The sequence below is a fragment of the Heptranchias perlo genome, chromosome 11 (genome assembly GCF_035084215.1).
Source record: "Heptranchias perlo isolate sHepPer1 chromosome 11, sHepPer1.hap1, whole genome shotgun sequence".
In the NCBI taxonomy this organism is placed as follows: domain Eukaryota; kingdom Metazoa; phylum Chordata; class Chondrichthyes; order Hexanchiformes; family Hexanchidae; genus Heptranchias; species Heptranchias perlo.
Genome location: NC_090335.1, coordinates 76948281 through 77092459, shown reverse-complemented (window position 1 = coordinate 77092459; position 144179 = coordinate 76948281). Strand labels below are relative to the sequence as shown.

The following is a 144179-nucleotide window of genomic DNA, read 5'->3' as shown; positions in this document are numbered from 1 at the left end:
AATAGAGAGAAACTATTTCCTCTGGTGGGGGGAGTCCAGAACAAGGGGGCAGAACCTTAAAATTAGAGCCAGGCCGTTCAGTGGTGATATCAGGAAGCACTTCTTCACACAAAGGGGAGTGGGAATCTGGAACCCTCTCCCCCAAAAAGGCTGTGGATGCTGGGGGTCAACTGGAGATTTCAAGACTGAGGTCGATGGATTTTTGTTAGGTAAGGGTATTGAGGGATGTGGAGCGAGCGCACACAGACACACACAGACACACACACACACAGACACACACACAGACACACACACACACACAGACACACACACACACACACAGACACACACACACACACAGACACACACACACACACAGACACACACACTTTCCAGCAGAGGTCACAGGTAGTGATCAGGAGCAGGAACTCTGGGGGTGATGTTTGTGAATGTACTGGGTGTGGTACTGGGACATACAGACCTGGCTGGGTATCACACAGCAGGGGGAGCGGGGGGGAGTATGTTTACAATCAGATCCCCCGCCCCATATTGAATTGTTGCTTTGGCTCCTCTTCATCGACGCAAAAGCCTCACCATCTTCACACGGGCTGAGGGGGAGAGAGGCCCACCCCTGTGACCAACACACTCCCCTAAACAGTGAGAGGACGTCAAATACTGACCCATAACCTCCAGCAGATCCTTGATGAATATCATCTCCTCATCGCTTTCCTCAAAATGCTGCATGAATCCCTCGGGATCCTCGTGAAGCCACTTCATGGTCTCGGCAAAGCGGGAGTCTCGCATTTGTTGGCGTAGGCGGGGGTGTCTGTTGATGGCAGCCTCCACATCTGGATGTCCCCAATCTGAAGGGAAGGACAGACTCCGTTAATATCACCAGTCCGCAGAACATTCCCGACTGAGGAATATTCCAGAGTTCAAGGTGAGTGGGGTTAAAGGGTCGGGGGGGGGGGGGGCGGGGGTTGCTGTCACAATTTACAAAAGGGATATTTTCTCAACCATGGGGTGAAATCTTGATCCCAATCCCCTGTTGTGTTGGGACGAGGTTTATCTTGGTTCTACGCACATTCTCTTTGGCCGCTCCTGCTCCCGAGACAAACCACCCCTGACCCAAGGGGTCTTACACCAGTTGGGATTTCTACTTTAACTGAACTGACTCTGGAATGAGGGGCCCATCCGTGTATCAAGAGCACTTTCCTTGTATAAGGGGCTCCCCTCGTACAGGGGTCTGTCCCCTTGTACTTTGGCTCAGTAGGTAGCACTCTTTCCTCTGAGTCAGGAGGTTATGGGTTTAAGTCCCACTCCAGAATTATGAGCACAAAATCCATGCTGACACTCCCGGTGCAGTACTGAGGGAGTGCTGCACTGTCAAAGGTGCTGTCTTACGAATGAGACGTTAAATTGGGGTTGTATCCTCCAGAGTTCAGAAGGTTGAGGGGTGATCTGATCGAAGTTTATAAGATATTAAGGGGAACGGATAGGGTGGATAGAGAGAAACTATTTCCGCTGGTTGGGGATTCTCGGAGGAGGGGGCACAGTCTAAAAATTAGCGCCAGACCTTTCAGGAGCGAGATTAGAAAACATTTCTACACACAAAGGGTGGTAGAAGTTTGGAACTCTCTTCCGCAAATGGCAATTGATACGAGCTCAATTGCTAAATTTAAATCTGAGATAGGTAGCTTTTTGGCAACCAAAGGTATTAAGGGATATGGGCCAAAGGTGGGTATATGGAGTTAGATCACAGATCAGCCATGATCTTATCAAATGGCGGAGCAGGCACGAGGGGCTGAATGGCCTACTCCTGTTCCTATGTTCCTATAAACCGAGGCCCCGTCTGCCCTCTCAGGAGGATGTAAAAGATTTCATGGCGCTATTTCAAAGAAGAGCAGGGGAGTTCTCCCCAGTGTCCTGGACAATATTTATTCCTCAACCAACATCACAAAAACTGATTATCCGGTCATTATCACATTGCTGTTTGTTGGATCTTGCTGTGCGCAACTTGGCTTCCTACATTACAACAGTGACTACACTTCAAAAAAGTACTTTATTGGCTGTAAAGCGCTTGGGGACATCTTGAGGTCGTTAAAGGCGTGATAGAAATGCAAGTCTTTCTTTTACTGAGGGATTTCCCCTCAGATTGGGGTCTGTCCCCCCTCATAGTGGGTTTTGTCCCCCTGGTACTGGGGTCTGTCCCTCCTCGTACTGGGGTCTGTCCCTCCTCGTACTGGGGATTGTCCCCTTGTATTGGGGTTTGACCCCTTGTACTGGGGGTATGTCCCCCCTTGTACTGGGATTTGGTCCCCTCGTACTGGGGGTCTGACCCCCCTCGTACTGGGGGTCTGACCTCCCCTCGTACTGGGGGTTTGACCTCCCCTCGTACTTATAGAATCATAGAAGTTACAACATGGAAACAGGCCCTTCGGCCCAACATGTCCATGTCGCCCAGTTTATACCACTAAGCTAGTCCCAATTGCCTGCACTTGGCCCATATCCCTCTATACCCATCTTACCCATGTAACTGTCCAAATGCTTTTTAAAAGACAAAATTGTACCCGCCTCTACTACTGCCTCTGGCAGCTCGTTCCAGACACTCACCACCCTTTGAGTGAAAAAATTGCCCCTCTGGACCCTTTTGTATCTCTCCCCTCTCACCTTAAATCTATGTCCCCTCGATATAGACTCCCCTACCTTTGGGAAAAGATTTTGACTATCTACCTTATCTATGCCCCTCATTATTTTATAGACTTCTATAAGATCACCCCTTAACCTCCTACTCTCCAGGGAAAAAAGTCCCAGTCTGTCTAACCTCTCCCTATAAGTCAAACCATCAAGTCCCGGTAGCATCCTAGTAAATCTTTTCTGCACTCTTTCTAGTTTAATAATATCCTTTCTATAATAGGGTGACCAGAACTGTACACAGTATTCCAAGTGTGGCCTTATTAATGTCTTGTACAACTTCAACAAGACATCCCAACTCCTGTATTCAATGTTCTGACCAATGAAACCAAGCATGCTGAATGCCTTCTTCACCACCCTATCCACCTGTGACTCCACTTTCAAGGAGCTATGAACCTGTACTCCTCGATCTCTTTGTTCTATAACTCTCCCCAACGCCCTACCATTAACGGAGTAGGTCCTGGCCCGATTTGATCTACCAAAATGCATCACCTCACATTTATCTAAATTAAACTCCATCTGCCATTCATCGGCCCACTGGCCCAATTTATCAAGATCCCGTTGCAATCCTAGATAACCTTCTTCACTGTCCACAATGCCACCAATCTTGGTGTCATCTGCAAACTTAGTAACCATGCCTCCTAAATTCTCATCCAAATCATTAATATAAATAACAAATAACAGCGGACCCAGCACCGATCCCTGAGGCACACCGCTGGTCACAGGCCTCCAGTTTGAAAAACAACCCTCTACAACCACCCTCTGTCTTCTGTCGTCAAGCCAATTTTGTATCCAATTGGCAACCTCACCTTGGATCCCGTGAGATTTAACCTTATGTAACAACCTACCATGCGGTACCTTCTCAAAGGCTTTACTTGGGTCTGTCCCCTCTCTTACTGGAGTCTGTCCCCCTGTACTGGGGTCTGTCCCCCTCGATACTGTGGTCTGTCACCTCTCTCACTGGAGTCTGTCCCCCTGTACTGGGGTCTGTCCCCCTCGATACTGTGGTCTGTCACCTCTCTCACTGGAGTCTGTCCCCCTGTACTGGGGTCTGTCCCCCTCAATACTGTGGTCTGTCCCCTCTCTCACACTGGAATCTGTCCCCATTGTACTGGGGTCTGTCCCCCTCAATACTGTGGTCTGTCCCCTCTCTCACACTGGAATCTGTCCCCCTGTACTGGGGTCTGTCCCCCTCGATACTGTGGTCTGTCACCTCTCTCACTGGAATCTGTCCCCCTGTACTGGGGTCTGTCCCCCTCGATACTGTGGTCTGTCACCTCTCTCACTGGAGTCTGTCCCCCTGTACTGGGGTCTGTCCCCCTCAATACTGTGCTCTGTCCCCTCTCTCACACTGGAATCTGTCCCCCTGTACTGGGGTCTGTCCCCCTCGATACTGTGGTCTGTCACCTCTCTCACTGGAGTCTGTCCCCCTGTACTGGGGTCTGTCCCCCTCAATACTGTGCTCTGTCCCCTCTCTCACACTGGAATCTGTCCCCCTGTACTGGGGTCTGTCCCCCTCGATACTGTGGTCTGTCACCTCTCTCACTGGAGTCTGTCCCCCTGTACTGGGGTCTGTCCCCCTCAATACTGTGCTCTGTCCCCTCTCTCACACTGGAATCTGTCCCCCTGTACTGGGGTCTGTCCCCCTCAATACTGTGGTCTGTCCCCTCTCTCACACTGGAATCTGTCCCCCTTGTACTGTGGTCTGTCCCCTCTCAGATTGGGGTCTGTCCCCCCATACTGGGGGATTTTTCCCTTTACCAGGGGTTCTTTTCTCATACCAGAGACTCTTCCTTCACACAAGGAGGGAGGAGGTTTGTCCCACAAACCAGCTGCACCCCCTCCCCCCTCCCCCATCCCCACCCCCGTATTGGTGTCTCTTTTCCCTTCTTCCTATTGGTGTGTGTTTTTTTTGTCTATTTATAAACCTGTCTGGGACGAGCAATCGACCAACTCCAGGAGCAGTAACTCTCACACCTGAGCACCAGGAGTTTCTCCAAAGGCTGGAGACTCTGGATTAGTTCTCGACCAGTCTGAAACTCTCTCCGGGGATTGGTGGAGGAGAGGCGGAGATCTGCACTGGTGAGTCTTGATGAGGCTGCAATAATGACGGCATTCTCTCATCGGGAAGGTGTCTATTTGGTTAAACCAAGCACATAGAATCATAGAATGGTTACAGCACAGAATTAGGCCATTCGGCCCATCAAGCCTGTGCCGGCTCTTTGTAAGAGCAATCCAGTTAGTCCCGTTCCCCCGCTCTTTCCCCGTAGCCCTGCAAATTTTTTCCCTTCAAGAAATTTGTCCAATTCCTTTTTGAAAGCCACGATTGAATCTGCCTTCCACCACCCCCTCGGGCAGTGCATTCCAGATCATAACCATTCGCTGCGTAAAAAAGTTTTTCCTCATGTCGCCTTTGATTCTTTTGCCAATTACCCTTCTCGACCCTTCCGCCAATGGGAACAGCTTCTCTTTATTTACTTTATCGAAACCCTTCATGATTTTGAACACCTCCATCAAATCTCCTCGCAACTTTCTCCGCTCTAAGGAGAACAACCCCAGCTTCTCCAGTCTATCCACGTAACTGAAGTCCCTCGTCCCTTGGAACCATTCTAGTAAATCTCTTCTGCACTTTCCCTAAGACCTTCACATGTTGAAATGGAGGGAGGGAATGAAGGGAATGTGGACAACATATTTCAGAATGTATCCAGGACTGCTTCCTGGATCAGTGTTTCTATCCCGTGAGGTAAGAAGCCTTTTCTTGACTGAGTTCTGGGGAATGAATTGGGGCAAATGATGGGTGTGAGAGGAGGGTGATTGGGAAATAGCGATCTCATCATAGGGATAGTGTGAAAATAGGAAAGGGCAATGAAGAGAGAAAGAAAAGGGAGCAGACGGAGTAAAGGCAACCTTCAGTGAGATGAGGAGGGATCTGGGACACATTAACGGCAGAAAACAGATCAATGAATCAGCTGTGAGGAATCTGGAAATGTACAGAATAAATAGCCTATTTCCTGAAAAAGGGATCATCAAAGTATAGGGTTCCAGAGATAAAGAGAGAGACCAGAGCTACGCAGGGGAGAATTGTGGGGTAATTGTGGGCTTGGAGAGACCACCTACCCATCACCATCATTTGATCCAGGTGTTCGCTCAGATTTTGCTGCATTTTGAAGACGTTCTTGCATTTCAATTTGACTTTGCTCCTGTTTTCCTTGTTGCTTTCGGCTGGGATTCTCTCCCCAGGCACCACGTTATTCCTCTGCTGCGTGACCCCAGGATCCTTCCTCTGTTGGTAAAGCGACTCCCTTCGTGTCGCGGTCTCCTGGGGGAAACCGCTGCTGAGGCCTTGGATTGGACGCTCGTCCTTCACCGGTTCCGCTCTCCTCGTGTCGGGGGACATCTGCTCCGTGTCTGAAGACAGGCGGGCATTCTTCCCCAGAAGGAATCCCTTCTTCAGGCCACCGATGTTTCTGCCCCTGATCCGTTGCTGAGGTTGATGCTCTGAGCTCCCAAGCAAGAAGCCTTTGTGTAGGCCGCCAAAGGCCCCTAGACACACTCCCCTACCAACATACCCTCTAGGTGTTTCCAGGCTTCTCTCGCTGTTTCTTGCTTCCTGAGGATAAGAAGACGTCATTTGAGATGCAATTGGCCTTTTCTGTTTCGTACAGATCAACACTTAAACATTTCATCCCCAAGCCCACAGTTTCTGACCGGGTTTGCCTGATTTTTTTCGGGTGTAAATTGGGCTGATAGCTGCCCCGCTTTTCACTAAGTCCGATTTTCCTTTGGAACCAGCTGCTGGTTTGTGGGTGTCTGTCTGACTGCGCCCGAGTCTCATTCACCTGGTTTCAGTCTCCCTCCTGTATACGCTGGCTGTCCAAGGCCAGTAAGAGCTCAGCTCCACCGACAGTCAGTTTGATGAGACTGGCGGCTGAGGTGATTCCCATTCCCAGGCCACCCCTCAAGCTCCGCCTTGATTTTAAAATTCTCATCTTTGTTTTCAAATCCCTCCTAGGCCTCGCCCCTCCCTATCTCTGTAACTTCCTCCAGCCCTACAACCCTCCGAGATCTCTGCGCTCCTCCAATTCTGGCCTCTTGTGCATCCCCGATTTTAATCGCTCCACCATTGGCGGCCGTGCCTTCAGCTGCCTAGGCCCTAAGCTCTGGAATTCCCTCCCTAAACCTCTCTACCTCTCCCCCTCTCTCCTCCTTTAAGACGCTCCTTAAAACCTACCTCTTTGACTAAGACCTGTCCTAATATCTCCTTATGTGGCTCGATGTCAAATTTTGTCTGATAATCACTCCTGTGAAGTGCCTAGGGATGTTTTACTTCGTTAAAGTCGCTGTATAAATGCAAGTAAACATAGAAACATAGAAAATAGGAGCAAGAGTAGGCCATTTGGCCCTTTGGGCCTGCTCTGCCATTCAAAATGATCATGGCTGATCGTCTAACTCAGTACCCTGTTCCTGCTTTTTCCCCATATCCCTTGATCCCTTTAGCATTAAGAAATATATCTATCTCCTTCTTGAATACATCTAATGACTTGGCCTCCACTGCCTTCTGTGGTAGAGAATTCCACAGGTTCACCACTCTCTGAGTGAAGAAATTTCTCCTCATCTCGGTTCTAAATGGCATACCCCATATCCTGAGACTGTGACCCCTGGTTCTGGACTCCCCAGCCATTGGGAACATCCTCCCTGCATCTAGTCTGTCTAGTCCTGTTAGAATTTTACATGTTTTGATGAGATCAACTCTCATTCTTCTAAACTCTAGTGAATATAGGCCCAGTCGACCCAATCTCTCCTCATGCATCAGTCCTGCCATCCCAGGAATCAGTCTGGTAAACCTTCGTTGCACTCCCTTCATGGCAAGGACATCCTTCCTCAGATAAGGAGACCAAAACTGCACACAATACTCCAGATGTGGTCTCACCAAGGCCCTGTATAACTGTACTCAAATCCTCTTGCAATGAAGGCCAACATACCATTCACCTTCCTAACTGCTTGCTGCACCTGAACGCTCGCTTTCAGTGACTGGTGTACAAGGACACCCAGGCCTCGTTGCACCTCCCCTTTTCCCAATCTATCACCATTCAGGTAATAATCTGCCTTTCTGTTTTTACAACCAAAGTGGATAACCTCACATTTATCCACGTTATACTGCATCTGCCATGTTCTTGCCCATTCACCCAACTTGTCTAAATCACATTGGAGCCTCTTTGCATCCTCCTCACAGCTCACATTCCACCCCAGCTTTGTGTCATCTGCAAACTTGGAAATGTTACATTCCGTTCCCTCATCCAAATCATTGATATATATTGTGAATAGCTGGGCCCAAGCACTGATCCCTGCGGTACCCCACTAGTCACTGCATGCCACCCGGAAAAAGACCCGTTTATTCCTACTCTCTGTTTCCTGTCTGTCAACCAATTCTCAATCCATGACAGTATATTCCCCCCAGTCCCATGTGCTTTAATTTTGCACACTAACCTCTTGTGTGGGACCTTATCAAAAGCCTTCTGAAAATCCAAGTACACCACATCCACTGGTTCTCCCCTATCTATTCTACGGGTTACAACCTCAAAAAACTCCAGTAGATTTGTGAAGCATGATTTCTCTTTCATAAACCCATGCTGACTTTGTCCAATCCCGTTAATGCCTTCCAAGTGTTCTGTTATCACATCTTTGATAATAGACTCTAGCATTTTCCCCACTACTGATGTTAGGCTAACTGGTCTGTAATTCCCTGTTTTTTCTCTCCCTCCTTTTTTAAATAGTGGGGTTACATTTGCCACCCTCCAATCTGCAGGAACTGTTCCAGAGTCTATCGAATTTTGGAAGATGATCACCAATGCATCCACTATTTCCAGGGCCACTTCCTTTAGTACTCTGGGATGTGGATTATCAGGCCCTGGGGATTTGTCAGCCTTTAGCCCCATTAATTTCCCTAGCACTATTTTTTTTTTACTAATACTGGTTTCCTTCAGTTCCTCCCTCTCACTAGACCCTTGGTTCCCTAACATTTCTGGCAGGTTATTTGTGTCCTCCTTTGTGAAGACAGAACCACAGTATGTGTTTAATTGTTCTGCCATTTCTTTGTTCCCCATTATAATTTCCCCCATTTCTGACTGTAAGGGACCTACATTTGTCTTCACTAATCTTTTTCTCTTGACATATTTATAGAAGCTTTTACAGTCAGTTTTTATGTTCCCTGCTAGTTTACTCTCATACTCTATTTTTCCCCTCTTAATCAATCTCTTTGTCCTTTGCTGAATTCTGAACTGCTCCCAAGCCTCAGGCTTGCCGCTTTTTCTGGCAATTTTATATGTCTCCTCTTTGGATCTAATACTATCCCTAATTTATTTTGTGAGCCACGGTTGAGCCACCTTTCCTGTTTTATTTTTGCGCCAGACAGGAATGAATAATTGTTGTAATTCCTTTAAATAGTTGTTGTTCTCGCTATTTCCCCGTCGCCCTTCAGGCCTTTGAGGATCCCTCGGGCCTATCGCTGTGGTGCTGCCATCTCTTCCTGCTCCTGGTCCCATGGTGCTGCAGTGGGATTCCCACTGAGAAATCCCCGGTACCCCTGCCAGTTGCGGGAAGGGAAGGAGGAGCAAAAGAGGGATGCCTGGTACCTGAGGGGGTTGGCACAGGCCCACTGGTACCCGGCACAGAGGGCAGCACCTGCGGACACTGATTCACCAGGGACGCAGTCATGGAGGTAGGCCTCAGGCTGCGGGGTGATTTACAGCCAAGCCCCTCCCCACTGGCCTGGCAAAATCAACCAGAGAGGGGAGATGAGGAGAAATTTTTTTACGCAGCGAGTTGTTCTGATCTTGAATGCGCTGCCTGAAAGGGCGGTGGAAGCAGACTCAATAGTAACTTTCAAACGGGAATTGGATAAATACTTGAAGAGGAAAAATTTTGCAGGGCAATGGGGAAAGAGCAGAGGAGTGGGACTAATTGGATAGCTCTGTCAAAGAGCTGGCACAGGCACGATGGGCCAAATGGCCTTCTCCTGTGCTGTATGATTCTAAGTGAGGAAAGGCCACTACTGAAGTCACAACCGCACTCCGCCAGGTTCGTTCAAACCGCCATGGGGGTTAGTGAAAATATTGGCTGATCAGCTGCATGGAGGTGTGTGAAACACAACAAAGAGGCCTTGTTTCTCAGAGCGGGGAAATACTCCAGCACAGGAAACGACTGAAGGAAAGGCCATCGCATCCTTACGGGAAAATTGGATGAATATTTTATGCAGAGGGAAATACAGGACTATGGGGAGAGAGGGGGGCAGTGGGATTAGTTTGGGATTGATACAGGGCTATGGGGAGAGTGAGGGGCAGTGGGATTAGTTTGGGATTGATACAGGGCTATGGGGAGAGTGAGGGGCAGTGGGATTAGTTTGGGATTGATACAGGGCTATGGAGAGAGAGGGGGCAGTGGGATTAGTTTGGGATTGATACAGGACTATGGGGAGAGAGTGGGACAGTGGGATTAGTTTGGGATTGATACAGGGCTATGGGGAGAGAGGGGGCAGTGGGATTAGTTTGGGATTGATACAGGACTATGGGGAGAGAGTGGGACAGTGGGATTAGTTTGGGATTGATACAGGGCTATGGGGAGAGAGTGGGACAGTGGGATTAGTTTGGGATTGATACAGGGCTATGGGGAGAGAGAGGGACAGTGGGATTAGTTTGGGATTGATACAGGGCTATGGAGAGAGAGGGGGCAGTGGGATTAGTTTAGGATTGATACAGGGCTATGGGGAGAGAGAGGGACAGTGGGATTAGTTTGGGATTGATACAGGGCTATGAGGAGAGAGAGGGGGCAGTGGGATTAGTTTAGGATTGATACAGGGCTATGGAGAGAGAGGGGGCAGTGGGATTAGTTTGGGATTGATACAGGGCTATGGGGAGACAGCGGGGCAGTGGGATTAGTTTGGGATTGATACAGGGCTATGAGGAGAGAGAGGGACAGTGGGATTAGTTTGGGATTGATACAGGGCTATGGGGAGAGTGAGGGGCAGTGGGATTAGTTTGGGATTGATACAGGGCTATGGAGAGAGAGGGGGCAGTGGGATTAGTTTGGGATTGATACAGGACTATGGGGAGAGAGAGGGACAGTGGGATTAGTTTGGGATTGATACAGGGCTATGGGGAGAGAGCGGGGCAGTGGGATTAGTTTGGGATTGATACAGGACTATGGGGAGAGAGAGGGACAGTGGGATTAGTTTGGGATTGATACAGGGCTATGGGGAGAGAGGGGGCAGTGGGATTAGTTTGGGATTGATACAGGACTATGGGGAGAGAGCGGGGCAGTGGGATTAGTTTGGGATTGATACAGGGCTATGGGGAGAGAGTGGGACAGTGGGATTAGTTTGGGGATTGATACAGGGCTATGGGGAGAGAGTGGGGCAGTGGGATTAGTTTGGGATTGATACAGGGCTATGGGGAGAGAGCGGGGCAGTGGGATTAGTTTGGGGATTGATACAGGGCTATGGAGAGAGAGGGGACAGTGGGATTAGTTTGGGATTGATACGGGGCTATGAGGAGAGAGAGGGACAGTGGGATTAGTTTGGGATTGATACGGGGCTATGGGGAGAGAGAGGGACAGTGGGATTAGTTTGGGATTGATACGGGGCTATGGGGAGAGAGTGGCGCAGTGGGATTAGTTTGGGATTGATACAGGACTATAGAGAGAGTGAGGGGCAGTGGGATTAGTTTGGGATTGATACAGGACTATGGGGAGAGAGTGGGGCAGTGGGATTAATTTGGGATTGATACAGGGCTATGGGGAGAGAGAGGGACAGTGGGATTAGTTTGGGATTGATCCGGGGCTATGAGGAGAGAGAGGGACAGTGGGATTAGTTTGGGATTGATACGGGGCTATGGGGAGAGAGTGGCGCAGTGGGATTAGTTTGGGATTGATACAGGGCTATGGGGAGAGAGAGGGACAGTGGGATTAGTTTGGGATTGATACGGGGCTATGAGGAGAGAGAGGGACAGTGGGATTAGTTTGGGATTGATACAGGACTATGGGGAAAGTGAGGGGCAGTGGGATTAGTTTGGGATTGATACAGGACTATGGGGAGAGTGAGGGGGCAGTGGGAATAAGTTTGGGATTGATACAGGACTATGGGGAGAGTGAGGGGGCAGTGGGATTAGTTTGGGATTGATACAGGACTATGGGGAGAGTGAGGGGGCAGTGGGATTAGTTTGGGATTGATACAGGACTATGGGGAGAGAGCGGGGCAGTGGGATTAGTTTGGGGATTGATACAGGACTATGGGGAGAGTGAGGGGGCAGTGGGATTAGTTTGGGATTGATACAGGGCTATGGAGAGAGTGAGGGGCAGTGGGATTAATTTGGGATTGATACAGGGCTATGGGGAGACAGCGGGGCAGTGGGATTAGTTTGGGATTGATACAGGGCTATGGGGAGAGAGCGGGGCCGTGGGATTAGTTTGGGATTGATACAGGGCTATGGGGAGAGTGAAGGGCAGTGGGATTAGTTTGGGATTGATACAGGACTATGGGGAGAGAGCGGGGCAGTGGGATTGATACAGGGCTATGGGGAGAGAGTGGGGCAGTGGGATTAGTTTGGGATTGATACAGGACTATGGGGAAAGTGAGGGGCAGTGGGATTAGTTTGGGATTGATACAGGACTATGGGGAGAGTGAGGGGCAGTGGGATTAGTTTGGGATTGATACAGGACTATGGGGAGAGTGAGGGGGCAGTGGGATTAGTTTGGGATTGATACAGGGCTATGGGGAGAGAGTGGGGCAGTGGGATTAGTTTGGGATTGATACAGGGCTATGGGGAGAGAGGGGGCAGCGGGATTAGTTTGGGATTGATACAGGGCTATGGGGAGAGAGAGGGGCAGTGGGATTAGTTTGGGATTGATACAGGGCTATGGGGAGAGAGCGGGGCAGTGGGATTAGTTTAGGATTGATACAGGGCTATGGGGAGAGAGTGGGACAGTGGGATTAGTTTGGGATTGATACAGGGCTATGGGGAGAGAGTGGGGCAGTGGGATTAGTTTGGGATTGGTACAGGGCTATGGGGAGAGAGCGGGGCAGTGGGATTAGTTTGGGATTGATACAGGGCTATGGGGAGAGAAGGGGCGGTGGGATTAGTTTGGGATTGATACAGGGCGATGGGGAGAGAGAGTGGCAGTGGGATTAGTTTGGGATTGATACAGGGCTGTGGAGAGAGAGAGGGACAGTGGGATTAGTTTGGGATTGATACAGAACTATGGGGAGAGAGGGGACAATGGGATTAGTTTGGGATTGATACAGGGCTATGGGGAGAGAGAGGGACAGTGGGATTAGTTTGGGATTGATACAGGACTATTTGGAGAGAGAGGGGGCAGTGGGATTAGTTTGGGATTGATGCAGGACTATGGGGAGAGAGGGGGCGGTGGGATTAGTTTGGGATTGATACAGGGCTATGGGGAGAGAGTGGGGCAGTGGGATTAGTTTGGGATTGATACAGGGCTATGGGGAGAGAGGGGGCAGTGGGATTAGTTTGGGATTGATACAGGGCTGTGGAGAGAGAGAGGGACAGTGGGATTAGTTTGGGATTGATACAGGACTATTTGGAGAGAGAGGGGGCAGTGGGATTAGTTTGGGATTGATACAGGGCTATGGGGAGAGAGTGGGGCAGTGGGATTAGTTTGGGATTGATACAGGACTATGGGGAGAGAGTGGGGCAGTGGGATTAGTTTGGGATTGATACAGGACTATGGGGAGAGTGAGGGGCAGTGGGATTAGTTTGGGATTGATACAGGACTATGGGGAGAGAAATGGGCAGTGGGATTAGTTTGGGATTGATACGGGGCTATGGGGAGAGAGTGGGGCAGTGGGATTAGTTTGGGATTGATACAGGACTATGGGGAGAGTGAGGGGCAGTGGGATTAGTTTGGGATTGATACAGGACTATGGGGAGAGAAATGGGCAGTGGGATTAGTTTGGGATTGATACGGGGCTATGGGGAGAGTGAGGGGCAGTGGGATTAGTTTAGGATTGATACAGGACTATTTGGAGAGAGAGGGGCAGTGGGATTAGTTTGGGATTGATACAGGGCTATGGGGAGAGAAATGGCCAGTTGGATGGGGTACAGTGGCTGTGAGAGGGTGGGGAGTGGGATGGGGTACAATGTCTGTGAGGAAGGGTGGGGTGTTGGGTGGGGTACAGTGTCTGTGTGAGAGGGTGGGGTGTTGGGTGGGGTACAGTGTCTGTGTGAGAGGGTGGGGTGTTGGGTGGGGTACAGTGTGTGTGAGAGGGTGGGGTGTTGGGTGGGGTACAGTGTGTGTGAGAGGGTGGGGAGTTGGATGGGGTACAGTGTGTGTGTGAGAGGGTGGGGTGTTGGGTGGGGTACAGTGTGTGTGAGAGGGTGGGGTGTTGGGTGGGGTACAGTGTGTGTGAGAGGGTGGGGAGTTGGATGGGGTACAGTGTGTGTGTGTGAGAGGGTGGGGTGTTGGGTGGGGTACAGTGTGTGTGTGTGAGAGGGTGGGGTGTTGGGTGGGGTACAGTGTGTGTGTGAGAGGGTGGGGTGTTGGGTGGGGTACAGTGTGTGTGTGTGAGAGGGTGGGGTGTTGGGTGGGGTACAGTGTCTGTGTGAGAGGGTGGGGTGTTGGGTGGGGTACAGTGTGTGTGAGAGGGTGGGGTGTTGGGTGGGGCACAGTGTGTGTGTGAGAGGGTGGGGAGTTGGATGGGGTACAGTGTGTGTGAGAGGGTGGGGAGTTGGATGGGGTACAGTGTGTGTGTGAGAGGGTGGGGTGTTGGGTGGGGTACAGTGTGTGTGAGAGGGTGGGGTGTTGGGTGGGGTACAGTGTGTGTGTGAGAGGGTGGGGTGTTGGGTGGGGTACAGTGTCTGTGTGAGAGGGTGGGGTGTTGGGTGGGGTACAGTGTCTGTGTGAGAGGGTGGGGTGTTGTGTGGGGTACAGTGTGTGTGAGAGGGTGGGGTGTTGGGTGGGGTACAGTGTGTGTGTGAGAGGGTGGGGTGTTGGATGGGGTACAGTGTGTGTGAGAGGGTGGGGTGTTGGGTGGGGTACAGTGTGTGTCTGTGTGAGGGTGGGGTGTTGGGTGGGGTACAGTGTGTGTGTGTGAGGGTGGGGTGTTGGGTGGGGTACAGTGTGTGTGTGTGAGAGGGTGGGGTGTTGGGTGGGGTACAGTGTGTGTGTGTGAGGGTGGGGTGTTGGGTGGGGTACAGTGTGTGTGTGAGAGGGTGGGGTGTTGGGTGGGGTGTAGTGTGTGTGTGTGAGAGGGTGGGGTGTTGGGTGGGGTACAGTGTGTGTGTGTGAGAGGGTGGGGTGTTGGGTGGGGTACAGTGTGTGTGAGAGGGTGGGGTGTTGGGTGGGGTGTAGTGTGTGTGTGTGAGAGGGTGGGGAGTTGGGTGGGGTACAGTGTGTGTGTGTGAGAGGGTGGGGTGTTGGGTGGGGTACAGTGTGTGTGTGTGAGAGGGTGGGGTGTTGGGTGGGGTACAGTGTGTGTGTGTGAGAGGGTGGGGAGTTGGGTGGGGTACAGTGTGTGTGTGTGAGAGGGTGGGGTGTTGGGTGGGGTACAGTGTGTGTGTGTGAGAGGGTGGGGTGTTGGGTGGGGTACAGTGTGTGTGAGAGGGTGGGGTGTTGGGTGGGGTGTAGTGTCACACCCCAATTTTACAGCCCCTGTTCCCAAGCTCTGTGCTGGTGAGACCGATGCTTCAGTCTGAGAAACGTGTCCGAGGCAGGGACAAAGTCTGAAGTTCAGGACGCTCCACATTGGGAGCACAGGAGACTCACCTGCATTGTTCCGTGTAATGACGGGCGTGGGCTCCACTCTCCTGTGTTGGGATCGTGGGTGAAGTGAGCTCTCCTGCCAGCTGTGGACAGAAAGGGACAGGTCGATCTCTCACACTCTCTGTGGCTCTGGGTGAGGAGGAGAGGAGTCTGAGAAACAGGAACAGACATTTTCAATTAATGATTCGAAGATCGGACTCTTCAGGGGCAACAAATGCTGAATCGTTCGACACCCCCAATCGTTTCAATTATCCGCCATCAGTCATTACAAATCACTGCACTGGGTGTCAGTATAACTCAGTCCCCATTCACTGGGTGTCAGTGTATCTCAGTCCCCATTCACTGGGTGTCAGTGTAACTCAGTCCCCATTCACGGGGTGTCAGTATAACTCAGTCCCCATTCACTGGGTGTCAGTGTAACTCAGTCCCCATTCACTGGGTGTCAGTGTAACTCAGTCCCCATTCACTGGGTGTCAGTGTAACTCAGTCCCCATTTACTGGGTGTCAGTGCAACTCAGTCCCCATTCACCAGGTGTCAGTGTAACTCAGTCCCCATTCACTGGGTGTCAGTGTAACTCAGTCCCCATTCACTGGGTGTCAGTGTAACTCAGTCCCCATTCACTGGGTGTCAGTGTAACTCAGTCCCCATTCACTGGGTGTCAGTGTAACTCAGTCCCCATTCACTGGGTGTCAGTGTAACTCAGTCCCCATTCACCAGGTGTCAGTGTAACTCAGTCCCCATTCACTGGGTGTCAGTGTAACTCAGTCCCCATTTACTGGGTGTCAGTGCAACTCAGTCCCCATTCACTGGGTGTCAGTATAACTCAGTCCCCATTCACTGGGTGTCAGTGTAACTCAGTCCCCATTCACTGGGTGTCAGTATAACTCAGTCCCCATTCACCGGGTGTCAGTGTATCTCAGTCCCCATTCACTGGGTGTCAGTGTAACTCAGTCCCCATTCACTGGGTGTCAGAAAAACTCAGTCCCCATTCACTGGGTGTCAGTGTAACTCAGTCCCCATTCACTGGGTGTCAGTGTAACTCAGTCCCCATTCACTGGGTGTCAGTGTAACTCAGTCCCCATTCACTGGGTGTCAGTGTAACTCAGTCCCCATTCACTGGGTGTCAGTGTAACTCAGTCCCCATTCACTGGGTGTCAGTATAACTCAGTCCCCATTCACTGGGTGTCAGTGTAACTCAGTCCCCATTCACTGGGTGTCAGAAAAACTCAGTCCCCATTCACTGGGTGTCAGAAAAACTCAGTCCCCATTCACTGGGTGTCAGTGTAACTCAGTCCCCATTCACTGGGTGTCAGTATAACTCAGTCCCCATTCACCGGGTGTCAGTGTATCTCAGTCCCCATTCACTGGGTGTCAGTGTAACTCAGTCCCCATTCACTGGGTGTCAGTGTAACTCAGTCCCCATTTACTGGGTGTCAGTGGAACTCAGTCCCCATTCACTGGGTGTCAGTATAACTCAGTCCCCATTCACTGGGTGTCAGTGTAACTCAGTCCCCATTCACTGGGTGTCAGTATAACTCAGTCCCCATTCACCGGGTGTCAGTGTAACTCAGTCCCCATTCACTGGGTGTCAGTATAACTCAGTCCCCATTCACCGGGTGTCAGTGTATCTCAGTCCCCATTCACTGGGTGTCAGTGTAACTCAGTCCCCATTCACTGGGTGTCAGAAAAACTCAGTCCCCATTCACTGGGTGTCAGAAAAACTCAGTCCCCATTCACTGGGTGTCAGTGCAACTCAGTCCCCATTCACCGGGTGTCAGTGTAACTCAGTCCCCATTCACTGGGTGTCAGTATAACTCAGTCCCCATTCACCGGGTGTCAGTGTATCTCAGTCCCCATTCACTGGGTGTCAGTGTAACTCAGTCCCCATTCACTGGGTGTCAGTGTAACTCAGTCCCCATTTACTGGGTGTCAGTGTAACTCAGTCCCCATTCACTGGGTGTCAGTGTAACTCAGTCCCCATTCACTGGGTGTCAGTATAACTCAGTCCCCATTCACCGGGTGTCAGTGTAACTCAGTCCCCATTCACTGGGTGTCAGTATAACTCAGTCCCCATTCACCGGGTGTCAGTGTATCTCAGTCCCCATTCACTGGGTGTCAGTGTAACTCAGTCCCCATTCACTGGGTGTCAGTATAACTCAGTCCCCATTCACCGGGTGTCAGTGTATCTCAGTCCCCATTCACTGGGTGTCAGTGTAACTCAGTCCCCATTCACCGGGTGTCAGTGTAACTCAGTCCCCATTCACCGGGTGTCAGTGTAACTCAGTCCCCATTCACTGGGTGTCAGTATAACTCAGTCCCCATTCACTGGGTGTCAGTGTAACTCAGTCCCCATTCACCGGGTGTCAGTGTAACTCAGTCCCCATTCACCGGGTGTCAGTGCAACTCAGTCCCCATTCACTGGGTGTCAGTATAACTCAGTCCCCATTCACCGGGTGTCAGTGTAACTCAGTCCCCATTCACTGGGTGTCAGTGTAACTCAGTCCCCATTCACTGGGTGTCAGTGTAACTCAGTCCCCATTCACTGGGTGTCAGTGTAACTCAGTCCCCATTCACTGGGTGTCAGTGTAACTCAGTCCCCATTCACTGGGTGGCAGTGTAACTCAGTCCCCATTCACTGGGTGTCAGTGTAACTCAGTCCCCATTCACTGGGTGTCAGTGTAACTCAGTCCCCATTCACGGGGTGTCAGTGTAACTCAGTCCCCATTCACCGGGTGTCAGTGTAACTCAGTCCCCATTCACCGGGTGTCAGTGTAACTCAGTCCCCATTCACTGGGTGTCAGTGTAACTCAGTCCCCATTCACTGGGTGTCAGTGTAACTCAGTCCCCATTCACCGGGTGTCAGTGTAACTCAGTCCCCATTCCCCGGGTGTCAGTCTAACTCAGTCCCCATTCACAGGGTGTCAGTGTAACTCAGTACCCATTCACCGGGTGTCAGTGTAACTCAGTCCCCATTCACCGGGTGTCAGTGTAACTCAGTCCCCATTCACCGGGTGTCAGTGTAACTCAGTCCCCATTCACTGGGTGTCAGTGCAACTCAGTCCCCATTCACTGGGTGTCAGTGTAACTCAGTCCCCATTCACTGGGTGTCAGTGTAACTCAGTCCCCATTCACTGGGTGTCAGTGTAACTCAGTCCCCATTCACTGGGTGTCAGTGTAACTCAGTCCCCATTCACTGGGTGTCAGTGTAACTCAGTCCCCATTCACTGGGTGTCAGTGTGACTCAGTCCCCATTCACCGGGTGTCAGTGTATCTCAGTCCCCATTCACTGGGTGTCAGTGTAACTCAGTCCCCATTCACTGGGTGTCAGTGGAACTCAGTCCCCATTCACTGGGTGTCAGTGTAATTCAGTCCCCATTCACCGGGTGTCAGTGTAACTCAGTCCCCATTTACTGGGTGTCAGTGAAACTCAGTCCCCATTCACTGGGTGTCAGTGTAACTCAGTCCCCATTCACTGGGTGTCAGTGTAACTCAGTCCCCATTCACCGGGTGTCAGTGTAACTCAGTCCCATTCACCGGGTGTCAGTGGAACTCAGTCCCCATTCACTGGGTGTCAGTGCAACTCAGTCCCCATTCACTGGGTGTCAGTGTAACTCAGTCCCCATTCACTGGGTGTCAGTGCAACTCAGTCCCCATTCACTGGGTGTCAGTGTAATTCAGTCCCCATTCACCGGGTGTCAGTGTAATTCAGTCCCCATTCACCGGGTGTCAGTGTAACTCAGTCCCCATTCACTGGGTGTCAGTGTAACTCAGTCTCCATTCACTGGGTGTCAGTGTGACTCAGTCCCCATTCACCGGGTGTCAGTGTATCTCAGTCCCCATTCACTGGGTGTCAGTGTAACTCAGTCCCCATTCACTGGGTGTCAGTGTAACTCAGTCCCCATTCACTGGGTGTCAGTGTAATTCAGTCCCCATTCACCGGGTGTCAGTATAACTCAGTCCCCATTCACTGGGTGTCAGTGCAACTCAGTCCCCATTCACTGGGTGTCAGTGTAACTCAGTCCCCATTCACCGGGTGTCAGTATAACTCAGTCCCCATTCACCGGGTGTCAGTGTATCTCAGTCCCCATTCACTGGGTGTCAGTGTAACTCAGTCCCCATTCACTGGGTGTCAGTGTAACTCAGTCCCCATTTACTGGGTGTCAGTGTAACTCAGTCCCCATTCACTGGGTGTCAGTATAAGTCAGTCCCCATTCACTGTGTGTCAGTGTAACTCAGTCCCCATTCACCGGGTGTCAGTGCAACTCAGTCCCCATTCACTGGGTGTCAGTGTATCTCAGTCCCATTCACTGGGTGTCAGTGTAACTCAGTCCCCATTCACTGGGTGTCAGTGTAACTCAGTCCCCATTCACCGGGTGTCAGTGTAACTCAGCCCCATTCACCGGGTGTCAGTGTAACTCAGTCCCCATTCACCGGGTGTCAGTGCAACTCAGTCCCCATTCACTGGGTGTCAGTGTATCTCAGTCCCATTCACTGGGTGTCAGTGTAACTCAGTCCCCATTCACTGGGTGTCAGTGTAACTCAGTCCCCATTCACCGGGTGTCAGTGTAACTCAGCCCCATTCACCGGGTGTCAGTGTAACTCAGTCCCCATTCACCGGGTGTCAGTGTAACTCAGTCCCCATTCACTGGGTGTCAGTGTAACTCAGTCCCCATTCACCGGGTGTCAGTGTAACTCAGTCCCCATTCACTGGGTGTCAGTGTACCTCAGTCCCCATTCACTGGGTGTCAGTGTAACTCAGTCCCCATTCACCGGGTGTCAGTGTAACTCAGTCCCCATTCACTGGGTGTCAGTGTAACTCAGTCCCCATTCACTGGGTGTCAGTGTAACTCAGTCCCCATTCACCGGGTGTCAGTGTAACTCAGTCCCCATTCACCGGGTGTCAGTGTAACTCAGTCCCCATTCACTGGGTGTCAGTGTAACTCAGTCCCCATTCGCTGGGTGTCAGTGTAACTCAGTCCCCATTCACTGGGTGTCAGTGTAACTCAGTTCCCATTCACTGGGTGTCAGTGTAACTCAGTCCCCATTCACGGGGTGTCAGTGTAACTCAGTCCCCATTCACCGGGTGTCAGTGTAACTCAGTCCCCATTCACCGGGTGTCAGTGTAACTCAGTCCCCATTCACCGGGTGTCAGTGTAACTCAGTCCCCATTCCCCGGGTGTCAGTCTAACTCAGTCCCCATTCACAGGGTGTCAGTGTAACTCAGTACCCATTCACCGGGTGTCAGTGTAACTCAGTCCCCATTCACCGGGTGTCAGTGTAACTCAGTCCCCATTCACTGGGTGTCAGTGTAACTCAGTCCCCATTCACCGGGTGTCAGTGTAACTCAGTCCCCATTCACTGGGTGTCAGTATAACTCAGTCCCCATTCACTGGGTGTCAGTGTAACTCAGTCCCCATTCACTGGGTGTCAGTGTAACTCAGTCCCCATTCACTGGGTGTCAGTGTAACTCAGTCCCCATTCACTGGGTGTCAGTGTAACTCAGTCCCCATTCACTGGGTGTCAGTGTAACTCAGTCCCCATTCACTGGGTGTCAGTTTAACTCAGTCCCCATTCACTGGGTGTCAGTGTAACTCAGTCCCCATTCACGGGGTGTCAGTGCAACTCAGTCCCCATTCACCGGGTGTCAGTGTAACTCAGTCCCCATTCACCGGGTGTCAGTGTAACTCAGTCCCCATTCACCGGGTGTCAGTGTAACTCAGTCCCCATTCACTGGGTGTCAGTGTAACTCAGTCCCCATTCACTGGGTGTCAGTGTAACTCAGTCCCCATTCACCGGGTGTCAGTGTAACTCAGTCCCCATTCCCCGGGTGTCAGTCTAACTCAGTCCCCATTCACAGGGTGTCAGTGTAACTCAGTACCCATTCACCGGGTGTCAGTGTAACTCAGTCCCCATTCACCGGGTGTCAGTGTAACTCAGTCCCCATTCACCGGGTGTCAGTGTAACTCAGTCCCCATTCACTGGGTGTCAGTGTAACTCAGTCCCCATTCACTGGGTGTCAGTGTAACTCAGTCCCCATTCACTGGGTGTCAGTGTGACTCAGTCCCCATTCACCGGGTGTCAGTGTATCTCAGTCCCCATTCACTGGGTGTCAGTGTAACTCAGTCCCCATTCACTGGGTGTCAGTGTAACTCAGTCCCCATTCACTGGGTGTCAGTGTAATTCAGTCCCCATTCACCGGGTGTCAGTGTAACTCAGTCCCCATTTACTGGGTGTCAGTGAAACTCAGTCCCCATTCACTGGGTGTCAGTGTAACTCAGTCCCCATTCACTGGGTGTCAGTGCAACTCAGTCCCCATTCACTGGGTGTCAGTGTAATTCAGTCCCCATTCACCGGGTGTCAGTGTAATTCAGTCCCCATTCACCGGGTGTCAGTGTAACTCAGTCCCCATTCACTGGGTGTCAGTGTAACTCAGTCCCCATTCACTGGGTGTCAGTGTAACTCAGTCCCCATTCACCGGGTGTCAGTGTAACTCAGTCCCCATTCACTGGGTGTCAGTGTAACTCAGTCCCCATTCACTGGGTGTCAGTGTATCTCAGTCCCATTCACTGGGTGTCAGTGTAACTCAGTCCCCATTCACTGGGTGTCAGTGTAACTCAGTCCCCATTCACTGGGTGTCAGTGTAACTCAGTCCCCATTCACTGGGTGTCAGTGTGACTCAGTCTCCATTCACCGGGTGTCAGTGTATCTCAGTCCCCATTCACTGGGTGTCAGTGTCACTCAGTCCCCATTCACTGGGTGTCAGTGTAACTCAGTCCCCATTCACTGGGTGTCAGTGTAACTCAGTCCCCATTCACCGGGTGTCAGTGTAATTCAGTCCCCATTCACCGGGTGTCAGTGTAACGCAGTCCCCATTTACTGGGTGTCAGTGTAACTCAGTCCCCATTCACTGGATGTCAGTGTAACTCAGTCCCCATTCACTGGGTGTCAGTGTAACTCAGTCCCCATTCACTGGGTGTCAGTGTAATTCAGTCCCCATTCACCGGGTGTCAGTGTAATTCAGTCCCCATTCACCGAGTGTCAGTGTAACTCAGTCCCCATTCACTGGGTGTCAGTGTAACTCAGTCCCCATTCACTGGGTGTCAGTGTAACTCAGTCCCCATTCACAGGGTGTCAGTGTAACTCAGTCCCCATTCACCGGGTGTCAGTGCAACTCAGTCCCCATTCACCGGGTGTCACTGTAACTCAGTCCCCATTCACTGGGTGTCAGTATAACTCAGTCCCCATTCACAGGGTGTCAGTGTAACTCAGTCCCCATTCACCGGGTGTCAGTGTAACTCAGTCCCCATTCACCGGGTGTCAGTGCAACTCAGTCCCCATTCACTGGGTGTCAGTATAACTCAGTCCCCATTCACCGGGTGTCAGTGTAACTCAGTCCCCATTCACTGGGTGTCAGTATAACTCAGTCCCCATTCACTGGGTGTCAGTGTACCTCAGTCCCCATTCACTGGGTGTCAGTGTAACTCAGTCCCCATTCACTGAGTGTCAGTGTAACTCAGTCCCCATTCACTGGGTGTCAGTGTAACTCAGTCCCCATTCACTGGGTGTCAGTGTAACTCAGTCCCCATTCACTGGGTGTCAGTGTAACTCAGTCCCCATTCACTGGGTGTCAGTGTAACTCAGTCCCCATTCACCGGGTGTCAGTGCAACTCAGTCCCCATTCACTGGGTGTCAGTGTAACTCAGTCCCCATTCACCGGGTGTCAGTGTAACTCAGTCCCCATTCACTGGGTGTCAGTGTAACTCAGTCCCCATTCACTGGGTGTCAGTGTAACTCAGTCCCCATTCACTGGGTGTCAGTGTAACTCAGTCCCCATTCACTGGGTGTCAGTGTAACTCAGTCCCCATTCACTGGGTGTCAGTGTAACTCAGTCCCCATTCACGGGTTGTCAGTGTAACTCAGTCCCCATTCACTGGGTGTCAGTGTAACTCAGTCCCCATTCACCGGGTGTCAGTGTAACTCAGTCCCCATTCACCGGGTGTGAGTGTAACTCAGTCCCCATTCCCCGGGTGTCAGTCTAACTCAGTCCCCATTCACAGGGTGTCAGTGTAACTCAGTACCCATTCACCGGGTGTCAGTGTAACTCAGTCCCCATTCACCGGGTGTCAGTGTAACTCAGTCCCCATTCACCGGGTGTCAGTGTAACTCAGTCCCCATTCACTGGGTGTCAGTGTAACTCAGTCCCCATTCACTGGGTGTCAGTGTAACTCAGTCCCCATTCACTGGGTGTCAGTGTGACTCAGTCCCCATTCACCGGGTGTCAGTGTATCTCAGTCCCCATTCACTGGGTGTCAGTGCAACTCAGTCCCCATTCACTGGGTGTCAGTGTAATTCAGTCCCCATTCACTGGGTGTCAGTGTAATTCAGTCCCCATTCACCGGGTGTCAGTGTAATTCAGTCCCCATTCACCGGGTGTCAGTGTAACTCAGTCCCCATTCACTGGGTGTCAGTGTAACTCAGTCCCCATTCACTGGGTGTCAGTGTAACTCAGTCCCCATTCACAGGGTGTCAGTGCAACTCAGTCCCCATTCACCGGGTGTCAGTGTAACTCAGTCCCCATTCACCGGGTGTCAGTGTAATTCAGTCCCCATTCACCGGGTGTCAGTGCAACTCAGTCCCCATTCACTGGGTGTCAGTATAACTCAGTCCCCATTCCCCGGGTGTCAGTCTAACTCAGTCCCCATTCACTGGGTGTCAGTATAACTCAGTCCCCATTCACTGGGTGTCAGTGTAACTCAGTCCCCATTCACTGGGTGTCAGTGTAACTCAGTCCCCATTTACTGGGTGTCAGTGTAACTCAGTCCCCATTCACTGGGTGTCAGTGTAACTCAGTCCCCATTCACTGGGTGTCAGTGTATCTCAGTCCCATTCACTGGGTGTCAGTGTAACTCAGTCCCCATTCACTGGATGTCAGTGTAACTCAGTCCCCATTCACTGGGTGTCAGTGTAACTCAGTCCCCATTCATCGGATGTCAGTCTAACTCAGTCCCCATTCACCGGGTGTCAGTGTAACTCAGTCCCCATTCACTGGGTGTCAGTTTAACTCAGTCCCCATTCACTGGGTGTCAGTGTAACTCAGTCCCCATTTACTGGGTGTCAGTGTAACTCAGTCCCCATTCACTGGGTGTCAGTGCAACTCAGTCCCCATTCACTGGGTGTCAGTGTATCTCAGTCCCATTCACTGGGTGTCAGTGTAACTCAGTCCCCATTCACTGGGTGTCAGTGTAACTCAGTCCCCATTTACTGGGTGTCAGTGTAACTCAGTCCCCATTCACTGGGTGTCAGTGTAACTCAGTCCCCATTCACTGGGTGTCAGTGTAACTCAGTCCCCATTCACTGGGTGTCAGTGTAACTCAGTCCCCATTCACTGGGTGTCAGTGTAACTCAGTCCCCATTCACTGGGTGTCAGTGTAACTCAGTCCCCATTCACTGGGTGTCAGTGTAACTCAGTCCCCATTCACTGGGTGTCAGTGCAACTCAGTCCCCATTCACTGGGTATCAGTGTAATTCAGTCCCCATTCACTGGGTGTCAGTGCAACTCAGTCCCCATTCACCGGGTGTCAGTGTAACTCAGTCCCCATTCACCGGGTGTCAGTGCAACTCAGTCCCCATTCACTGGGTGTCAGTGTAATTCAGTCCCCATTCACTGGGTGTCAGTGTAACTCAGTCCCCATTCACTGGGTGTCAGTGTAACTCAGTCCCCATTCACTGGGTGTCAGTGTAACTCAGTCCCCATTCACTGGGTGTCAGTGTAACTCAGTCCCCATTCACTGGGTGTCAGTGTAACTCAGTCCCCATTCACTGGGTGTCAGTCTAACTCAGTCCCCATTCACCGGGTGTCAGTGTAACTCAGTCCCCATTCACCGGGTGTCAGTGTAACTCAGTCCCCATTCACCGGGTGTCAGTGTAACTCAGTCCCCATTCACCGGGTGTCAGTGTAACTCAGTCCCCATTCACCGGGTGTCAGTGTAACTCAGTCCCCATTCACCGGGTGTCAGTGTAACTCAGTCCCCATTCACCGGGTGTCAGTGTAACTCAGTCCCCATTCACCGGGTGTCAGTGTAACTCAGTCCCCATTCACCGGGTGTCAGTGTAACTCAGTCCCCATTCACCGGGTGTCAGTGTAACTCAGTCCCCATTCACTGGGTGTCAGTGTAACTCAGTCCCCATTCACTGGGTGTCAGTGTAACTCAGTCCCCATTCACTGGGTGTCAGTGTAACTCAGTCCCCATTCACTGGGTGTCAGTGTAATTCAGTCCCCATTCACTGGGTGTCAGTGTAACTCAGTCCCCATTCACTGGGTGTCAGTGTAACTCAGTCCCCATTCACGGGGTGTCAGTGTAACTCAGTCCCCATTCACCGGGTGTCAGTGTAACTCAGTCCCCATTCACTGGGTGTCAGTGTAACTCAGTCCCCATTCACCGGGTGTCAGTGTAACTCAGTCCCCATTCACCGGGTGTCAGTGTAACTCAGTCCCCATTCACAGGGTGTCAGTGTAACTCAGTCCCCATTCACCGGGTGTCAGTGTAACTCAGTCCCCATTCACCGGGTGTCAGTGTAACTCAGTCCCCATTCACCGGGTGTCAGTGTATCTCAGTCCCCATTCACTGGGTGTCAGTGTAACTCAGTCCCCATTCACTGGGTGTCAGTGCAATTCAGTCCCCATTCACCGGGTGTCAGTGTAACTCAGTCCCCATTCACTGGGTGTCAGTGTAACTCAGTCCCCATTCACTGGGTGTCAGTGTAACTCAGTCCCCATTCACTGGGTGTCAGTGTAACTCAGTCCCCATTCACTGGGTGTCAGTGTAACTCAGTCCCCATTCACTGGGTGTCAGTGTAACTCAGTCCCCATTCACTGGGTGTCAGTGTAACTCAGTCCCCATTCACTGGGTGTCAGTGTAACTCAGTCCCCATTTACTGGGTGTCAGTGTAACTCAGTCCCCATTCACAGGGTGTCAGTGTAACTCAGTCCCCATTCACTGGGTGTCAGTGTAACTCAGTCCCCATTCACTGGGTGTCAGTGTAACTCAGTCCCCATTCACTGGGTTTTCAGTGTAACTCAGTCCCCATTCACCGGGTGTCAATGTAACTCAGTCCCCATTCACCAGGTGTCAGTGTAACTCAGTCCCCATTCACCGGGTGTCAGTGTAACTCAGTCCGCATTCACTGGGTGTCAGTGTAACTCAGTCCCCATTCACTGGGTGTCAGTGTAACTCAGTCCCCATTCACTGGGTGTCAGTGTAACTCAGTCCACATTCACTGGGTGTCAGTGTAACTCAGTCCCCATTCACTGGGTGTCAGTGTAACTCAGTCCCCATTCACTGGGTGTCAGTGTAACTCAGTCCCCATTCACTGGGTGTCAGTGTCACTCAGTCCCCATTCACTGGGTGTCAGTGTAACTCAGTCCCCATTCACGGGGTGTCAGTGTAACTCAGTCCCCATTCACCGGGTGTCAGTGTAACTCAGTCCCCATTCACCGGGTGTCAGTGTAACTCAGTCCCCATTCACCGGGTGTCAGTGTAACTCAGTCCCCATTCACAGGGTGTCAGTGTAACTCAGTCCCCATTCACTGGGTGTCAGTGTAACTCAGTCCCCATTCACTGGGTGTCAGTGTAACTCAGTCCCCATTCACTGGGTGTCAGTGTAACTCAGTCCCCATTCACTGGGTTTTCAGTGTAACTCAGTCCCCATTCACCGGGTGTCATTGTAACTCAGTCCCCATTCACCAGGTGTCAGTGTAACTCAGTCCCCATTCACCGGGTGTCAGTGTAACTCAGTCCCCATTCACTGGGTGTCAGTGTAACTCAGTCCCCATTCACTGGGTGTCAGTGTAACTCAGTCCCCATTCACTGGGTGTCAGTGTAACTCAGTCCCCATTCACTGGGTGTCAGTGTAATTCAGTCCCCATTCACTGGGTGTCAGTGTAACTCAGTCCCCATTCACTGGGTGTCAGTGTAACTCAGTCCCCATTCACCTTGTGTCAGTGTAACTCAGTCCCCATTCACTGGGTGTCAGTGTAACTCATTCCCCATTCACTGGGTGTCAGTGTAACTCAGTCCCCATTCACTGGGTGTCAGTGTAACTCAGTCCCCATTCACTGGGTGTCAGTGTAACTCAGTCCCCATTCACTGGGTGTCAGTGTAACTCAGTCCCCATTCACTGGGTGTCAGTGTAACTCAGTCCCCATTCACTGGGTGTCAGTGTAATTCAGTCCCCATTCACTGGGTGTCAGTGTAACTCAGTCCCCATTCACTGGGTGTCAGTGTAACTCAGTCCCCATTCACTGGGTGTCAGTGTAACTCAGTCCCCATTCACTGGGTGTCAGTGTAACTCAGTCCCCATTCACTGGGTGTCAGTGTAACTCAGTCCCCATTCACTGGCTGTCAGTGTAACTCAGTCCCCATTCACTGGGTGTCAGTGTAACTCAGTCCCCATTCACTGGGTGTCAGTGTAACTCAGTCCCCATTCACTGGGTGTCAGTGTAACTCAGTCCCCATTCACTGGGTGTCAGTGTAACTCAGTCCCCATTTACTGGGTGTCAGTGTAACTCAGTCCCCATTCACTGGGTGTCAGTGTAACTCAGTCCCCATTCACTGGGTGTCAGTGTAACTCAGTCCCCATTCACTGGGTGTCAGTATAACTCAGTCCCCATTCACTGGGTGTCAGTGTAACTCAGTCCCCATTCACTGTGTGTCAGTGTAACTCAGTCCCCATTCACCGGGTGTCAGTGTAACTCAGTCCCCATTCACTGGGTGTCAGTGTAACTCAGTCCCCATTCACTGGGTGTCAGTGTAACTCAGTCCCCATTCACTGGGTGTCAGTGTAACTCAGTCCCCATTCACTGGGTGTCAGTGTAACTCAGTCCCCATTCACTGGGTGTCAGTGTAATTCAGTCCCCATTCACTGGGTGTCAGTGTAACTCAGTCCCCATTCACTGGGTGTCAGTGTAATTCAGTCCCCATTCACTGGGTGTCAGTGTAACTCAGTCCCCATTCACGGGGTGTCAGTGTAACTCAGTCCCCATTCACCGGGTGTCAGTGTAACTCAGTCCCCATTCAATGGGTGTCAGTGTAACTCAGTCCCCATTCACCGGGTGTCAGTGTAACTCAGTCCCCATTCACCGGGTGTCAGTGTAACTCAGTCCCCATTCACAGGGTGTCAGTGTAACTCAGTCCCCATTCACCGGGTGTCAGTGTAACTCAGTCCCCATTCACCGGGTGTCAGTGTAACTCAGTCCCCATTCACCGGGTGTCAGTGTATCTCAGTCCCCATTCACTGGGTGTCAGTGTAACTCAGTCCCCATTCACTGGGTGTCAGTGCAATTCAGTCCCCATTCACCGGGTGTCAGTGTAACTCAGTCCCCATTCACTGGGTGTCAGTGTAACTCAGTCCCCATTCACTGGGTGTCAGTGTAACTCAGTCCCCATTCACTGGGTGTCAGTGTAACTCAGTCCCCATTCACTGGGTGTCAGTGTAACTCAGTCCCCATTCACTGGGTGTCAGTGTAACTCAGTCCCCATTCACTGGGTGTCAGTGTAACTCAGTCCCCATTCACTGGGTGTCAGTGTAACTCAGTCCCCATTTACTGGGTGTCAGTGTAACTCAGTCCCCATTCACAGGGTGTCAGTGTAACTCAGTCCCCATTCACTGGGTGTCAGTGTAACTCAGTCCCCATTCACTGGGTGTCAGTGTAACTCAGTCCCCATTCACTGGGTTTTCAGTGTAACTCAGTCCCCATTCACCGGGTGTCATTGTAACTCAGTCCCCATTCACCAGGTGTCAGTGTAACTCAGTCCCCATTCACTGGGTGTCAGTGTAACTCAGTCCCCATTCACTGGCTGTCAGTGTAACTCAGTCCCCATTCACTGGGTGTCAGTGTAACTCAGTCCCCATTCACTGGGTGTCAGTGTAACTCAGTCCCCATTAACTGGGTGTCAGTGTAACTCAGTCCCCATTCACTGGGTGTCAGTGTAACTCAGTCCCCATTCACTGGGTGTCAGTGTAACTCAGTCCCCATTCACTGGGTGTCAGTGTAACTCAGTCCCCATTCACTGGGTGTCAGTGTAACTCAGTCCCCATTCACTGGGTGTCAGTATAACTCAGTCCCCATTCACCGGGTGTCAGTGTAACTCAGTCCCCATTCACTGTGTGTCAGTGTAACTCAGTCCCCATTCACCGGGTGTCAGTGTAACTCAGTCCCCATTCACTGGGTGTCAGTGTAACTCAGTCCCCATTCACTGGGTGTCAGTGTAACTCAGTCCCCATTCACTGGGTGTCAGTGTAACTCAGTCCCCATTCACTGGGTGTCAGTGTAACTCAGTCCCCATTCACTGGGTGTCAGTGTAATTCAGTCCCCATTCACTGGGTGTCAGTGTAACTCAGTCCCCATTCACTGGGTGTCAGTGTAATTCAGTCCCCATTCACTGGGTGTCAGTGTAACTCAGTCCCCATTCACGGGGTGTCAGTGTAACTCAGTCCCCATTCACCGGGTGTCAGTGTAACTCAGTCCCCATTCACTGGGTGTCAGTGTAACTCAGTCCCCATTCACCGGGTGTCAGTGTAACTCAGTCCCCATTCACCGGGTGTCAGTGTAACTCAGTCCCCATTCACAGGGTGTCAGTGTAACTCAGTCCCCATTCACCGGGTGTCAGTGTAACTCAGTCCCCATTCACCGGGTGTCAGTGTAACTCAGTCCCCATTCACCGGGTGTCAGTGTATCTCAGTCCCCATTCACTGGGTGTCAGTGTCACTCAGTCCCCATTCACTGGGTGTCAGTGCAATTCAGTCCCCATTCACCGGGTGTCAGTGTAACTCAGTCCCCATTCACTGGGTGTCAGTGTAACTCAGTCCCCATTCACTGGGTGTCAGTGTAACTCAGTCCCCATTCACTGGGTGTCAGTGTAACTCAGTCCCCATTCACTGGGTGTCAGTGTAACTCAGTCCCCATTCACTGGGTGTCAGTGTAACTCAGTCCCCATTCACTGGGTGTCAGTGTAACTCAGTCCCCATTCACTGGGTGTCAGTGTAACTCAGTCCCCATTTACTGGGTGTCAGTGTAACTCAGTCCCCATTCACTGGGTATCAGTGTAACTCAGTCCCCATTCACTGGGTGTCAGTGTAACTCAGTCCCCATTCACTGGGTGTCAGTGTAACTCAGTCCCCATTCACTGGGTTTTCAGTGTAACTCAGTCCCCATTCACCGGGTGTCATTGTAACTCAGTCCCCATTCACCAGGTGTCAGTGTAACTCAGTCCCCATTCACCGGGTGTCAGTGTAACTCAGTCCCCATTCACTGGGTGTCAGTGTAACTCAGTCCCCATTCACTGGGTGTCAGTGTAACTCAGTCCCCATTCACCGGGTGTCAGTGTAACTCAGTCCCCATTCACTGGGTGTCAGTGTAACTCAGTCCCCATTCACTGGGTGTCAGTGTAACTCAGTCCCCATTCACTGGGTGTCAGTGTAACTCAGTCCCCATTCACTGGGTGTCAGTGTAACTCAGTCCCCATTCACTGGGTGTCAGTGTAACTCAGTCCCCATTCACGGGGTGTCAGTGTAACTCAGTCCCCTTTCACCGGGTGTCAGTGTAACTCAGTCCCCATTCACTGGGTGTCAGTGTAACTCAGTCCCCATTCACTGTGTGTCAGTGTAACTCAGTCCCCATTCACCGGGTGTCAGTGTAACTCAGTCCCCATTCACTGGGTGTCAGTGTAACTCAGTCCCCATTCACTGGGTGTCAGTGTAACTCAGTCCCCATTCACTGGGTGTCAGTGTAACTCAGTCCCCATTCACTGGGTGTCAGTGTAACTCAGTCCCCATTCACTGGGTGTCAGTGTAATTCAGTCCCCATTCACTGGGTGTCAGTGTAACTCAGTCCCCATTCACTGGGTGTCAGTGTTATTCAGTCCCCATTCACTGGGTGTCAGTGTAACTCAGTCCCCATTCACGGGGTGTCAGTGTAACTCAGTCCCCATTCACCGGGTGTCAGTGTAACTCAGTCCCCATTCACTGGGTGTCAGTGTAACTCAGTCCCCATTCACCGGGTGTCAGTGTAACTCAGTCCCCATTCACCGGGTGTCAGTGTAACTCAGTCCCCATTCACAGGGTGTCAGTGTAACTCAGTCCCCATTCACCGGGTGTCAGTGTAACTCAGTCCCCATTCACCGGGTGTCAGTGTAACTCAGTCCCCATTCACCGGGTGTCAGTGTATCTCAGTCCCCATTCACTGGGTGTCAGTGTAACTCAGTCCCCATTCACTGGGTGTCAGTGCAATTCAGTCCCCATTCACCGGGTGTCAGTGTAACTCAGTCCCCATTCACCGGGTGTCAGTGTAACTCAGTCCCCATTCACTGGGTGTCAGTGTAACTCAGTCCCCATTCACTGGGTGTCAGTGTGACTCAGTCCCCATTCACCGGGTGTCAGTGTATCTCAGTCCCCATTCACTGGGTGTCAGTGTAACTCAGTCCCCATTCACTGGGTGTCAGTGTAACTCAGTCCCCATTCACTGGGTGTCAGTGTAATTCAGTCCCCATTCACCGGGTGTCAGTATAACTCAGTCCCCATTCACTGGGTGTCAGTGCAACTCAGTCCCCATTCACTGGGTGTCAGTGTAACTCAGTCCCCATTCACCGGGTGTCAGTATAACTCAGTCCCCATTCACCGGGTGTCAGTGTATCTCAGTCCCCATTCACTGGGTGTCAGTGTAACTCAGTCCCCATTCACTGGGTGTCAGTGTAACTCAGTCCCCATTTACTGGGTGTCAGTGTAACTCAGTCCCCATTCACTGGGTGTCAGTATAAGTCAGTCCCCATTCACTGTGTGTCAGTGTAACTCAGTCCCCATTCACCGGGTGTCAGTGCAACTCAGTCCCCATTCACTGGGTGTCAGTGTATCTCAGTCCCATTCACTGGGTGTCAGTGTAACTCAGTCCCCATTCACTGGGTGTCAGTGTAACTCAGTCCCCATTCACCGGGTGTCAGTGTAACTCAGCCCCATTCACCGGGTGTCAGTGTAACTCAGTCCCCATTCACCGGGTGTCAGTGCAACTCAGTCCCCATTCACTGGGTGTCAGTGTATCTCAGTCCCATTCACTGGGTGTCAGTGTAACTCAGTCCCCATTCACTGGGTGTCAGTGTAACTCAGTCCCCATTCACCGGGTGTCAGTGTAACTCAGCCCCATTCACCGGGTGTCAGTGTAACTCAGTCCCCATTCACCGGGTGTCAGTGTAACTCAGTCCCCATTCACTGGGTGTCAGTGTAACTCAGTCCCCATTCACCGGGTGTCAGTGTAACTCAGTCCCCATTCACTGGGTGTCAGTGTAACTCAGTCCCCATTCACTGGGTGTCAGTGTAACTCAGTCCCCATTCACCGGGTGTCAGTGTAACTCAGTCCCCATTCACTGGGTGTCAGTGTAACTCAGTCCCCATTCACTGGGTGTCAGTCTAACTCAGTCCCCATTCACCGGGTGTCAGTGTAACTCAGTCCCCATTCACTGGGTGTCAGTGTAACTCAGTCCCCATTCACCGGGTGTCAGTGTAACTCAGTCCCCATTCACTGGGTGTCAGTGTAACTCAGTCCCCATTCGCTGGGTGTCAGTGTAACTCAGTCCCCATTCACTGGGTGTCAGTGTAACTCAGTCCCCATTCACTGGGTGTCAGTGTAACTCAGTCACCATTCACGGGGTGTCAGTGTAACTCAGTCCCCATTCACCGGGTGTCAGTGTAACTCAGTCCCCATTCACCGGGTGTCAGTGTAACTCAGTCCCCATTCACCGGGTGTCAGTGTAACTCAGTCCCCATTCCCCGGGTGTCAGTCTAACTCAGTCCCCATTCACAGGGTGTCAGTGTAACTCAGTACCCATTCACCGGTTTCAGTGTAACTCAGTCCCCATTCACCGGGTGTCAGTGTAACTCAGTCCCCATTCACCGGGTGTCAGTGTAACTCAGTCCCCATTCACTGGGTGTCAGTGCAACTCAGTCCCCATTCACTGGGTGTCAGTGTATCTCAGTCCCATTCACTGGGTGTCAGTGTAACTCAGTCCCCATTCACTGGGTGTCAGTGTAACTCAGTCCCCATTCACTGGGTGTCAGTATAACTCAGTCCCCATTCACCGGGTGTCAGTGTAACTCAGCCCCATTCACCGGGTGTCAGTGTAACTCAGTCCCCATTCACCGGGTGTCAGTGTAACTCAGTCCCCATTCACCGGGTGTCAGTGTAACTCAGTCCCCATTCACTGGGTGTCAGTGTAACTCAGTCCCCATTCACCGGGTGTCAGTGTAACTCAGTCCCCATTCACTGGGTGTCAGTATAACTCAGTCCCCATTCACTGGGTGTCAGTGTAACTCAGTCCCCATTCACCGGGTGTCAGTGCAACTCAGTCCCCATTCACTGGGTGTCAGTGTAACTCAGTCCCCATTCGCTGGGTGTCAGTGTAACTCAGTCCCCATTCACTGGGTGTCAGTGTAACTCAGTCCCCATTCACTGGGTGTCAGTGTAACTCAGTCCCCATTCACGGGGTGTCAGTGTAACTCAGTCCCCATTCACCGGGTGTCAGTGTAACTCAGTCCCCATTCACCGGGTGTCAGTGTAACTCAGTCCCCATTCACCGGGTGTCAGTGTAACTCAGTCCCCATTCCCCGGGTGTCAGTGTAACTCAGTACCCATTCACCGGGTGTCAGTGTAACTCAGTCCCCATTCACCGGGTGTCAGTGTAACTCAGTCCCCATTCACCGGGTGTCAGTGTAACTCAGTCCCCATTCACTGGGTGTCAGTGTAACTCAGTCCCCATTCACTGGGTGTCAGTGTAACTCAGTCCCCATTCACTGGGTGTCAGTGTGACTCAGTCCCCATTCACCGGGTGTCAGTGTATCTCAGTCCCCATTCACTGGGTGTCAGTGTAACTCAGTCCCCATTCACCGGGTGTCAGTGTAACTCAGTCCCCATTCACCGGGTGTCACTGTAACTCAGTCCCCATTCACTGGGTGTCAGTGTAACTCAGTCCCCATTCGCTGGGTGTCAGTGTAACTCAGTCCCCATTCGCTGGGTGTCAGTGTAACTCAGTCCCCATTCACTGGGTGTCAGTGTAACTCAGTCCCCATTCACGGGGTGTCAGTGTAACTCAGTCCCCATTCACTGGGTGTCAGTGTAATTCAGTCCCCATTCACCGGGTGTCAGTGCAACTCAGTCCCCATTCACCGGGTGTCAGTGTAACTCAGTCCCCATTCCCCGGGTGTCAGTCTAACTCAGTCCCCATTCACAGGGTGTCAGTGTAACTCAGTACCCATTCACCGGGTGTCAGTGTAACTCAGTCCCCATTCACTGGGTGTCAGTGTATCTCAGTCCCCATTCACTGGGTGTCAGTGTAACTCAGTCCCCATTCACTGGGTGTCAGTGTAACTCAGTCCCCATTCACTGGGTGTCAGTGTAATTCAGTACCCATTCACCGGGTGTCAGTGTAACTCAGTCCCCATTCACTGTGTGTCAGTGTAACTCAGTCCCCATTCACCGGGTGTCAGTGTAACTCAGTCCCCATTCACTGGGTGTCAGTGTAACTCAGTCCCCATTCACTGGGTGTCAGTGTAACTCAGTCCCCATTCACTGGGTGTCAGTGTAACTCAGTCCCCATTCACTGGGTGTCAGTGTAACTCAGTCCCCATTCACTGGGTGTCAGTGTAATTCAGTCCCCATTCACTGGGTGTCAGTGTAACTCAGTCCCCATTCACTGGGTGTCAGTGTAATTCAGTCCCCATTCACTGGGTGTCAGTGTAACTCAGTCCCCATTCACGGGGTGTCAGTGTAACTCAGTCCCCATTCACCGGGTGTCAGTGTAACTCAGTCCCCATTCACTGGGTGTCAGTGTAACTCAGTCCCCATTCACCGGGTGTCAGTGTAACTCAGTCCCCATTCACCGGGTGTCAGTGTAACTCAGTCCCCATTCACAGGGTGTCAGTGTAACTCAGTCCCCATTCACCGGGTGTCAGTGTAACTCAGTCCCCATTCACCGGGTGTCAGTGTAACTCAGTCCCCATTCACCGGGTGTCAGTGTATCTCAGTCCCCATTCACTGGGTGTCAGTGTAACTCAGTCCCCATTCACTGGGTGTCAGTGCAATTCAGTCCCCATTCACCGGGTGTCAGTGTAACTCAGTCCCCATTCACTGGGTGTCAGTGTAACTCAGTCCCCATTCACTGGGTGTCAGTGTAACTCAGTCCCCATTCACTGGGTGTCAGTGTAACTCAGTCCCCATTCACTGGGTGTCAGTGTAACTCAGTCCCCATTCACTGGGTGTCAGTGTAACTCAGTCCCCATTCACTGGGTGTCAGTGTAACTCAGTCCCCATTCACTGGGTGTCAGTGTAACTCAGTCCCCATTTACTGGGTGTCAGTGTAACTCAGTCCCCATTCACAGGGTGTCAGTGTAACTCAGTCCCCATTCACTGGGTGTCAGTGTAACTCAGTCCCCATTCACTGGGTGTCAGTGTAACTCAGTCCCCATTCACTGGGTTTTCAGTGTAACTCAGTCCCCATTCACCGGGTGTCATTGTAACTCAGTCCCCATTCACCAGGTGTCAGTGTAACTCAGTCCCCATTCACCGGGTGTCAGTGTAACTCAGTCCCCATTCACTGGGTGTCAGTGTAACTCAGTCCCCATTCACTGGCTGTCAGTGTAACTCAGTCCCCATTCACTGGGTGTCAGTGTAACTCAGTCCCCATTCACTGGGTGTCAGTGTAACTCAGTCCCCATTCACTGGGTGTCAGTGTAACTCAGTCCCCATTCACTGGGTGTCAGTGTAACTCAGTCCCCATTTACTGGGTGTCAGTGTAACTCAGTCCCCATTCACTGGGTGTCAGTGTAACTCAGTCCCCATTCACTGGGTGTCAGTGTAACTCAGTCCCCATTCACTGGGTGTCAGTATAACTCAGTCCCCATTCACTGGGTGTCAGTGTAACTCAGTCCCCATTCACTGTGTGTCAGTGTAACTCAGTCCCCATTCACCGGGTGTCAGTGTAACTCAGTCCCCATTCACTGGGTGTCAGTGTAACTCAGTCCCCATTCACTGGGTGTCAGTGTAACTCAGTCCCCATTCACTGGGTGTCAGTGTAACTCAGTGCCCATTCACTGGGTGTCAGTGTAACTCAGTCCCCATTCACTGGGTGTCAGTGTAATTCAGTCCCCATTCACTGGGTGTCAGTGTAACTCAGTCCCCATTCACTGGGTGTCAGTGTAATTCAGTCCCCATTCACTGGGTGTCAGTGTAACTCAGTCCCCATTCACGGGGTGTCAGTGTAACTCAGTCCCCATTCACCGGGTGTCAGTGGAACTCAGTCCCCATTCACTGGGTGTCAGTGTAACTCAGTCCCCATTCACCGGGTGTCAGTGTAACTCAGTCCCCATTCACCGGGTGTCAGTGTAACTCAGTCCCCATTCACAGGGTGTCAGTGTAACTCAGTCCCCATTCACCGGGTGTCAGTGTAACTCAGTCCCCATTCATCGGGTGTCAGTGTAACTCAGTCCCCATTCACCGGGTGTCAGTGTATCTCAGTCCCCATTCACTGGGTGTCAGTGTAACTCAGTCCCCATTCACTGGGTGTCAGTGCAATTCAGTCCCCATTCACCGGGTGTCAGTGTAACTCAGTCCCCATTCACTGGGTGTCAGTGTAACTCAGTCCCCATTCACTGGGTGTCAGTGTAACTCAGTCCCCATTCACTGGGTGTCAGTGTAACTCAGTCCCCATTCACTGGGTGTCAGTGTAACTCAGTCCCCATTCACTGGGTGTCAGTGTGACTCAGTCCCCATTCACTGGGTGTCAGTGTAACTCAGTCCCCATTCACTGGGTGTCAGTGTAACTCAGTCCCCATTTACTGGGTGTCAGTGTCACTCAGTCCCCATTCACAGGGTGTCAGTGTAACTCAGTCCCCATTCACTGGGTGTCAGTTTAACTCAGTCCCCATTCACTGGGTGTCAGTGTAACTCAGTCCCCATTCACTGGGTTTTCAGTGTAACTCAGTCCCCATTCACCGGGTGTCATTGTAACTCAGTCCCCATTCACCAGGTGTCAGTGTAACTCAGTCCACATTCACCGGGTGTCAGTGTAACTCAGTCCCCATTCACTGGGTGTCAGTGTAACTCAGTCCCCATTCACTGGGTGTCAGTGTAACTCAGTCCCCATTCACCGGGTGTCAGTGTAACTCAGTCCCCATTCACTGGGTGTCAGTGTAACTCAGTCCCCATTCACTGGGTGTCAGTGTAACTCAGTCCCCATTCACTGGGTGTCAGTGTAACTCAGTCCCCATTCACTGGGTGTCAGTGTAACTCAGTCCCCATTCACTGGGTGTCAGTGTAACTCAGTCCCCATTCACGGGGTGTCAGTGTAACTCAGTCCCCATTCACCGGGTGTCAGTGTAACTCAGTCCCCATTCACTGGGTGTCAGTGTAACTCAGTCCCCATTCACTGTGTGTCAGTGTAACTCAGTCCCCATTCACCGGGTGTCAGTGTAACTCAGTCCCCATTCACTGGGTGTCAGTGTAACTCAGTCCCCATTCACTGGGTGTCAGTGTAACTCAGTCCCCATTCACTGGGTGTCAGTGTAACTCAGTCCCCATTCACTGGGTGTCAGTGTAACTCAGTCCCCATTCACTGGGTGTCAGTGTAATTCAGTCCCCATTCACTGGGTGTCAGTGTAACTCAGTCCCCATTCACTGGGTGTCAGTGTAATTCAGTCCCCATTCACTGGGTGTCAGTGTAACTCAGTCCCCATTCACGGGGTGTCAGTGCAACTCAGTCCCCATTCACCGGGTGTCAGTGTAACTCAGTCCCCATTCACTGGGTGTCAGTGTAACTCAGTCCCCATTCACCGGGTGTCAGTGTAACTCAGTCCCCATTCACCGGGTGTCAGTGTAACTCAGTCCCCATTCACAGGGTGTCAGTGTAACTCAGTCCCCATTCACCGGGTGTCAGTGTAACTCAGTCCCCATTCACCGGGTGTCAGTGTAACTCAGTCCCCATTCACCGGGTGTCAGTGTATCTCAGTCCCCATTCACTGGGTGTCAGTGTAACTCAGTCCCCATTCACTGGGTGTCAGTGCAATTCAGTCCCCATTCACCGGGTGTCAGTGTAACTCAGTCCCCATTCACTGGGTGTCAGTGTAACTCAGTCCCCATTCACTGGGTGTCAGTGTAACTCAGTCCCCATTCACTGGGTGTCAGTGTAACTCAGTCCCCATTCACTGGGTGTCAGTGTAACTCAGTCCCCATTCACTGGGTGTCAGTGTAACTCAGTCCCCATTCACTGGGTGTCAGTGTAACTCAGTCCCCATTCACTGGGTGTCAGTGTAACTCAGTCCCCATTTACTGGGTGTCAGTGTAACTCAGTCCCCATTCACAGGGTGTCAGTGTAACTCAGTCCCCATTCACTGGGTGTCAGTGTAACTCAGTCCCCATTCACTGGGTGTCAGTGTAACTCAGTCCCCATTCACTGGGTTTTCAGTGTAACTCAGTCCCCATTCACCGGGTGTCATTGTAACTCAGTCCCCATTCACCAGGTGTCAGTGTAACTCAGTCCCCATTCACCGGGTGTCAGTGTAACTCAGTCCCCATTCACTGGGTGTCAGTGTAACTCAGTCCCCATTCACTGGGTGTCAGTGTAACTCAGTCCCCATTCACTGGGTGTCAGTGTAACTCAGTCCCCATTCACTGGGTGTCAGTGTAACTCAGTCCCCATTCACTGGGTGTCAGTGTAACTCAGTCCCCATTCACTGGGTGTCAGTGTAACTCAGTCCCCATTCACTGGGTGTCAGTGTCACTCAGTCCCCATTCACTGGGTGTCAGTGTAACTCAGTCCCCATTCACGGGGTGTCAGTGTAACTCAGTCCCCATTCACCGGGTGTCAGTGTAACTCAGTCCCCATTCACCGGGTGTCAGTGTAACTCAGTCCCCATTCACCGGGTGTCAGTGTAACTCAGTCCCCATTCACAGGGTGTCAGTGTAACTCAGTCCCCATTCACTGGGTGTCAGTGTAACTCAGTCCCCATTCACTGGGTGTCAGTGTAACTCAGTCCCCATTCACTGGGTGTCAGTGTAACTCAGTCCCCATTCACTGGGTTTTCAGTGTAACTCAGTCCCCATTCACCGGGTGTCATTGTAACTCAGTCCCCATTCACCAGGTGTCAGTGTAACTCAGTCCCCATTCACTGGGTGTCAGTGTAACTCAGTCCCCATTCACTGGGTGTCAGTGTAACTCAGTCCCCATTCACTGGGTGTCAGTGTAACTCAGTCCCCATTCACTGGGTGTCAGTGTAATTCAGTCCCCATTCACTGGGTGTCAGTGTAACTCAGTCCCCATTCACTGGGTGTCAGTGTAACTCAGTCCCCATTCACCTTGTGTCAGTGTAACTCAGTCCCCATTCACTGGGTGTCAGTGTAACTCATTCCCCATTCACTGGGTGTCAGTGTAACTCAGTCCCCATTCACTGGGTGTCAGTGTAACTCAGTCCCCATTCACTGGGTGTCATTGTAACTCAGTCCCCATTCACCAGGTGTCAGTGTAACTCAGTCCCCATTCACTGGGTGTCAGTGTAACTCAGTCCCCATTCACTGGGTGTCAGTGTAACTCAGTCCCCATTCACTGGGTGTCAGTGTAACTCAGTCCCCATTCACTGGGTGTCAGTGTAACTCAGTCCCCATTCACTGGGTGTCAGTGTAATTCAGTCCCCATTCACTGGGTGTCAGTGTAACTCAGTCCCCATTCACTGGGTGTCAGTGTAACTCAGTCCCCATTCACTGGGTGTCAGTGTAACTCAGTCCCCATTCACTGGGTGTCAGTGTAACTCAGTCCCCATTCACTGGGTGTCAGTGTAACTCAGTCCCCATTCACTGGCTGTCAGTGTAACTCAGTCCCCATTCACTGGGTGTCAGTGTAACTCAGTCCCCATTCACTGGGTGTCAGTGTAACTCAGTCCCCATTCACTGGGTGTCAGTGTAACTCAGTCCCCATTCACTGGGTGTCAGTGTAACTCAGTCCCCATTTACTGGGTGTCAGTGTAACTCAGTCCCCATTCACTGGGTGTCAGTGTAACTCAGTCCCCATTCACTGGGTGTCAGTGTAACTCAGTCCCCATTCACTGGGTGTCAGTATAACTCAGTCCCCATTCACTGGGTGTCAGTGTAACTCAGTCCCCATTCACTGTGTGTCAGTGTAACTCAGTCCCCATTCACCGGGTGTCAGTGTAACTCAGTCCCCATTCACTGGGTGTCAGTGTAACTCAGTCCCCATTCACTGGGTGTCAGTGTCACTCAGTCCCCATTCACTGGGTGTCAGTGTAATTCAGTCCCCATTCGCTGACTCCACATATAATAACCATGAAAGCTCTCAGATTGTTGTAAAAACCCAACTGAATCACCAATATCCTCAGGGAATGGAATCCTCTGTCCTTATCCGATCCTGTCCAGCTCACTGAGCCCTCCAGCAATTGGGATGGGAGAGGCCAGTATGCTTATCTTCCAATTTTACAGCACAGAAGGGGACCATTGAGCCCACCGTGCCTGTGCTGGCTCTTTGAAAGGCCTATCCCTTCAGCCCCATTCCCCTGCCATTTCCCCGCACCATTTAAAATCTTTCACAGATATTTATCCACTCCCCTTTGAGAAGCCATAGTTGGATTCTGCTCCCCCCACCGTCTCTGGCTGGGCTTTCCCTCTTCCAACAATCCACTGTGTAAAAAGTCAATGCTCGGAATCTCTGCTTTGTTCTTGTGATGACCATCAGTTCATGCCCTCTATTTACCTACTCACTGTTCAAGAGGAAACAATTTTCCTGATTTACCGTATCAAAACCCCTCATCATTTTGCGCCCCTCTATTAGATCCCCTCGACCTTCTCTGTTCGAATGAAAAGAGCCCCAGTTTCTCTGGTCTCCCCTCACAACTAAAGCCTCTCACCCGTGGGATCATCTCAGTGACTCTCTCCTGTTCTGCCTCCGAGGCCTTGACATCCTCTCTAAAGTAAAGTGCACAAAATTGGGCCCATTATTCTGGCCTAACTAGTGATTTGTAAAGGTTTAGCACCACCTCCTTGTTTTTGCACTCTATGCCCCTATTTATAAACCCTACGATCCCATGTGCATTTTTTACAGATCTGTCAACTTTCACCGCACTTTTGAAGATCTGAATATCTCGGCCCTTAAGTCTCTCTGACGTCTACTTTTATTTTCCCATTTAGTGTAAATTTTATCTCCTTATTCTTCCTCCTAAGATATGTCACCACACATTTGATCAGCCATCTCCCTGGCCAATCTACTCACCGCTCAATCTCCCTCCTTCAGACACTTATAGTCCTCTTCACAGTTAGAATATCCTAGCGATCAGAATAAGTAGAAGGTTTCCAGTTAAACACCTTAAATAATGAGCTCAAGCCGAGAGAAGGGAGAGTACAGGGCACTGAGAGAGGAGAATAAAAATTGAGAACACGGAGAGAGAACGCAGAACGCGGAGAGAGGAGAGCGCAGAACGCGGAGAGAGGAGAGCGCAGAACGAGGGGAGAGGAGAACGCAGAACGCGGAGAGAGGAGAGCGCAGAACGCGGAGAGAGGAGAACGCGGAGAGAGGAGAGCGCAGAACGCGGAGAGAGGAGAGCGCAGAACGCGGAGAGAGGAGAGTGCAGAACGCGGAGATAGGAGAGCGCAGAACGCGGAGAGAGGAGAGCGCAGAACGCGGAGAGAGGAGAACGCAGAACGCGGAGCGAGGAGAACGCAGAACGCGGAGAGAGGAGAACGCAGAACGCGGAGAGAGGACAGCACGGAACACGGAGGGCAGGCTGGGTGATGTGAAGAGCAGGGGGATTACATAGGTATGAGGGGCGAGTCGGCTAAGGTAGATTGGAAAATTAGATTAAAAGGTATGACAGTAGATAAGCAATGGCAAACACTTAAAGAAATATTTCATAATTCTCAACGAATTCCATTATGAAATAAAAATTCCAGGGGAAAAGTGATCCAACCGTGGCCAACTAAAGAAGTTAAGGATAGCATTAGATTAAAAGAAGAAGCTTGTAATGTTGCCAAGAAGTGTAGTAAGCCTGAGGATTGGGAGAGTTTTAGAAACCAGCAAAGGGCGACTAAAAAATTGATCAAAAGGAGAAAATAGAATATGAAAGTAAACTAGCAAGAAATATCAAAACAGATTGTAAGAGTTTCTACAAGTATGTAAAAAGGAAGAGATTAGCGAGAGTAAACGTCGGTCCCTTGGAGGCAGAGACAGGAGAAATTATAATGAGGAATAAGGAAATGGCAGAGAAGTTAAATAAATATTTTGTGTCTGTCCTCACAGTAGAGGACAGAAAAAACATACCAGAAATAGTGAGGAACCAAGGGGCTAATGAGAGTGAGGAACTTAAAGTAATTAAGATTAGTAAAGAAAAGGTACTGGAGAAATTAAAGGGACTAAAAGCCGACAAATCCCCTGGACCTGATGGCCTACGTCCTGGGGTTCTAAAAGAGGTGGCTGTGGAGATAGTGGATGTATTGGTTGTGATCTTCCAAAATTCCCTAGATTCTAGAACGGTCCCAGTGGATTGGAAGGTAGCAAATGTAACATCGTTATTCAAGAAAGGAGGGAGAGAAAAAACAGGGAACTACAGGCCAGTTAGCCTGACATCAATCGTCGGGAAAATGCTGGAATATATTATTAAGGACGTGGTAACAGGGCAGTTAGAAAATCATAATATGATTAGACAGAGTCAACATGGTTTTATGAAAGGGAAATCGTGTTTGACAAATCTATTAGAATTTTTTGATGCTGTAACTAGATAAAGGGGAACCAGTGGATGTAGTATATTTGGATTTTCAAAAGGCATTCGATAAGGTGTCACATAAAAGGTTGTTACACAAGATAAGGGCTCATGGGGTGTTTTCATTAGGATAGAGGAGATTACAGTGTGATTTGATAGAGGTGTTTAAATTTATGAAAGGATGGGACAGAATAGACATAAACAGAATTGTTTCCAATGATTGAGGGGGTCAGAACGCGATATTGGCCTGAGAGGGGGTTCAGCGCAGATTTACCAAAATGATACAGGGGCTTAAAGGGTTAAATTATGAAGCCAGGTTGCGTAAACTAGGGTTGTCGTCCCTTGAGTTTAGAAGGTTGAGGGGTGATTGAGGAGTTTAAAATGGTAGAAGAAGTCGATGGGGTAGATACGGAGAAGCTATTTCCTCTGGTGGGGAAATCCAGAACAAGGGGACATATTCTTGAAATTAGATTTCAATTGACCCAGCATCCACAGCCTTTTGGGGGAGAGAGTTCCAGATTTAATCTTAAAATTAACTTTCAAAAAGGAATTGAATAAATACTTGAAAAAAAAAGATTTGCAGGGCGATTGGGTAAAAGCAGGGGAATGGGACTAACTGGATAGCTCTTTCAAAGAGCTGGCACAGGCACAATGGGCCGAATGGCCTCCTTCTGTGCTGTAAGAATCTATGATTCTATAGAGCTAAGTCATTCCGGATTGAAATCAGGAAGCATTTCTTCACACAAAGTGTAGTGGAAATCTGGAACTCTCTCCCCACAAAGGGCTGTGGGTTGCGGGGGGGTCAATTGAAATTTTTAAGACTGAGATCGATAGATTTTTGTTGGGTGTCGAGGGATATGGAGAAAAGGAGGGAAAATGCAGTTGAGGTTCAGATTAGCCATGATTTAATTAAATGGCAGAGCAGGCTCGAGGGGCTGAATGGCCTCCTCCTATAACTATCAGTTAAAACAGCGAGTTATGAGACTGAGGGGATAGCTGAGATCAGACTGAGAGGGTATCTAGGATAAGACTAGGGAGAAGAGTGCCTGGGATCAGACTGAGGGTGTACGTGTGACCAGAGGGTATCTGGGATCAGACAGGGAGGGGTAACTGGGAACAGGCAATGGGTGACTGGGATCAGGCAATGGGTGACTGGGATCAGACTGGGGGACATCTGTGATCAGACAAGGGTTATTTGGAATCAGACGGTGGGGGGGGGGGGGGTACCTGGGATCAGACAGGGGGTATCTGGGATCAGACAGGGGGGTCTGTGTCTGAGATCAGACAAGGTGTGTCTGGGATCAGACAGGGGGATTTCTGGGATCAGACAGGGGTGTGTCTGGGATCAGACAGGCGGATTTCTGGGATCAGACAGGGGGTATCTGGGATCAGGCAGGCGGATTTCTGGGATCAGACAGGGGTGTGTCTGGGATCACACAGGCAGTATTTGGGAACAGACAGTGGGGTATCTGCGATCAAACATGGGGGTGTCTGGGATCAGACATGGGGGTTTCTGGGATCAGACATGGGGGTTTCTGGGATCAGACATGGGGGTTTCTGGGATCAGACATGGGGGTTTCTGGTATCAGACTGGGGTGTGTCTGGGATCAGACAGGCGGTATTTGGGAACAGATGGGGGGGAGTGTCTGTGTCTGGGACAGGAGGTGTCTGGGATCAGACAGGTGGGTGTCTGCGATCAAACATGGGGGTGCCTGCGATCAGACATGGGGGTGTCTGCGATCCGACATGGGGGTGTCTGGGGTCAGACATAGGGGTTTCTGGTATCAGACAGGGGTGTATCTGGTATCAGACAGGGGTGTGCCTGGGATCAGACAGCGGGTATTTGGGATCAGACGGGGGATATCTAGAATTAGACGGGATGTCTAGGAGATAAGGGGGTATCTGGGATCAGACAGGTGTGTCTGGGATCAGACAGGGGTGCGTCTGGGAATCAGACAAGCGGTATGTGGGATCAGACGGGGGTACGTGGGATCAGACAGGGGTGCTTCTCGGATCAGACGGGTGATGTCTGGGATCAGATGGGGGGATGTCTGGGATTAGACAGGTGTGTCTGGGATTAACCGAGGGTATCTGGGATCAGACGGGGGGATGTCTGGGATCAGACGGGGGGATGTCTGGGATTAGACAGGTGTGTCTGTGTCTGGGATTAACAGAGGGTATCTGGGATCAGACGGGGGATGTCTGGGATTAGACGGGTGTGTCTGGGATTAACGGAGGGTATCTGGGATCAGACGGGGTGATGTCTGGGATCAGACGGGGGGATGTCTGGGATTAGACGGGTGTGTCTGTGTCTGGGATTAACGGAGGGTATCTGGGATCAGACGGGGGGGATGTCTGGGATTAGACGGGTGTGTCTGTGTCTGGGATTAACAGAGGGTATCTGGGATCAGACGGGGGATGTCTGGGATTAGACGGGTGTGTCTGTGTCTGGGATTAACGGAGGGTATCTGGGATCAGACAGGGGGATGACTGGGATCAGACGGGGGGATGTCTGGGATTAGACGGGTGTGTCTGTGTCTGGGATTAACGGAGGGTATCTGGGATCAGACGGGGGGATGTCTGGGATCAGACGGGGGGATGTCTGGGATTAGACAGGTGTGTCTGGGATTAACGGAGGGTATCTGGGATCAGACGGGGGGATGTCTGGGATCAGACGGCGGGGGGGGGGAGATGTCTGGCCAAACACAGTGACTGAGAGCCCCGCCCCCAGAGTGTCTCCTTCCACAGTCAGTCCCAGTGCTCTTTCCCCTTTAAGGCTTCTGCTTTTGGCCGACAGTCTCCCGTTGCCTTTAAGGTGGGCCGGATGTGGAAGTGACGGGTGTTGTGAGCCGCGGCTGGATGGAGGCGGCTGAGGAGAAGCTGCTGGTTTTCACCATGGAGAACAAGCCGATCGCCACCTGTGAGTGCGGGCCGGGGCCGGGGCCGGGGCCGGGGGCCGGGGGCCGGGGCCGGGGGCGGCGGGGCTCCGAGCCGGCGCCTGGGCCTCTCCGTAACCCATGGTAACGGGGAGGGTCTCGGCCCAGGGACCCGGGACCCCTGTCGGGGTGGGTGGGTGACCCAGGCCCCTGACCAGGGCTGCCCGGCCCCCGCTGACCCCAGGGAGATGGTCCGGGGGCGGGAGGGGGGAGACCCCCCCCCCCCCCTCATGATCATCACAGACTGTTCCAGAAGCGCCCGGACCCGGGCCTGTATCTTGGCGAGACCCTCACTCCAGGTGACCTGTAACCTGCAGCCAGAGAGTCTCGCCCAGGGTCATAGTCTGCCCCATTCCAGGGAATCAGGGGCCGTGCTCCTCCCTCACCGGTATAACCCTGGGGTACAGTACTGGTGGGTACAGGTCTGTCTCTGTATAACACCGGGGTACAGTACTGGTGGGTACAGGTCTGTCACTGTATAACCCTGGGGTACAGTACTGGTGGGTACAGGTCTGTCACTGTATAACCCTGGGGTACAGTACTGGTGGGTACAGGTCTGTCACTGTATAACACTCGGGTACAGTACTGGTGGGTACAGGTCTGTCACTGTATAACACTGGGGTACAGTACTGGTGGGTACAGGTCTGTCACTGTATAACACTGGGGTACAGTACTGGTGGGTACAGGTCTGTCACTGTATAACACTGGGGTACAGTACTGGTGGGTACAGGTCTGTCACTGTATAACCCTGGGGTACAGTACTGGTGGGTACAGGTCTGTCACTGTATAACCCTGGGGTACAGTACTGGTGGGTACAGGTCTGTCTCTGTATAACACTGGGGTACAGTACTGGTGGGTACAGGTCTGTCACTGTATAACACTGGGGTACAGTATTGGTGGGTACAGGTCTGTCTCTGTATAACCCTGGGGTACAGTACTGGTGGGTACAGGTCTGTCACTGTATAACACGGGTACAGTACTGGTGGGTACAGGTCTGTCACTGTATAACACTGGGGTACAGTACTGGTGGGTACAGGTCTGTCACTGTATAACACTGGGGTACAGTATTGGTGGGTACAGGTCTGTCTCTGTATAACCCTGGGGTACAGTACTGGTGGGTACAGGTCTGTCACTGTATAACACGGGTACAGTACTGGTGGGTACAGGTCTGTCACTGTATAACCCTGGGGTACAGTACTGGTGGGTACAGGTCTGTCACTGTATAACCCTGGGGTACAGTACTGGTGGGTACAGGTCTGTCACTGTATAACACGGGTACAGTACTGGTGGGTACAGGTCTGTCACTGTATAACCCTGGGGTACAGTACTGGTGGGTACAGGTCTGTCACTGTATAACACTGGGGTACAGTACTGGTGGGTACAGGTCTGTCACTGTATAACCCTGGGGTACAGTACTGGTGGGTACAGGTCTGTCACTGTATAACACTGGGGTACAGTACTGGTGGGTACAGGTCTGTCTCTGTATAACACTGGGGTACAGTACTGGTGGGTACAGGTCTGTCACTGTATAACACTGGGGTACAGTACTGGTGGGTACAGGTCTGTCACTGTATAACACTGGGGTACAGTACTGGTGGGTACAGGTCTGTCACTGTATAACACTGGGGTACAGTACTGGTGGGTACAGGTCTGTCACTGTATAACACTGGGGTACAGTACTGGTGGGTACAGGTCTGTCACTGTATAACACTGGGGTACAGTACTGGTGGGGACAGGTCTGTCACTGTATAACACTGGGGTACAGTACTGGTGAGTACAGGTCTGTCACTGTATAACCCTGGGGTACAGTACTGGTGGGTACAGGTCTGTCACTGTATAACACTGGGGTACAGTACTGGTGGGTACAGGTCTGTCACTGTATAACCCTGGGGTACAGCACTGGTGAGTACAGGTCTGTCCCTGTATAACACTGGGGTACAGTACTGGTGGGTACGGGTCTGTCTCTGTATAACACTGGGGTACAGTACTGGTGGGTACAGGTCTGTCCCTGTATAACACTGGGGTACAGTACTGGTGGGTACAGGTCTGTCACTGTATAACACTGGGGTACAGTACTGGTGGGTACAGGTCTGTCACTGTATAACACTGGGGTACAGTACTGGTGGGTACAGGTCTGTCCCTGTATAACACTGGGGTACAGTACTGGTGGGTACAGGTCTGTCACTGTATAACACGGGTACAGTACTGGTGGGTACAGGTCTGTCACTGTATAACCCTGGGGTACAGTACTGGTGGGTACAGGTCTGTCACTGTATAACACGGGTACAGTACTGGTGGGTACAGGCCTGTCTCTCTATAACACTGGGGTACAGTACTGGTGGGTACAGGTCTGTCACTGTATAACACGGGTACAGTACTGGTGGGTACAGGCCTGTCTCTGTATAACACTGGGGTACAGTACTGGTGGGTACAGGTCTGTCACTGTATAACACGGGTACAGTACTGGTGGGTACAGGTCTGTCACTGTATAACCCTGGGGTACAGTACTGGTGGGTACAGTTCTGTCACTGTATAACACGGGTACAGTACTGGTGGGTACAGGCCTGTCTCTGTATAACACTGGGGTACAGTACTGGTGGGTACAGGTCTGTCACTGTATAACACTGGGGTACAGTACTGGGGGGTACAGGTCTGTCACTGTATAACACTGGGGTACAGTACTGGTGGGTACAGGTCTGTCACTGTATAACACTGGGGTACAGTACTGGTGGGTACAGGTCTGTCACTGTATAACACTGGGGTACAGTACTGGTGGGGACAGGTCTGTCACTGTATAACACTGGGGTACAGTACTGGTGAGTACAGGTCTGTCACTGTATAACCCTGGGGTACAGTACTGGTGGGTACAGGTCTGTCACTGTATAACACTGGGGTACAGTACTGGTGGGGACAGGTCTGTCACTGTATAACACTGGGGTACAGTACTGGTGAATACAGGTCTGTCACTGTATAACCCTGGGGTACAGTACTGGTGGATACAGGTCTGTCACTGTATAACACTGGGGTACAGTACTGGTGGGTACAGGTCTGTCACTGTATAACCCTGGGGTACAGTACTGGTGGGTACAGGTCTGTCCCTGTATAACACTGGGGTACAGTACTGGTGGGTACAGGTCTGTCACTGTATAACACTGGTGTACAGTACTGGTGGGTACAGGTCTGTCACTGTATAACACGGGTACAGTACTGGTGGGTACAGGTCTGTCACTGTATAACCCTGGGGTACAGTACTGGTGGGTACAGGTCTGTCACTGTATAACACTGGGGTACAGTACTGGGGGGTACAGGTCTGTCACTGTATAACACTGGGGTACAGTACTGGTGGGTACAGGTCTGTCACTGTATAACACTGGGGTACAGTACTGGTGGGTACAGGTCTGTCTCTGTATAACACTGGGGTACAGTACTGGTGGGTACAGGTCTGTCACTGTATAACACTGGGGTACAGTACTGGTGGGTACAGGTCTGTCACTGTATAACACTGGGGTACAGTACTGGGGGGTACAGGTCTGTCACTGTATAACACTGGGGTACAGTACTGGTGGGGACAGGTCTGTCTCTGTATAACACCGGGGTACAGTACTGGTGGGTGCAGGTCTGTCTCTGTATAACACCGGGGTACAGTACTGGTGGGTACAGGTCTGTCTCTGTATAACACGGGTGCAGTACTGGTGGGTACAGGTCTGTCTCTGTATAACACTGGGGTACAGTACTGGTGGGTACAGGTCTGTCACTGTATAACACGGGTACAGTACTGGTGGGTACAGGTCTGTCTCTGTATAACACTGGGGTACAGTACTGGTGGGTACAGGTCTGTCACTGTATAACACTGGGATACAGTACTGGTGGGTACAGGTCTGTCACTGTATAACACTGGGGTACAGTACTGGTGGGTACAGGTTTGTCACTGTATAACACTGGGGTACAGTACTGGTGGGTACAGGTCTCTCTGTATAACACGGGTACAGTACTGGTGGGTACAGGTCTGTCACTGTATAACCCTGGGGTACAGTACTGATGGGTACAGGTCTGTCACTGTATAATCCTGGGGTACAGTACTGGTGGGTACAGGTCTGTCACTGTATAACACTGGGGTACAGTACTGGTGGGTACAGGTCTGTCACTGTATAACACGGGTACAGTACTGGTGGGTACAGGTCTGTCACTGTATAACACTGGGGTACAGTACTGGTGGGTCCAGGTCTGTCACTGTATAACCCTGGGGTACAGTACTGGTGGGTACAGGTCTGTCACTGTATAACCCTGGGGTACAGTACTGGTGGGTACAGGTCTGTCTCTGTATAACACTGGGGTACAGTACTGGTGGGTACAGGTCTGTCTCTGTATAACACTGGGGTACAGTACTGGTGGGTACAGGTCTGTCACTGTATAACACTGGGGTACAGTACTGGTGGGTACAGGTCTGTCACTGTATAACACTGGGGTACAGTACTGGTGGGTACAGGTCTGTCACTGTATAACACTGGGGTACAGTACTGGTGGGTACAGGTCTGTCACTGTATAACACTGGGGTACAGTACTGGTGGGTACAGGTCTGTCACTGTATAACCCTGGTGTACAGTACTGGTGGGTACAGGTCTGTCACTGTATAACACTGGGGTACAGTACTGGTGGGTACAGGTCTGTCACTGTATAACCCTGGGGTACAGTACTGGTGGGTACAGGTCTGTCACTGTATAACACTGGGGTACAGTACTGGTGGGTACAGGTCTGTCACTGTATAACACTGGGGTACAGTACTGGTGGGTACAGGTCTGTCTCTGTATAACACTGGGGTACAGTACTGGTGGGTACAGGTCTGTCACTGTATAACACTGGGGTACAGTACTGGGGGGCACAGGTCTGTCACTGTATAACACTGGGGTACAGTACTGGTGGGGACAGGTCTGTCTCTGTATAACACCGGGGTACAGTACTGGTGGGTGCAGGTCTGTCTCTGTATAACACCGGGGTACAGTACTGGTGGGTACAGGTCTGTCTCTGTATAACACGGGTGCAGTACTGGTGGGTACAGGTCTGTCTCTGTATAACACTGGGGTACAGTACTGGTGGGTACAGGTCTGTCACTGTATAACACTGGGGTACAGTACTGGTGGGTACAGGTCTGTCACTGTATAACACTGGGATACAGTACTGGTGGGTACAGGTCTGTCACTGTATAACCCTGGGGTACAGTACTGGTGGGTACAGGTCTGTCACTGTATAATCCTGGGGTACAGTACTGGTGGGTACAGGTCTGTCTCTGTATAACCCTGGGGTACAGTACTGGTGGGTACAGGTCTGTCACTGTATAACACGGGTACAGTACTGGTGGGTACAGGTCTGTCACTGTATAACACTGGGGTACAGTACTGGTGGGTCCAGGTCTGTCACTGTATAACCCTGGGGTACAGTACTGGTGGGTACAGGTCTGTCACTGTATAACCCTGGGGTACAGTACTGGTGGGTACAGGTCTGTCTCTGTATAACACTGGGGTACAGTACTGGTGGGTACAGGTCTGTCTCTGTATAACACTGGGGTACAGTACTGGTGGGTACAGGTCTGTCACTGTATAACACTGGGGTACAGTACTGGTGGGTACAGGTCTGTCACTGTATAACCCTGGTGTACAGTACTGGTGGGTACAGGTCTGTCACTGTATAACACTGGGGTACAGTACTGGTGGGTACAGGTCTGTCACTGTATAACCCTGGGGTACAGTACTGGTGGGTACAGGTCTGTCACTGTATAACACGGGTACAGTACTGGTGGGTACAGGTCTGTCACTGTATAAAACTGGGGTACAGTACTGGTGGGTACAGGTCTGTCACTGTATAACCCTGGGGTACAGTACTAGTGGGTACAGGTCTGTCACTGTATAACCCTGGGGTACAGTACTGGTGGGTACAGGTTTGTCACTGTATAACACTGGGGTACAGTACTGGTGGGTACAGGTCTCTCTGTATAACACGGGTACAGTACTGGTGGGTACAGGTCTGTCACTGTATAACCCTGGGGTACAGTACTGATGGGTACAGGTCTGTCACTGTATAATCCTGGGGTACAGTACTGGTGGGTACAGGTCTGTCACTGTATAACCCTGGGGTACAGTACTGGTGGGTACAGGTCTGTCACTGTATAACACGGGTACAGTACTGGTGGGTACAGGTCTGTCACTGTATAACACTGGGGTACAGTACTGGTGGGTCCAGGTCTGTCACTGTATAACCCTGGGGTACAGTACTGGTGGGTACAGGTCTGTCACTGTATAACCCTGGGGTACAGTACTGGTGGGTACAGGTCTGTCTCTGTATAACACTGGGGTACAGTACTGGTGGGTACAGGTCTGTCACTGTATAACACTGGGGTACAGTACTGGTGGGTACAGGTCTGTCACTGTATAACACTGGGGTACAGTACTGGTGGGTACAGGTCTGTCACTGTATAACACTGGGGTACAGTACTGGTGGGTACAGGTCTGTCACTGTATAACACTGGGGTACAGTACTGGTGGGTACAGGTCTGTCACTGTATAACCCTGGTGTACAGTACTGGTGGGTACAGGTCTGTCACTGTATAACACTGGGGTACAGTACTGGTGGGTACAGGTCTGTCACTGTATAACCCTGGGGTACAGTACTGGTGGGTACAGGTCTGTCACTGTATAACACTGGGGTACAGTACTGGTGGGTACAGGTCTGTCACTGTATAACACTGGGGTACAGTACTGGTGGGTACAGGTCTGTCTCTGTATAACACTGGGGTACAGTACTGGTGGGTACAGGTCTGTCACTGTATAACACTGGGGTACAGTACTGGTGGGTACAGGTCTGTCACTGTATAACACTGGGGTACAGTACTGGGGGGCACAGGTCTGTCACTGTATAACACTGGGGTACAGTACTGGTGGGGACAGGTCTGTCCCTGTATAACACCGGGGTACAGTACTGGTGGGTGCAGGTCTGTCTCTGTATAACACCGGGGTACAGTACTGGTGGGTACAGGTCTGTCTCTGTATAACACGGGTGCAGTACTGGTGGGTACAGGTCTGTCTCTGTATAACACTGGGGTACAGTACTGGTGGGTACAGGTCTGTCACTGTATAACACTGGGGTACAGTACTGGTGGGTACAGGTCTGTCACTGTATAACACTGGGATACAGTACTGGTGGGTACAGGTCTGTCACTGTATAACACTGGGGTACAGTACTGGTGGGTACAGGTTTGTCACTGTATAACACTGGGGTACAGTACTGGTGGGTACAGGTCTCTCTGTATAACACGGGTACAGTACTGGTGGGTACAGGTCTGTCACTGTATAACCCTGGGGTACAGTACTGGTGGGTATAGGTCTGTCACTGTATAATCCTGGGGTACAGTACTGGTGGGTACAGGTCTGTCACTGTATAACCCTGGGGTACAGTACTGGTGGGTACAGGTCTGTCACTGTATAACACGGGTACAGTACTGGTGGGTACAGGTCTGTCACTGTATAACACTGGGGTACAGTACTGGTGGGTCCAGGTCTGTCACTGTATAACCCTGGGGTACAGTACTGGTGGGTACAGGTCTGTCTCTGTATAACACTGGGGTACAGTACTGGTGGGTACAGGTCTGTCTCTGTATAACACTGGGGTACAGTACTGGTGGGTACAGGTCTGTCACTGTATAACACTGGGGTACAGTACTGGTGGGTACAGGTCTGTCACTGTATAACCCTGGTGTACAGTACTGGTGGGTACAGGTCTGTCACTGTATAACACTGGGGTACAGTACTGGTGGGTACAGGTCTGTCACTGTATCACCCTGGGGTACAGTACTGGTGGGTACAGGTCTGTCACTGTATAACACGGGTACAGTACTGGTGGGTACAGGTCTGTCACTGTATAAAACTGGGGTACAGTACTGGTGGGTACAGGTCTGTCACTGTATAACCCTGGGGTACAGTACTGGTGGGTACAGGTCTGTCACTGTATAACCCTGGGGTACAGTACTGGTGGGTACAGGTCTGTCTCTGTATAACACTGCGGTACAGTACTGGTGGGTACAGGTCTGTCACTGTATAACCCTGGGGTACAGTACTTGTGGGTACAGGTCTGTCACTGTATAACCCTGGGGTACAGTACTGGTGGGTACAGGTCTGTCACTGTATAACCCTGGGGTACAGTACTGGTGGGTACAGGTCTGTCACTGTATAACACGGGTACAGTACTGGTGGGTACAGGTCTGTCACTGTATAACAGGTACAGTACTGGTGGGTACAGGTCTGTCACTGTATAACACTGGGGTACATTACTGGTGGGTACAGGTCTGTCACTGTATAACCCTGGGGTACAGTACTGGTGGGTACAGGTTTGTCACTGTATAACCCTGGGGTACAGTACTGGTGGGTACAGGTCCGTCACTGTATAACACTGGGGTACAGTACTGGTGGGTACAGGTTTGTTTCTGTATAACACTGGGGTACAGTACTGGTGGGTACAGGTCTGTCACTGTATAACACTGGGGAACAGTACTGGTGGGTACAGGTCTGTCACTGTATAACACTGGGGTACAGTACTGGTGGGTACAGGTCTGTCACTGTATAACACTGGGGAACAGTACTGGTGGGTACAGGTCTGTCTCTGTATAACACTGGGGTACAGTACTGGTGGGTACAGGTCTGTCACTGTATAACCCTGGGGTACAGTACTGGTGGGTACAGGTCTGTCACTGTATAACACTGGGGTACAGTACTGGTGGGTACAGGTCTGTCACTGTATAACAGGTACTGTACTGGTGGGTACAGGTCTGTCACTGTATAACACTGGGGTACAGTACTGGTGGGTACAGGTCTGTCTCTGTATAACACTGGGGTACAGTACTGGTGGGCACGGTGCCGTCGCTGCGGAGTGCTGGGGCACGGTGCCGTCGCTGCGGAGTGCTGGGGCACGGTGCCGTCGCTGCGGAGTGCTGGGGCACGGTGCCGTCGCTGCGGAGTGCTGGGGCACGGTGCCGTCGCTGCGGAGTGCTGGGGCACGGTGCCGTCACTGGTGTCATTTCAATTTGAAGGATGAATTGGTTATTACTTTAATGTTAATTAATGATAATATCACTGTAATATTTACCTTCATAGCCTATTGTGGACTTTCTGTTTGTCTAATTGATGGCCCACGTTCTCTGCTAGAGAGACACAGAGCGAACGTGTGTTGCAGGATTGGGTACCTGTTGTGAGGAGTGTTGTGCTATGTGTTCACTTTTAACAGCAGTGACAGTCACGCACACCACAGGCTGACTGTTTTGGTTATCTGAATGACTGTGGTTTTTGTCTGTACCGTGCCATGAGTTGTCTTGCTGTGGCTGCGTGGAGGCTGCAAGATGGGGGCTGTGGGGCACCCTGATCTTGGAAACATAGTAACATAGAAAATAGGAGCAGGAGTCGGCCATTCGCCCTTCCAGCCTGCTCCGCCATTCAGTATGATCATGGCTGATCCTCTATCTCAATACCATATTCCCGCTCTCTCCCCATACCCCTTGATGCCTTTTGTGTCTAGAAATCTATCTCGCTTCTTCTTGTGTATATTCAGAGTGACAGAAACCTGGTACCTCACCTGCGAGTGATGGAATCGCTCATGACCCGTGAGAGGAGTGATCTGGGTGCTCCACACTTCATGATGATACCCTGTCTACCTGTGCAGGATCCCACAGTAGGCGTTGTCCTGGTGTCCTGGGCCAGTACCAGCAAAAACAGTCGAACTGGTCATCTATCTGTTTGCTCTTTGCGGGATCTTGCTGCTTGCAAAATAGTTGTTGCATGTACCTGCGTGACCACAGTGACTGCTTCACAGTAATTCATGATGTGTCATGTGCTTTAGGATGTTGGGGAGACTCGCTCAAGTGCTGGATGGACGAGAGTCTGCCTGCTGGACTGCTTGTCTTGTTCAGCATGGATTTGTATTTTATTTTAATATGATCAAACCTTGGAACTAATTGGTGAGTTTAATGTTTGTTGTCAGTGGGGAGATAATGGTCTCTGCACTCTCCAGAGGTGAATAGAATCATAGAAATTTACGGCACAGAAGGAGGCCATTCAGCCCATCTTGTCTGTGCCGGCCGAGAAAGAGCTATTCTGCCTAATCCCACTTTCCAGCTCTTGGTCCGTAGCCCTGTAGGTTACGGCACTTCAAGTGCACATCCAAGCACCTTTTAAATGCAATGAGGGTTTCTGCCTCTACCACCCTTTCAGTCAGTGCGTTCCAGACTCCCACCACCCTCGGTGAAAAAAATTCTCCTCAGCACCCCTCTAATCCTTCTACCAATTATTTTAAATCTACGTCCCCTGGTTATTGACCCCTCTCTTAAGGGAAATAGGTCATTCCTGTCCACCCTATCCAGGCCCCTCATAATTTTATACACCTCAATTGAATCTCCCCTCAGCCTCCTCTGTTCCAAAGAAAACAACCCCAGCCTATCCAATCTTTCCTCATAGCTAAAATTCTCCAGTCCTGGCAACGTCCTCTTAAATCTCCTCTTTGGTGCAAACATATCCTTCCTGTAATGTGGTGACCAGAACTGTACACAGTACTCAAGCTGTGGCCTAACTAGTGTTTTATACATTTCAAGCATAACCTTCCTGCCCTTATATCCTATGCCTCGGCTAATAAAGGAAAGTATCCCGTATGCCTTTTTAACCTTATCTACCTGTCCTGCTATCTTCAGGGATCTGTGGACATGCACTCCAAGGTCTCTCACTTCCTCTACACCTCTCAGTATCCTCCCATTTATTGTGTATTCCCTTGCATTGTTTGCTGTCCCCAAATGCATTACCTCACACTTCTCTGGATTGAATTCCATTTGCCACTTTCTGCCCACCTGACCAGTCCATTGACATCTTCCTGCAGTCTACAGCTTTCCTCCTCACTATCAAGCACAAGGCCAATTTTTGTATCATCTGCAAACTTCTTAATCATACCCCCTACATTTAAGCCTAAATCATTAATATATATCACAAAAGCAAGGGACCGAGTACTGAGCCCTGCGGAACCCCACAGGAAACAGCCTTCCAGTCACAAAAACACCTGGCGACCATTACCCTTTGCTTCCTGCCACTGAGCCAATTTTGGATCCAACTTGCCACTTTCCCTTGGATCCCATGGGCTTTTACTTTTCTTGTAAATAATAGTTTAGGTGAATATTATTTTCACTATGTGGCACCAGAGTCTACTGCCTGTGACTGAACGTCAGGGAGTGCTGTGAATGTTTAGTTTCACGGCTCCAGGTGGGCACGAAGCAATCTTGTATATAAATCTGGCAAGTGAAGGCATCGAGTTAGAGCCTCAGGAAAGTCAAGTACGAGTAAATATCTTTTGACCCGTCCCTCTGGCACCCTAACCCTCCCGTCGAGTTCGGTCCCTCTGGCAGGCCTTTGAAGAGGAGATAGTTCGGGTACAGACTAGACGCATTCCCACGAGGGGTGAAGGACGGGCATCCAACAACAACAACAACTTGCATTTATGTAGCACCTTTGATGCAGTAAAACGGCCCAAGGCGCTTCACAGGAGTGTCATCAAAATAAATTTGACAGTGAGCCACATGAGATATTAGGACATGTGACCAAAAGTTTAGTCAAAGAGGTAGGTTTTAAGGAGGAGAGAGCGGTGGAGAGGTTTGGGGAGGGAATTCCGGAGCTTAGGAACTAGGCAGCTGAAGGCATGGCCGCCAATGGAGGGAATTGAAAACAAGGATGAGAATTTTAAAATTGAGGCGTTCCCGGACCGGGAGCCAATGTAGGTCAGTGAGCACAGGGGGTGATGGGTGAACGGAACTTGGTGCGAGTTAGGATACGGGCAGCAGAGTTTTGGATGAGCTCAAGTTTATGGAGGGCAGAAGATGGGAGGCCGGCCAATAGAATATTGGAATAGTTGAGACAAGAGGTAACAATGGCATGGACGAGGGTTAGGTGGCTCGGGAATGGAGTTTGTGGCAGGAACCGAAGACAATGGCTTTGGTCTTCCAATATATAGTTAGAGGAAATTTTTGCTCATCCAGTACTGGATGTCGGACAAGCAGTGTGACCAATCAGATGTAAACAATCTTACAACACCAAGTTATAGTCCAACAATTTTATTTGACAATCACAAGCTTTCGGAGGCTTCCTCCTTCATCAGTGGAGGGGTCGAGGGAGGTGGTGGCGAGGTAGAGCTGGGTGATGTCAGTGTACATGTAGAATCTGAGGTGTTTTCGGATGATGTCGCCGAGGGGCAGCATGTAGATGAGGAATAGGAGGGGGCCAAGGATAGATCCTTGGGGGATTCCAGAGGTAATGCTGAGGGAGTGGGAAGAGAAGCCATTGCAGGTGATTCTCTGGCTATGACGGGATAGATGAGAATGCAACCAGGCAAGCGCAGTCCCACCCAGCTGGGTTTCCCTGGATGACTAAAGATATAGAGATTAAAATGAAACAGAAAGAGGAGGCTTATGATAAATGTCAGGCTTCTAATTCAGTAGAGAACCAGGCTGAATACAGAAAATACAGTAGAGAACTGAAAAAAGAAATGAGAGGGACAAAGAGAGTGTATGAAAATAGATTGGCAGGTAACATAAAAGGGAACTCAGAAGCCTTTTATAAGCATCTGAATAGTAAAAGGGTCGTCAAAGAAAGGGAGGGGGCCGATTAGGGACCAATAAGGAGATCATCTTGTGGGGGCTGGGGGCAGAGGGCATGGCTGAGGCACTAAGTGAATACTTCACATCGGTCTTCACTAGAGAAGAAGATGCTGCCATTGTCACAGTAAAGGAGGAGGTAGAGAAATTGGACAGGTATTTAAAAGGTTGGCAGTGCTCAAAGTAGAAAAGTCACCCGGTCCAGATGGGATGCATCCTAGGTTACTGAGGGAAGTAAGGGTGGAAATTGCAGAGGCTCTGGCCACAATCTTCCAATCCTCCTTAGATATGGGAGCAGTACCAGAGGACTGGAGGATTAGAAATGTTATAGAGTCATAGAGTTATACAGCACGGATAGAGGCCCTTCGGCCCATCGTGTCCGCGCCGGCCATCAGCCCTGTCTACTCTAATCCCATATTCCAGCATTTGGTCCGTAGCCTTGTATGCTCATCCAAATGCTTCTTGAATGTTGTAAACAATTTTACAACACCAAGTTATAGTCCAGCAATTTTATTTTAAATTCACAAGCTTTCGGAGGCTTCCTCCTTCCTCAGGTAAATGTTGTGAGGGTTCCTGCCTCCACAACCCTTTCAGACAGTGAGTTCCAGACTCCAACCACCCTCTGGGTGAAAAAGTTCTTTCTCAAATCCCCTCTAAACCTCCCGCCTTTTACCTTGAATCTATGTCCCCTTGTTATAGAACCCTCAACGAAGGGAAAAAGCTCCTTAGTATCCATCCTATCTGTGCCCCTCATAATCCTGTTTTTAAAAAAAAAAGGAGAGGGATACACCCGTAATTACAGGCCAGTAGGCCAGTCAGCCTAATGTCGGTGGTGGGGAAACTTCTAGAGACAGTAATCCGGGACAAAATTAATTGACATTTGGAAAATATGAGTTAATAAATGAAAGCCAGCACCTATTTGTTAAAGGCAAATCTTGATTTGATTCTCAACTTGATTGAGTTCTTTGATGAAGTAACAGAGAGGGTTGATGAGGGTAGTGCGGTTGATATTGTGTATATAGACTTTCAAAATGCATTTGATCGAGTACCACATAATAGACTTGTTAGCAAAATTGAAGCCCATGGGATTAAAAGGACAAAATTGGCTAGGGGACAGAAAGCAGAGAGCAGTGGTGAATGGTTGTTTTTCAGACTGAAGGGAGTATACAGTGGTGTTCCCCATGGGTCAGCATTAGGACCAATGCTCTTTTTGATATATATTAATGACCTGGACTTGGGTACAGAGGGTATAATTTCAAAGTTTGCAGATGACATGAAACTTAGAAATGTAAACAGCGAGGAGGATAGTAGCAGACGAAGTGGAGATTTGATAGAGGTGTTCAAAATCATAAAGGGTTTTGATAGAGTAAATAAGGAGAAACTGCTTCCACTGCCAGAAGGGCCGGTAACCAGAGGATACAGATTTAAGGTGATTGGCAAAAGAACCGGAGGTGACATGAGGAAAAAAATTTTAGGCAGCGAGTTGTTCTGATCTGGAATGCGCTGCCTGAAAGGGCGGTGGAAGCAGATTCAATAGTAACTTTCAAAAGAGAATTGGATAAATACTTGAAGGTTTGTAGGGCTGGAGGAGGTTACAGAGATAGGGAGGGGCGAGGCCATGGAGGGATTTGAAGATGAGGATGAGAATTTTAAAATCGAGGCATCAATGAATTGGGAGTCAATGTAGGTCAGCGAGCACAGGGGTGATGGGTGAACGGGAATTGGTGCAAATTAGGATACGGGCAGCAGAGTTTTGGATGAGCTGAAGTTTATGGAGGGTGGAAGGTGGGAGGCCGGCCAGGAGAGCATTGGAATAGTTAAGTCTGGAGGTAACAAAGGCATGGATGAGGGTTTCAGCAGCAAGTGAAGTCTGTTGGTTGCAGTTACCCATGGAACTGGGCGCATGGTGATGAATTGTGGGCTTCTATAGAGGGGATAAAAGCACAGACAGAGGCACCGGTACATCATAATAATAAAGCACCAAGCAAGGAGGGATGGTTAGTGTAACACAGGAGGGCTGCAAGCTGCTGACGTGGGGGAGGGGCAGTACAACCCAGGAGCCTCGTAATAGCTAAAATAGCAAGTGAGCTCAGAACTGAGTGAAGAGCTGTCACTGCTTGTTAAGTGCAGGTCCTATGCATTTCAATCAGGGAACACTGCAGTCACACAGTATTCTTATCGTCATTCGCTTAAAATTGCATGTTCTAATTTAAATCAACACCAGACTTTTCCCAGTTGCATCTGTAACTCGCACTGCTCTGATTGTCTATCAGACAAGCACTCCATCAACAGCCACATGCTCTCACGGGCTGTAACACACACACACACCCACCCCCATCCCCCCTCCCTGTGATATGGTTACATAGGCAGAGCGACAGGCCTGTAATACAGTCTCACAGACTGTAGTGCACACACACACACGCACACACAGCCAGAGAGGTACATTTATCCACTGACTCAGCAGGGTACCAAGGTATTTGGAACATGCCAGAATTGGGCAGTTAATTTGGATGGTCCCCACCCCCCCACAAAAAAAATATTTACACACCTGAACAGACTATAAAACTGGGATCTTGTAAGGAACGTTTCCCAGCAGGGAGTAGGTTGTCAAACACTAAAGCATAAATAAAGTTGCAATGAAAAAAGACCATTCGACCCATTGAGCTCATTCCTCCCACAGCCCATGTCCACTCCACCCTATCATTGACTCTCCCCACCCATTCACTCTCCTCCCACAGCCCATATACACTCTACCCTATCATTGACTCTCCCCACCCATTCACTCTCCTCCCACAGCCCATATACACTCTACCCTATCATCGACTCTAACTACCCATTCACTCTCCTCCCACAGCCCAGAAACACTCTACCCTATCATCGACTCTAACTACCCATTCACTCTCCTCCCACAGCCCATGTACACTCTACCCTATCATTGACTCTAACCACCCATTTAATCTCTTCCCACAGCCCATATACACTCGACCCACCCATTTAAACACTTGAGGGAAAGTTCTGTATAAATACACCCTGAACCCCAAAGGCAAGTTCAGAATATTTATCCCTGCTCCCATCTTCACTATTCATCCTGGCCTGCTCTCCCCCACAAAACATTCCCCCAGTACCAATGTCCTGTGGAATATTTGACACCCTCGGGTTGTACGGTAGCATAGTGGTTATGTTACTGGACTAGTAATCCAGAGGCCTGGACTAAAATCCAGAGTCATGAGTTCAAATCCCGCCACGGCAGCTGGCGAATTTAAATTCAATTAATTAATTAAATTCAATTAATTAATAATAAAAATCTGGAATTAATGATGGCCATGAAACTACCGGATTGTCGTAAAAACCCATCTGGTTCACTAATGTCCTTTAGGGAAGGAAGCCTGCCGCCCTTACCCGGTCTGGCCTATATGTGACTCCAGACCCACAGCAATGTGGTTGATTCTTAATTGCCCTCTGAAATGGCCGAGCAAGCCACTCAGTTGTAAAATCTAGCTACGAAAAGTCATAATAAGAATAAAACCGGACGGACCACCCGGCATCGGACCACTAGGCACCGGACACGACAACGGCAAAACACCAAGCCCAGTCGACCCTGCAAGGTCCTCCTTACGAACATCTGGGGACTTGTGCCAAAATTGGGAGAGCTGTCCCACAGACTAGTCAAGCAACAGCCTGACATAGCCATACTCACAGAATCATATCTTTCAGCCAACGTCCCAGACTCTTCCATCACCATCCCTGGGTATGTCCTGTCCCACCGGCAGGACAGACCCACCAGAGGTGGCGGTACAGTGATATACAGTCAGGAGGGAGTGGCCCTGGGAGTCCTCAACATTGACTCTGGACCCCATGGAATCTCATGGCATCAGGTCAAACATGGGCAAGGAAACCTCCTGCTGATTACCACCTACCGTCCTCCCTCAGCTGATGAATCAGTCCTCCTCCATGTTGAACACCACTTGGAGGAAGCACTGAGGGTAGCAAGGGCACAAAATGTACTCTGGGTGGGGGACTTCAATGTCCATCACCAAGAGTGGCTTGGTAGCACCACGACTGACCGAGCTGGCCGAGTCCTGAAGGACATGGCTGCCAGACTGGGCCTGCGGCAGGTGGTGAGCGAACCAACACGAGGGAAAAACTTACTTGACCTCGTCCTCACCAATCTACCTGTCGCAAATGCATCTGTCCATGACAGTATTGGTAGGAGTGACCACCGCACAGTCCTCGTGGAGATGAAATCCCGTCTTCGCACTGAGGACACCATCCAACGTGTTGTGTGGCACTACCACCGTGCTAAATGGGATAGATTCAGAACAGATCTAGCAGCTCAAAACTGGGCATCCATGAGGCGCTGTGGGCCATCAGCAGCAGCAGAATTGTATTCCAGCACAATCTGTAACCTCATGGCCCGGCATATTCCTCACTCTACCATTACCAATAAGCCAGGGGATCAACCCTGGTTCAATGAGGAGTGTAGAAGAGCATGCCAGGAGCAGCACCAGGCGTACCTAAAAATGAGGTGCCAACCTGGTGAAGCTACAACTCAGGACTACATGCATGCTAAACAGCGGAAGCAACATGCTATAGACAGAGCTAAGCGATTCCACAACCAACGGATCAGATCAAAGCTCTGCAGTCCTGCCACATCCAGTCGTGAATGGTGGTGGACAATTAAACAACTAACGGGAGGAGGAGGCTCTGCAAACATCCCCATTCTCAATGATGGCGGAGTCCAGCACGTGAGTGCAAAAGACAAGGCTGATGCGTTTGCAACCATCTTCAGCCAGAAGTGCCGAGTGGATAATCCATCTCAGCCTCCTCCCGATAGCCCCACCATCACGGAAGCCAGTCTTCGGCCAATTCGATTCACTCCACGTGATATCAAGAAACGGCTGAGTGCACTGGATACAGCAAAGGCTATGGGCCCTGACAACATCCCCGCTGTAGTGTTGAAGACTTGTGCTCCAGAACTAGCTGCGCCTCTAGCCAAGCTGTTCCAGTACAGCTACAACACTGGCATCCACCGACAATGTGGAAAATTGCCCAGGTATGTCCTGTCCACAAAAAGCAGGACAAATCCAATCCGGCCAATTACCGCCCCATCAGTCTACTCTCAATCATCAGCAAAGTGATGGAAGGTGTCGTCGACAATGCTATCAAGCGGCACTTACTCACCAATAATCTGCTCACCGATGCTCAGTTTGGGTTCCGCCAGGACCACTCGGCTCCAGACCTCATTACAGCCTTGGTCCAAACATGGACAAAAGAGCTGAATTCCAGAGGTGAGGTGAGAGTGACTGCCCTTGACATCAAGGCAGCATTTGACCGAGTGTGGCACCAAGGAGCACCAGTAAAATTGAAGTCAATGGGAATCAGGGGGAAAACTCTCCAGTGGCTGGAGTCATACCTAGCACAAAGGAAGATGGTAGTGGTTTTTGGAGGCCAATCATCTCAGCCCCAGGGCATTGCTGCAGGAGTTCCTCAGGGCAGTGTCCAAGGCCCAACCATCTTCAGCTGCTTCATCAATGACCTTCCCTCCATCATAAGCTCAGAAATGGGGATGTTCGCTGATGACTGCACAGTGTTCAGTTCCATTCGCAACCCCTCAGATAATGAAGCAGTCCGAGCCTGCATACAGCAAGACCTGGACAACATCCAGGCTTGGGCTAATAAGTGGCAAGTAACATTCGCGCCAGATAAGTGCCAGGCAATGACCATCTCCAACAAGAGAGAGTCTAACCACCTCCCCTTGACATTCAACGGCATTACCATCGCCGAATCCCCCACCATCAACATCCTGGGGGTCACCATTGACCAGAAACTTAACTGGACCAGCCATATAAATACTGTGGCTACGAGAGCAGGTCAGAGGCTGGGTATTCTGCGGCGAGTGACTCACCTCCTGACTCCCCAAAGCCTTTCCACCATCTACAAGGCACAAGTCAGGAGTGTGATGGAATACTCTCCACTTGCCTGGATGAGTGCAGCTCCAACAACACTCAAGAAGCTCGACACCATCCAAGATAAAGCAGCCCGCTTGATTGGCACCCCATCCACCACCCTAAATATTCGCTCCCTTCACCACCGGCGCACTATGGCTGCAGTGTGCACCATCCACAGGATGCACTGCAGCAACTCGCCAAGGCTTCTTCGACAGCACCTCCCAAACCCGCAACCTCTACCACCTAGAAGGACAAGGGCAGCAGGCGCATGGGAACAACACCACCTGCACGTTCCCCTCCAAGTCACACATCATCCCGACTTGGAAATATATCGCCGTTCCTTCATTGTCGCTGGGTCAAAATCCTGGAACTCCCTTCCTAACAGCACTGTGGGAGAACCGTCACCACACGGACTGCAGCGGTTCAAGAAGGCGGCTCACCACCACCTTCTCAAGGGCAATTATGGATGGGCAATAAATGCCGGCCTTGCCAGCGACGCCCACATCCCGTGAACGAATAAAAAAAAAGCCCTACAACCTCGATGCCCATTCCAACCAAATACAGTGGAATCTAATTATACTAGTCAGGCACTCAACATGTAACATGTGCTTTCCAAAAGCACAGCCCATGTGTTTACAGGTGGCTGGGTGTAGAGATTACTTATTGACACTCCCCATTGCTGAAGGACGATTGGTTCAGTTGTTACACCCTCAATCAGCACCATCTGGTACCTGAATGATAATGACACTGTTATTGTACTGCTCATTGTCCTTAGTCTATGTAACATGGGAGCGTACACACTACTGCCTGTGGGCCCTGGCAATCCAGCCCACAAAGCCCAGCCACCTATGTTCTGTTAGTGTTTACATTTCTTACCTTCTGGTTTGACCTCTTTGAATTCCGTGGGCCTGGTGGTTCGGGAATGGCTGTTCTTCGCGCTGTTGCCTCATTGGTGGGTAAATCCTAAATCATAACATCGAGATCAGTTCGCATCAGCAACTTAAGATGTCTGCAAATTAATGGCGACGTGAATTTAAACATGGCACACACCTAAGTGGCCCAGAAAGGCAAAAAGCTTACACTCCCCTGTAACAGATCCTGAGGCATGCTCGATGAGTTTTTTTCTTATTCATTCATGGGATGTGGGTGTCACTGGCAAGGCCAGCATTTATTGCCCATCCCAATTTGCCCTTGAGAAGGTAGTGGTGAGCCGCCGCCTTGAACCGCTGCAGTCCGTGTGGTGAAGGTTCTCCCACAGTGCTGTTAGGAAGGGAGTTCCAGGACTTTGACCCAGCGACGATGAAGGAAAGGTGATATGTTTCCAAGTCAGGATGGTGTGTGACTCGGAGGGAAACGTGCAGGTGATGGTGTCCCCATGTGCCTCCTGCCCTTGTCCTTCTAGGTGGTAGAGGTCACGGGTTTGGGAGGTGCTGTCGAAGAAGCCTTGGTGAGTTGCTGCGGTGCATCCTGTGGATGGTACACACTGCAGCCACGGTGCACCGGTGGTGAAGGGAGTGAATGTTTCGGGTGGTGGATGGGGTGCCAATCAAGCGGGCTGCTTTGTCCTGGATGGTGTCGAGAGTCTTGAGTTGTGCCTTGTAAAAGGTGGAAAGGCTTTGGGGAGTCAGGAGGTGAGTCACTCGCCGCAGAATACCCAACCTCTGACCTGCTCTTGTCGCCACAGTATTTATGTGGCTGGTCCAGTTAAGTTTCTGGTCAATGGTGACCCCCAGGATGTTGATGGTGGGGGATTCAGCGATGGTAATGCCGTTGAATGTCACGGGGAGGTGGTTAGACACTCTCTTGTTGGAGATGGTCATTGCCTGGCACTTGTCTGGCATGAATGTTACTTGCCACTTATCAGCCCTGGCTTGGATATTGTCCAGGTCTTGCTGCATGCGGGCACGGACTGCTTCATTATTTGAGGGGTTGTGAATGGAACTGAACACTGTGCAAGCATCAGCGAACATCCCCATTTCTGAACTTATGATGGAGGGAAGGTCATTAATGAAGCAGCTGAAGATGGTTGGGCCGAGGACACTGCCCTGAGGAACTCCTGCAGCAATGTCCTGGGGCTGAGATGATTGGCACCACTGTGTAGCGCTCACTAGTACAGGCAGCACATCCCCGCAGTAAATGACCGAGCAGCCTTGGTCAAAGGTCATGAGTTCAAGCCCCACTCCAGACACGAGCATATCATCTAGGTTGACACTCCAGTTCAGGGGTCAGCAGTACATGGGGGGAAATCATGGAGAGGAATTACAACGACAACAGCTTGCATTTATATTGCACCTTTAACGTAGTAAAATGTCCAAAGGCGCTTCACAGGAGCGATTATCAAACAAACTTTGACACTGAGCTACGTAAGGAGATATTAGGACAGGTGACCAAAAGCTTGGTCAAAGAGTTAGGTTTTAAGGAGCATCTTAGAAAGGAGGAGAGAGAGGTGGAGAAATTTAGGCAGGGAATTCCAGAGCTTAGGCAGGGAATTCCAGAGCTTAGGCAGCTGAAAGCATGACCGCCAATGGTGGAACGATTACAATCAGGGATGTGCAAGAGACCAGAATTAGTCGTATACACGTGGGAGATTGTGGTGGTCAGCAATGCAACAACAACTTGCATTTATATAGTGCCTTTAACATGGTAAAACGTCCCAAGATGCTTCAAAGGACCGTTATCAGACCAAAATTGCCACTGAGCTATATAAGGAGATATTAGGAGGGGTGTCTAAAAGCTTGGTCAAGGAGGTAGAGGAGGAGAGTGTCTTCTTCGGCTTGGTGTCAACCGCGTTGAGGTGCACAATCTGGATGTAAACAGCCAAGCACTCTGCAGAGCTTCGAGCCTGGTTCTTACTTACATACATTTTACAGCACAGAAATAGGCCATTCAGCCAACTGCTCAGTGCTGGTGTTTATGCTCCACACGAGCCTCCCCCCTCTCTACTTCATCTCACCCTGTCAGCATATCTTTCTATTCCTTTCTCCCTCAGGTGTTTATCGAGCTTCCCCTTAAATGCATCTTTGCTATTTGCCTCAACTACTCCTTGTGGTAGCAAGTTCCACATTCTAACCACTCTCTGGGTGAAGAAGTTTCTTTTGAATTCCCTATTGGATTTATTAGTTACTATCTTATATTTATGGCTCCTAGTTTAGGACTCCCCCCGCAAGTGGAAACATCTTCTCTACATCTACCCAATCAAACCCCTCCTTAATTTTGAAGAATTCTATCAGGTCACCCTTCAGTCTTCTCTTTTCTAGAGAAAAGAGCCCCAGCCTGTTGAGCGTGGGGTTGATGGATATGGTGAAACGGTGGAATTGAGGGATATGGTGAGAAGGTAGGTAGGTGGGATTGATGGATGTGGTGAGAAGGTGGATAGGTGGGGTTGATGGATGTGGGTGAGAAGGTACGTCGGTGGGAATGAGGGATATGGTGAGAAGGTGGATTGGTGGGAAGGTGGAAATAAGGGATATGGTGAGAAGGTGGGTTGGTGGGATTGAGGGATGTGGTGGGAAGGTGGGATTGATCTTTAAAGTATGGGGTCTAACAACCTGTTCCTGTTCTTAAATACTATTGTTCTTGAGTGGGTTCATGTGGCCAAGGGCCAGACTAGATATTGACGCTCACAATTCAATTAATGGCTTCTCAATGATAAATAACATCTCTCTGACTCTTTGTCAGCCTTTCTGATTTTTTTACATGGTGAACTCGATTATGAGACTCCTGACTATTAAGCACTTACTCTTTGTAATGAAATGCATTCCCAACAACAGGCTTGGCCGTGGAGCTCGGAGACCTCAGAGTTTCATCGATCTGTAGAGTATCAGGCCAGGTCCTGTCTTTCTTCCCCCATCAATAAATGGAAACATGCCTGATACTGCAAGAGCAGGATCTTCCTTAATGTGTATCCGAGCATCCCATCGGAGCTCAATCAAGATTATTGATAGCCCAAGGGTCACAATGTCCAAAACGGCCATCAACTAAATTCCATTAGGGGAGATTTCATGCCAATCAAATGTGTATAAGTATGGGACAGGGAGCTGTCCCACATGGTACCTGATTAATGTAAAGTGCTCAACTTAAACTCTCCTAGTTTTCACAGTTGTCAATGATTTCTGCATTATATTTTACAATGGATATTCTGTTTCTGCCTTCCAGTAAAATAATTAACTGTGTACATGGGGCTGAACACTTCTGTGTTGTTATTGTGAAGTGCCATGGTGGGTACTTGAAATTTTCGCACAGTTTCCACCAAGATTTCAATAAACGCTACTGGTTGTGTCCTTTCAAACTTAGGGCTCTGTCTGGAAAGATCACTAGGAGCAGTAAGTAGGGTGTAGTATCGTATGACACTGGGGAACCATACTGTTAGGTACAGGTCTGTCTCTGTATAACACGGGTACAGTACTGGTGGGTACAGGTCTGTCATTGTATAACACTGGGGTACAGTACTGGTGGGTACAGGTCTGTCTCTGTATAACACGGGTACAGTACTGGTGGGTACAGGTCTGGTCTCTGTATAAAACTGGGGTACAGTATTGGTGGGTACAGGTCTGTCACTGTATAACGTGAGTACAGTACTGATAGGTACAGGTCTGTACCCCTGTCTCTGATTTGTCACAGTGCTTGTCCGACATCCAGTACTGGCTGAGCAAAATTCTTCCAACTACATATTGGGAAGACCAAAGCCATTGTCTTTGCTTCCCGTCACAAACTCCGTTCCCTAGCCACCGACTCCATCCCTCTCCTGGCCACTGTCTGAGGTTGAACCTTGGTGTCCTATTTGACTCTCTTCCTCTCTTCCCCCCATCCCTTCCTCCCTCCCACACACAAAACATCACCATATTGAGATGAGGAGACCCCCTCCTTGGTCGATCATCATGAGTGGGATGAGTCCATGGTAAAAGTTCAGGAGCAGGGAGCCGAGAAAGCGGGCAAGTTAGGGTCCGCATTCGGACCAGCTAATGGGGATGTCCTGTGCTTGATGGAACAATTTCCTGATGGTGTTTGTCATTTTACTGTTCGGGACCAAACAGAGGTTGAGAAGGTTGCACAGTCAATAACTCGTGTGCGGAAACTCACTCACTGCAGCCATAAGGCTATCCAAGGCACAATATCTTAATGCTAAAGGGATCAAGGGATAGGGGGAAAAAGCGGGAACAGGGTACTGAGTTAGACGCTCAGCCATGATCGTTTTGAATGGCAGAGCAGGCCCGAAGGGCCGAATGGCCTTCTCTTGCTCCTATTTTCTATGTTTCTATATAGTTCAATTGTATAATTACCCTGGTCTGATTTTAGCATCCTTTAGATTGGCCACTCCCCTTTGTTGGTTTCTGGAAAGACTTTTGCTGTCATTCAGTCACATCATTTCAAGTTCACAGTGGGTTTCTATTGACAACAGCTACCATGGCAATACAGATCTATGACCTCACTGCCTCTGGGATGTCATAGGACCAGGAGTTGGCCATTCGGCCCATCAAACCTGCAATGCCATTTTGTCAGCTCTGTATCTTATTAATCTCAATTCCCTACCTATCCCTTATTAGCTGCACTCCCTGAGTATCTGTCTCCCTTTTAAACCCCTCTGTTGACTTTGCATCTTTGTCTTCCCAAGGGCAGTGTGCTTCCCAATCTAAGTCCTTTGTGTGAAGAAGTGTTTCTGGATTCACTTAATCAGCTTAACTTGAATTCTAGGATTGTGTTCCTTGCTCTGGATTTCCCCAGCTGGAGGCTAAAATCATTCACTATCCACGCTATCAATTCTCTTCATCAGATCACCCCTTCACCTCCTCATTAGCAGAGAATGTAACCCAGCTTCTCTCTTTCCTCTCCTTGTCTCCCCAAGCCTTATCCCGTGTTTCTCCCTGAGATATCCTCCCTCCCTCCGTCCCTCAGCCTCTGCAATGAGCGACTCCTCATCTTCAGTGATTTCAGTTTCCATCTCAGCTCCCCTTAACCCCCTCTCTGAATTAATCACCCTCTATCCATATAAACTCTCCTCTCTGTATTCACGGCCACCCCCTCGACCGTGCCACCTCCCACTGGATCAGATTGATCTGCACTTCTTATTCTCTCCAGCCCTCAAAGCCCCCTCTGGTTTGACCCCCGAAGGGGCGCAGACTTATCTGGCACTAAACTGGTCCAGCCGTCCATGACCAGATCTCCCTGGTGTTTATCAAATACTGTCGACATTGTAAATAGTTCCTTCTCCTCAGGTCCTGTCCACTTTCCTTTCAAAATTGTCATCATCACTCCCCTCAAAAAAAATCCCACCTTGACCCCGCTGCCCTTGCAAATTACTACCCCATCTCAAACCTCCCTTTCCTTTCGATTCCTGCAATGTGTTGTTGCCTCCCAAATCCCTGTCCATCTTTCCCGTAACTCCAGGTTGGAATGCCGCCAATCATGTTTCTGCCCCTGCCACAGCACTGAAACGGCCCTAAACCAAAGTTACAAGTGACAACTTTGTTGACCAAGACCGAGGTGCGTTATCTTCCTCACCTTCATCGACCTTTCTGCAACCTTTGACATTGTTGACTGTAACGTCCTTCTCCAATGTCTAGCACAGTGGGACAGCTCTTGCTTGGTTCCATCTCCGATTGTAGCCAGAGCAATGGCTTCTCTTCCCACCCCTGCAACGTTACCTCCGGAGTCCTCCAAGGATCTATCCTTGGGCCCCTTCTCCTCTTCCTCATCCACATGCTGGCCCTTGGCAACATCATCGAAGGACATGGGGTCAGATTCCACATGTACGCTGACGACACCCAGCTCTACCTCTCCGCCACCACCCCTCTCGACCCTTCCGCTGCCTCTGTCTTGTCAGACTGCTTGTCTGATATCCAGTCTCAGATGAGCTGCAATTTCCTCCAGTTAAACGTTGATTTAAGACTGTGGCACCTTACAGTGCCCTTGTGCATTCCCTCGTCCTGCTGCCTCACCATTGACAGCCTAGAGTAGCCTAGAATTCCCTCTCTAAACCCCTCTGCCTCTCCACATCCCTCTCCTACAAGACCCTCCTTAATATATAGTTTGTGTGTTTGTGTGTGTGTGTGTGTGTGTGTGTTTTTATATAGGGGTTCGGGGGGTTTATATATAGAAAAACAGATACCCGGGTGTGAGTTACAGGCTGGAATCTAAGCGAGGGGTTCTGCCAGGTTCCTGATCACTATCCAGGAACTCCTGCTAGAAAGTGCTCGAATGGTTACTGGTTTAGGACCGGGTTGGGCTCGGCTGTGATGCCCTAGTTAGTTGAATATCTTGCTGCTCACTGCCTAGACTCGAACGTGAGAAGTGAGCACTCGGGTTATGTACCGGCGGGCGTCCGATGGGAGTTGCACCTTCTGGGGAGTGCCCAGTCGTGTGGATACAGAATGTATAGAGTAACGGAGACCCGCGACAGTTGGATAGATGGGCACTTGCGGGCGATTAACTTTAGAGTCACAATCTGACGGGAGTTTATCATAATGAGCTGTCCGGTGCTCTCCCCCTGTTAAATCTGTGCTCTGTGATGTGGGGGGTAGTGGCTGTTTTACTGGGTGTCGAGGAGCCATGGGTTTTGCCAGGCAGCTCTCGATTCCAGAGAGACTGTGTGTGACCTACCGGTGGTTCTCACCCTGACTCAGCCCTTGTTATTTTCTCTCCAGGTGCGGGGGATGAAGCTCTCTTCTCTTCCATTTATTCAATACTTGTGCAGCAACTTCCACGGGAGCCTATGGAATGGAGAAGGTACAGTCACAGCACGAAAGGAGGCCATTTGGCCCATCGAGTCCGTGCCGGCTCTATGCAAGAGCAATCCAGCGAGTCCCACCACCCCGCCCAATCCCCGTAGCTCTGCAAATTTTTTTCTTTCAAGTACTTATCCAGTTCCCATTTGAAGGCCATGATTGAATCTGCCTCCACCACTCCCTCGGGCAGTGCATTCCAGATCCTAACCACTCGCTGTGTAAAAAAGTTTTTCCTCATGTCACCTTTGGTTCTTTTGCCAACCACCTTAAATCTGTGTCCTCTGGTTCTTGACCCTTCTGCCAATGGGAACAATTTCTCTCTATCTACTCTGTCCAGACTCTTCATGATTTTGAATACCTCTATCAAATCTCCTCGCAACCGTCTCTGTTCCAAGGAGAACAACCCCAGCTTCTCCAGTCTATCCACGTCCCTCTTCCCTGGAATCATCATAGTAAATCTTTTCTGCACCCTCTCTAAGGCCTTCACATCTTTCCTAAAGCGCGGTGCCCAGAACTGGATACGATGCTCCAGTTGTGGTCGAACAAGTGTTTTATAAAGGTTCATCATGACTTCCATACTTTTGTACTCGATGCCTCAATTTCTAAAGCCCAGGATCCCGTATGCTTTTTTAACCGCTTTCTCAACTTGCCCTGCCACTTTCAATGATTTGTGCACATATACCCCCAGATCTCTTTGTCCCTGTACCCCTTTTAGAATTGTGCCCTTTAGTTTATATTGCCTCTCCTCATTCTTCCTACCGAAATGTAACACTTCGCACTTTTCTGCGTTAAGTTTCATCTGCCACGTGTCCACCCATGCCACCAACCTGTCTATATCCTCTTGAAGTCTATCATTATCCTCCTCACTGTTCACTACCCTTCCAAGTTTTGTGTCATCTGCAAATTTTGAAATTATGCCCTGTACACCCAAGTCCAAGTCATTAATATACATCAAGAAATGCAGTGGTCCCAGCACCGACCCCTGGGGAACACCGCAGTTCGCCTCCCTCCAGTCAGAGAAACAACCGTTCACGACTATTCTCTGCTTCCTGTTACTTAGCCAATTTTGTATCCATGCTGCTACTGCCCCTTTTATTCCATGGGCTTCAATCTTGATGACAAGGTTATTATGCTGCACTTTATCAAATGCCTTTTGAAAGTCCATATGCACCTCATCACAAAACTCTATCAAGTTAGTTAAACACGATTTGCCTTTAACAAATCTGTGCTGGCTTTCACTAATCAATCCACACTTGTCCAAGTGACTGCTAATTCTGTCCCGGATTATCGTTTCTAAAAGTTTCCCCACCACTGAGGTTAAACTGACTGGCCTGTAGTTGCTGGGTTTATCCTTACACCCTTTTTTGAACAATGGTGTAACATTTGCAATTCTCCAGTCCTCTGGCACCACCCCCGTAGCTAAGAATGTTTGTAAGATTATGGCCAGTACCTCTGCAATTTCCACCCTTACTTCCCTCGGCAACCTGGGATGCATCCCATCCGGACCGGATGAGTTATCTACTTTAATTACAGCCAACCTTTCTAGTACCTCCCCTTGATCAATTTTTAGCCCACCCAGTATCTCAACTACATCTTCCTTTACTGTGACTCTGGCAGCATCTTCTTCCTTGGTAAAGACAGATGCAAAGTACTCATTCAGTACCTCGGCCATGCCCTCTGCCTCCATGAGTAGATCTTTTTGGTCCCTGATCGGCCCCATCCCTCCTGTTACTATCCAGTTCATGTTTACATGCCTATAGAAGACCTTTGGATTCCCTTTTATGTTGGATGCAAGTCTGTTCTCATACTCTCTCTTTGCCCCTTTTATTTCCATTTTCACTTCCCCTCTGAACTTTCTATATTCAGCCTGGTTCTCACCTGTATTATCAACGTGACATCTGTCATACTTTTTTCTGCTTCATCTTACCCTCTATCTCTTTTGTCATCCGGGGAGCTCTGGTTTTAGTTGCCCTACCTTCTCCCTCCTGGGAATGTATCTAGACTGTACCCGAACCATCTCTTCTGCACAAAGGAAGATGGTAGTGGTTGTTGGAGGCCAATCATCTCAGCCCCAGGGCATTGCTGCAGGAGTTCCTCAGGGCAGTGTCCTAGGCCCAACCATCTTCAGCTGCTTCATCAATGACCTTCCCTCCATCATAAGGTCAGAAATGGGGATGTTCGCTGATGACTGCACATTGTTCAGTTCCATTCGCAACCCCTCAGATAATGAAGCAGTCCGAGCCAGCATGCAGCAAGACCTGGACAACATCCAGGCTTGGGCTGATAAGTGGCAAGTAACATTCGCGCCAGATAAGTGCCAGGCAATGACCATCTCCAACAAGAGAGAGTCCAACCACCTCCCCTTGACATTCAACGGCATTACCATCGCCGAATCCCCCACCATCAACATCCTGGGGGTCACCATTGACCAGAAACTTAACTGGACCAGCCATATAAATACTGTGGCTACGAGAGCAGGTCAGAGGCTGGGTATTCTGCGGCGAGTGACTCACCTCCTGACTCCCCAAAGCCTTTCCACCATCTACAAGGCACAAGTCAGGAGTGTGATGGAATACTCTCCACTTGCCTGGATGAGTGCAGCTCCAACAACACTTAAGAAGCTCGACACCATCCAAGATAAAGCAGCCCGCTTGATTGGCACCCCATCCACCACCCTAAACATCCACTCCCTTCACCACCGGCGCACTGTGGCTGCAGTGTGCACCATTCACAGGATGCACTGCAGCAACTCGCCAAGGCTTCTTCGACAGCACCTCCCAAACCCGCAACCTCTACCACCTAGAAGGACAAGGACAGCAGGCGCATGGGAACAACACCACCTGCACGTTCCCCTCCAAGTCACACACCATCCCGACTTGGAAATATATCGCCGTTCCTTCATTGTCGCTGGGTCAAAATCCTGGAACTCCCTTCCTAACAGCACTGTGGGAGAACCGTCACCACACGGACTACAGCGGTTCAAGAAGGCGGCTCACCACCACCTTCTCGAGGGCAATTAGGGATGGGCTATAAATGCTGGCCTCACCAGCGACGCCCACATCCCATGAACGAATAAAAAAAAAGGACGCCTATTGTTCTGTTACAATTTTGCCTGCCAATCTTTGATTCCAATTTACCTGGGCCAGATCTGTTCTGGCCCTCCTTCAACTGAGTATTTTTACTTTAGAGTGGTCCTTGTCCTTTTCCATAGCTATTTTAAACCTTATGATACTATGACCGCTGTTCCCTAAATGTTCCCCCACTGACACTTGCTCCACTTGGCCCACCTCATTCCCTAGAACCAGATCCAGCAATGCCTCCTTCCTCATTGGGCCGGAAACGTACTGGTCAAGAAAGTTCTCCTGAACACACTTCAAAAATTCCTCCCCCTCATTGCCCCTTGTATTATTACTATCCCTGTCTATATTAGGATAATTGAAGTCCCTCGTTATCACAACTCTATAGCGTTTGCACCTCTGTGTAATTTTGCTGCAAATTCGCTCCTCCATCTCCTTCCCACTAGTTGGTGGTCCATAGAATACACCCAGTAGTGTAATGGCACCTCTATTGTTTCTTAACTCTGATCAAATAGATTCTGTCTTTCACCCCTCCAGGACATCCTCTCTCTCCAGCACTGCATTATTCTCCTTAATCAATACTGCCACTCACCCCCCTCCTTTCTTTCCTTCCCTATATTTCCTGAACACCTTGTATCCAGGAATATTTAGTACCCAATCCTGCCCTTTTATGAATCAGGTCTCCATTACCGTCACATCAGATTCCCATGTGGCTATTTGCGCCTGCAGCTCACTAACCTTATTAACTGTGCTTTGTGAGTTTACACATGTGCTCTGTAAATCTACCTTAGACTTTCTTGTATTCTCTCTTAGTCTGGTCCCATCTAATACCGTGCTATTTCTTGCTCTAGTGCTATCTTTTTCTCTCAATCCTTTGTGCATCTTATTTCTCCTTTCCAATGCTACACCCTGGAGCCCAGCCCCCTGCCAAATTAATTTAAACCCTCCCTCACAGCACTAGGGAACCTCCCCGCAAGGACATTGGCCCCAGCTTTGTTGAGTTGCAACCCGTCCAGCTTGTACAGGTCCCCCAGAACTGGTCCCAATGCCCTAGGAATCTGAACCCCTCCCTCCTGCACTATCTCTCCAGCCACGCATTCATCTGCTCTATCCTCCTATTTCTATACTCGCTAATGCCTGGCACCGGGAGTAATCCAGAGATTACTACCTTTTGAGGTCCTGCTTCTTAATCTCTTTCCTAACTCCTTAAAATCTGCCTGCAGGACCTCATCCCTCTTTTTACCTATGTCGTTGGTACCGATATGGACCAAGATCTCTGGCTGTTCACCCTCCTGTGGTTGTCCAGGACATGGGAAGCGTCCTGGAGTTCCCACATGGCAAAGGATGCGCATTTGATGGGACTGAGGTGCCCTGCCATGCCTCGATTTAGTATATTATTAAATAAACTTACCAAAAATAAATTTAGACTTTTTAAAATAAAACACTCACCAGCTACTCACCAATCAGCTCCTTCCCTTGTGCTGAAGTCACTTTTTCACCTCTTTCTCTGCTTTCGCTCTCCTCTCCTCTCTCGCTCCTTTTATCGCCGATCCCTCATTCGCTCTCTCCTCTCTTACTCCTCCGGCCCCCGACCCCGCGTGCGGCGTGCTCTCCTCTTTCGCTCTTCCTTTTGTCGCCGATCCCGCGCTCCACTCTCTCTCTCTCTCTCGCTTCTCTTATCGCCGATCCCACGCTCCACTCTCTCCTTCTCTTATCACCGATCCCACGCTCCACTCTCTCCTTTTATCGCCGATCCCACGCTCCACTCTCTCCTCCTTTTATCACCGATCCCACGCTCCACTCTCTCCTTCTCTTATCACCGATCCCACGCTCCACTCTCTCCTCCTTTTATCGCCGATCCCACGCTCCACTCTCTCCTCCTTTTATCACCGATCCCACGCTCCACTCTCTCCTCCTTTTATCACCGATCCCACGCTCCACTCTCTCCTCCTTTTATCGCCGATCCCACGCTCCACTCTCTCCTCCTTTTATCACCGATCCCACGCTCCACTCTCTCCTTTTATCGCCGATCCCACGCTCCACTCTCTCCTTTTATCGCCGATCCCACGCTCCACTCTCTCCTCCTTTTATCGCCGATCCCACGCTCCACTCTCTCCTCCTTTTATCACCGATCCCACGCTCCACTCTCTCCTTTTATCGCCGATCCCACGCTCCACTCTCTCCTCCTTTTATCGCCGATCCCACGCTCCACTCTCTCCTCCTTTTATCACCGATCCCACGCTCCACTCTCTCCTCCTTTTATCGCCGATCCCACGCTCCACTCTCTCCTCCTTTTATCGCCGATCCCACGCTCCACTCTCTCCTCCTTTTATCACCGATCCCACGCTCCACTCTCTCCTCCTTTTATCACCGATCCCACGCTCCACTCTCTCCTCCTTTTATCGCCGATCCCACGCTCCACTCCTCCTTTTATCGCTGATCCCACGCTCCACTCTCTCCTCCTTTTATCACCGATCCCACGCTCCACTCTCTCCTCCTTTTATCACCAATCCCACGCTCCACCCTCTCCTCCTTTTATCGCCGATCCCACGCTCCACTCTCTCCTCCTTTTATCACCGATCCCACGCTCCACTCTCTCCTCCTTTTATCACCGATCCCACGCTCCACTCTCTCCTCCTTTTATCACCGATCCCACGCTCCACTCTCTCCTCCTTTTATCACCGATCCCACGCTCCACTCTCTCCTCCTTTTATCACCGATCCCACGCTCCACTCTCTCCTTTTATCGCCGATCCCACGCTCCACTCTCTCCTCCTTTTATCGCCGATCCCACGCTCCACTCTCTCCTCCTTTTATCACCGATCCCACGCTCCACTCTCTCCTCCTTTTATCGCCGATCCCACGCTCCACTCTCTCCTCCTTTTATCACCGATCCCACGCTCCACTCTCTCCTCCTTTTATCACCGATCCCACGCTCCACTCCTCCTTTTATCACCGATCCCACGCTCCACTCTCTCCTCCTTTTATCACCGATCCCACGCTCCACTCTCCTCCTTTTATCGCCGATCCCACGCTCCACTCTCTCCTTTTATCACCGATCCCACGCTCCACTCTCTCCTCCTTTTATCGCCGATCCCACGCTCCACTCTCTCCTTCTTTTATCGCTGATCCCACGCTCCACTCTCTCCTCCTTTTATCACCGATCCCACGCTCCACTCTCCTCCTTTTATCGCCGATCCCACGCTCCACTCTCTCCTTTTATCACCGATCCCATGCTCCACTCTCTCCTCCTTTTATCACCGATCCCACGCTCCACTCTCTCCTCCTTTTATCGCCGATCCCACGCTCCACTCTCTCCTCCTTTTATCACCGATCCCACGCTCCACTCTCTCCTCCTTTTATCACCGATCCCACGCTCCACTCTCTCCTCCTTTTATCACCGATCCCACGCTCCACTCTCTCCTCCTTTTATCACCGATCCCACGCTCCACTCTCTCCTCCTTTTATCGCCGATCCCACGCTCCACTCTCTCCTCCTTTTATCGCCGATCCCACGCTCCACTCTCTCCTCCTTTTATCACCGATCCCACGCTCCACTCTCCTCCTTTTATCACCGATCCCACGCTCCACTCTCTCCTCCTTTTATCACCGATCCCACGCTCCACTCTCTCCTCCTTTTATCACCGATCCCACGCTCCACTCTCCTCCTTTTATCACCGATCCCACGCTCCACTCTCCTCCTTTTATCACCGATCCCACGCTCCACTCTCTCCTTTTATCACCGATCCCACACTCCACTCTCTCCTCCTTTTATCGCCGATCCCACGCTCCACTCTCCTCCTTTTATTGCTGATCCCACACTCTCTGCGCTCTCTCTCACTCTCCTCCTTTTATCGCCGATCCCGCACTTCCCGCTCTCTCTCACTCCTTTTATTGCCGATCCCGCACTCCCCTCTCTCTCGCGCTCCTACTTTTATCGCCGATCCAGTCCATGGAATTGTTTCTCCTCCTCCCCTTTGTTTATTCTGTAGCTGTGATTAGGCTTCTACATCCTGTAGATCCAGACACACGGGACAAAACCTATTCCCACAACCGCCGTCTCTATTGGCTCTCACGGCCATTGGCTGCCCGCTCCTGAAATACTACCCATGGCTTGTTGATGTCAGGTCTCCATCCCACCCCGCCCCCACACCCCCTCCCCCCACTTCTCCCTTTTCCCTTCTCAGGGCAATTAGGGATGGGCAATAAATGCCAGCCTTGCCAGTGACCCACAAATCCCGAGAATGAGTTTTTACAAGAAATCATTTTACATGAAGCCCGTGTGGGATAAGGTGGTGTGTAAATGCCCAGTAATGTAAACTGACCAAGTATTTTTTTATTTATTCGTTCATGGGATGTGGGCTTCGCTGGTGAGGCCGGCATTTATTGCCCATCCCTAATTGCCCTTGTTAGGCAGCTAGCTGCTCTGGCAATTTGTCACCAAAACATCTTCGTGTCCAGAGGAGCTCGGTTGCGAGCCCCGTGGTCCGTGCCGATACTCCGCTCCGTACCCGTCGCTGCCGACGGGCGAATCTGGCCGTTCTCGGCTGAGTGGCCAGGTAAGGCAGCACTGTTAGCCGAGAGGAAGGCAGCAGTGCTTTTAATGTTGTTTTCCCTCCTCTGTTCCAGGTCCTATGGACGCCCACCCAAGATGATCCATCTAGAAGCGAATTTTGTCCAGTTTAAGGAAGAGCTGATTCCCAAGGAGGGCAACCGAGCACTTTTGACCTTTCCGTTCCTACACATATTCTGGACGGACTGCTGTGTAAGTATTGCGGTGTGTGCAGACTGAACTGTATGTCTGGGATCGCCCTGCTTCCACCAGTGGCTGGGGGCTTCTCTCTGGCTCTGTGACGTCGTCCATTGATTCCACGTCTGTTCTTTGCCACAAACCCCTCCACCCTCCTAAATTCAGCAGTGTATCTGAGCTTGTACAGTGAGTCTCTGTACCCTGCTGGTCTGTGAGAGGTACATTCTGCGTAAGGACTAACGCACTCTGTGTTAACTATAAATGAATTAATTTCCGTGGTGATTTCTGAGGGTTTTTCAAACAACGCAAATATTAAAAAAAATAAATGGCCCAATCTCTCCCCTCCTTTACTGAGTGTGCTAACTGTCCACTGGGAAGCTGAACGACTTCTCCCACATAGGCTTTCTGCATCATCTATGAACCGCAGACAGATGGCTGGTTCAGGGTCTCGGAACCAATTATCAGGAGAGATTTTCCGAGAAGAGCCGATAACGTTTACTCTGCCCTTCTCTGGGTGGGGAGATGTTGCAGTCCGGCCAGGATCTCTCCAGCCCCCTGACCTTGTGGTGTGTGTAAGCCTGTGACCTCCTGCTCTGACCCCTTGGCTGCATGTGGGGCTGATCCCAGAGGCGTGCCTTGGATTCCCTTTGGTCCGATGAAACATCTTCTCTCTCTGAATTTCCCAGGACACCGAGGTTTACAAAGCGACGGCGAAGGACGAGATCACAAAATGGCAGAACGTTTTAAAATCTTACAGCAGCTCTGATTGGCTGATAGTTGTCGTGGAGAGTGACGCCAAAAAAAAGAATAAAACCAACATTCTTCCCAGAACATCCATCGTCGACAAGATCAGGAACGATTTCTGCAATAAACAAAGTGACAGGTAAGGGGAATCCGCTGTTTCTCGGTCTGTGCCCCCTGATCGGGGATGGTTTCTCGGTCTGTGCCCCCTGATCGGGGATGGTTTCTCGGTCTGTGCCCCCTGATCGGGGATGGTTTCTCGGACTGTGCCCCCTGATCGGGGATGGTTTCTCGGTCTACTTGGTCTACTCGGTCTAAAAAGTCATAATAAGAATAAAGCCGGACGGACCACTAGGCACCGGACACGACAAAGGCAAACCAAGCCCAGTCGACCCTGCAAAGTCCTCCTCACTAACATCTGGGGACTTGTGCCAAAATTGGGAGAGCTGTCCCACAGACTAGTCAAGCAACAGCCTGACATAGCCATACTCACAGAATCATACCTTTCAGCCAATGTCCCTGACTCTTCCATCACCATCCCTGGGGGGTATGTCCTGTCCCTTAAGCAGGACAGACCCACCAGAGGTGGCGGTACAATGATATACAGTCAGGAGGGAGTGGCCCTGGGAGTCCTCAACATTGACTCTGGACCCCATGAAATCTCATGGCATCAGGTCAAACATGGGCAAGGAAACCTCCTGCTGATTACCACCTACCGTCCTCCCTCAGCTGATGAATCAGTCCTCCTCCATGTTGAACACCACTTGGAGGAAGCACTGAGGGTGGCAAGGGCACAGAATGTACTCTGGGTGGGGGACTACTCTGGGTGGGGGACTTCAATGTCCATCACCACGAGTGGCTCGGTAGCACTACGACTGACTGAGCTGGCCGAGTCCTGAAGGACATAGCTGCCAGACTGGGCCTGCGGCAGGTGGTGAGCGAACCAACACGAGGGAAAAACTTACTTGACCTCATCCTCACCAATCTACCTGTCGCAAATGCATCTGTCCATGACAGTATTGGTAGGAGTGACCACCGCATAGTCCTCATGGAGACCAAGTCCCGTCTTTGCACTGAGGACACCATCCAATGTGTTGTGTGGCACTATCACCGTGTTAAATGGGATAGATTCAGAACAGATTTGCAGCTCAAAACTGGGCATCCATGAGGCGCTGTGGGCCATCAGCAGCAGCAGAATTGTATTCCAGCACAATCTGTAACCTCATGGCCCGGCAAATGTTGTGCCTTTGTTTAAGAAGGGCGGCAGGGAAAAGCCTGGGAACAACAGACCGGTGAGCCTGACATCTGTAGTGGGTAAGTTGTTAGAGGGTATTCTGAGAGACAGGATCGACAGGCATTTGGAGAGGCAGGGACTGATTAGGAACAGTCAGCATGGTTTTGTGAGAGGAAAATCATGTCTCACGAATTTGATTGAGTTTTTTGAAGGAGTAACCAAGAAGATAGATGAGGGCTGTGCAGTAGACGTGGTCTACATGGACTTTAGCAAAGCCTTTGACAAGGTACCGCATGGTAGGTTGTTCCATAAGGTTAGATCTCACGGGATCCAAGGTGAGGTAGCCAATTGGATACAAAATTGGATTGACTACAGAAGACAGAGGGTGGTTGTAGAGGGTTGTTTTTCAAACTGGAGGCCTGTGACCAGCGGTGTGCCTCAGGGATCGGTGCTGGGTCCGCTGTTATTTGTTATTTATATTAATGATTTGGATGAGAATTTAGGAGGCATGGTTAGTAAGTTTGCAGATGACACCAAGATTGGTGGCATTGTGGACAGTGAAGAAGGTTATCTAGGATTGCAACGGGATCTTGATAAATTGGGCCAGTGGGCCGATGAATGGCAGATGGAGTTTAATTTAGATAAATGAGAGGTGATGCATTTTGGTAGATCAAATCGGGCCAGGACCTACTCCGTTAATGGTAGGGCGTTGGGGAGAGTTATAGAACAAAGAGATCTAGGAGTACAGGTTCATAGCTCCTTGAAAGTGGAGTCACAGGTGGATAGGGTGGTGAAGAAGGCATTCAGCATGCTTGGTTTCATTGGTCAGAACATTGAATACAGGAGTTGGGATGTCTTGTTGAAGTTGTACAAGACATTAATAAGGCCACACTTGGAATACTGTGTACAGTTCTGGTCACCCGATGATAGAAAGGATATTATTAAACTAGAAAGAGTGCAGAAAAGATTTACTAGGATGCTACCGGGACTTGATGGTTTGACTTATAGGGAGAGGTTGGATAGACTGAGACTTTTTTCCTTGGAGAGTAGGAGGTTTCGGGGTGATCTTATAGAAGTCTATAAAATAATGAGGGGCATAGATAAGGTAGATAGTCAAAATCTTTTCCCAAAGGTAGGGGAGTCTATAACGAGGGGGCATAGATTTAAGGTGAGAGGGGAGAGATACAAAAGGGTCCAGAGGGGCAATTTTTTCACTCAAAGGGTGGTGAGTATCTGGAACGAGCTGCCAGAGGCAGTAGTAGAGGCGGGTACAATTTTGTCTTTTAAAAAGCATTTGGACAGTTACATGGGTAAGATGGGTATAGAGGGATATGGGCCAAGTGCAGGCAATTGGGACGAGCTTAGTGGTATAAACTGGGCGACATGGACATGTTGGTCCGAAGGGCCTGTTTCCATGTTGTAAACTTCTATGATTCTATTCTATATTCCTCACTCTACCATTACCAACAAGCCAGGGGATCAACCCTGGTTCAATGAAGAGTGTAGAAGAACATGCCAGGAGCAGCACAGGCGTAACTAAAAATGAGGTGCCAACCTGGTGAAGCTACAACTCAGGACTACATGCATGCTAAACAGCGGAAGCAACATGCTATAGACAGAGCTAAGCGATTCCACAACCAACAGATCAGATCAAAGCTCTGCAGTCCAGCCACATCCAGTCGTGAATGGTGGTGGACAATTAAACAACTAACGGGAGGAGGAGGCTCTGTAAACATCCCCATCCTCAATGATGGCGGAGTCCAGGACGTGAGTGCAAAAGACAAGGCTGAAGCGTTTGCAACCATCTTCAGCCAGAAGTGCCGAGTGGATGATCCATCTCGGCCTCCTCCCGATATCCACACCATCACAGAAGTCAGTCTTCAGCCAATTCGATTCACTCCACGTGATATCAAGAAACGGCTGAGTGCACTGGATACAGCAAAGGTTATGGGCCCCGACAACATCCCGGCTGTCGTGCTGAAGACTTGTGATCCAGAACCAGCTGCGCCTCTAGCCAAGCTGTTCCAGTACAGCTACAACACTGGCATCTACCCGACAATGTGGAAAATTGCCCAGGTATGTCCTGTCCACAAAAAGCAGGACAAATCCAATCTAGCCAATTTCCGCCCCTTCAGTTTACTCTCAATCATCAGCAAAGTGATGGAAGGTGTCGTCAACAGTGCTATCAAGCGGCACTTACTCACCAATAACCTGCTCAACGATGCTCAGTTTGGGTTCTGCCAGGACTACTCGACTCCAGACCTCATTACAGCCTTGGTCCAAACATGGACAAAAGAGTTGAATTCCAGAGGTGAGGTGAGGGTGACTGCCCTTGACATCAAGGCAGCATTTGACCGAGTGTGGCACGAAGGAGCCCGAATAAAATTGAAGTCAATGGGAATCGGGGAAAACTCTCCAGTGGCTGGGGTCATAGATGGTAGTGGTTGTTGGAGGCCAATCATCTCCGCCCCAGGGATTTGCTGCAGGAGTTCCTCAGGGCAGTGTCCTAGGCCCAACCATCTTCAGCTGCTTCATCATTGATCTTCCCTCCCATCATAAGGTCAGAAATGGGGATGTTCGCTGATGATTGCACAGTATTCAGTTCCATTCGCAACCCCTCAAATAATGAAGCAGTCCGTGCCCGCATGCAGCAAGACCTGGACAACATCCAGGCTCGGGCTGATAAGTGGCAAATATAATTCGCGCCAGACAAGTGCCAGGCAATGACCATCTCCAACAAGAGAGAATCTAACCACTTCCCCTTGACATTCAACGGCATTACCATCGCTGAATCCCCCACCATCAACATCCTGGGGTCACCATTGACCAGAAACTTAACTGGACCAGCCATATAAATACTGTGGCTACAAGAGCAGGTCAGAGGCTGGGTATTCTGCGGCGAGTGACTCACCTCCTGACTCCCCAAAGCCTTTCCACCATCTACAAGGCACAAGTCAGGAGTGTGATGGAATACTCTCCACTTGCTTGGATGAGTGCAGCTCCAACAACACTCAAGAAGCTCGACACCATCCAGGACAAAGCAGCCCACTTGATTGGCACCCCATCCACCACCCTAAATATTCACTCCCTTCACCACCGGCGCACAGTGGCTGCAGTGTGTACCATCCACAGGATGCACTGCAGCAACTCGCCAAGGCTTCTTCGACAGCACCTCCCAAACCCACGACCTCTACCACCTAGAAGGACAAGGGCAGCAGGCACATGGGAACAACACCACCTGCACGTTCCCCTCCAAGTCACACACCATCCCGACTTGGAAATATATCGCCGTTCCTTCATCGTCGCAGGGTCAAAATCCTGGAACTCCCTTCCTAACAGCACTGTGGGAGAACCTTCACCACACGGACTGCAGCGGTTCAAGAAGGCGGCTCACCACCACCTTCTCAAGGGCAATTAGGGATGGGCAATAAATGCCGGCCTCATCAGCGATGCCCACATCCCATGAACGATTAAAAAAAAACTCAGTCGTTGAGTATATTCAAGGCTGAGAGGGAGAGATTTTCGGACTCGAGGGGAATCAAGGGATTTGGGGATCGGGTGTGAAAGTGGAGTTGAGGTGGAAGATCAGCCATGATCTGATTGAAAGGCGGAGCAGGCTTGAGGGGCCAAATGGCCTACTCCTGCTCCTATTTCTTATGTTCTTATGAAGTCCTGCATCCCTGGTACTATTCTGGTAAATCTCCTCTGCGCCATCTCTATGGCCTTGACATCCTTCCGAAAGTGTGGTGCCCAGAATTGAAAACATTACTCCTTAACAATATTGTTAATGAAATGTTAAAGGCTTTAGCTGTGTATGTTTGGGGTGAGGAGGGTTTGTCTGAGAGGGTATACAGGTTAAGGTCTCTTTAGGATTTGGGCTTTTTTGCAGGTGTGTGGTGCTGGCAGATCCCCTGAAGGATTCATCCCGTACCCAGGAATCCTGGAATGCATTCTTTTCCAAGCTTAGGACTTTGCTACTTATGTCATTTACCAAGAACCTGGGAAAGTTCGAGGACGACATGAGAACCATGAGGGAGAAGAGAACTGAGCCAGGCTGGAGTTTCTGTGAATACTTCATGGTTCAGGTAGGGCTGCCTGATACTGGAAAACCAGAGGCTTTGGGACAATTTACTCGTATTCTTTTACAAGATTTTGATTTTCTCTCTGCTGCTTTAAGGGAGGGAGGAATTGAGTGGCAGTCCTGTGGGGTCCTGAGGCAGATCTTGGCTGAAGGAGGGAAGCAATATTGCTGGGAGCGGGAGGCGCGTTGTAACCCAGTGCCCCCCTGCTGGGAGCGGGTGGTGCGTTGTAACTCAGTGCCCCCCTGCTGGGAGCGGGTGGTGCGTTGTAACCCAGTGCCCCCCTGCTGGGAGCGGGTGGTGCGTTGTAACTCAGTGCCCCCCTGCTGGGAGCGGGTGGTGCATTGTAACCCAGTGCCCCCCTGCTGGGAGCGGGTGGTGCGTTGTAACCCAGTGCCCCCCTGCTGGGAGCGGGTGGTGCGTTGTAACCCAGTGCCCCCCTGCTGGGAGCGGGAGGCGCGTTGTAACCCAGTGCCCCCCTGCTGGGAGCGGGTGGCGCGTTGTAACCCAGTGCCCCCCTGCTGGGAGCGGGAGGCGCGTTGTAACCCAGTGCCCCCCTGCTGGGAGCGGGTGGTGCATTGTAACCCAGTGCCCCCCTGCTGGGAGCGGGTGGTGCATTGTAACCCAGTGCCCCCCTGCTGGGAGCGGGTGGCGCGTTGTAACCCAGTGCCCTCCTGCTGGGAGCGGGTGGCGCGTTGTAACCCAGTGCCCCCCTGCTGGGAGCGGGTGGCGCGTTGTAACCCAGTGCCCCCCTGCTGGGAGCGGGTGGCGCGTTGTAACCCAGTGCCCCCCTGCTGGGAGCGGGTGGCGCGTTGTAACCCAGTGCCCCCCTGCTGGGAGCGGGTGGTGCGTTGTAACCCAGTGCCCCCCTGCTGGGAGCGGGTGGTGCGTTGTAACTCAGTGCAGGGGGTGGGGAAAAGAGTGTAACATGAACAACGAATCGACTGCAGACGTGTTGTTGCCCTCTCGCAGGATGCTGTGTGTCTCACTGTGAGGTGATTTGCCGTGTGGGATTGTGTCGACTCTGTACCCGGCACACAGGCCTGCCCTGGGATTCTCGGGCGTGGCTTTCCCTCTGCTCCAGCAACGATGCAGTTGGTGTTGGCTGTGTTGAAGGTGGCGAGGCATGTGTGTTTATAGGTGTCCTGACATTTGTTCTGCCTGTTCTGTACTTGAAGGAGGAGTTGGCCTTCGTGTTCGAGATGCTGCAGCAGTTTGAAGACGCTCTTGTACAGTACGATGAGCTTGACGCACTCTTCACGCAGTACGTCCTCAACTACGGTGCTGGAGGTAAGTGTTTAGTCTAACTTGGCCCAGTGAATGCAGGCAAGAACCTGGTCTCCGTGAGTTAGCGGATCTCCCCCTCCCCTCCCACCCCCCCCCCCCCCCCTCCACCCCTTCAATGCTGCTGGGCTAGGGAGGGGAAACGCGGGGGGGAGAAAAAGCATGTGTGCGAGAGGGTGCGTGTGTGTATGTGCGTGTGTGCATCAAGTGAGCACAGGGTAGTCTCTGGTGCTCTCTGCGGCTGGACATCACCTCCATACTCTGGGTTCACAGGTCGAGTGGCTCGAAGGTGAGGTATTACCAGGCTGCTAACTTTTAAATTGAGTAAAAGTATCAGACTCTAAGAACAGTTAACTGAGCAAATGTTTAAATCCTAAAACGGGATAAGGCAGACGAGTGGTGTGTGAGGGTTCTGCGGAGAGTGACTGGGCCTTTGCTGTGCTGTTGTCGCTGTCTGTTGTATATCCCACTTGCCTGAGTGAGAAGAGCATGCAGTGATTGCAGAGAGGGGCGGAGGGCTGTGGGTGGGATGATGCCTCCTGGTTCTCCCTGTTACTCTGCAGTGTTTAATGTGGTGGGGAGTGTGGGATAACTTCAGAATGAACAGTCCTGATGCTGCTGCTGCTTTGACACTCGGTGCTGGGGGAGCACAGCGACGAGGCAGTCTGACTGAAATGACGAGCAAGACACACGTGTGGACAAATTGCACACTGTGTCACTGGTACCTCTTCTCTGTTAACATTCTTGGTTGCAAAGTGATAATGTGATTCTTTTTGCCATCATCAGATTACTGGAGAATCTAGTCGTCTGTATCGAGTACAATTGAAACGCAACAGTTTAACGTTTCGTAATCTGCTTTTGGTTTTTGGCATTGATCATGTAAATATCCCACCGTGTCATTCAAAGAATTGCTCCCCCTCCCCGGTAGTCCGATTACCACCCCCCCTCCCCCCGGGGGTCCGATTACTGTGTTGGTAAGTTGTCAGAATCGCTGCCGATCTGATGTTTGATCCTGTTTTTCCCCGTATTTCAGACGGAGCCAATTGGCTGACCTCGTTCTGCCAGCCGGTGAGGAGCTGGAACGGGCTGGTACTTCGTAAACCGATCGACATGGAGAAGAGGGAATTCATCCAGAAGAACAAGGCCACGCTGCTGGACCTGCGAAGCTACCTGTTCTCGAGGCAGTGCACGCTGCTCGTCTTCCTCCAGAGGCCGTGGGAGGTGGCACAACGAGCCCTCGAGCTGCTGCATAACTGTGTCCAGGAGCTGAAGCTGTTGGAGGTAACACACCTTCCATTTACACTGGGGCTGAACTTTTCCCCCCTGAGCCATCAAGTGAACAATCTGAAGTTTTAATAAAAGATCTGCGGAGTTGTCAGAATTTCCTTATTGACCCATGAGGTTTCTAGATTCAAGAGAGAGCCCGTTTATATTGTGAGGCTATACAAGACCCCTCCCCTGTCCTGTAAACCTCACCCTCCCTCTAATCTAACGTATTCCTTCCCATTCCCCCCTTTCTCTAATCTAATGCATCCTATCCCAGTTTTACTCCCTCAACAATAACTTGCATTTATATAGCCTCTTTAATGTAGTGAAACGTCCCAAGGGGATTCACAGGAGCGATTATTAAACAAAATTTGACACCGAGCCACATAAGGAGCTATTAGGACAGGTGACCAAAAGGTTGGTCAAAGTGGTAGGTTTTAAGGAGCATCTTAAAGGAGGAGAGAGGGGTAGAGAGGCGGAGAGGTTTAGGGAGGGAATTCCAGATCTTAGGGCCGAGGCAGCTGAAGACACGGCCGCCAATGGTGGGGCGATTACTCCCCCTCGGTCTGTCCGGTGATTTCTATGCTTTTTTAACTGGACTTTTTTTTATATATAAAGTGTTTTGCAAATTCAGCACTAACCGCTCTGGAAACAATCCTCATGAGATTACAGGAGACATAAAGTCAGCACAATCGACTGACGCCAGGAAAGCTGAGTGTCAGAGAACGGCTTCCTGTGTTTCAGTGGTGAACCATCGTTGGTTGTAGAGTTGCTTTTAAAGGAGAAGTATGTGTAGAATGAAAGCTCCCACTACTCTGTCCCATCAAACACTCCCAGGGCAGGTACAGCACGGGTTAGATACAGAGTAAAGCTCCCACTACTCTGTCCCATCAAACACTCCCAGGGCAGGTACAGCACGGGTTAGATACAGAGTAAAGCTCCCTCTACACTGTCCCATCAAACACTCCCAGGGCAGGTACAGCACGGGTTAGATACAGAGTAAAGCTCCCTCTACACTGTCCCATCAAACACTCCCAGGGCAGGTACAGCACGGGTTAGATACAGAGTAAAGCTCCCTCTACACTGTCCCATCAAACACTCCCAGGGCAGGTACAGCACGGGTTAGATACAGAGTAAAGCTCCCTCTACACTGTCCCATCAAACACTCCCAGGGCAGGTACAGCACGGGTTAGATACAGAGTAAAGCTCCCTCTACACTGTCCCATCAAACACTCCCAGGGCAGGTACAGCATGGGTTAGATACAGAGTAAAGCTCCCTCTACACTGTCCCATCAAACACTCCCAGGGCAGGTACAGCACGGGTTAGATACAGAGTAAAGCTCCCTCTACACTGTCCCATCAAACACTCCCAGGGCAGGTACAGCATGGGTTAGATACAGAGTAAAGCTCCCTCTACACTGTCCCATCAAACACTCCCAGGGCAGGTACAGCACGGGTTAGATACAGAGTAAAGCTCTCTCTACACTGTCCCATCAAACACTCCCAGGGCAGGTACAGCACGGGTTAGATACAGAGTAAAGCTCCCTCTACACTGTCCCATCAAACACTCCCAGGGCAGGTACAGGGTTAGATACAGAGTAAAGCTCCCTCTACACTGTCCCATCAAACACTCCCAGGGCAGGTACAGCACGGGTTAGATACAGAGTAAAGCTCCCTCTACATTGTCCCATCAAACACTCCCAGGGCAGGTACAGCACGGGTTAGATACAGAGTAAAGCTCCCTCTACACTGTCCCATCAAACACTCCCAGGGCAGGTACAGCACGGGTTAGATACAGAGTAAAGCTCCCTCTACACTGTCCCATCAAACACTCCCAGGGCAGGTACAGCACGGGTTAGATACAGAGTAAAGCTCCCTCTACACTGTCCCATCAAACACTCCCAGGGCAGGTACAGCACGGGTTAGATACAGAGTAAAGCTCCCTCTACACTGCCTCATTGCTGTTGTTAACATGTGGCAGTGGGAGTCTCGTCACTTGTCCCTTTCCTTGTGCAGGTGTCAGTCCCGGGTGGAGCACTGGATTGCTGGGTCTTCCTGAGCTGCCTGGAGGTGCTGCAAAGAATCGAAGGCTGTTGTGAACGGGCCCAGCTGGAGAACAACTGCTGCCACACTGTTGGGCTTTGGACCTACGCCACAGAAAAGGTACTTGAGCGACTGGTGAGCTGCCTCGAGCTGTGCACAGAGCTCCTTGCCTCTTTGGGATAGTGAACTCACTCTGGAACAGTGAGGTAAACACATGGGATGCTGATTGTTGGGGACGTGTTTACCATGGCAGCAAGGAGCTGGAATATCTAAATCCAGAGAAATATCAGTTATTATTTCTCCTTTTAACACTTGATGGTCATTAAACATCTGCAGTCAGGGTGTTTCCATGACATCCCCCAGGCCCGGGGAGCGCTGGGGCCGTGAGCGCCCCGCGGGCCCGGGGAGCGCTGGGGCCGTGAGCGCCCCGCGGGCCCGGGGAGCGCTGGGGCCGTGAGCGCCCCGCGGGCCCGGGGAGCGCTGGGGCCGTGAGCGCCCCACGGGCCCGGGGAGCGCTGGGGCCATGCCTGTGATTTTTTTTTTCCCCCCCACCCTGACCCCCACCTGGAAGAGAGAAACATACAGGCCCAATCGTTCTATTTGATTCGGCCCTTTGACTTGGTCCGTGGGATAACCTGCCTCCTACTGACATTCTCCTGTTTCCCATCAGCGGGACAGAGGGAGCAGAACAGAATCCCGCACCCAGGAAGCTGGTGAATGGAGGCTGTGGGCCATGTGGCACAGCAGTGGTCAGCCTAGTTTGGGCCCCTCCAGCTGTTTTCCTGTGGAGGCTCTGGGGTGGTCGACCATCCTCCTGGGGTTGTCCTCTGCTCCAGATTGTGTCTCCTCGAATGGACGTATTGTCCCCTGGATAGGTGGGGGAGGTGTGGTGAGTTATACTGTCTGGCAGGAGGTTAGTCATTGATTCTTTCCTTGAAAGGTGGGGGGGAGGGTACGGTTAGTTATATTACCCTGGGGGGGGGGGGGTACGGTTAGTTATATTACCCTGGGGGGGGGGGGGTTACGGTTAGTTATATTACCCCTGGGGGGGGGGTACAGTTAGTGATATTACCCTGGGGGTGGTACAGTTAGTTATATTACCCTGGGGGTGGTACAGTTAGTTATATTACCCTGGGGGGGGGTACGGTTAGTTATATTATCCCTGGGGGGGGGTACGGATAGTTATATTACCCCTGGGGGAGGTACGGATAGTTATATTACCCCTGGGGGGGTACCGTTAGTAATATTACCCCTGGGGGGGTACCGTTAGTAATATTACCCCTGGGGGGGTACAGTTAGTTATATTACCCCTGGGGGGGTACAGTTAGTTATATTACCCCTGGGGGGTACAGTTAGTTATATTACCCCTGGGGGGGGGTACGGTTAGTTATATTACCCCTGGGGGGTACAGTTAGTTATATTACCCCTGGGGGGGGTATGGTTAGTTATATTACCCCTGGAGGGGGTACGGTTAGTTATATTACCCCTGGAGGGGGTACCGTTAGTTATATTACCCCTGGGGGGGTATGGTTAGTTATATTACCCCTGGGGGGGTACGGTTAGTTATATTACCCCTGGGGGGTACGGTTAGTTATATTACCCCTGGAGGGGGTACAGTTAGTTATATTACCCCTGGGGGAGGGTACAGTTAGTTATATTACCCCTGGAGGGGGTACAGTTAGTTATATTACCCCTGGGGGAGGGTACAGTTAGTTATATTACCCCTGGAGGGGGTACGGTTAGTTATATTACCCCTGGGGGGGGTACGGTTAGTTATATTACTCTGGGGGGGGTACGGTTAGTTATATTACCCTGGGGGGGTACGGTTAGTTACATTACCCCTGGGGGGGGGTACGGTTAGTTATATTACCCCTGGAGGGGGTACGGTTAGTTATATTACCCCTGGGGGGGGTACGGTTAGTTATATTACTCTGGGGGGGGTACGGTTAGTTATATTACCCTGGGGGAGTACGGTTAGTTACATTACCCCTGGGGGGGGTACGGTTAGTTATATTACCCCTGGGGGGGTACGGTTAGTTATATTACCCCTGGAGGGGGTACGGTTAGTTATATTACTCTGGGGGGGGGTAAGGTTAGTTATATTACTCTTGGGGGGGGGGGGTAAAGTTAGTTATATTACTCTGGGGGGGGGTAAAGTTAGTTATATTACCCCTGGGGGGGGTACAGTTAGTTATATTACCCCTGGGGGGGTACGGTTAGTTATATTACCCCTGGGGGGGTACGGTTAGTTATATTACCCCTGGGGGGGCACGGTTAGTTATATTACCCCTGGGGGGGTACGGTTAGTTACATTACCCCTGGGGGGGGGTACGGTTAGTTATATTACCCCTGGGGGGGGGTACGGTTAGTTATATTACTCTGGGGGGGTACGGTTAGTTACATTACCCCTGGGAGGGTAAGGTTAGTTATATTACTCTGGGGGGGGGGGTAAGGTTAGTTATATTACTCTGGGGGGGGGGGTAAGGTTAGTTATATTACTCTGGGGGGGGGGTAAAGTTAGTTATATTACCCCTGGGGGGGGTACAGTTAGTTACATTACCCCTGGGGAGGGTACAGTTAGTTATATTACCCCTGGGGGGGTACGGTTAGTTATATTACCCCTGGGGGGGTACGGTTAGTTATATTACCCCTGGGGGGGGTACGGTTAGCTATATTACCCCTGGGGGGGTACGGTTCGTTATATTACCCCTGGGGGGGCTACGGTTAGTTATATTACCCCTGGGGGGGGTACGGTTAGTTACATTACCCCTGGGGGGGGGGTACGGTTAGTTATATTACCCCTGGGGGGGGTACGGTTAGTTATATTACTCTGGGGGGGGGTACGGTTAGTTATATTACCCCTGGGGGGGGGTACGGTTAGTTACATTACCCCTGGGAGGGTAAGGTTAGTTATATTACTCTGGGGGGGAGGGTAAGGTTAGTTATATTACTCTGGGGGGGGGGGTAAGGTTAGTTATATTACTCTGGGGGGGGGGGGGTAAAGTTAGTTATATTACCCCTGGGGGGGTACAGTTAGTTACATTACCCCTGGGGAGGGTACAGTTAGTTACATTACCCCTGGGGGGGTACGGTTAGTTATATTACCCCTGGGGGGGGGTACGGTTCGTTATATTACTCTTGGGGGGGGGGGGGTACGGTTAGTTATATTACCCCGGGGGGGGTGCGGTTAGTTATATTACCCTATGGTGGGGGGTACGGTTAGTTATATTACCCTGGGGGGGGTACGGTTAGTTATATTACCCTATGGTGGGGGGTACGGTTAGTTATATTACCCCTGGGGGGGGGTACGGTTCGTTATATTACTCTTGGGGGGGGGGGGTACGGTTAGTTATATTACCCCGGGGGGGGTGCGGTTAGTTATATTACCCTATGGTGGGGGGTACGGTTAGTTATATTACCCCGGGGGGGGTACGGTTAGTTATATTACCCCTGGGGGGGGTACGGTTAGTTATATTACCCTATGGTGGGGGGTACGGTTAGTTATATTACCCTGGGGGGGGGGGGTACGGTTAGTTATATTACCCCGGGGGGGGTACGGTTAGTTATATTACCCCTGGGGGGGGTACGGTTAGTTATATTACCCCTGGGGGGGGTACGGTTAGTTATATTACCCCTGGGGGGGGTACGGTTAGTTATATTACCCCGGGGGGGGTACGGTTAGTTATATTACCCCTGGGGGGGGTACGGTTAGTTATATTACCCTGGGGGGTAACAGTTCAGTGCTTTGACACAACTGCAGGTGGGTTTGTGGGATTGCACTGACTCTTCTTGTACTCAGTAATTGTGTGATGTTTGAATTTTCCTCACTCTCTGTAACCCATCAGCTGAAGTCACTTGGTTTCCTGTGTGGACTGATTTCCGAGAAAGGACCAAATTCTGAAGACCTGAACAGGACGGTGGATGTGTTAGCGGGACTGGGGGCAGAGCGGCCTGAAACAGGTAAATGGGACCTCGCACTCTGCTGCAGGAACCTGCATTACAAGGTCTGCAAATACTGCAGCAGCTGTATAAAGTGTCCCTCACTCGCTCCGTCCCACTGAGTGTGCATGTGAAGTATTTGAGTTGCACACAAGTGATGGATTTTATTTGGAGACTTTTGGATCAGATCAGGGAGTGACAGGACTTCGCCTCCCATCGAGAGAACTCTTTTTTTTAAAAAAACATGATGACCTTATAGTTGCTGTTGTGCCTTCTCTTCTAAAGGGCCCGACTCTCTGGGGTAGGGCTACAGTCTCCGTGCAGTACCCCATTCCAGCGTGACTGATGGTAGGGTATGTGGCTATAGGCCAGCCGGGCCATACACTGTGCTGGGCTGGCCTCTTGTGGAGGTGTTCGATAATGCAGCTCCCTTTTATCTGTGCTAATCTAGGCCGCTTATAGACAGCTCACAATCAAAAATCAGCGAACTTTTCTGCCCCCTACCTTTCACACAATGCCACGAGCAGGCATGGCATGCCTGATAGACGACCCCTGTCTCACTGGACATGCAAACTTCCAAGTTGTCGCCCAGAGGCTGTGCAGTTCTGCTTCCTATGCGTATACACATTCCATCGCAGCTCCCCATCCCTTTATATTACTGGGGCAGAACCAGCTTTGAGCAGCGAACGGGGATTACGAGATCCAGTGAAATAGTTCTGTGTAGTGAAAGGCTTGATTCCCAGGGGACGCAACCAGTTGTGTACATACATCGCACCTTTAATGTAAGGAACGTCCCAGGGGCTACAGGGGGGTGAGAACCACAGATATCGGGTCAGGACGGGAGAGGGGTGGCTGAAAGGCAAGTCGAAGAAATGGTGGACAGAGTGTAGAGGGATTCAGGGAGGGAGTTTCACAAGGTGGTGGAATGGTCTGCCGCGAAAGGGATATACTGAGAACGTGGGAAGGTGGGATTGAGGGATAATGTGAGAAGGTGGGTGGGTGGGATTGAGGGATATGGGGAGATGGTGGGTGGGTGGGATTGAGGGATATGGGGAGATGGTGGGTGGGTGGGATTGAGAGATATGGGGAGATGGTGGGTGGGTGGGATTGAGGGATATGGGGAGATGGTGGGTGGGTGGGATTGAGGGATATGGGGAGATGGTGGGTGGGTGGGATTGAGGGATATGGGGAGATGGTGGGTGGGTGGGATTGAGGGATATGGGGAGATGGTGGGTGGGTGGGATTGAGAGATATGGGGAGATGGTGGGTGGGGGGGATTGAAGGATATGGGGAGATGGTAGGTGGGTGGGATTAAGAGATATGGGGAGATGGTGGGTGGGTGGGATTGAAGGATATGGGGAGATGGTAGGTGGGTGGGATTAAGAGATATGGGGAGATGGTGGGTGGGTGGGATTGAGGGATATGGGGAGATGGTGGGTGGGTGGGATTGAGGGATATGGGGAGATGGTAGGTGGGTGGGATTAAGAGATATGGGGAGATGGTAGGTGGGTGGGATTGAAGGATATGGGGAGATGGTGGGTGGGTGGGATAAGGGATATGGTTGGTGGGCGGGCCATTATCTCCATTTTAGGGTTTAATAAACATATGGATGCAGCAGGTCTTTGCTTTTTATGATATACACTGAACAAAAAAATCTTTCTCTGTTCTCTTCAAGCCAACAGCCCGCAGAGTCCCTATAAGACACTAAATGAAGCACTGTCATCTGTAGAGGCGTTTGAGAAACACTATTTGGTAAGGCTCCTCTTACACTGTCCTGGCGCACCCCCCCTGACCCCCCCCCCCGGGCTGCCGTGTGTGCATTCTGCGTGGCTGGGTTCTGCGTGGCTGAAATTGATTGTCATTGTGCCCGTGTCTCGAGTGTATTGTAGTCGAGGGTCTGGGCCAGTGTCTGAGCCTTTTCCGGGCGGTCCAGAGAGCTGTGAGAGTGAGATACTGTGCCCAGTTCAGGACCCATCTCCGACATTCACCTGCCCTGAGAACAGGTGCTGGGCCTGCCCTGACCAGCATTACCTGGGCTATTAACTGCCTAATCACCAGACCTTAAAGGGACCACTGGCGGCTGCCATCAAACCTGTAAGTATATTCATACTTGCCTTGATGTGGAGCCAGGAGGAGCAGGAGTTGTTACTCCGGTGTCTACAGCACCACTGAGGGGCTACTCCTGGCCTGCCCTCACCCCTCCCCCCCGGCCAGGAGTCACCCAAGGCTCTGGAGGATCTTCAGGCACAGGCAGCTCACCCCCTTTATTACAGTAAGGACTGAGGCCCACTCTGGGGCGGGCCTCCCCGTTCGGGCGTGCTGGAAACGCTCCGTCAGTTTTGTGCCTGAAAACGGGCTATCGTGAATTTAGCCGCCTGTGTGTCTTGAATTGGCTCTTTGTTTCACATGGAGTGTTTCTCCCTTTCTATCTTCGTTCCGGGAAAGCATTTGGTTTTAACGAAGAAAATCAGCGCTGCAGCTGGGGACGGTGTCAATGTCGAGTAGCCTGAGCTCTGAGCCAGGGTGTGGTGGTGGTGTAGGGGGCGAATGGGGAGTGCACGGGGCGAGCCGGGGCAGAGGGTGAGCTGGTTGCTCAGACAGGCAGGGTTTCACTGGGTACTAATCTATATATTCTTCAACACCATCTCTAGGACCTTTCACATGCTGCTATCGAGATGTACAAAACCATTGGACGAATCCGCTCGGCTCAGCTGCTGGGCAAGGATCTGGCCGATTTCTACATGTATGTACACCGCGTGTTATAGAACAAAGCGCACCAACCCTCAGGGTCCCCAGGAACTGGCTCCAGCCCGTTAACTGTGACCTAGTGGGTGTGGGGTGACAGAACTTCGCTCCCACACAATGGGACCGGGAATTGTACAGGGAATGTTTAGGGTTAGAGGTTTGAGAGGGTAAAAAGGGAAAGATTATTCGCACTGCTCCACGTGTCAGGGGACTGAGCTGAAGAAGTATTACTTGGGATTAGTACTAAACCTAAACCTAATATTAGTACTAGAAACATACCCCGGGATTAGTATTGGAAGCATTAATTCAGTATTAATATTAGAAGTATAATCCCATGATTAGTACAAAAAGCATTAGCACAGTGAAGCAAGAGTGTGTTGGAAGGATTTGTTTCTCATGCAGGACACTTGTAATTCAAGAGTTCCTCATCGGGTTTCTCTGATCAATGTTTCATCAATGACCTTCCCTCCATCATAAGGTCAGAAATGGGGATGTTCGCTGATGATTGCACAGTGTTCAGTTCCATTCGCAACCTCTCAGATAATGAAGCAGTCCGTGCCCGCATGCAGCAAGACCAGGACAGCATCCAGGCTTGGGCTAATAAGTGGCAAGTAACATTCGCGCCAGACAATGACCATCTCCAACAAGAGAGATTCTAATTACCGAATCCCCCATCATAACGTCCTGGAAGTCGCCATTGACCAGAAACTCAACTGGACCAGCCACATAAATGCCGTGGCTACTGGAGCAGGCCAGAGGCTGGGTATTCTGCGGCGAGTGGCTCACCTCCTGACTCCCCAAAGCCTCTCCACTACCTACAAGGCATAAGTCACCTGGTCCGGATGAGATGCATCCTAGGTTGCTGAGGGAAGTAAGGGTGGAAATTGTGGAGGTATTGGCCATAATCATTCAAACATCTGTAGATAAGGGGGTGGTGCTAGAGGACTGGAGAATTGCCAATGTTATGCCCTTGTTCAAAAAAGGGTGCAAGGATAAACCCAGCAACTACAGGCCAGTCAGTTTAACCTCAGTGATGGGGAGTCTTTTAGAAACGATAATCCGGGACAGAATTAACAGTCACTTGGACGTGTGTGGATTGATTAGGGAAAGCCAGCACGGACTTGTTAAAGGCAAATCGTGTTCAACTAACCTGATAGAGTTTTTTGATGAGGTAACAGAGAAGGTAGATGAGGGCAATGCAGTTGATGTGTATATGAACTTTCAAAAGGCGTTTGATAAAGTGCCGCATAGTAGACATATCAAGATTGCAGCCCATGGAATAAAGGGGGCAGTAGCAACATGGATACAGAATTGGCTAAAGGACAGGAAACAGAGAGTAATGGTGAACGGTTGTTTTTCGGACTGGAAGGAGGTGTTCAGTGGTGTTCCCCAGGGGTCGGTGCTGGGACCACTGCTTTTCCTGATATATATTAATGACTTGGACTAGGGTGTACAGGGCACAATTTCAAAATTTGCAGATGAGACAAAACTTGGAAGGGTAGTGAACAGTGAGGAGGATAGTGATAGACTTCAAGAGGATCCAGACAGGCTGGTGGCATGGGCGGACACGTGGCAGATGAAATTTAACGCAGAAAAATGCAAAGTGATATATTTTGGTAGGAAGAATGAGGAGGGGCAATATAAACTAGAGGGCACAACTCTAAAAGAGGTGCAGGAACATAGAGATCTGAGGGTATTTTTTTTATTCGTTCCTGGGATGTGGGTGTCGCTGGCGAGGCCAGCACCTATTGCCCATACCAAATTGCCCTTGAGAAGGTGATGGTGAGCCGCCTTCTTGAACCGCTGCAATTCCATGTAGTGAAGGTTCTCCCACAGTGCTGTTAGGAAGGGAGTTCCAGGATTTTGACCCTGCGACGATGAAGGAACGGCGATATATTTCCAAGTCGGGATGGTGTGTGACTCGGAGGGGAACATGCCGGCAGTGTTGTTCCCATGTGCCTGCTGCCCTTGTCCTTCTAGGTGGTAGAGGTCGTGGGTTTGGGGGGTGCTGTCGAAGAAGCCTTGGCGAGTTGCTGCAGTGCATCCTGTGGATGGTATACGCTGCAGCCACTGTGCGCCGGTGGTGAAGGGAGTGAATGTTTAGGGTGGCAGATGGGGTGCCAATCAAGCGGGCTGCTTTGTCCTGGATGGTGTCGAGCTTCTTGAGTGTTGTTGGAGCTGCACTCATCCAGGCAAGTGGAGAGTATTCCATCACACTCCTGACTTGTGCCTTGTAGATGGTGGAAAGGCTTTGGGGAGTCAGGAGGTGAGTCACTCGCCGCAGAATACCCAGCCTCTGACCTGCTCTTGTAGCCACAGTATTTATATGGCTGGTCCAGTTAAGTTTCTGGTCAATGGTGACCCCCAGGATGTTGATGGTGGGGGATTCGGCGATGGTAATGCCGTTGAATGTCAAGGGGAGGTGGTTAGACTCTCTCTTGTTGGGGATGGTCATTGCCTAGCACTTGTCTGGCGCAAATGTTACTTGCCACTTATCAAGCCTGGATGTTGTCCAGGTCTTGCTGCATGCGGGCACAGACTGCTTCATTATCTGAGGGGTTGCGGTATGTGCACAAATCATTGAAGGTAGCAGGGCAGGTTGAGAAAGTGGTTAAAAAAGCATACAAGATCGTGGGCATTATAAATAGAGGCATAGAGTACAAAAGTATGGAAGTCATGATGAACCTTTATAAAACGCTGGTTCGGCCACAACTGGAGTATTGTGTCCAGTTCTGGGCACCGCACTTTAGGAAAGATGTGAAGGCCTCAGAGAGAGTGCAGAAGAGATTTACTAGAATGATTCCTGGGATGAGGGACTTTAGTTATGTGGATAGACTGGAGAAGCTGGGGTTGTTCTCCTTGGAACAGAGACAGTTGCGAGGAGATTTGATAGAGGTGTTCAAAATCATGAAGGCTCTAGACAGAGTAGATAGAGAAACTGTTCCCATTGGTGGAAGGGTCAAGGACCAGAGGACATAGATTTAAGGTGATTGGCAAAAGACCCAAAGGTGACATGAGGAAAAACTTTTTACACAGCGAGTGGTTAGGATCTGGAATGCGCTGCCCTAGGGGGTGGTGGAGGCAGATTCAATCATGACCTTCAAAAGGGAACTGGGTAAGTATTTGAAGGGAAAAAAATTGCAGGGCTATAGGGATAGGGCGGAGGAGCGGGACTAGCTGGATTGCTCTTGCATAGAGCCAGCGTAGATTTGATGGGCCAAATGGCCTCCTTCTGTGCCGTAACCTTTCTATGATTCTATGATAAGTCAGGAGTTTAATGGAATACTCTCCACTTGCCTGGATGAGTGCAGCTCCAACAACACTCAAGAGGCTCGACACCATCCAGGACAAAGCAGCCCATTTGATTGGCACCCTAAACATTCACTCCCTTCACCACCGGCGCACTGTGGCTGCAGTGTGTACCATCCACAGGATGCACTGCAGCAACTCGCCAAGGCTTCTTCGACAGCACCTCCCAAACCCGCGACATCCACCACCGAGAAGGACAAGAGCAGCATTGGTACCTAACAGCACTGTGGGGGGAATCTTCACCACACGGACTGTAGCGGTTCAAGAAGGCAGCTCACCACCACCTTCTCAAGGGGCAACTAGGGATGGGTAATAAATGCCGGCCTTGCCAGCGATGCCCACATCCCAAGAATGAATATAAAAAAAGTCTCGAAGCTCTTTGCATGCAAAAAATTACTTTGAAGTGAGGTAATTGTGATGTTGGAAAGTGCTGCAGCCATTTTGCACACAACAGGATCCAATTAATGACCAGCTGTCTCCTCCTGTAAAACCCTCCTCTTTGACTGCAGAATCTGTAACCTTCAAACCCAGATCTATAATCTGAGATTTGTTTTCTTGTTTTTAGGAGAAAAGGGGAGCCTCAAAAAGCTGAAACCTACTTGCAAGAGGCACTGAGGACGTACCTGACCGAGGGCTGGGCTTTACCCATCGCCCATACCAGAAAACAACTGGCTGAGTGTCAGAACCGGCTTCACCAGACTGAGAAGTATCCTTATACGCTGTACCGGCGCACTGTCCCCGTGGCGCACTGGCACGTGCGCTCTCCCCGGCTCTTCCTACGTTGCATGCAGGACCCTGGCTGGATATTTTAATCCTGGGGTTGGGGGGGTGTCTTGGGACTGAGGATAATTTATTCCCAGGTCCCCCTATTGACATCTGTGTACCAGAAGTTTTGTAGTATCATAGTGGTTATGTTAGTGGACTAGTAATCCAGAGGCCTGGACTAATAATCCAGAGTCATGAGTTCAAATCCTGCCACGGCAGCTGGGGAATTTAAATTCAATTAATTAAAATAAAATCTGGAATTAAAATACCAGTATCAGTAATGGTGGCCATGAAACTACTGTTGTAAAAACCCATCTGGTTCACTAATGTCCTTTAGGGAAGGAAACCTGCCGTCCTTACCCGGTCTGGCCTATATGTGACTCCAGACCCACAGCAATGTGGTTGATTCTTAACTGCCCTCTGAAATGGCCTAGCAAGCCACTCAGTTGTTAAATCTCGTTTAAAAAAAGTCATAATAAGAATAAAACCGGACGGACACGAGGCACCGGACACGACAAAAGCAAACCAAGCCCAGTCGACCCTGCAAAGTCCTCCTCACTAACATCTGGGGACTTGTGCCAAAATTGGGAGAGGTGTCCCACAGACTAGTCAAGCAACAGCCTGACATAGCCATACTCCCAGAATCATACCTTTCAGCCAACGTCCCAGACTCTTCCATCACCATCCCTGGGTATGTCCTGTCCCACCGGCAGGACAGACCCACCAGAGGTGGCGGTACAGTGATATACAGTCAGGAGGGAGTGGCCCTGGGAGTCCTCAGCATTGACTCTGGACCCCATGAAATCTCATGGCATCAGGTCAAACATGGGCAAGGAACCCTCCTGCTGATTACCACCTACCGTCCTCCCTCAGCTGATGAATCAGTCCTCCTCCATGTTGAACATCATTGGAGGAAGCACTGAGGGTAGCAAGGGCACAGAATGTACTCTGGGGGGGGGGACTTCAATGCCCATCACCCAGAGTGGCTCGGTAGCACCACGACTGACAGCTGGCCGAGTCCTGAAAGACATAGCTGCCAGACTGGGCCTGCGGCAGGTGGTGAGCAAACCAACACGAGGGAAAAACTTACTTGACCTCATCCTCCCCAATCTACCTGTCGCAAATGCATCTGTCCATGACAGTATTGGTAGGAGTGACCACCGCACAGTCCTCGTGGAGACGAAGTCCCATCTTCGCACTGAGGACACCATCCAATATGTTGTGTGGCACTACCACCGTGCTAAATGGGATAGATTCAGAACAGATCTAGCAACTCAAAACTGGGCATCCATGAGGCGCTGTGGGCCATCAGCAGCAGCAGAATTGTATTCCAGCACAACCTGTAACCTCATGGCCCGGCATGTTCCTCACCCTGCCATTACCAACAAGCCAGGGGATCAACCCTGGTTCAATGAGGAGTGTAGAAGAGCATGCCAGGAGCAGCACCAGGCGTACCTAAAAATGAGGTGCCAACCTGGTGAAGCTACAACTCAGGACTACATGCATGCGAAACAGCGGAAGCAACATGCTATAGACAAAGCTAAGTGATTCCACAACCAACGGATCAGATCAAAGCTCTGCAGTCCTGCCACATCCAGTTGTGAATGGTGGTGGACAATTAAACAACTAATGGGAGGAGGAGGCTCTGTAAACATCCCCATCCTCAATGATGGCAGAGTCCAGCATGTGAGCGCAAAAGACAAGGCTGAAGCATTTGCAACCATCCAGCAGCCAGTCTTCAGCCAATTCGATTCACGCCACGTGATATCAAGAAACAGCTGAGTGCACTGGATACAGCAAAGGCTATGGGCCCCGACGACATCCCAGCTGTAGTGCTGAAGACTTGTGCTCCAGAACTAGCTGCGCCTCTAGCCAAGCTGTTGCAGTACAGCTAAAACGCTGGCATCTACCCGACAATGTGGAAAATTGCCCAGGTATGTCCTGTCCACAAAAAGCAGGACAAATCCAATCCGGCCAATTACCGCCCCATCAGTCTACTCTCAATCATCAGCAAAGTGATGGAAGGTGTCGTCGACAGTGCTATCAAGCGGCACTTACTCACCAATAACCTGCTCACCGATGCTCAGTTTGGATTCCGCCAGGACCGCTCTGCTCCAGACCTCATTACAGCCATGGTCCAACCATGGACAAAAGAGCTGAATTCTAGAGGTGAGGAGAGTGATTGCCCTTGATATCAAGGCAGCATTTGACTGAGTGTGGCACTAAGGAGCCCTAGTAAAATTGAAGTCAGTGGGAATCAGGGGGAAAACTCTCCAGTGGCTGGAGTCATACCTAGCACAAAGGAAGATGGTAGTGGCTGTTGGAGGCCAATCATCTCAGCCCCAGGACATTGCTGCAGGAGTTCCTCAGGGCAGTGTCCTAGGCCCAACCATCTTCAGCTGCTTCATCAATGACCTTCCCTCCATCATAAGGTCAGAAATGGGGATGTTCGCTGATGATTGCACAGTGTTCAGTTCCATTCGCAACCCCTCACATAGTGAAGCAGTCCGAGCCCGCATGCAGCAAGACCTGGACAACATCCAGGCTTGGGCTGATAAGTGGCAAGTAAAATTCGCGCCAGACAAGTGCCAGGCAATGACCATCTCCAACAAGAGAGAGTCTAACCACCTCCCCTTGACATTCAACGGCATTACCATTGCGAATCCCCAACCATCAACATCCTGGGGGTCATTATTGACCAGAAACTTATCTGGACCAGCCATATAAATACTGTGTGGCTACAAGAGCAGGTCAGAGGCTGGGTATTCTGCGGCGAGTGACTCACCTCCTGACTCCCCAAAGCCTTTCCACCATCTACAAGGCACAAGTCAGGAGTGTGATGGAATACTCTCCTCTTGCCTGGATGAGTGCCGCTCCAACAACACTCAAGAAGCTCGACGCCATCCAGGACAAAGCAGCCCGCTTGATTGGCACCCCATCCATCACCCTAAACATTCACTCCCTTCACCACCGGCGCACAGTGGCTGCAGTGTGTACCATCCACATGACGCACTGCAGCAACTCGCCAAGGCTTCTTCGACAGCACCTCCCAAACCCGCGACCTCTACCACCTAGAAGGACAAGGGCAGCAGGCACATGGGAACAACACCACCTGAACATCCCCCTCCAAGTCACACACCATCCCGACTTGGAAATATATCGCCGTTCCTTCATCGTCGCTGGGTCAAAATCCTGGAACTCCCTACCTAACAGCACTGTGGGAGAACCTTCACCACGCGGACTGCAGTGGTTCAAGAAGGCGGCTCACCACCTTCTCGAGGGCAATTATGGATGGGCAATAAATGCCGGCCTTGCCAGCGACGCCCACATCCCGTGAACAAATAAAAAAAAAAATCTGCATGAAAGAAAGAACTTACATTTATATTGCACCTCACAGCCAATGAAGTGTAGACACTATTGTAATGTTTAAACCTGGCAGCCAATTTGCGCACAAACAGCAAGGTGATAACAACCAGATAATCTGTTTGTGATGTTGGTTGAGGAATAAATATTGGCCGGGACACCGGGGAGAACTCCCCTGCTCCTCTTCGAAATTGTGTCACGAGATCTTTTACATATATAAATGCAAGTTCTTTCCTTCCATCTCCGTGCACTTTTAAAACGTCCAATTGCTACTAAGTTGGTGGCTCTGCTGCTCACCTGCAGACCAGTAACTGAGGGGGACGAGCCCTCCGCCTGTTCACAGCCACTTCATTTGTTCTACTGGGAGCCTCCTGACCCAGGATAACACACGACTGCTGCCTGGAGCCAGTTGGCTGTGCACAGTTGGGGCTGGGCAGACGGTCGTGCAAAAGTGGCTAATTTCCCTCTTCTCAGCCCAAGGGCAGTGTTGGCCATTGCAGCACACCGCCTGTGACTCAGTACCACACCAGGCTGTGCCAACTCAGCCATCGAATTAACTGCATGGTGAGAGTGGCGTCAGTATGGAACTCGCTACCACAGGGAGTAGTTGAGCCGAATAGTATAGATGCATTTGAGGGGAAGCTCGATAAACACATGAGGGAGAAAGGAATAGAAGGATATGCTGATAGGGTGAGAGGAGGCTCGTGTGGAGCATGAACACCGACATAGACCTTTTCGGCTGATTGGCCTGTTTCTATAAATAATCAACTTTATGATACTGTGCTGTTAAGAAAATGTTGCCAGAATTGTCATTTCTGTAGTTTTGTTGAAGTTGTGTTTAATTTTTGACACGAAGCTTGTGTTTACACACGATTGTTTGGTGTACGACCGGAGCTTGGGGCCGCAGGAGACGCGTTAGTGCTGTGACCAACCAGACAGTCTGTACGCAGACGTCTGTCTGGTGTTGTTACCGTCCCTTAACCAATTCTCCCAGCTACCTCCAGACGAGCAGCCTGCTGGCTGGCGATGACCACCTGACCGAGACGGAACGGGCGTATTTCTGCCAGGAGATCCTGAACCTTGCCAGGATGCCGTCCGATGGGCAAGGTGAGGCTGGGCAGCTTTACCTTACATTGCCCATGGGGTGGCGGAATTTACACCGTCCTGTCAAATCTCAGCACCACAGAATTTGGGGGTGCAGAGTTTTACTGGGGTACGATGGGGACACCTCGGTAAGGGGCTGAGCTTGTGACGGAGGGATCTGTTTGTTAATGGTTGGGGAGGGGTGGGGGTAGCCAACCACTGGAAATGGTTATGGTGGAGGAGAAAGGCTCGGTTAAACTGCTGCGCTCTGTGTTTTTTAGATGATCGTCTGCTGCTGGGGATGGAAGGCTTTGCCCAGCTAAAGAGCTTATGCTTTAATCCGGTGTGTGCGGTCGTGCATGTGGGTGGGGTGCTGTACATGGAGCTGACCCTGCGCAGCCTCATGCCCCTCCCGGTGCCGTTGGATCACCTCTCCGTTCACCTGAACATGACCGTGGGCAAAGACACCTCCAAGAGGAGCGGCGAGTACGGTGGGAGAGGTCGGAACACGAGTGGGATCTTCCACTTCCACAGCGAGCCGCCTGGCCACCCCTCCTTCAGGAGCAGCCAGCCTTTTATCGAACTGTACGAGCTTCACGACCGCAGTCCCTCGGACAGCTCGCTAAACTCCAGCGGCATCATCTGCAAGAACATGCACCTGCTGCTACGGAGGCAGGAGAGCAGTGCCTCGCTCGACCCCTCCTCGGGGCTGGCCGTGGAAGATGGCGGGCACACGTTACGCACCAGCGCGGTCCTGCTGCAACCGGGACTCAACACCGTTCACTTCAAGACTGAGGTGAGTGGCTTCAGAACTGAACGTGAACCAAAAGTGACGGGTCCACCCACTTTCCCCACTGCCCCCTGTAAGTGTGTCTGAGACAGCGACAGCCGATGGTTTACACCCACAGGCACTTCACCGAGAGGAGAGGGGATTCGGATCCAGCAGGGAGAGGGCGAGAGGGGTTGGGGAAAGGGAATGGGAATGGAGGGATAGACAAGAGTTTTGAGAAGGCTTTTAAACGAGAGAGAGAAGAGAAAGTTGGAGGGTTATACAGGGCAGACGGTCGTGCAAAAGTGGCTGATTTCCCTCTTCTCAGCCCAAGGGCAGTGTTGGCCATTGCAGCACACCGCCTGTGACTCAGTACCACACCAGGCTGTGCCAACTCAGCCATCGAATTAACTGCATGGTGAGAGTGGCGTCAGTATGGAACTCGCTACCACAGGGAGTAGTTGAGCCGAATAGTATAGATGCATTTGAGGGGAAGCTCGATAAACACATGAGGGAGAAAGGAATAGAAGGATATGCTGATAGGGTGAGAGGAGGCTCGTGTGGAGCATGAACACCGACATAGACCTTTTCGGCTGATTGGCCTGTTTCTGTGCTGTAGATTCGATGTAATTCTATAAATAATCAACTTTATGATACTGTGCTGTTAAGAAAATGTTGCCAGAATTGTCATTTCTGTAGTTTTGTTGAAGTTGTGTTTAATTTTTGATACAACGCTTGTGTTTACACACGATTGTTTGGTGTAAGACCGGAGCTTGGGGCCGCAGGAGACGCGTGAGTGCTGTGACCAGCCAGACAGTCTGTACGCAGACGTCTGTCTGGTGGTGTTACCGTCCCTTAACCAATCCTCCCAGCTACCTCCAGACGAGCAGCCTGCTGGCTGGCGATGACCACCTGACTGAAAGCTGTCACTGATTGTGGGGATAAGGTGGGGGGAAGCAAGAGGCCGGAGATAAAAAAGCAAGGGGTTCGGAAGGGGAAGTAACTCTGGAGGGGGAAGTGGAGAGCGATGAGGTGAGGACTTCAAATTTCGTGTGTTGGGGGATCGGGAGTCGGTGCTGGGCTGGATACGGTTGGCTGCATTTTGAACAATTTGGAGGGTGAACGGAGGAAGCCACAAGGAGAATGTTGAGAGAATCGAGTCTGGAGGTGAAAAGTTGTGGATCATGGATTCAGTGCTGGCGGCTAGGCGACGGTTTGAGATCTGATGCACAACTCGGGGTCCAAAAGGGCTCCAAGATTTCTCAGTCGTGTGTATCTGGGCCGGCTCTGTGCTAGGGAGCAATGACACCCCGTACCCCGGGGAGAGTCGGTGTCTGTGGGGCCCGTACCCCGGGGAGAGTCGGTGTCTGTGGGGCCCGTACCCCGGGGAGAGTCGGTGTCTGTGGGGCCCGTACCCCGGGGAGAGTCGGTGTCTGTGGGGCCCGTACCCCAGGGAGAGTCGGTGTCTGTGGGACCCGTACCCCAGGGAGAGTCGGTGTCTGTGGGGCCCGTACCCCGGGGAGAGTCGGTGTCTGTGGGGCCCGTACCCCGGGGAGAGTCGGTGTCTGTGGGGCCCGTACCCCGGGGAGAGTCGGTGTCTGTGGGGCCCGTACCCCGGGGAGAGTCGGTGTCTGTGGGGCCCGTACCCCAGGGAGAGTCGGTGTCTGTGGGACCCGTACCCCAGGGAGAGTCGGTGTCTGTGGGGCCCGTACCCCGGGGAGAGTCGGTGTCTGTGGGGCCCATACCCCGGGGAGAGTCGGTGTCTGTGGGGCCCGTACCCCGGGGAGAGTCGGTGTCTGTGGGGCCCGTACCCCGGGGAGAGTCGGTGTCTGTGGGGCCCGTACCCCGGGGAGAGTCGGTGTCTGTGGGGCCCGTACCCCGGGGAGAGTCGGTGTCTGTGGGGCCCGTACCCCGGGGAGAGTCGGTGTCTGTGGGGCCCGTACCCCGGGGAGAGTCGGTGTCTTCAGCAGATGAGGGGAGGAAACCCCTGGATTTTTTTGAAGTATGGTGGGGTTAGTCTCGTTCCCCTACCTGGAATGAAACCACTACACCAGGAGGACGTTTGGCGCCGTTGTGTGGTTTCCTCGTATTGAATTGTTTGTTTCTTTAAGGCCAAAGAACCTGGGACCTACACCCTGCGTCAGCTGTGTGCCTCTGTGGGCAGGATACAGTTCACTCTTCCACACATCTATCCAATCATTCAGTACGAGGTTTACTCGCAGGAACCTCAACTCAAAGTGGAGCCAATGACAGGTGAGTGCCCTGGAACATACCGTACTCGTTAGAACTTAATGTACCACAAAAATAGCTCTTCACTAATTAGTGCTGGTTAATGTGGTTACTTGTAAACTACAGCAGTTTAGGAAATCTGGTTTATTGCAACAGGACAGACTGGGGGAGGGGCAGTAAAGCTGCACCCATTGGGACAGGGCCCCAGGGAGGGCGAGGGTGGGGGGAGTAAAGATTCGGCCTCATTGGGGCAGGGCCCCAGGGAGGGCGAAGGGGGGGGAGTAAAGATTCGGCCTCATTGGGGCAGGGCCCCAGGGAGGGCGAGGGTGGGGGGAGTAAAGATTCGGCCTCATTGGGGCAGGGCCCCGGGGAGGGCGAAGGGGGAGTAAAGATTCGGCCTCATTGGGGCAGGGCCCCGGGGAGGGCGAGGGGGGAGTAAAGATTCAACCTCATTGGGACAGTGCCCCGGGGAGGGCGGGGGGGGGGGGGATGGGGGAGTAAAGATTCGGCCTCATTGGGGCAGGGCCCTGGGGAGGGCGAGGGGGGCGGGGGAGTAAAGATTTGGCCTCATTGGGACAGGGCCCCGGGGGGGGGGATGGGGGAGTAAAGATTTGGCCACGTTGAGGCAGGGCCCCGGGGAGGGCGAGCGGGGAAGAGTAAAGATTTGGCCTCATTGGGACAGGGCCCCGGGGAGGGCGAGCGGGGGAGTAAAGCTCAGTATAACAATCTGCTTACTGTGCCTGTCTGCTTTATTCAGAGAGCCTCCTGGCGGGCATTTCTCAGAGGGTGAAGTTCACGATACAGACGGGACATTACACAGTGAAGGGCGGAGACACACTGCAGCTGTGTATCACCGACACTCTGCCCATCCTGCATTCAGCAAGCAGCACTGCCACTGTCTCCACTAACAGCGGTGGTAAGTGTGTCCATGCACTGATCACCTGGGAGAGGGAACATGCTCAACGGGGAGGGAGTGGATGGGGCTGAGTTACACGATGCTTTATCATGTCATCTCGGGCAGTTCAGATGGAAATTTGCTGCCCCTGAGGCTCCGATGTGAAATGAGCTTCGGGTCATCTCCGTCCAGTTTATAATGGACACGGGAACAGATCACAAACCAATTTATCAATCATTGGAAATCGCTTCAAGAGCTTGAGATCATATCACACAGTATCCGCCCTGGGAGTGTTTGATGGGACAGTACGGAGGGAGCTTTACTCTGTATTTACCTGTGCTGTACCTGCCCTGGGAGTACAGGAATGTAACACTAACAATAAAAAGTACTTGTTGTGCAGTGTGAGAGCAGGTCCCTACGCTGTGGGAGGGAATCCTTCAGTAGAACATTAGAACATAAGAAATAGGGGCAGGAGTAGGCCAATCGGCCCCTCGAGCCTGCTCTGCCATTCAATAAGATCATGGCTGATCTGATCCTAACCTCAAATCTAAAGAACACAAGAAGTAGGAGCAGGACCCGGCCACTCAGCCCCTGGGCCCTCTCCGCCACCCACAGGGCCTTGACCGATCCGAACTCAGCTTCATGTCCAATTTCCTGCCCGCTCCCCGTAACCCCTAATTCCCTTTACTTCTAGGAAACTGTCTATTTCTGTTTTAAATTTATTTAATGATGTAGCTTCCACAGCTTCCTGGGGCAGCAAATTCCACAGACCTACTACCCTCTGAGTGAAGAAGTTTCTCCTCATCTCAGTTTTGAAAGAGCAGCCCCTTATTCTAAGACTATGCCCCCTAGTTCTAGTTTCACCCATCCTTGGGAACATCCTCACCGCATCCACCCGATCAAGCCCCTTCACAATCTTATATGTTTCAATAAGATCGCCTCTCATTCTTCTGAACTCCAATGAGTAGAGTCCCAATCTACTCAACCTCTCCTCATATGTCCACCCCCATATCCGCGGGATTAACCGAGTGAACCTTCTTTGTACTGCCTCGAGAGCAAGTATGTCTTTTCTTAAGTATGGACACCAAAACTGTATGCAGTATTCCAGGTGCGGTCTCACCAATACCTTATATAACTGCAGCAATAACTCCCTGTTTTTATATTCTATCCCCCTAGCAATAAAAGCCAACATTCCGTTGGCCTTCTTGATCACCTGCTGCACCTGCATACTAACTTTTTGATTTTCTTGCACGAGGACCCCCAGATCCCTTTGTACTGCAGTACTTTCCAGTTTCTCGCCATTAAGATAATAACTTGCTCTCTCATTTTTCCTGCCAAAGTGCATAACCTCACATTTTCCAATATTGTATTGCATCTGCCAAATCTCCGCCCACTCACCCAGCCTGTCTATATCCCCCTGTAGGTTTTTTTATGTCCTCCTCACTCTCTACTTTCCCTCCCATCTTTATATCATCTGCAAACTTTGATATGTTACACTCGGTCCCCTCCTCCAAATCGTTAATATAGATTGTAAAGAGTTGGGGACCCAGCACCGACCCCTGCGGAACACCACTGGCTACTGGTTGCCAGTCCGAGAATGAACCGTTTATCCCAACTCTCTGCTTCCTGTTAGATAACCAATCCTCCACCCATGCCAGAATATTACCCCCAATCCAGTGATTCTTTATCTTGAGCAATAATCTTTTATGTGGCACCTTGTCGAATGCCTTCTGGAAGTCTAAATACACTATGTCCACTGGTTCCCCTTTATCCACCCTGTACGTTATGTCCTCAAAGAACTCAAGCAAATTTGTCAGACATGACTTCCCCTTCGTAAAGCCATGCTGACTTTATCCTATTAAATTATGTTTATTAAAATGTTCCGCTACTGTCTCCTTAATAATAGACTCCAAAATTTTACCCACCACAGATGTTAGGCTAACTGGTCTATAATTTCCAGCCTTCTGCCTACTACCCTTTTTAAATAAGGGTGTTACATTAGCAGTTTTCCAATCTGCCGGGACCTTTGCCGAGTCCAGAGAATTTTGGAAAATTATTACCAAAGCATCCACAATCCCTACTGCCACTTCCCTCAAGACCCTGGGATGTAAGCCATCAGGTCCAGGGGATTTATCCGCCTTGAGTCCCATTATTTTACTGAGTACCAATTCCTTCATGATTTTAATCGTATTTAGCTCCTCCCCCCCTCGAGCCCTCTGTTTGTCCAGTGTTGGGATATTCTTAGTGTCCTCTACCGTAAAGACTGAAACAAAATATTTGTTCAGCATTTTTGCCATCTCCATGTTTCCCATCATTAATTTCCTGGTCTCATCCTCTAAGGGACCTACGTTTGCCTTAGCCACCCTTTTTCTTTTAATATAACTGTCGAAACTCTTGCTTTCTGTCAGTTTATGATGAAGTTCTTAAACTGTTCTAAAAGCAAATTATTATGTATTTTTTGAAATAGATAAAATCTCTGAGGCTCCCTTAACCATTCAGTCATCTGGGATGATCACCAGCATTGTGCTGCCGTCAGCTCCTGCTTATCACCTGATTGAGTTTGAACTTCACGTTATCTGCCACATGCCGTCCACACTGCCGACTCCTCCGGACTCTGAGAGACCCAGCACAGATTTAAAGGGAACTCGCAAAGGTCACGAGAAAACCAAACCGGAAGTACCTTGTATGACCTCCATCGACCAGAAGGTGCAGTGAGGTTAATGCTCTAATGACGGGGGGTTGCGGCGTTCATGACGGGGATTATGGCATTAATTGGGCAGACTGCATTGATAACGGGGACGGCTGCATTAATGATGGGCATTGATAACGGGGATTGCGGCATTGATAACGGGGATTATCACGTGACCGAAGACTGTCAGTTATAACCCAGGAGATCGTTATTTTTGTAGTGCATGGGAGTTTTCACAGCCGAACCCAATTCCCGATCCCGATCCTGAGCTTTCCAGCAGGAGCCTTGAGTTAACGAGGAGCAGCAGGGCTCCAGCCTGTGCATTCAGGTCTGTGACAATGGTCTTGTCCCCACTGCAGTTAGTTCAGGTAATCATTAACTGATGGATATTCTGGAGGTGGACCACTCGTCTCACTCTGCCATCTTATCAAAGGAAGAGCAACTGATGATTCATACCAGGAGTCTGTCCTAGGAGACTGTGTGCTGTGTTTCTTTACACCAGGATTCTGTCCTAGGAGACTGTGCTGTGTTTCTTTACACCATGATTCTGTCCTAGGAGACTGTGCTGTGTTTCTTTACACCAGGATTCTGTCCTAGGAGACTGTGCTGTGTTTCTTTACACCAGGATTCTGTCCTAGGAGACTGTGCTGTGTTTCTTTACACCATGATTCTGTCCTAGGAGACTGTGCTGTGTTTCTTTACACCAGGACTCTGTCCTAGGAGACTGTGCTGTGTTTCTTTACACCAGGACTCTGTCCTAGGAGACTGTGCTGTGTTTCTTTACACCAGGACTCTGTCCTAGGAGACTGTGCTGTGTTTCTTTACACCTGGATTCTGTCCTGGGAGACTGTGTGCTGTGTTTCTTTACACCAGGATTCTGTTCTAGGAGACTGTGCTGTGTTTCTTTCCCACTGGTCCGGGCCCCAGATACCTACATGTTAATAACTGGTCTGTTTTTGTATTTCTAATCCAGATGTCTATAGACTGCCCATGGTCCATTTATTCGACGCTGATTGCCCTGACGTTCAATATACCTTTCAGTGCCAAGCACTTGCTGCTATCGTCGGGTAGAAGGTAAAGCTGCTTCATACCTGGGGTCTCCATCTCTCTCACCAGTTGCCCTTCACTTCAGTGTGATGCCGGTAAAAGCAACAAGGTCAATTGTTCAGCATTATAAACTGACAAATGGAGTGTAATCAGGAAGGGCTGGGATTGTGAGAGGAATGGAGTGTAGTTTCTACTCCTTCCCATGCTGTCCCAGAGTAAGGATATGTGTTGGGCGTGGCTCAGTGATACTCGGAGGCACTCTGACCTCTGAATCCGAAGGTCGTGGGTTCAAGTTCACTCCAGAGACTTGAGCACATAATCGAGGCTGACACTCCAGTGCCGTACTGAGGGCGCACTGCACTGTCGGAGGTGCCGACTTTCGGGTGAGATGTTAAATCAAGGCCCGTCTGCCCCCTCGGGTGGATGTGAAAGATCCCATGGCACGATTCGAAGAAGAGCTGTGGCCATTATTTATGCCTCAGCCAACACCACCAAGATCAGATTCATCAGTTGCTCATCTCATTTGCTGTTTGTGGGATGTGTGTAAAAGCAGAATTTTTTTAAAAGGTGAGAGACTAAGAAATGTTGGTGTTCAGAGGGATTTGGGTGTCCTTGTACATGAATCACAGAAAGTTACCATGCAGGTACAGTGAGCAATTAGGAAGGCAAAATGGTATGTTGGACTTTATTGCAAGGAGGTTGGAGTACAGGAAGTCTTGCTGCAATTGTAAAGGGATCTGATGAGACTACACCTGGAGTACTGTGCACAGTTTTGGTCTCCCTATCTAGGGAAGGATATACTTGCCTTAGAGGGGATACAATGAAACATAGAAAATAGCAGCAGGAGTAGGCCCTTCGAGCCTGCTCCGCCATTCAGTGTGATCATGGCTGATCCTCTATCTCAACACCATATTCCCGCTCTCTCCCCATACCCCTTGATGTCTTTTGTGTCTAGAAATCTATCTAGCTCCTTCGTAAATATATTCAGTGACTTGGCCTCCACAGCCTTCTGTGAAATCTCATTGAAGGTTCACTAGATTGATTCCTGGGATGTGAGGGTTGTCCTATGAGGAGAGATTGAGTAGAATGGGCCTATACTCTCTGGAGTTTAGAAGAATGAGAGGCGATCTCATTGAAACAATTAAGATTCTGAGAGGGCTAAACAGGGTAGATGCTGAGAGGCTGTTGCCCCTGGCTGGAGAGTCTAGAACTAGGGGTCATATCTCAAGATAAGGGGTCGGCCATTTAAGACTGAGATGAGGAGGAATTTCTTCACGCAGAGGTTGTGAATCTTTGGAATTCTCTACGCCAGAGGGCTGTGGATGTTGAGTCGTTGAGTATACTCAGTACTGAGATCGATAGATGTTTGGACTCCAGGGGAATCAAGGGATATGGGGATCGGGCGGGAAAGTGGAGTTGAGGTCGAAGATCAGCCATGATCTGATTGAATGGCGGAGCAGGCTCAAGGGGCCGTATGGCCAACTCCTGCTCCTATTTCTTATGTTCTTCTAAATTGGCTGCCGTGTTTCCTACATTACAACAGTGACTGCACTGCAAAAGTACTTCATTGGCTGTGAAGCAGTTTTGAGAAGTGCTGTGGACATGAAAGGAGCTTTATAAATTGAAGCCTGTCTGTCTTCTCTCCTCCTTCACGGAGGTGCCAGGTGCTTCACCTGCCCTGAACCCTCCAGCCTGGGCTGACACCTGGCAATTGTCGCATTGTTTATTAAATGAATTATTTTGCCCGAGGTGAGGCACGTGCTGTGTTGTTAAATTCAGTGTTTGAGCAGCTGACTGTTCTCAGCCTTACTGCAGGACCGGGGGTGGGAGGGGGAGGAGGGAATCGCTGCTCCACAGGTCTCTCTGTGTAATGTGCATCACTAATCATGCTGCTGTATAACTGAACGTACCTCCGTTGCAGCAGGTTCTCGCTGGACCTGCTGAGTATTTGATGATTTGTTCTCGGTTGTGATTTCCTGGTTGCTGATCTTCTTTCTTTCTTTCTTTCTTTCTTTCTTTCTTTTTCGCTCTCTGTCTCGCTCTCTCGCTCTCTCTCCTTCCCCCCCCCCCCCCCCACCCCTTTCCTGCCATGTAGGAAGTACCTGCAGGTGTGTGTCCACAACCTGTCTGAAGTTGGCTTCCAGTTGTTTGATCCTCAGTTGGTGGACGTTTCCAACAGCTCTGACCTGAAGTTCGTGTCGCTGAATTCCCTTAAAAAGCAGGTAAGGTTTCTGTGGGCCTCTGACCTGTTTAACAAGCACACGGACACTGTGCATTGCTTCTTTAACTGAGCTCAGGGTCTCTCGTGTTTCCCCCCCCACTCCCTCCCTCCCCTCCCTCCCTCCCCTCCCTCCCTCCCCAAAAGTTGCTGTCTTGTGCTAGGGCAGGTTCCACAGGGGCCGACTGTCTCAGCCAAGTCGCCTTCCTTCGTGTGTGAGCCTAGATAGTGTGTGTTGACAGGATATTTGACTGTGGAGGGCATTACAGCTGAACCTGATCCTGTCAAGGTGCGCTTTAAACGGGAGTCACGGGATAGTGATCAGGGGCAGAAACCTCCTCCCTCATACCACCCCGTAGAATCTTAGAAATGACAGGACACGAGGAGGCCATTCGACCCATCGCACCTGTGCCAGTGCTAGCTCTTCACCTGGAGCTGCCTTCTCTAATCCCATTCCCCTGCCCCTCTGCCATATTCTTTTATATTCTTCCTTTTCAAATTCTTATCCAATCCTTTTTAAATGATGTCACAGTCTCTGCCTCAATTACCACCACCCCGGTGGAACATTCCCTGTTCTAATAACCCTCTGTATGAAATCATTTCTTCTAACTCCTTTTATTCTTCCAGTGATAATCTTCAGTCTGTGCCCCTTGTTACTGAAACAATCTCTCACTATTTACCTTCTTCCATAATTTTGAAAACCTCTATTCGATTCCCCTCCTTAACTTTCCTTGTTCAAATGAAAAAAACCTCTAATTTTGAGCTTTTCTCTCGAACTATAACCTCTCGTGCTTGAACCTTCAGTGTCCCCTTTCTATGGCTCCAATATCCCTCCTACAATGGGGAGCCCAGAACTGCACACAATACTCAAACTGTGGTCTAATCAATGTCTTGTACAAATTCAACATCACTTTCTTGCTTTTGTAGTCACTGTCCCCGCGTATAAAACACAGAATCCCATTCACATTTTCTGCCAGTACTCTCGTACACTATTGGCCATGGCTCTCTGCGACGGTCCCACTGCTTTTCCTGAGGATCTAGGATGGGCGAGACTGGTGATGTGGGTGGGGACTCGATCAGTAGTGTCCCAGCACGGTGGGAGGGGCGTCCCGGCTTACACTGATGAGGGAAGCTGCCTTATTCACAGTTGCTGTGTTTGCCCATTTCGATGGCCAGACGCGGGCCCTGACGCTGGGCGTTCGATGGCCAGACGCGGGCCCTGACGCTGGGCATTCGATGGCCAGACGCGGGCCCTGACGCTGGGCGTTCGATGGCCAGACGCGTGGGGCCTGGGGATCTAAGGCAGGGAAGGGGATGCACTGAGCTGACAGGCTGCAGCCACCCATTTATCCCTTTCCCACTTTCCTTGAAGAGCAGTGTGCGATTTTCCAACCCTTCAGATCTTTGGCACAATTCCTGTCACCAAATATGTTTGTGAAATTCTGATTAGTGCCCCTGCTATCTCCTTCCCACCCTCGCTCGGTATTGTGGGATGAGCACCATCTGAGCCTGAGGGTTTATCTGCGTTCAGTACTGAGTCTCGGTGGTGGGCTCGGGCAGAGAGATGGAGGTTACCTGTCTCTGGTCGTTGAACGTGGATCTTCATGTGTTCCGTTTTATTCCCTCAGCAAACGTACAGCAGGCAAGCAACCTTCTTCCTGTGGGAGCTTCAGTGGAGCCAGGAGCCAGGGCCCTCTCTGCGCTGCCAGTTCAGTGTAGCCTTCACACCTCTTGCAGGCGAAGAACTCAGCTCGATGAAACCCTACACCTACGAGCTCAATCTGGACAACTTCTGTGTGAGTGTTTGGACCAAATATCACCAACCCTGAGTTTCTAGGTAACTGTGACAAGTTATAAAGCCCAGATCTGAGACACCCTGTACTGAGGCTCCGCCTCCTATCTTTCTGTGTGAGGCACGGTTTCCTTGTGTGAAGTGACTTTCTCCGATTTCCCACTACTTCCTGTTCAGAGTTCAAGTTCTTCCTAAGCTCCTCCTAACCCTGCTGTCCTCTTCCCTCAGTGTACTCTGTTTGGATGTGCTGTGCAGTGACCCTGCTCTCCAGATGCTGTGCTGACCAGTAACCCTGCGCTCTTTCTCCAGACACTGTACTGACCAGTAACCCTGCGCTCTTTCTCCAGACACTCTGCTGTCCAGTAACCCTGCGCTCTTTCCCCAGACACTCTGCTGTCCAGTAACCCTGCGCTCTTTCTCCAGACACTGTGCCGTCCAGTAACCCTGCGCTCTTTCCCCAGACACTCTGCTGACCAGTAACCTTGCGCTCTTTCCCCAGACACTCTGCTGACCAGTAACCCTGCGCTCTTTCCCCAGACACTCTGCTGACCAGTAACCCTGCGCTCTTTCCCCAGACACTGTGCTGACCAGTAACCCTGCGCTCTTTCCCCAGACACTCTGCTGACCAGTAACCCTGCGCTCTTTCCCCAGACGCTGTACTGACCAGTAACCCTGCGCTCTTTCTCCAGACACTGTGCTGACCAGTAACCCTGCGCTCTTTCCCCAGACACTCTGCTGACCAGTAACCCTGCGCTCTTTCCCCAGACACTCTGCTGACCAGTAACCCTGCGCTCTTTCCCCAGACACTCTGCTGACCAGTAACCCTGCGCTCTTTCCCCAGACGCTGTGCTGACCAGTAACCCTGCGCTCTTTCTCCAGACACTGTGCCGTCCAGTAACCCTGCGCTCTTTCCCCAGACACTCTGCTGACCAGTAACCCTGCGCTCTTTCCCCAGACACTCTGCTGACCAGTAACCCTGCGCTCTTTCTCCAGACGCTGTGCTGACCAGTAACCCTGCGCTCTTTCTCCAGACACTGTGCTGACCAGTAACCCTGCGCTCTTTCCCCAGACACTGTGCTGACCAGTAACCCTGCGCTCTTTCCCCAGACACTGTGCTGACCAGTAACCCTGCGCTCTTTCTCCAGACACTGTGCTGACCAGTAACCCTGCGCTCTTTCCCCAGACACTGTGCTGACCAGTAACCCTGCGCTCTTTCCCCAGACACTCTGCTGACCAGTAACCCTGCGCTCTTTCCCCAGACACTCTGCTGACCAGTAACCCTGCGCTCTTTCTCCAGACGCTGTGCTGACCAGTAACCCTGCGCTCTTTCTCCAGACACTGTGCTGACCAGTAACCCTGCGCTCTTTCCCCAGACACTGTGCTGACCAGTAACCCTGCGCTCTTTCTCCAGACACTGTGCTGACCAGTAACCCTGCGCTCTTTCCCCAGACACTCTGCTGACCAGTAACCCTGCGCTCTTTCTCCAGACGCTGTGCTGACCAGTAACCCTGCGCTCTTTCTCCAGACGCTGTGCTGACCAGTAACCCTGCGCTCTTTCCCCAGAAGCTGTGCTGACCAGTAACCCTGCGCTCTTTCTCCAGACACTGTGCCGTCCAGTAACCCTGCGCTCTTTCCCCAGACACTCTGCTGACCAGTAACCCTGCGCTCTTTCCCCAGACACTCTGCTGACCAGTAACCCTGCGCTCTTTCCCCAGACACTCTGCTGACCAGTAACCCTGCGCTCTTTCCCCAGACACTCTGCTGACCAGTAACCCTGCGCTCTTTCCCCAGACACTCTGCTGACCAGTAACCCTGCGCTCTTTCCCCAGACACTCTGCTGACCAGTAACCCTGCGCTCTTTCCCCAGACACTGTGCTGACCAGTAACCCTGCGCTCTTTCCCCAGACACTGTGCTGACCAGTAACCCTGCGCTCTTTCTCCAGACGCTCTGCTGTCCAGTAACCCTGCGCTCTTTCCCCAGACACTGTGCTGACCAGGAACCCTGCGCTCTTTCCCCAGACACTCTGCTGACCAGTAACCCTGCGCTCTTTCTCCAGACACTGTGCTGACCAGTAACCCTGCGCTCTTTCCCCAGACGCTGTGCTGACCAGTAACCCTGCGCTCTTTCCCCAGACGCTGTGCTGACCAGTAACCCTGCGCTCTTTCCCCAGACGCTGTGCTGACCAGTAACCCTGCGCTCTTTCCCCAGAAGCTGTGCTGACCAGTAACCCTGCGCTCTTTCCCCAGACAATGTGCTGTCCAGTAACCCTGCGCTCTTTCCCCAGACGCTGTACTGACCAGTAACCCTGCGCTCTTTCCCCAGACACTCTGCTGACCAGTAACCCTGCGCTCTTTCCCCAGACACTCTGCTGACCAGTAACCCTGCGCTCTTTCCCCAGACACTCTGCTGACCAGTAACCCTGCGCTCTTTCCCCAGACACTGTGCTGACCAGTAACCCTGCGCTCTTTCCCCAGACACTCTGCTGACCAGTAACCCTGCGCTCTTTCCCCAGACGCTGTACTGACCAGTAACCCTGCGCTCTTTCTCCAGACACTCTGCTGACCAGTAACCCTGCGCTCTTTCCCCAGACACTCTGCTGACCAGTAACCCTGCGCTCTTTCCCCAGACGCTGTACTGACCAGTAACCCTGCGCTCTTTCTCCAGACACTCTGCTGACCAGTAACCCTGCGCTCTTTCCCCAGACACTCTGCTGACCAGTAACCCTGCGCTCTTTCCCCAGACACTCTGCTGACCAGTAACCCTGCGCTCTTTCCCCAGACGCTGTGCTGACCAGTAACCCTGCGCTCTTTCTCCAGACACTGTGCCGTCCAGTAACCCTGCGCTCTTTCCCCAGACACTCTGCTGACCAGTAACCCTGCGCTCTTTCCCCAGACGCTGTGCTGACCAGTAACCCTGCGCTCTTTCTCCAGACGCTGTGCTGACCAGTAACCCTGCGCTCTTTCTCCAGACGCTGTGCTGACCAGTAACCCTGCGCTCTTTCTCCAGACGCTGTGCTGACCAGTAACCCTGCGCTCTTTCTCCAGACACTGTGCTGACCAGTAACCCTGCGCTCTTTCCCCAGACACTCTGCTGACCAGTAACCCTGCGCTCTTTCTCCAGACGCTGTGCTGACCAGTAACCCTGCGCTCTTTCTCCAGACGCTGTGCTGACCAGTAACCCTGCGCTCTTTCCCCAGAAGCTGTGCTGACCAGTAACCCTGCGCTCTTTCTCCAGACACTGTGCCGTCCAGTAACCCTGCGCTCTTTCCCCAGACACTCTGCTGACCAGTAACCCTGCGCTCTTTCCCCAGACACTCTGCTGACCAGTAACCCTGCGCTCTTTCCCCAGACACTCTGCTGACCAGTAACCCTGCGCTCTTTCCCCAGACACTCTGCTGACCAGTAACCCTGCGCTCTTTCCCCAGACACTCTGCTGACCAGTAACCCTGCGCTCTTTCCCCAGACACTCTGCTGACCAGTAACCCTGCGCTCTTTCCCCAGACACTGTGCTGACCAGTAACCCTGCGCTCTTTCCCCAGACACTGTGCTGACCAGTAACCCTGCGCTCTTTCTCCAGACGCTCTGCTGTCCAGTAACCCTGCGCTCTTTCCCCAGACACTGTGCTGACCAGTAACCCTGCGCTCTTTCCCCAGACACTCTGCTGACCAGTAACCCTGCGCTCTTTTCCCAGACGCTGTGCTGACCAGTAACCCTGCGCTCTTTCTCCAGACACTGTGCTGACCAGTAACCCTGCGCTCTTTCCCCAGACACTGTGCTGACCAGTAACCCTGCGCTCTTTCCCCAGACACTGTGCTGACCAGTAACCCTGCGCTCTTTCCCCAGACACTGTGCTGACCAGTAACCCTGCACTCTTTCCCCAGACGCTGTGCTGACCAGTAACCCTGCGCTCTTTCCCCAGACACTGTGCTGACCAGTAACCCTGCGCTCTTTCCCCAGACACTGTGCTGACCAGTAACCCTGCGCTCTTTCCCCAGACACTCTGCTGACCAGTAACCCTGCGCTCTTTCCCCAGACACTCTGCTGACCAGTAACCCTGCGCTCTTTCCCCAGACACTCTGCTGACCAGTAACCCTGCGCTCTTTCCCCAGACGCTGTACTGACCAGTAACCCTGCGCTCTTTCTCCAGACACTGTGCTGACCAGTAACCCTGCGCTCTTTCCCCAGACGCTGTACTGACCAGTAACCCTGCGCTCTTTCCCCAGACGCTGTGCTGACCAGTAACCCTGCGCTCTTTCCCCAGACGCTGTGCTGACCAGTAACCCTGCGCTCTTTCTCCAGACGCTGTGCTGACCAGTAACCCTGCGCTCTTTCCCCAGACGCTGTGCTGACCAGTAACCCTGCGCTCTTTCCCCAGACGCTGTGCTGACCAGTAACCCTGCGCTCTTTCTCCAGACACTGTGCTGACCAGTAACCCTGCGCTCTTTCTCCAGACACTGTACTGACCAGTAACCCTGCGCTCTTTCCCCAGACGCTGTGCTGACCAGTAACCCTGCGCTCTTTCTCCAGACACTGTGCTGACCAGTAACCCTGCGCTCTTTCCCCAGACACTGTACTGACCAGTAACCCTGCGCTCTTTCCCCAGACACTGTACTGACCAGTAACCCTGCGCTCTTTCCCCAGACGCTGTGCTGACCAGTAACCCTGCGCTCTTTCCCCAGACACTGTACTGACCAGTAACCCTGCGCTCTTTCCCCAGACGCTGTGCTGACCAGTAACCCTGCGCTCTTTCTCCAGACACTGTGCTGACCAGTAACCCTGCGCTCTTTCCCCAGACACTGTGCTGACCAGTAACCCTGCGCTCTTTCCCCAGACACTGTGCTGACCAGTAACCCAGCGCTCTTTCCCCAGACACTGTGCTGACCAGTAACCCTGCGCTCTTTCCCCAGACACTGTGCTGACCAGTAACCCTGCACTCTTTCCCCAGACGCTGTGCTGACCAGTAACCCTGCGCTCTTTCCCCAGACACTGTGCTGACCAGTAACCCTGCGCTCTTTCCCCAGACACTGTGCTGACCAGTAACCCTGCGCTCTTTCCCCAGACACTCTGCTGACCAGTAACCCTGCGCTCTTTCCCCAGACACTCTGCTGACCAGTAACCCTGCGCTCTTTCCCCAGACACTGTGCTGACCAGTAACCCTGCGCTCTTTCCCCAGACACTGTGCTGACCAGTAACCCTGCGCTCTTTCCCCAGACACTGTACTGACCAGTAACCCTGCGCTCTTTCCCCAGACACTGTGCTGACCAGTAACCCTGCGCTCTTTCCCCAGACACTGTACTGACCAGTAACCCTGCGCTCTTTCTCCAGACACTGTGCTGACCAGTAACCCTGCGCTCTTTCCCCAGACACTGTGCTGACCAGTAACCCTGCGCTCTTTCCCCAGACGCTGTGCTGACCAGTAACCCTGCGCTCTTTCCCCAGACGCTGTACTGACCAGTAACCCTGCGCTCTTTCCCCAGACACTGTGCTGTCCAGTAACCCTGCGCTCTTTTCCCAGACGCTGTACTGACCAGTAACCCTGCGCTCTTTCCCCAGACGCTGTGCTGACCAGTAACCCTGCGCTCTTTCCCCAGACACTGTGCCGACCAGTAACCCTGCGCTCTTTCTCCAGACACTGTGCCGTCCAGTAACCCTGCGCTCTTTCTCCAGACACTGTGCTGACCAGTAACCCTGCGCTCTTTCTCCAGACGCTGTGCTGTCCAGTAACCCTGCGCTCTTTCTCCAGACGCTCTGCTGACCAGTAACCCTGCGCTCTTTCTCCAGACACTGTGCCGTCCAGTAACCCTGCGCTCTTTCCCCAGACACTGTACTGACCAGTAACCCTGCGCTCTTTCCCCAGACGCTGTGCTGACCAGTAACCCTGCGCTCTTTCCCCAGACACTGTACTGACCAGTAACCCTGCGCTCTTTCTCCAGACACTGTGCCGTCCAGTAACCCTGCGCTCTTTCTCCAGACACTGTGCCGTCCAGTAACCCTGCGCTCTTTCTCCAGACAATGTGCCGTCCAGTAACCCTGCGCTCTTTCTCCAGACAATGTGCCGTCCAGTAACCCTGCGCTCTTTCTCCAGACACTGTGCCGTCCAGTAACCCTGCGCTCTTTCCCCAGACACTGTGCTGACCAGTAACCCTGCGCTCTTTCCCCAGACACTGTGCTGACCAGTAACCCTGCGCTCTTTCTCCAGACAATGTGCTGTCCAGTAACCCTGCGCTCTTTCTCCAGACACTCTGCTGACCAGTAACCCTGCGCTCTTTCCCCAGACTCTGTACTGACCAGTAACCCTGCGATCTTTCCCCAGACACTGTGCTGACCAGTAACCCTGCGCTCTTTCCCCAGACTCTGTACTGACCAGTAACCCTGCGCTCTTTCTCCAGACGCTGTGCTGTCCAGTAACCCTGCGCTCTTTCTCCAGACGCTGTGCTGACCAGTAACCCTGCGCTCTTTCTCCAGACACTGTGCCGTCCAGTAACCCTGCGCTCTTTCTCCAGACGCTGTGCTGTCCAGTAACCCTGCACTCTTTCCCCAGACTCTGTACTGACCAGTAACCCTGCGCTCTTTCCCCAGACACTCTGCTGACCAGTAACCCTGCGCTCTTTCCCCAGACACTCTGCTGACCAGTAACCCTACGCTCTTTCCCCAGACGCTGTGCTGACCAGTAACCCTGCGCTCTTTCTCCAGACACTGTGCCGTCCAGTAACCCTGCGCTCTTTCCCCAGACACTCTGCTGACCAGTAACCCTGCGCTCTTTCTCCAGACACTGTGCTGACCAGTAACCCTGCGCTCTTTCCCCAGACACTCTGCTGACCAGTAACCCTGCGCTCTTTCCCCAGACACTCTGCTGACCAGTAACCCTGCGCTCTTTCCCCAGACGCTGTACTGACCAGTAACCCTGCGCTCTTTCTCCAGACACTGTGCTGACCAGTAACCCTGCGCTCTTTCTCCAGACACTATGCTGACCAGTAACCCTGCGCTCTTTCTCCAGACGCTGTGCTGACCAGTAACCCTGCGCTCTTTCCCCAGAAGCTGTGCTGACCAGTAACCCTGCGCTCTTTCTCCAGACACTGTGCCGTCCAGTAACCCTGCGCTCTTTCCCCAGACACTCTGCTGACCAGTAACCCTGCGCTCTTTCCCCAGACACTCTGCTGACCAGTAACCCTGCGCTCTTTCCCCAGACACTGTGCTGACCAGTAACCCTGCGCTCTTTCCCCAGACACTGTGCTGACCAGTAACCCTGCGCTCTTTCTCCAGACGCTCTGCTGTCCAGTAACCCTGCGCTCTTTCCCCAGACACTGTGCTGACCAGTAACCCTGCGCTCTTTCCCCAGACACTCTGCTGACCAGTAACCCTGCGCTCTTTCCCCAGACGCTGTGCTGACCAGTAACCCTGCGCTCTTTCCCCAGACGCTGTGCTGACCAGTAACCCTGCGCTCTTTCCCCAGACACTCTGCTGACCAGTAACCCTGCGCTCTTTCCCCAGACACTCTGCTGACCAGTAACCCTGCGCTCTTTCCCCAGACGCTGTGCTGACCAGTAACCCTGCGCTCTTTCCCCAGACACTCTGCTGACCAGTAACCCTGCGCTCTTTCCCCAGACGCTGTACTGACCAGTAACCCTGCGCTCTTTCTCCAGACACTGTGCTGACCAGTAACCCTGCGCTCTTTCCCCAGACACTGTACTGACCAGTAACCCTGCGCTCTTTCTCCAGACACTGTGCTGACCAGTAACCCTGCGCTCTTTCTCCAGACACTGTGCTGACCAGTAACCCTGCGCTCTTTCTCCAGACACTGTGCTGACCAGTAACCCTGCGCTCTTTCCCCAGACACTGTACTGACCAGTAACCCTGCGCTCTTTCCCCAGACGCTGTGCTGACCAGTAACCCTGCGCTCTTTCTCCAGACACTGTGCTGACCAGTAACCCTGCGCTCTTTCCCCAGACACTGTGCTGACCAGTAACCCTGCGCTCTTTCCCCAGACACTGTGCTGACCAGTAACCCTGCGCTCTTTCTCCAGACACTGTACTGACCAGTAACCCTGCGCTCTTTCCCCAGACACTGTACTGACCAGTAACCCTGCGCTCTTTCCCCAGACACTGTGCTGACCAGTAACCCTGCGCTCTTTCCCCAGACACTGTACTGACCAGTAACCCTGCGCTCTTTCCCCAGACGCTGTGCTGACCAGGAACCCTGCGCTCTTTCCCCAGACACTGTACTGACCAGTAACCCTGCGCTCTTTCCCCAGACGCTGTGCTGACCAGTAACCCTGCGCTCTTTCTCCAGACACTGTGCTGACCAGTAACCCTGCTCTCCAGACACTCTGCAGAACAGTAACCCTGCGCTCTTTCCCCAGACACTGTGCTGACCAGTAACCCTGCGCTCTTTCCCCAGACACTGTGCTGACCAGTAACCCTGCACTCTTTCCCCAGACGCTGTGCTGACCAGTAACCCTGCGCTCTTTCCCCAGACACTGTACTGACCAGTAACCCTGCGCTCTTTCCCCAGACACTGTGCTGACCAGTAACCCTGCGCTCTTTCTCCAGACACTGTGCTGACCAGTAACCCTGCGCTCTTTCCCCAGACACTGTGCTGACCAGTAACCCTGCGCTCTTTCCCCAGACGCTGTGCTGACCAGTAACCCTGCGCTCTTTCCCCAGACGCTGTACTGACCAGTAACCCTGCGCTCTTTCCCCAGACACTGTACTGACCAGTAACCCTGCGCTCTTTCCCCAGACGCTGTGCTGACCAGTAACCCTGCGCTCTTTCCCCAGACACTGTGCTGACCAGTAACCCTGCGCTCTTTCTCCAGACACTGTACTGACCAGTAACCCTGCGCTCTTTCCCCAGACACTGTACTGACCAGTAACCCTGCGCTCTTTCCCCAGACACTGTGCTGACCAGTAACCCTGCGCTCTTTCCCCAGACACTGTACTGACCAGTAACCCTGCGCTCTTTCCCCAGACGCTGTGCTGACCAGGAACCCTGCGCTCTTTCCCCAGACACTGTACTGACCAGTAACCCTGCGCTCTTTCCCCAGACGCTGTGCTGACCAGTAACCCTGCGCTCTTTCTCCAGACACTGTGCTGACCAGTAACCCTGCTCTCCAGACACTCTGCAGAACAGTAACCCTGCGCTCTTTCCCCAGACACTGTGCTGACCAGTAACCCTGCGCTCTTTCCCCAGACACTGTGCTGACCAGTAACCCTGCACTCTTTCCCCAGACGCTGTGCTGACCAGTAACCCTGCGCTCTTTCCCCAGACACTGTACTGACCAGTAACCCTGCGCTCTTTCCCCAGACACTGTGCTGACCAGTAACCCTGCGCTCTTTCCCCAGACACTGTACTGACCAGTAACCCTGCGCTCTTTCTCCAGACACTGTGCTGACCAGTAACCCTGCGCTCTTTCCCCAGACACTGTGCTGACCAGTAACCCTGCGCTCTTTCCCCAGACGCTGTGCTGACCAGTAACCCTGCGCTCTTTCCCCAGACGCTGTACTGACCAGTAACCCTGCGCTCTTTCCCCAGACACTGTACTGACCAGTAACCCTGCGCTCTTTCCCCAGACGCTGTGCTGACCAGTAACCCTGCGCTCTTTCCCCAGACACTGTGCCGTCCAGTAACCCTGCGCTCTTTCCCCAGACGCTGTGCTGACCAGTAACCCTGCGCTCTTTCCCCAGACACTGTGCTGACCAGTAACCCTGCGCTCTTTCCCCAGACACTGTACTGACCAGTAACCCTGCGCTCTTTCCCCAGACACTGTACTGACCAGTAACCCTGCGCTCTTTCTCCAGACACTGTGCCGTCCAGTAACCCTGCGCTCTTTCTCCAGACACTGTGCCGTCCAGTAACCCTGCGCTCTTTCTCCAGACACTGTGCCGTCCAGTAACCCTGCGCTCTTTCTCCAGACACTGTGCCGTCCAGTAACCCTGCGCTCTTTCTCCAGACAATGTGCCGTCCAGTAACCCTGCGCTCTTTCTCCAGACAATGTGCCGTCCAGTAACCCTGCGCTCTTTCTCCAGACACTGTGCCGTCCAGTAACCCTGCGCTCTTTCTCCAGACACTGTGCCGTCCAGTAACCCTGCGCTCTTTCTCCAGACAATGTGCTGTCCAGTAACCCTGCGCTCTTTCTCCAGACACTCTGCTGACCAGTAACCCTGCGCTCTTTCCCCAGACTCTGTACTGACCAGTAACCCTGCGCTCTTTCCCCAGACACTGTGCTGACCAGTAACCCTGCGCTCTTTCCCCAGACTCTGTACTGACCTGTAACCCTGCGCTCTTTCCCCAGACTCTGTACTGACCAGTAACCCTGCGCTCTTTCCCCAGACTCTGTACTGACCAGTAACCCTGCGCTCTTTCCCCAGACAATGTGCTGACCAGTAACCCTGCGCTCTTTCTCCAGACGCTGTGCTGTCCAGTAACCCTGCGCTCTTTCTCCAGACGCTGTGCTGACCAGTAACCCTGCGCTCTTTCTCCAGACACTGTGCCGTCCAGTAACCCTGCGCTCTTTCTCCAGACGCTGTGCTGACCAGTAACCCTGCGCTCTTTCTCCAGACGCTGTGCTGACCAGTAACCCTGCGCTCTTTCTCCAGACACTGTGCCGTCCAGTAACCCTGCGCTCTTTCTCCAGACGCTGTGCTGACCAGTCACCCTGCGCTCTTTCTCCAGACGCTCTGCTGTCCAGTAACCCTGCACTCTTTCCCCAGACTCTGTACTGACCAGTAACCCTGCGCTCTTTCTCCAGACGCTCTGCTGTCCAGTAACCCTGCACTCTTTCCCCAGACTCTGTACTGACCAGTAACCCTGCGCTCTTTCCCCAGACACTGTGCTGACCAGTAACCCTGCACTCTTTCCCCAGACTCTGTACTGACCAGTAACCCTGCGCTCTTTCCCCAGACACTGTGCTGACCAGTAACCCTGCGCTCTTTCTCCAGACGCTGTGCTGACCAGTAACCCTGCACTCTTTCCCCAGACGCTGTGCTGACCAGTAACCCTGCGCTCTTTCCCCAGACGCTGTGCTGACCAGTAACCCTGCACTCTTTCCCCAGACGCTGTGCTGACCAGTAACCCTGCGCTCTTTCCCCAGACGCTGTACGATGTAAAAGCTGAAATCTTCCCGCCCCTCGGAGCTGAGATGTGTAAAATGGGGACTCTGTGCAATCTGGAAGTGTCGATCGTGCGACTCTCTGACCTCACAGAAGTGGATAAAGATGAAGCCTTGGCGGAATGCGACGGGTATTGTACAACGAGACTGATGTATGAAGGTATGGCTGCTTGTCGTGGCCCAGCCCCTCACCCTCGGCTAATGGCTGGAATTCCACTTGAAGTTGTGTTCCCATTTTAACCGACAAGCTTCAGTGCAAATGAACAGCCAGTTGTCGTGGTGCATATAGGTACCAACGATATAGGTAAAAAACGGGATGAGGTCCTACAAGCTGAATTTAGGGAGTTCGGAGTTAAACTAAAAAGTAGGACCTCAAAGGTAGTAATCTCAGGATTGCTACCAGTGCCACGGGCTAGTCAGAGTAGGAATGACAGGATAGATAGGATGAATACGTGGCTTGAGAGATGGTGCAAGAGGGAGGGATTCAAATTCCTGGGCCATTGGAACCGGTTCTGGGGGAGGTGGGACCAGTACAAATTGGACGGTCTGCATCTGGGCAGGACTGGAACCAATGTCCGAGGGGGAGTGTTTGCTAGTGCTGTTGGGGAGGGTTTAAACTAATGTGGCAGGGGGATGGGAACCGATGCAGGAAGTCAGCAGGAAGTAAAGTGGTGACAGAAACAAAAGGCAGTAAGGGAGAGTGTACAAAACATGACCGGACAGATGGTCTGAGAAAGCAGGGCAAAGACCAAGGGAAGTCTCGATTAAACTGCATTTATTTCAATGCAAGAAGTCTGATGGGCAAGGCAGATGAACTCAGGGCATGGATGGGTACATGGGACTGGGATGTTATAGCTATTACTGAAACATGGATAAGGGAGGGGAATGACTGGCAGCTCAATGTTCCAGGGTACAGATGCTATAGGAAAGATAGAGCAGGAGGTAAGAGAGGAGGGGGAGTTGCGTTCTTGATTAGGGAGAACATCACGGCAGTAGTGAGAGGGGATATATCCGAGGGTTCGCCCACTGAGTCTATATGGGTAGAACTGAAAAATAAGAAGGGAGAGATCACTTTGGTAGGATTGTACGACAGACCCCCAAATAGTCAACGGGAAATTGAGGAGCAAATATGTAAGGAGATTACAGACAGCTGCAAGAAAAATAGGGTGGTAATAGTAGGGGACTTTAACTTTCCCAACATTGACTGGGACAGCCATAGCATTAGGGGCTTGGATGGAGAGAAATTTGTTGAGTGTATTCAGGAGGAATTTCTCATTCAGTATGTGGATGGCCCGACTAGAGAGGGGGCAAAACTTGACCTCCTCTTGGGAAATAAGGAAGGGCAGGTGACAGAAGTGTTAGTGAGGGATCACTTTGGGACCAGTGATCATAATTCCATTAGTTTTAAGATAGCTATGGAGAAGGATAGGTCTGGCCCAAAAGTTAAAATTCTAAATTGTGGAAAGGCCAATTTTGATGGTATTAGACAGGAACTTTCAGAAGTTGATTGGGAGAGTCAGTTGGCAGGCAAAGGGACGTCTGGTAAGTGGGAGGCTTTCAAAAGTGTGTTAACCAGGGTTCAGGGTAAGCACATTCCTTATAAAGTGAAGGGCAAGGCTGGTAGAAGTAGGGAACCTTGGATGACTCGGGAGATTGAGGCCCCAGTCAAAAAGAAGAAGGAGGCATATGACATGCATAGACAGCTGGGATCAAGTGGATCCCTTGAAGAGTATAGAGATTGCCGGAGTAGAGTTAAGAGAGAAATCAGGAGGGCAAAAAGGGGACATGAGATTGCTTTGGCAGATAAGGCAAAGGAGAATCCAAAGAGCTTCTACAAATACATAAAAGGCAAAAGAGTAACTAGGGAGAGAGTAGGGCCTCTTAAGGATCAACAAGGTCATCTATGTGCGGAACCACAAGAGATGGGTGAGATCCTAAATGAATATTTCACATCGGTATTTACGGTTGAGAAAGGCATGGATGTTAGGGAACTTGGGGAAATAAATAGTGATGTCTTGAGGAGTGTACATATTACAGAGAGGGAGGTGCTGGAAGTTTTAACGCGCATCAAGGTAGATAAATCTCCGGGACCTGATGAAATGTATCCCAGGACGTTATGGGAGGTTAGGGAGGAAATTGCGGGTCCCCTAGCAGAGATATTTGAATCATCCACCGCTACAGGTGAGGTGCCTGAAGATTGGAGGGTAGCAAATGTTGTGCCTTTGTTTAAGAAGGGCGGCAGGGAAAAGCCTGGGAACTACAGACCGGTCCGGTGAGCCTGACATCTGTAGTGGGTAAGTTGTTAGAGGGTATTCTGAGAGACAGGATCTACAGGCATTTGGAGAGGCAGGGACTGATTAGGAACAGTCAGCATGGTTTTGTGAGTGGAAAATCATGTCTCACGAATTTGATTGAGTTTTTTGAAGGGGTAACCAAGAAGATGGATGAGGGCTGTGCAGTGGACGTGGTCTACATGGACTTTAGCAAAGCCTTTGAGAAGGTACCGCATGGTAGGTTGTTACATAAGGTTAAATCTCACGGGATCCAAGGTGAGGTAGCCAATTGGATACAAAATTGGCTTGACGACAGAAGACAGAGGGTGGTTGTAGAGGGTTGTGTTTCAAACTGGAGGCCTGTGACCAGCGGTGTGCCTCAGGGATCGGTGCTGGGTCCGCTGTTATTTGTTATTTATATTAATGATTTGGATGAGAATTTAGGAGGCATGGTTAGTAAGTTTGCAGATGACACCAAGATTGGTGGCATTGTGGACAGTGAAGAAGGTTATCTAGGATTGCAACGGGATCTTGATAAATTGGGCCAGTGGGCCGATGAATGGCAGATGGAGTTTAATTTAGATAAATGTGAGGTGATGCATTTTGGTAGATCGAATCGGGCCGGGACCTACTCCGTTAATGGTAGGACGTTGGGGAGAGTTATAGAACAAAGAGATCGAGGAGTACAGGTTCATAGCTCCTTGAAAGTGGAGTCACAGGTGGATAGGGTGGTGAAGAAGGCATTCAGCATGCTTGGTTTCATTGGTCAGAACATTGAATACAGGAGTTGGGATGTCTTGTTGAAGTTGTACAAGACATTAGTAAGGCCACACTTGGAATACTGTGTACAGTTCTGGTCACCCTATTATAGAAGGGATATTATTAAACTAGAAAGAGTGCAGAAAAGATTTACTAGGATGCTACCGGGACTTGATGGATTGACTTATCGGGAGAGGTTGGATGGACTGAGACTTTTTTCCCTGGAGAGTAGGAGCTTTAGGGGTGATCTTATAGAAGTCTATAAAATAATGAGGGTCATAGATAAGGTAGATAGTCAAAATTTTTTCCCAAAGGTTGGGGAGTCTATAACGAGGGGGCATAGATTTAAGGTGAGAGGGGAGAGATACAAAAGGGTCCAGAGGGGCAATTTTTTCACTCAAAGGGTGGTGAGTGTCTGGAACGAGCTGCCAGAGGCAGTAGTAGAGGCGGGTACAATTTTGTCTTTTAAAAAGCATTTGGACAGTTACATGGGTAAGATGGGCATAGAGGGATATGGGCCAAGTGCAGGCAATTGGGACTAGCTTAATGGTATAAACTGGGCGACATGGACATGTTGGGCCGAAGGGCCTGTTTCCATGTTGTAAACTTCTATGATTCTATAATTCTAAATGCACATTGATTACCCACGGTCATTGAGTCCAGTTAGTGTCAAAATGATTGGATAATTCCAGACCTTGGGCTGTGCATGTTTAATTCATGTTTACAGTTTTGTTACCCTCTAACTTTTCTTATAACTCCCCCCTAGCCTTCCAGAGGGAGTGTTTGATGGGACAGTGTAGAGGGAGCTTTACTCTGTATCTAACCCGTGCTGTACCTGCCCTGGGAGTGTTTGATGGGACAGTGTAGAGGGAGCTTTACTCTGTATCTAACCCGTGCTGTACCTGCCCTGGGAGTGTTTGATGGGACAGTGTGGAGGGAGCTTTACTCTGTATCTAACCCGTGCTGTACCTGCCCTGGGAGTGTTTGATGGGACAGTGTGGAGGGAGCTTTACTCTGTATCTAACCCGTGCTGTACCTGCCCTGGGAGTGTTTGATGGGACAGTGTGGAGGGAGCTTTACTCTGTATCTAACCCGTGCTGTACCTGCCCTGGGAGTGTTTGATGGGACAGTGTAGAGGGAGCTTTACTCTGTATCTAACCCGTGCTGTACCTGCCCTGGGAGTGTTTGATGGGACAGTGTAGAGGGAGCTTTACTCTGTATCTAACCCGTGCTGTACCTGCCCTGGGAGTGTTTGATGGGACAGTGTGGAGGGAGCTTTACTCTGTATCTAACCCGTGCTGTACCTGCCCTGGGAGTGTTTGATGGGACAGTGTAGAGGGAGCTTTACTCTGTATCTAACCCGTGCTGTACCTGCCCTGGGAGTGTTTGATGGGACAGTGTAGAGGGAGCTTTACTCTGTATCTAACCCTGTACCTGCCCTGGGAGTGTTTGGTGGGACAGTGTGGAGGGAGCTTTACTCTGTATCTAACCCGTGCTGTACCTGCCCTGGGAGTGTTTGATGGGACAGTGTAGAGGGAGCTTTACTCTGTATCTAACCCTGTACCTGCCCTGGGAGTGTTTGGTGGGACAGTGTAGAGGGAGCTTTACTCTGTATCTAACCCTGTACCTGCCCTGGGAGTGTTTGATGGGACAGTGTGGAGGGAGCTTTACTCTGTATCTAACCCATGCTGTACCTGCCCTGGGAGTGTTTGATGGGACAGTGTAGAGGGAGCTTTACTCTGTATCTAACCCGTGCTGTACCTGCCCTGGGAGTGTTTGATGGGACAGTGTAGAGGGAGCTTTACTCTGTATCTAACCCGTGCTGTACCTGCCCTGGGAGTGTTTGATGGGACAGTGTAGAGGGAGCTTTACTCTGTATCTAACCCTGTACCTGCCCTGGGAGTGTTTGATGGGACAGTGTGGAGGGAGCTTTACTCTGTATCTAACCCATGCTGTACCTGCCCTGGGAGTGTTTGATGGGACAGTGTAGAGGGAGCTTTACTCTGTATCTAATCCGTGCTGTACCTGCCCTGGGAGTGTTTGATGGGACAGTGTAGAGGGAGCTTTACTCTGTATCTAATCCGTGCTGTACCTGCCCTGGGAGTGTTTGATGGGACAGTGTAGAGGGAGCTTTACTCTGTATCTAATCCGTGCTGTACCTGCCCTGGGAGTGTTTGATGGGACAGTGTAGAGGGAGCTTTACTCTGTATCTAACCCATGCTGTACCTGCCCTGGGAGTGTTTGATGGGACAGTGTAGAGGGAGCTTTACTCTGTATCTAACCTGTGCTGTACCTGCCCTGGGAGTGTTTGATGGGACGGTGTAGAGGGAGCTTTACTCTGTATCTAATCCGTGCTGTACCTGCCCTGGGAGTGTTTGATGGGACAGTGTGGAGGGAGCTTTACACCATTTAATCCATGCTTCACACTGGCACAGGATACTTGAAGTGGAACACTCTTCTTTCCCTGACACTGATGTCACTTAGTGTACAGCAGAAATATTGTTTAAAATATTATCTTGAAAAAGACTGTGCAGATTCCGGGTCCCCCAGTCCCAGCTGTGTTAATCTCGCCAGTTCTGTGGAGGTTTAAAATGGTCTGTTTTCTCTTTGCAGTTGTTGACAACAGCAGCAACTGGGCCGTGTGTGGCAAGAGTTCAGGGGTCATCTCCATGCCCGTCGCTGCCCGGGCTACTCACAAAGTCCACATGGAAGTGATGCCCCTTTTCGCCGGATTCCTCCCGTTCCCTGACGTCAAACTCTTCAAATACCTTCCCTTCCAGCCATGTCACTCCGGGCAGACGGACACCGGTAAGAGACCGATCAAACTACTGAAAGCCTTTGACCAGGTTCCACACAGGACGCCACTGGAGAGGATGAAGGGGTTTGGAACTAGGGGGATGTTAACAAATTGGATTCAACACTGGTTCAAAGGGAGGAAGCAGAGAGCAGGAGATAAGGGCAGTATTTCAGAGTGGGTGGATGTGGGTAACTGTGTCCCACAGGGTTCAGTTCTGGGACTGCTTCTGTTCACTGTACATCAATGATTTGGATATAGGGTTAGAGGGGGTGGTGTCTAAATTTGCAGGCAATACTAAAATAGGAGGCAGAATAAATAATTTTGAAGACCAAAGGAAGCTGCAAGGAGATATTGATAAGATGGTGAGTTGGGAAATAATTGGCAGATGGAATTCAGTGTCAGTAAATGTGAGGTGGTACATTTTGGCGAAAATTAAAGTAATAATTATACTTTGGGGGGCAGCTGGATGATGTGGAAGAGCAGAGGGATTTAGGGGTTCAGGGTCACAAGAACTTAAAAACAGCACCTCAAGTGGTTAAGGCCATAAAAAATAGCTAATGGAATACTGGGTTTTATGGCAAGAGGTATAGAATATAAAGGTCAAGATGTAATGGAGAATCTATATTAAACCTTAGTAAGACTACTAGTGTGAAGTACAGTGTGAAGTTTTGGGCTCCACACAATAGGAAGGATATTGAGGCAATATTGAGAGAGGACAGCGCAGATTGACCAGGATACTGCCTGGTTTGAGGAAATACAAATACAAAGACTTGGAAAGAAAAAACAGGCTTGTTTTCATTCGAGGAGATAACGGGGTGATTTGTTGGAGGTGTTTAAAATGATGAAAGGGATAGGACAGCAGATAGAAACAGACTGTTTCCTGTGGTCGAGGGTAATCGTGTTAAGGGTAAGAAATAGTTACCTTTCTAATATGGGATTGTGAGTGCAGCTTTCAGCTGGGTCATCAAGTTCTGACCCAGAGACAATCATACAATATCCACGTACATACAGTATCACGTTAAAAAAAAAAAAATCACTTATTTATTTGACTCAATGAATATATTGATTATTTATTTCTTTGGTATGAATATCACAATTATACTTCAACACTCAGTCAACAATTTTGACAGTAATAAAAAAAATACAATTATAAATTACAACAATAAATGTAAGATTCAAGGCAGAAGATTTAGGAGAGAGAGCAGGAGAATTTTTATACAGAGGGGTGTGAGGCTGTGGAATTCACGACCAGAGTCAGTGACTGAAGCAGAGACCATGTTAACATTTCAGAACAGGTTCGATAGGCGGGTGAAGGAGAGGGGGATAAAGGGATATGGGAACAGAGTGGGCACATGGGATTAGGATACTGCTGTCATCAAAATTTCCAAAACTTGGAAGTGTAATGAACAGTGAGGAGGATAGTGATAGACTTCAAGAGGACATAGACAGGCTGGTGGAATGGGCGGACACGTGGCAGATGAAATTTAACGCAGAGAAGTGCGGAGTGATACATTTTGGCAGGAAGAACGAGGCGAGGCAATATAAACTAAAGGGTACAATTCTAAAGGGGGTGCAGGAACAGAGAGATCGGGGGGTATATGTGCACAAATCTTTGAAGGTGGCAGGACAGGTTGAGAAAGCGGTTTAAAAAGCATACGGGACCCTGGGCTTTATAAATAGAAGCATAGAGTACAAAAGCAAAGAAGTTATGTTGCACCTTTATAAAACACTGGTTTGGCCTCAGCTGGAGTATTGTGTCCAATTCTGAGCACCGTACTTTGGGAAAGATGTGAAGGCCTTGGAGAGGGTGCAGAAGAGATTTACTAGAATGATTCCAAGGATGAGGGACTTCAGTTATGTGGATAGACTGGAGAAGCTGGGGTTGTTCTCCTTAGAGCAGAGAAGGTTGAGAGGAGATTTGATAGAGGTGTTCAAAATCATGACTGGTTTAGATAAAGTAAATAAAGAGAAAAATGTTCCCATTGCTGGAAGGGTCGAGAACCAGAGGGCACAGATTTAAGGTGATTGGCAAAAGAACCAAAGGCGACATGAGGAAAAACTTACTTATGCAGCGAGTAGTTATGATCTGGAATGTGCTGCCTGAAAGGGTGGTGGAAGGCAGATTCAATCGTGGCTTTCAAAAAGGAATGGGACAAATACTCGAAGGGAAAAAATTTGCAGGGCTACGGCGAAAGAGCGGGGGAATGGGACTAACGGGATTGCATTTACAAAGAGCTGGCACGGGTTCGATGAGCCGAATGGCCTCCTCCTGTACGGAAACCATTCTATGATTCCATGTGTGGAGAATAAACACCAACACAGACTGGTTGGGCTGACTGGCCTGTTTCCGTGTTGTAATTTCTATGTAATAGAAATCCTGGGTTTGGATAGGGGCCCCCTCCCCCTGGGGATATCCCAGGTTTGGAGAGGGGACTAAGGAGGGAAACTGGACTAGTGGCTAGGATCCAGTACCTCAGGGACAGGGCACAGAGACTGGCAGTACTGGCAGTGGAGAAAAGGCGGCAGAGGGGGGACATCTGAGCTTTCAGGGCTGTCGAACCAGGGGTCACTGACCCCTGATCAGGTAGTGACCGTGAACAGACAGGTTCACAGGGTAGGGAATTTGTGGAACAGACGGTCCAGGGAGAGAGCAGGTATAAATAGTCAACAAAGTGCCTTGCTTCACTACCGTGTTAGGTACAGGTCTGTCACTGTATAACACTGGGGTACAGTACTGGTGGGTACAGGTCTGTCACTGTATAACACTGGGGTACAGTACTGGTGGGTACAGGTCTGTCACTGTATAACACTGGGGTACAGTACAGGGGGGTACAGGTCTGTCACTGTATAACACTGGGGTACAGTACTGGTGGGTACAGGTCCGTCACTGTATAACACTGGGGTACAGTACAGGGGGGTACAGGTCTGTCTCTGTATAACACTGGGGTACAGTACAGGGGGGTACAGGTCCGTCACTGTATAACACTGGGGTACAGTACTGGTGGGTACAGGTCTGTCACTGTATAACACTGGGGTACAGGTCTGTCACTGTATAACACTGGGGTACAGTACTGGTGGGTACAGGTCTGTCACTGTATAACACTGGGGTACAGTACTGGTGGGTACAGGTCTGTCACTGTGTAACACGGGTACAGTACTGGTGGGTACAGGTCTGTCACTGTATAACACTGGGGTACAGTACTGGTGGGTACAGGTCTGTCACTGTATAACACTGGGGTACAGTACTGGTGGGTACAGGTCTATCACTGTATAACAGGTACAGTACTGGTGGGTACAGGTCTGTCACTGTATAACAGGTACAGTACTGGTGGGTACAGGTCTGTCACTGTATAACACTGGGGTACAGTACTGGTGGGTACAGGTCTGTCTCTGTATAACACGGGTACAGTACTGGTGGGTACAGGTCTGTCACTGTATAACACTGGGGTACAGTACTGGTGGGTACAGGTCTGTCACTGTATAACACTGGGGTACAGTACTGGTGGGTACAGGTCTGTCACTGTATAACACTGGGGTACAGTACTGGTGGGTACAGGTCTGTCACTGTGTAACACGGGTACAGTACTGGTGGGTACAGGTCTGTCACTGTATAACCCTGGGGTACAGTACTGGTGGGTACAGGTCTGTCACTGTATAACAGGTACAGTACTGGTGGGTACAGGTCTGTCACTGTATAACAGGTACAGTACTGGTGGGTACAGGTCTGTCACTGTATAACACTGGGGTACAGTACTGGTGGGTACAGGTCTGTCTCTGTATAACACGGGTACAGTACTGGTGGGTACAGGTCTGTCACTGTATAACACTGGGGTACAGTACTGGTGGGTACAGGTCTCTCTGTATAACACTGGGGTACAGTACTGGTGGGTACAGGTCTGTCACTGTATAACACGGGTACAGTACTGGTGGGTACAGGTCTGTCACTGTATAACACTGGGGTACAGTACTGGTGGGTACAGGTCTCTCTGTATAACACTGGGGTACAGTACTGGTGGGTACAGGTCTGTCACTGTATAACACTGGGGTACAGTACTGGTGGGTACAGGTCTGTCCCTGTATAACACTGGGGTGCAGTACTGGTGGGTACAGGTCTGTCATTGTATAACACTGGGGTACAGTACTGGTGGGTACAGGTCTGTCACTGTATAACACTGGGGTACAGTACTGGTGGGTACAGGTCTGTCACTGTATAACACTGGTACAGTACTGGTGGGTACAGGTCTGTCACTGTATAACACTGGGGTACAGTACTGGTGGGTACAGGTCTGTCTCTGTATAACACTGGTACAGTACTGGTGGGTACAGGTCTGTCTCTGTATAACACTGGGGTACAGTACTGGTGGGTACAGGTCTGTCACTGTATAACACGGGTACAGTACTGGTGGGTACAGGTCTGTCACTGTATAACACTGGTGTACAGTACTGGTGGGTACAGGTGTGTCACTGTATAACACTGGGGTACAGTACTGGTGGGTACAGGTCTGTCACTGTATAACCCTGGGGTACAGTACTGGTGGGTACAGGTCTGTCACTGTATAACATTGGGGTACAGTACTGGTGGGTACAGGTCTGTCACTGTATAACACTGGGGTACAGTACTGGTGGGTACAGGTCTGTCACTGTATAACACTGGGGTACAGTACTGGTGGGGACAGGTGTGTCACTGTATAACACTGAGGTGTTTTCTGTGGTGTGTTTGTCCTTATCCATTGGCACTGCCAGTAGTAATCAGTGTTTAATTTTGTTGCTGCCCTGTGCAGACAGTTGGATGGAGAACGACACCCTGTCCTTGGACAAGAATCTCGATGACCAGTTGGAGAGCAGCAGTTTGCGGAGCCGGGGCAGCACCCACTCCTCGGGCAGCAGCGAGCACAAGGGCGTGCCGATGCCACGCTTGTTACCGTTCTCCACCGGTCAGGTCTTCAACACCAGCGCCAGCATGCAGATCCTCGTCGTTCCGAGCCAGGACGACCACATGCTGGAGGTTAACGTGACGTGACGGCGCTCTGTGACGTGACGTGACGGCGCTCTGTGACGTGACGTGACGGCGCTCTGTGACGTGACGTGACGGCGCTCTGTGACGTTACCGGATGCTCTGTAAATGTTACTGTACAGTGATCTGATGTAGGAAATGGTGTTGTAATATTATGTACCGTCTTCGTATAAACGCCAAAAAATTAGTGATTTTTTTTTAAATGAAAAAGAAATGAACTGATTTGGTGTAAAAGTCACATTTTAATAGCAAGCTTAACACCCAGAACAGACGGGAGCCTTACACCCCCCCCCCTCCCTCCTCCCCCACCCCCCCACAGACCCAACAACATCTGCACTGTCTCAAGGGCACCAGCCATCCAGATCCTGACATTCAGGGACTGTTAGTGACTGTGGACCCCGCTCTGCACAATGCCAGCTCCCGATTTCCGATTCGTCCCTGGGTGAAGCTTCAGCTCGCACACCTGGGGTGGAACGGGCGGAGGCGGCCACTCCTAACAGGGTGCTCCCCCACTGAACGCACTCTTGTTCGAGTTGTTTTCTGCTCCTCGCCCCCTTCCCCGTTTGCTTTTTACTGAAATGATTTCAGACTCCGACTGTGGTCTAAACGAATAAATCTTTATTTATTTACATCATCCTTAATTTTTCATCCATGTTTAATTATATAAATATAAATATATCTATATATATATATATATATATAAAGTAATATAAAATTTTTAAGCTTGATTTGGAGTGGGGGATGGGACTGCTCACTATCAGACACCGGGAGATCTCAATGACTGCTGGTTGACCAGGAATCTGACACACTCCCACAGCTCAGTTTGGACTCATTCGTATTTCGAGAAGCAGTGGGCCCCACAGACCTAGGGGCTTTGTAAATAGCTGTCAGTCTGGTCAGAGGGGGCACCAGACCATCTCACTGCCAAACCCAGGGGGTCAGCAGAAATTAGCTTTCAATATTCACAATGAATGAAGTGATAAATCTCACAGCTTGTCACCCCTGTAAATTTCATCCTTTCATTAATCATTAGAGTACAAGTCAAATGATGGATGTTGAGTGAACTGTAAGCATTATATACATTATAAAAATCTACATCCTCAACACCTTGCATGCAATGGCCGACTCATGTCTTTATTTAACCTTTTACTCAATAATTGCTCTGAGAGGGAGCAAGAATTCTCATTCAGAGAAAATCACCACTGTTGGTGAAGGCAATTAGAACACAATTTCTCCTAGCTTCGGAACGGATTAGATACAGAGTAAAGCTCCCTCCACATTGTCCCGTCAAACACTCCCAGGGCAGGTACAGCACGGGTTAGATACAGAGTAAAGCTCCCTCCACATTGTCCCGTCAAACACTCCCAGGGCAGGTACAGCACGGGTTAGATACAGAGTAAAGCTCCCTCTACACTGTCCCATCAAACATTCCCAGGGCAGGTACAGCACGGGTTAGATACAGAGTAAAGTTCCCTCTACACTGTCCCATCAAACACTCCCAGGGCAGGTACAGCACGGGTTAGATACAGAGTAAAGCTCCCTCTACACTGTCCCATCAAACACTCCCAGGGCAGGTACAGCACGGGTTAGATACAGAGTGAAACAGAAGGATGGAGGTGGGGTGAGGGGTGGGGTGGGAATGGGACCCTGTATTCTCTTTCCCTTTCCCCCAGGTACCCCCTCCCTGGGTGGCCCCTACCCCCTCTCCCCTGATTCCCCCTATCCTGCCGTACATCATGCAAGAAACCATTCTTCATGCGAGTCTAAACAGTTGCTTTTTAGAGTTCAGGGTTGGGGTGTGTTTGGGGGTTCAGGGTTAGTGTTCGGGGTGAAAATCATCCAGGTGTTCCTGCCCCTTTTCGTTATCCAGTGAACCCCGCTGGAATGTGTGTATCTGTGAGTGTGAAAGTGTGTGAGAGTGAGCATATCTGAGCACTTGGATGAGGATAGGTTTGAACTTGGCTGCAATGCTCCCCATGGTTGAATATCTAGGCTCACCCATGAAAAACTGCTGGTGGGTGAAGTGGTTGGGGCGGCCCAGGTGGTGGGGGTGGGTGAGGTGGTTGGGACAGGGGGCCAGGTCGGTGAGGTAGTTGGGGGGGGGGGGGCCCGTGGATCTTGTACCACGGTGAGGAGGTGGGGAGAATCTGAGTTAAATCTTACCTTGACCCTGTGAGGTAAAGGATTGCACGAGACCAGCTCAGTGTGTTAACAATTCCTTTATTGATGCACAGACACAGACAATAGAGTCTCAAACAAAGACTGATGTGATAACATTAATAGTCACTACAGGAGACATTAATTTACTGGCCTGTGAAGATCTGTCATTTAATTTTTATTGCTCTAAACCATTATTGCTCTTTATTTGCATATCATTACAAGAAACTGAATCAAGAATTAAACGCTGAATTACTCTCTCATGCCAGGTTCAGGAACACCAGGTAAACGGAGGGCGGCTGGAAAACCAAACTTCAGGATCCTTCGCTCTTCACACTGAACTTTCTGTGGGTGAAATTTTGTCCGGGTGGGAACAAACTGAGAATTCTTGTTGGGAGCGTTTACGATAATATGGAATTTTGGTCTCTTGCTGTTTCAGTAAAGCTCACCCATTACAGTCATTATTATTACAAAAGCCTTTGCGAGACCAGGCGTTTCACCCATTACAGTATTACTAGATAGCAAGCACCAGTGTTAATTCTCTCCATGGGATTCCTGTTACATTTGAGCAGAAACTGACTATTATACGATGCCAGACCAGCTCTGAATGATTAAGAGCTATGAGTTATAGGGACACAGCAGGTTTCAAATAATATATATATATATATATAATGCCAGTAATGTATTTAATAAAAGTATATAACTGGGTTGCTGCTGTGATGTGCTGGCTCATTAATTAAGCCAGTACATTAATCCCTTTTGATTGTAAATGGTCGACAATAGCTGAAAGCTTTATTGCTTTGCCTATGCGGCTCTGTGCAGCCCTGTTGGTTGTGTAGGGACAGTCCAAGACATGCATTGCAATTGGCTGCCCTGTAGCATTAACAACTGGTAGACACATATCCCTCCCTGCTGGGAGTGTTAGGTAAGTGATTATATCAGTAGCATTGGGGCTCATATAACTCCCTTTTGTGAATTGATGAACACATTCTAATTCTGCACCGTTATCCCCACAATTCATATAATCACAGTCCTGAAAACTATTGGCGCGATGCAGGACACTATTAAACATACACTCGCGTGATTCGGGTGGGATTACTGGACAAGTCTCGCCGTTTGTCCGATTCACAATATAAACCACACCGTTAGTGGGCACTTCAGCATTTCGATCATACAAGCCTCTGGGGAATGCCCACTCTGGCCTCTTAGATTCTAGTAAAACATAACCATATTTATGAAAGGAAAGTTTTATTTGGAAATAATTGGATGGGTGATAGTTGATCTGTTTATCTATAATTGGGGCTCCGTATTCATTAAATTTGACATATACTGTACCGGATCGTATTAAATCCATGACACCATAACTAGCTAAAACATAGCGGCCGCACAATACAAAGCAACTCCCGACACACTGACCATTCACAGATAGAAATCCCACAGACTGTCTAACTTTCCAAAAGTGAACAGCTGACAGCGGGCGGTAGATTGTTTCGATTGTAAAATGATAACGCTGCAAAACAGACAAAAATTCATCTTTTAGATCCAAGCTGAAACTTTGAGCACCATCACTAAATATAAATCGAATAAAAATTTGAATGCGTGTTCCAGAACTTCTAGTTTTAAACATCGCGTCTTCCACCTCTTGTGATGCCTTTTCGATTTGATCCATAAAATTTTCGAATAATTGCATTCCAGGCATCTAGAGAGAGAGAGAGAGAGACTGAGTGAGAACGGAGAGTGTGAGTGAATGAGAGAGAGAGAGAGATAATGAGTGAGAACAGAGAATGTGAGAGATAGAGCGACAGTAAGAAGAGAGACAGTGAGAAATCCTGAGAGAGCAGAGTGTGAGAAAGAATAGAGAGAGTGAGTATGATGGAGAGAGTGATAATAGAAAGAGAATGAGTGAGTGAGAACAGAATAAGAGTGAGAGTGAGAAGAGAGCATGAGAACAGAGTGAGATTGAGGAGAGGGAAATCATGCTTGACAAATTCATTAGAGTTTTTTGAGGATGTAAAAAGCAGGGTAGATAAGGGGGAATCAGTGGATGCCGTATATTTGGACCCCCCACCATCCTCTGGGTGAAATTTTTTTTCCCCATTTCCACTCTAATCCTTCTACCAATCACTTTAAATCTCAATCATCAGCAAAGTGATGGAAGGTGTCGTCGACAGTGCTATCAAGCGGCACTTACTCACCAATAACCTGCTCAGTTTGAGTTCCGCCAGGACCACTCGGCTCCAGGCCT

At 50.8% G+C, this 144179-nt stretch overlaps 1 protein-coding gene across 1 annotated transcript; it reads left to right on the top strand.

Annotated features, from left to right (window-relative positions):
• Positions 1–46089: 46089 nt before the first annotated feature.
• On the top strand, positions 46090–140895 carry trappc10 (trafficking protein particle complex subunit 10). The gene is made up of 23 exons (XM_067993409.1): positions 46090–46163; positions 72432–72513; positions 80217–80352; positions 81024–81220; positions 86202–86397; positions 87570–87681; positions 88709–88956; positions 90958–91104; positions 94830–94944; positions 96599–96675; positions 97575–97666; positions 101543–101683; positions 106100–106212; positions 106470–106984; positions 109069–109210; positions 109944–110102; positions 112549–112787; positions 113744–113844; positions 115913–116039; positions 117664–117831; positions 128917–129094; positions 134580–134774; positions 139545–140895. The coding sequence occupies exons 1-23, from the start codon at positions 46103–46105 to the stop codon at positions 139781–139783; spliced, it is 3780 nt and encodes a 1259-aa protein (XP_067849510.1). The 5' UTR covers positions 46090–46102; the 3' UTR covers positions 139784–140895.
• The last annotated feature ends 3284 nt before the right edge of the window (positions 140896–144179 follow it).

What these genes read in the sequence shown, in the direction of transcription:
- trappc10 (XM_067993409.1), top strand. Translation starts at nt 46,103, where the DNA reads ATGGAGGCGGCTGAGGAGAAGCTGCTGGTTTTCACCATGGAGAACAAG. An exon ending in GATCTGGCCGATTTCTACAT is followed by an intron (nt 97,667 to 101,542) that starts GTATGTACACCG and finishes TCTTGTTTTTAG; the next exon opens with GAGAAAAGGGGAGCCTCAAA. An exon ending in GATGCCGTCCGATGGGCAAG is followed by an intron (nt 106,213 to 106,469) that starts GTGAGGCTGGGC and finishes TGTGTTTTTTAG; the next exon opens with ATGATCGTCTGCTGCTGGGG.